Source organism: Scardinius erythrophthalmus (genome assembly GCF_964197995.2).
Source record: "Scardinius erythrophthalmus genome assembly, chromosome: 18".
Taxonomy (NCBI): Eukaryota; Metazoa; Chordata; class Actinopteri; order Cypriniformes; family Leuciscidae; genus Scardinius; species Scardinius erythrophthalmus.
The window spans coordinates 12,253,597-12,380,892 of record NC_138238.1 but is presented as its reverse complement, the minus strand read 5'-3'; the positions used below and the strand labels follow the sequence as shown (position 1 = coordinate 12,380,892).

Genomic DNA, 127,296 nt, shown 5'->3' with positions numbered 1-127,296 from the left:
TGGCCGATAAATCTAAATCCAAATTATTATAGAATTTTTGAGAGCCTGATTACAAAAACAAAAGTCTCACCATTAAAATCCATGTCCCAAGCACACAATTATTATGATGTTCTCATTATAATGTTATGTAGCCTATGACAGACTTGCACTGCACATGTCACTATTAACTGTATTTTCTTTTTTTTTAAGTGATTCCAATCACATTTCAAGCAATTAAAACAACCATGGTGAACATGGCATCTGAAGTGTCTCAGCTAAAGTAAATAATCCATTGTTTTTTACAAGTACACATTCTTACTATTTTTTCCACACAGTAAAAATAAGGCTTTATACAGTAAAAGAATCTTGCTGCATTCTATAGAAATGGGGTTTCTTGTGAGGGGATCATAATATTTGGGGGTTATCGGCATGAAAAAGATCGAAAACCCCTGCCATAAAGGGTCAGAGACAACGCCAACAGCCCTAATTTAACACAAAACAGAAAACAATTTCATGTTTTCATGTCTGCCAATGACAAAATAAGGGGGCATTTGAGGGAATAGGAACATTTTATGAGGTATTAGAGTCTCTCCACTGGATTTGTCACTTACACTTACTTTGTCTTCTACAATTACATAATGACAGGATTCAGTCACTTTAAGAAGTTGCTACTATACTCTTTCACCTTAATTGCACTTAGTTTGTTGTGGCCAAGTAGATTGTAGATGTATGTAGAGGAGATCTTGTTGCACTTTGAAACTGACTGTAGGTTTAATCCTGGGAGAGTCAGGTGCTTTCCTCAGCTAAAGGTTCATTTAATGGTTTTATTGTTCATGCGTATTGATCATGTCAAATTATGAGCCAGAGCTTACTCAAAAAGTCCCATGGATGTGCATTTCAGAATTTTACTCAAAGACCGATAAAAAAAAAATCAGACCTGACAGAAATCTTTCAAAAATGCACTATAGAAAATGACAAAAAAATAGTACATACATTTTAAATAACAATAGTTATATTTAATTGTTTGCAGCTAATTCTTAAAAGTCACCTGACCGTCAGCTACTCAGGAGGTATATCCTTAGAGCTAGATAATAAGTTACTTTGTTTTCTTCGTTGTGTGACTGAGCAGCACTAAAGAACCTCAGAGATCACAGAGAGGGCACAATGTGCCTGTCTAAACCTAGGAAATCACTAACCAAGTTCAAAGCCTTCCCGGTGATACAAATGTTTGAAGAGAGGAGAGGTTAACCCAAGGACAGCCAGGCCCTGCCGTATTCAGAGCAGTCATGGAGGGTGTCAAGTCTGCCTGCAAGTCTAGGTCTGGACATCAAATCGCTGCTGTTTGTGTCCCAAATGTTACATCTTTCTCATCTGGGCCCTACAACATGCCTTCCCATATAGCATACAGCCTCTCAAGGGACGCCTTCACTGAATCGTTTGTTCTTAACAGGCTCTTTTAGAAGAATCCATGATCAAAACACATGTTCAAATTATACTAATCTGTGTTTAAAACTACTTCTCTGTTTGATAATTCATTTCATGCATGTTATTTTAAATATCACTGTTTAACCGCACTGAAAAAAAAGGCAAATTAAGAATGCAAACACTAATAAGCTTGTCTATGCAAAAAGAATGAAGAAATACAAGAACAACTGCAGTTCACTAACAATATCAAAACACAAAAAGAGCTTCTGATCAGTCTCACCTGAAAAGTCGTGTTCACTTCTTTCAAAAGTGCTCTTGGTTTAGATAAACAGGTGTCCAGAAGAAGTTAAACCATTGTGGTTTTGACAAGCTGCCCTCGGTGTTCACTCACTACCTTCACTTTGCTGCTCAGGTTCAGTGTGCTGAGAGCTGCTAATACCTTCTCACCTTTTTACTTCCTCTTCTCTTAATTAATCTCCCTCCTTTTAAATGCCTGCTTTGAATGCAGCATCTCATGCTACAGGTGTTCTCTTTCACCTTCCTCTCTCTTGGTCCCTCCCTTCCTCCCTCTCTCTTTGTTTTATCTCCCTCTCCTGTTAAGACAGCAGCGTATACAGCCTCACACACACGCAGTTTCAGTCCAAGTTGAACATTAGGTCCAACCCAATGCAACATGAGTAAATGTTACAGCCATGTGACCGAAAGAGGGAGGGCAATCTGGGTGAACGACCTCATGGGAGCGTGAAGTTGGTTTAACATTTGCATGGTCAACCAAAAAGATAGTCACCTTCCCAAATCAAGACCGACTGCAGATAAACCATTTCAATACAGTAAATAGATGCAGGTTAATTCAGGCCAGTTTTATTCTACATATAGTTTTGTTTTAAAATAAACAATATCTAACCAAAAAGGTAGTCACCTTCCCAAATCAAGACCGACTGAAACAATACCAATACAGTAAATAGATGCAAGCTAATTCAGGCCAGTTGTATTCTACATTAAAATAAACAATAATATCTTTCCTATAACTGTTACAGAGGCCATAGTCCGCCCTCATGTTATATCATGATAGATAGATGATATGTTCAACCTGGTTTATTTGTATTCCATATGCTTTTTAAACTGCCAATGCAAAGGTCAGTGGGTTTTATTCACACATATTTTGTATTCTTGAATGTGGTTTTTACATTAAAAAGTTTTTTTTTTGTAAGGTTTTTTTTTTATAACAACAGAAGGATGCGTGCCACCTGAGCTTATTGCAATTTCACCTCTGATGTTTAATTTCTCAACGCCACCATGCTTGCATTTGCATAATGTGGGGAAATCACAGACGGATACTGGATCCCCAGCTGAGATAGGAGCAGGTTTGAATGTCATTCAAAAAATATGAAAATAATGCATTGCATATGGTTCCCCTTAACTGTTACAGCCATTGTGCTTCACAAGACCATTAAAGAGCTTAACCGGTTAAGGATTAAAATTCTGATTTCTGTTCTTGGCTAGGTGCAGAAATAGTCTTTGTAGTGATTAAAACAGCTCTGCTTGGAGTACAATATAAGTCTGTTTTGAAAGGCCTCTTCTGGGAAAGTTGGTTAAGTAGCCTATAGTGTTGCAGATGTTCGTTGTCCAAGATATAGGCCTATTCTCAGAAACAAAGGTACGAAAGCTGTCACTGGGGAGGTACATTTTCAAAAGGTTTTGTACCAAAAGGCAGGGCTGCCAACACTCACGCATTCACCGTGAGACTCACGCGATTTACACTTTTCACACTCTCTCCGCCACGTCGCCACACATCCATTTTCTTCTCACAGAAATGGGAACCGACAGACTAGACAGAGCAGGTTACTTATGATATATAAAAAAATCTCAGCTCTCAGATTCTGTCAATTTTATTACAAAATTCAAACAATAAATTCCGTTTTGGCGCTTGTAAATGTGACGTGACAGATCCCTAGCGCGGCACGTGAACAGATCATCTCTACTAGCTAATAGTAAATAAACACGAACACTGTTGAAAGATGTACAACTTACTGAAATGTCAATTACATGATATCGCTCAATCAGTGTTTTTCATCCGCGGAAAGGGGTCAATAAAACAGCTGAAATAGTCTTTGGAGTGATTTAAACAGCTCTGCTTAGAGGACAATTTTTGAAAGGCCTCTTCTGGGAAAGTTGGTTAAAGGTAGGGTAGGTCAGAATTGTCTAAAAAAACTTTTATTCAAATTTGTTTAAACTGTCTTTATATACCAATACATAATTAAAATGCAAGTACTCTGAAATAGAGAGTATAAAAAATTGAGTGACTCTAATGTATTTAATCTTCAATAAACACAGCTCATTAATTCCATTCACTCCCACCTAAAAACGGGTGCGCGACTTTGCGCACGTGGGCAGAGCCAGTAATAGCGGCGGTAGTCATGGCGACGGAGAGTGACAGTCGCGCAAGCCAATCACTTGTTTCGTCCCGGTAGGAATTAATGAGCTGTGTTTTTTGAAGATTAAATACACTATAGTCACTCAATTTTTATACTCTCTTTTTCAAAGTACTTACATTTTAATTATGTATTGGTATATAAAGACAGTTTAAGCCAATTTGAAAAAAAGTTCTTTAGACAATTCTTACCTACACAACCTTTAAGTAGCATAGGCCTACATTCTCAGAAAAAAAGGTACAAAAGCTGTCACTGGGGAGGTACCTTTCCAAAAGGTTTTGTAAATGGTGCATGTGGTACCTTAAAGGTACATTAGTACCTAAAGTGTAAATATTATTTGTGTAGTATAGTATTAGTTCGCCCCAGTGACATCTTTTGTACCTTTTTTTTTTCTGAGAGTGTACAAACCTTTAAAAGCAACAGTAAAACAATCCTATCTTTGATTTAAACATTGCATAATAGTGTCTATTACAGCTTTTCTTTCTTTGCTGATTTTAATCTGCTCTGTCAGAAAACAGACGGGTGGAGCCTCTTGTTGGAAACACCTGAGACACCAGTCATATTTACAGCCAAAGTCCCTTTGCCGAACACATTAGATAAGGTGAGCTGTGAACCGGCAAACAGAAAAATCTATATAACCACCTTGTTCAAATAAAACTGAGGAAAGAGCTGGATATTTACCATAAATTTTTGCACACAAAAAGTGTATGCTGAAATAGCCTACATTATGAAGTCTGCAAGCAGAATTGTAGCCTACAATAGAAAATCAGCACGTCTGATGCATATGCTGCAAGAAAAGCTGAAATTAATATTCCATGCTGTAATTATCCATCGCCAGTTCTGTTTATGAGTATAAAAAGAATGTGTTATTTTTTTGTGTTTTGGTTTCAGTTAGGTTTTGTGTGTGTGTGTGTGTGTGTGTGTGTGTGTGTGTGTGTGTGTGTGTGTGTGTGTGTGTGTGTGTGTGTGTGTGTGTGTGTGTGTGTTTTCTTTTCTTTTTCTCAGTTGGGTTTACTGTATTGAAACACAGATGTCAATATAAAGGAACTCGCGCCATCTAGTGGTCTTTTTTTACAGAACAAATAGCCTAGGCTGCATACAGTACATGAACAGGTAACACTTATTCGAATTGTATCTATTCTTATTCGTAAGGACAATGTATAATAAACGCATGGATTTACGCAAATAAATAGTCTAGAAGAAAAGCACAGTATTTAAGGTATCATATCATCATTGCAGCACGCAAGCTGAGAAACAGAATATGCTCTAAATTGTTCAGACAACTTTCCTGTATGATTGTTCATAATATAGAGTTGGCAACTCAAATGGATGTAGGTGCCACTGTGGAGAATGCAGGACAATGCCCTCAGAGGATGAGAATGCTGCAAAGACCTTAAAGGAACACTCCGACTTTTTGGGACTTTAGCTTATTCACAGTATCCCCCAGAGTTAGATAAGTCCATATACATACCTTTTTAATTTCTGTGCGTTCTGTAAGTGTTATTTGACGCACCCACCGCTAGCCTAGCTTAGCACAAAGACTGGATGTAAATGGATAAGGTAGCATACTAATCCCAATAAGTGACAAAATAATGCAAACATTTTCCTATTTACATGTTGTGATCTGTATAGTCACAGCGTGTACAAATAACAAGGCTATATGAGACAGAGACCATTTTTAATCGTATAAATACTGGGAACTATATTCTCACTAGGCGTAGGAGCACAGCTACTTGGGCGGAGTGATTAGCGCAGCACACTAGACGCCCTGTGGTGAGGAGCAGAGAGTTCGCTCAGAGTTGGAGTAATAGAGTCAGCAATTACTAGATAGTAAATTTATAGTTTACAATCATGGGTGTTCGCTGTATCTTGTCTTACAGCTTCCAAAGTTTGTAACTCCTCGTCTGTGTATTCTGGCTCAAAACTATATGGTTCTGGATAAGTAGCTGTGCTCCTACGCCTAGTGAGAATATAGTTGTATTTTAAAATGCAAGATTAAAAATGGTCTCTGTCTCATATAGCCTTGTTATTTGTACACGCTGTGACTATACAGATCACAACATGTAAATAGGAAAATGTTTGCATTATTTTGTCACTTATTGGGATTAGTATGCTACCTTATCCATTTACATCCAGTCTTTGTGCTAAGCTAGGCTAGCGGTGGGTGCGTCAAATAACACTTACAGAATGCACAGAAATGAAAAAGGTATGTATGGACTTATCTAACTCTGGGGGATACTGTGAATAAGCTAAAGTCCCAAAAAGTCGGAGTGTTCCTTTAATGCTGTATGTAAAGATAAACAAATGTATCTCCAACAATGACCATTAAAAGTATAAATACACAACTTGTAGAGTCTAGCACTAAAACACCTTAACACATACTCCAACAGGTTCAGAATAGATGAGAGCCTCCTGAAGAGCCACGTGTAAACTGCTAGATTTAAGACACAAGTTACACTGTTAATGTAACCATATAAGTGATGTTGATCAATTTATTCATAAATCTGTGTATAATTATGGGAAGGTTCAATACGTTACAGCCCATCTTGAGTATCAATGCCCACCGAAAACAATAGAATTTGCTTTAAATAGGCAAAGTATAGCCTAATGATGTTGCCCTAATAATAAACAGCTTGCATTCATATGGTGCTTGTATACAAACAAAGATAACCAGCGCTCTGGAATATAATAATGCATGTATTTTAATAACAGCAAGAGGGTAAGGTAGAAATGTAGCCTAAGTGTTGAAACACTAAGAAATCATCAGCGTTTTTTACACCTCTGGTTAAGTGCATGCATCTTGGTGCTTAGACCTCAACAATCACAATCAATTAACACCACTTTTGCTAAAGCGCTGGGCTACATACATAAGGTGGTGTAAAAAATATCCACAAGTAAAATACCGTAACAGATACACATACTGTCTAACAAAAACAACAGCCTATGAACACAGACCAATAACTGAGGCGTCTGGGTACATCTCTCATCTTCTTGAGCCACTGCCACTGTCATTCAGAAAATGTAGCTCTAGTCGTGGAAATTCACAGAAAAAAAGAAAGAAAGAAATGAAAACTGCTGTCCTGGTCCATTATACAGCCAAAATGTTTTGAGTCAGACTGCAGATTCTCCACAGTATTTGTAACGGTTTTCAGCGATACATTTATAACATTTCTAATGTGTTTAGATTAGAAACAAATCTCTGAATAGCATTTACATGGACTTTAAACTCTAAGCATTAAAAATATGGCAGGCTATTTTTATTAGTCTTATTTTTGTTTCTGGATAAAACATATTAGCGTCGAAGTTGGCAATATATTCAAGATATAAATGATCAAATGTTTTTTTTTTATAATAAAAAAACTAATTTCAGAACAATTCTGCTGTCTGTCGTTTGGTCAAAGGATAAGTCATTTCAGGTTTACCTTCTGAAAAGTGAAATAAATTTGTTTTTTCTTTAATAATAATTAGTTCATATCAAAATTATCATTAAAAAAAACAGTTTATCCCAAACTATTTTAATAATATGACATTTTTTTATTGAAGGATATTTTCTGAAATGGAAATAATTATTTTACAAACATTTTAGAAATGAGTCTGAAGCCTTGTGAATGTGATATATAATAACGTTTAAATTATTAACCATTGAAACAGTGAATTTTGGAACATACATAACTGTAAAAGAAAAACTATGGTAACTTTGCTAATAGCTGTAGTGACTATTATTTTGGCGTTACAAGGAAGTGATTAACGGCTGCTCTATGCGTGTAGTTCATTGGTCTGTCAGCAGACGGTGCTTTTGACATAGTAGTATCGCGTGCGCTGATTGGTCAGCTGTGTATGTACGTGTCAGAGGAAATGTAAACTTGAGCTGCATCTCATCGGTTTGATGTACAAGCATGGAGTCGTTTTAGTTATTCTTTTAGCAAAATAACGACAATAACGGCTGCAATGGAGGTAAAAAAAGAAGAAGAAGAAGAACATTCTATGGTTAAAACTGAATCTCACTGTTTTTTCATGGTCTTGTACTTCTTGTGTAAAGAAAAGTCAACATGCTTGTAGACACTGGCAAGCTGTCAAAATCATTTTAAAGAATATTATTGCGCATCATTGCATAGTTATGTTCCTTTGTTAATATAAAGACTGCATTGTTTACTTGCTTTACACCTGTATTTTTCTTAGTTTTTCCAGTAAGATTATAACACCATAATAATGTGCAAAAAGTTGATGTGATTGTTATTACAATGTGTATAATTTACCTTTGTTATTAAAATCCATTTAGCAGAACATCCAGAATCTCCCTATTGACATCCAAACCACTAAACTCTTGGGTAAGGGATACATGCATTTATGCATATTTACACATTCTTATGCATATGGTTTGTAGTGATATTGCTTGTATAAATGCACATATTGCATAAAGATGTATTTAATATTTTGCCTTTGTCTCCATCATTCAGACTGGTTGGTGGATCGGAGGCACTGCACGCTGAAATGGCAAAGTGCAGTTATGACCATTAGAGAGAAAATAAATGCTGCCATTCAGGATATGCCAGAAAATGAGGAGATCAAACAACTGCTCTCCGGCTCATGTAAAACTTAATAATAATAATAATAATAATAATAATACAATCGTATTTCATGTTGTTTGTATGACTGTTATCTGCATTTTATTTCTTTTTAGGTATGTCCATACTCATTTATTGTTGCTTTTACAGATATTCACTATTTCCATTGCTTACAAATAATTGAAAAATTGAAAGGAACAGAAGCATCCACCAAAAATATTTTTGGCAGATATTCATCACAAAGGATGAAGGTGATGATGCATCTCTTAATATTGTATATAATAATAAAAACAATAATATATGCTGCACAGTGTTATTTTAGTTTTATAATAGTTTTATGAATATTTCGAATTAGCTTTAAGTTTTTAGCTTTAGAATTTAATTTTTTAGTAATTTTTTTTGTGCTTTTGTCATTTTATTCGTTTATGTTTTTTTCAGTTTTTTTCAGTTTTAGTTTTAATTTATTTCCAGTTAATATATATGTATTTATTTATTTAAACATAAACAGGACTGGCAAGAGATAGTGTCCATGTATGAAAAAGACAATGTCTATTTAGGTAAGATATCATCACAATTATTTGAGACAATTTTTTTTTTTAAGTTACACAAACATTGACATTATTGTGTGTGTGTGTGTGTGGTTTTTTTAACCCCAGCTGAAGTGGCCAGTATATTGATTCGTAGTGTAAGCTATGAAGGTCCTGCTCTAAGGAAGCAGGTGTCTAAAGCTCAGCAGCTTCAGCAGGAACTGAGCCGACGAGAACTGGAGTGTCAGAGTGGTGCCGCCGACATGAGGGAACGCTATTACGCTGCCTGTAAACAGTATGGGATAAGGGTGAGTCAACAATTCATTTTATTTTCAGTTATTCTAAATTCAAAAGTATTTACACGTACTATCATATGACATATTTCACAGGGGGAAAATGTGGCAAGGGAGATACAAGCACTGGTTAAAGATCTGCCTGTAGTTTTAGAAGAAACTGGCAAAAAAGCAGCCTGTCTGAAGGAAGCTATAGAGTTTTACTCCGTCTTCACAAACTTTGCCAGTGACTGGTGAGTGTAACTTCCTGTCATTTCTAATATTGCATAAGTAAAGGCCTGTTCACACCAAGGACAATAACTATAACGATATAGTTCTAAAAATCTTTCTAAATACTGTATAAAAGAATAGCAGAGTCCACACCACAAATATAACAATAAGTGCACAGAAAAGAATATCGTTGGAATCACTTTCAGAGTGATTTTTTCCAGCTGATGAACGATAAAAACATTGACAGCCAATCAGAATCCATCCTGCTTTAAAGAGCTCTAGCATTTAAAGTGGCAGACGACATAACCGCAGAATAAACAGAACTTTATCATGCGTTGTTGTGAACGCTAATATACTTATCTTAATATTTATTGTTCTTAAAGGGCACCTATTATGCAAAATTCACTTTTACATGGTGTTTGAACATAAATGTGTGTTGGCAGTGTGTGAGCAAAACCGCCCTAGAATGATAAAAATCCACCCAGTGGTTTTTTTACAATCTCAATAAATCATAAGCACTGTCTCAGAACACCCTGTTCTGAGATTGCTCTCACTGTGACGTAGAATTGCGCTAAGCCCCACCGACGTGATTTGATTGACACTGTGGTTACCCCACCCTCGGTGATCTGTACACCATCGCCATTGTTTCAACGACAGCCGGTAATGTCTCCTAAGAGGTGTAGGTGTTCTGTTGTGGGATGTAAGAATGGACATAGTAGTCTTCACTGACATCAGAGCCACTGAAAACGCAGCGGATGGATTTTATTTATGAAGAAAAGGCGCCACTTAAACTTCCTAAATATGTTTGCGCGAATCATTTTCTGACTGACTGTTTAGTGAACGAGGGTTAAAGTTAATCCTCAAGTGTGGATCGTTGCCTACTGTTCGCGATCCAACGTCACCTCCAGAAGAAGTAAATGTATTTTATGATTTTTGAGCAAATAGTCATTTCAATAGATGTCAGCCAGTTCAACAACAAATCTGCGCCTAAAGCTATTTATTGCCGTCGTCATAGGATGTCTCAACAAACAACGTCAGACAGTTTTATGTCACGTATTATTTTTTGCGGCAATTACAAATGTAAATAAATTAATACATGCTCTCTCTCCATAGACAGTATATAAACGTCTATCTCCCTGCAGCATGTTTTCTGGTTCTGTAGCCATCTTCTCACATTTGCCACATAAGCACCTGTACGACAAGTAATGTCAACATGACGCAACAGCACCCCTGGCATACATATAATTTCGTTTGTACTAAAAAAATAAAAAAATAATTCGTTTGTACTTAGCAAACGTTATCACAGTATTTGTGTGTATGTAGTTTCAAAAAATTGCGCGAACGTTATCACAATTTGTGTGTGTGTGTGTGTGTGTGTGTGTTGCACATCCATAATTGCAAAGGGGACGCGATTAAATCTTTGTAAGTACATAAATGTATCAAATAACCATTCCGAGACGTTTAGTCCATTCTCTTTCTTGTTTATTCTGTGCCGGACTCTCTTCATCATCTGGGTCCAGCAGGGCGGGGATATGCAGCTCATTTACATTTAAGGTGGTACACACCAAAACAGCTCTTTTTAAAACAGGCCCCAAAAATGACATATTCAAATGGTTATAATAAATTAACTGTGGGGTATTTTGTGCTAAAACTTCACAAATACATTCTGGGGACACCCAAGATCAATATTACATTTAGTAAAAAGGGGCATAATAGGTGCCCTTTAAAGCTGGTGAACTTTATATACCTGCATTCATGCTTTTGATTGATCTCCAACATAAACCTTATAATGTTGTAATTATTGGGATGTAAGTGTGAGCTTGTAATATTCGACTTCCTTTTTCAGGTCTGAGGTTGTATTGCCCATGCTGAGGTTTGTCCAGAACAAGGGGAACACTACTTTATATGAGTGGAAGACAGGAAATGTGCCCACAGTTGTAGAGAGACCTGTAATAGAGGAAGCCCCACCTGATGTTGTCACAGAGGAGACGGTAAGAGGAGACTAACATGACTCCAGGTTTGGGTTTTAAAGTCGGCATAGTATCTTCTTCCCTTTTGTGACTTGTGATTTTGTCCACTGTGAAATGATTGGATCATTGTATGGTTGTGGTTTGCTTTTGCTGTGATCTCATGTGAGTGACAGGTTGTTGAGAATAGAAGAGATGTTGTTGCAAGAGGGAGGGGAAGTTATTTTTATGAAAGATTACAAAGGCACATTCATTTTTCAGTAAATGATATGCACGGATAAATCATAAATACGGCAATATTCCATAAAAAAAAAAGAATTGCCTATTTAGATTTCATGGTGACTTTAAGTGTTTGTAGGACATCTGTAAATTAAAGCAAACAAGGGATCAATGTTTTAACTAGTATTTATCTGTAATTTTTGCTTTGTGCAGATTGACTGGGGTGACCTTGGCGGCGGTGCTGGTACTGAAGAGGTTAATTTTGGGATCTCTGTTGAGGATGGTGTGGACTGGGGTATTAGTCTTGAGTCTGGCACTGAGGTAAGTACTTAGTACAAATATTAAGATTATAACATTTTCAAACCCCTCATGATATGGAATTAACACATTCTACCAATCAACGTTAGGAAACAGTTGCGGGTGGTATCGACTGGGGAGAAGCTGAATCTGCTCCTGTGGAAATCGAAGTTGTGGATGTGGGCACAGACTGTAAGTGTGTTGGGATTGACTGTAGTGATGGGAAGTTCGGATCATTTTACTGACTCTCTTGTTCGATCTCGTTCATCAAAATGAACAAATCTTTTTTCGAGTTATTTCGTTCATTTAAGGGGCTTTAAATGTTATACTTTTAACAGGCAATTTCCCCGAACACATCCACCTACGCAATCTTGATCATATTCTGAATTAAGAAATCATTATAATGCAGTCATAAATAATTTACAGGGAACATAAATAATTACTTTACCCTTCATTTGTCACGTGACAGACGCAATGAACGACTGATCACTACTCGACTGAAATTAACTATTGATGTGTGTACATGAACATTGAGAATTTATGTTATACATTTTGGGGTCAGTAGGTTTTCTAAAAAAAGATTTTAATAATTTTAATTAGCAAAGATGTGGCTGTAAAGACATTTAGAATATTACAATTTCTTTTTAAAAATAAATATTGTTCTTTTGAACTTTCTATTAATCTAAGAATTGTAAAAAAAAATATATATATATTTTGCTGTACAACTGTTTTCAACATTGATAATAATAATGTTTTTTGAGAGCCAAATCAGCATATATGTTAGAATGATTTCCGAAGGATCATGTGACACTGAAGACTGGAGCAGTGCTGAAAATTGAGATTTGCCATCTCAGGAATGAATGACATTTTAAAATACGTTGAAATAGAAAAGTTGTTTTTGCTTACTGTATTTTTTTAACAAATAATTGCTTCCTTGGCAAACATGATACTTTTTTCAAAAACATTTGTATTTATTTAACTTATTTTTCATCCCAAAATGTTTGAATGGTAGTGTATGTTTAAATTAGAATAAATGAGTTTCAGTGCTTTATAAAAATAAAAAAAATCTCAAAGAGCTAATTATTTTAACGTAAAATCTAGAATTGGTTCTAAGCAGGCACATTAAAACATATTTATCCATTCTGTAAAAATCAATTGTGCAGAAGACAACACTCCAAGGACTGCAAATTTGATCTGAGCCTGGTTGTAGGTCTCAGTACTTTTACTTTTGCAGGTCACTTATTTTTAATTGTTTTTGTCTAGGTTTGTTTTATAATGTTGTACTTATGATATTAAAGGAGAACTCCGGTCAATTTTAACATTGAGCTAATTTTTTAGTAAATTTGGAGTGCTGTCAATACAGAGAACAACGACAAAAATCGGTGTTGCCTACACCGTGTTATCCTCTTTTTAAAATTTGCACCCTTTTGACTTCAATGGGGCAAGTTTTAAACCTGCTTTTAGCCTCTTAAAATCCTTCATGTGTCATTACAAGTGCACTGCCAATGTGAGTGATTCCTTCAGAGTGAACACGGTGAATCTGACTGCAGTAGATGTGAAAGATATGAATAAAAGTGATAATAATTCAGCCAGCGCACATACCTGTATTTATTTCCTGTTTTCGGTCGAAGTCCACAGTAGTCGATTGTCGAGTTCACACGCGTGATCAAAGGTAACTAACTAACTGCGCGAACTCGAAAACCGACTACTGTGGACTTCGACCGAAAACAGAAAATAAATACAGGTATGAGCGCTGGCTGAATTATTATCACTTTTATTCATATCTTTCACATCTACTGCAGTCAGATTCACCCGCGTTCACTCTGAAGGAATCACTCACATTAGCTGGGCACTTGTAATGACACATCAAGGATGTTAAGAGGCTAAAAGCAGGTTTATGTATTTTGCCCCATTGAAGTCAACAGGGTGCAAATTTTAAAAAGAGGATAACACGGTGTAGGCAACACCGATTTTTGTCGTTGTTCTCTGTACTGACAGCACTCCAAATTTACAAAAAAATGTGCTCAAGTTTAAAATTGACCAGAGTTCTCCTTTAAGTTTAAATTAAATATGTATCTGCCATGTAATAGCCGGTGATGCTGAAATTGCAAAAATCTCAAATACTACTACTTTTACAGGTCCTGATGGTGTTGCCAGAGGTGAAGATGCTCTTTCTCTTCTGGAAAACTCAGAGACACGTGTCCAGTTCATAAATGAGCTGATGGAGGTACAGTCAAGTCAAGTCAAGTATATTTGTATAGCGCTTTTCACAATACAGATTGTATCAAAGTAGCTTCACAGTATTAAATTAAAATAATACAACAAGGTTTGTTTCTAGTGGAATTTATTGATTGATAAAATTAAATTAAATATCCCCAAAATATCCCCAACTGAGCAAGCCAAAGGCAACAGTGGCAAGGAACCGAAAAACTCCATCAAGTGACCTAATGGTGTCCTAAAACTCCATCAGGTGACCTAATGGAGAAAAAAAAAACTTGGGAGAACCCAGGCTCAGTCAGGGGCCAGTTCTCTTTTGGCAATTATGAACTAGAGGCCGGATTGTAGTTTGAACTGTAAGATTAAAAATATTATATGAATGAAAGGTACAGCTGCTCATTCTTACAAGTATTAGACAGAATGTTTCATTTTAACCAAACTTTTTTTTGTTCTTTTTTTCTATGGGTTAGTTGGAAATGTTCCTGTGTCAGCGGCTCAGTGAGATGCACGAAGGAGGTGACTTAGTGGCCATGAGTCAGTTCCAGCTCGCTCCCTCATTAATCCAGGTCCAGACTCCTGAGCGTGTGCAGGCCATGCTGGCAGAGGTGCGTGACCTGCAGAATGGGCTCACCTCAGTACGAATGCAGCATCTCTTCATGATCCAAGCGTCGCCACGGTAATTATACCCTTTCAAACCTTTCTCATGCAGAAATGCACTTCATATCTTTCATCTCTCAGCCAATATTACCACTTCCCTTTAAAAAAATACTTAATGTTGTTCAAGAACACGATGAAGCTGAAATCTTGCAGTCAGATAATGATAAATCTGGTGTTGTGTGTGTTCATGTCAGCTACGTGGAGCGTGTTTCCGAGTTACTGCGGCAGAAACTCAAACAGGCTGATATCTTGGTGTTGAAGCGTGGCACGCTGGCTGAAAAGCGACAGGAGGCTTTGGAAGAACAGGCCAAGCTGGAGCCGCGCATTGATCTGCTGGCTGCGCGCACCAAGGAGCTCCAGAAACTGGTACAGTAACTTGTTATAATGATTTGTTTGTTAAGGTTTATTTATAATGCATTTGATGTATTACACAATGATTTTGCTACTTCCTCTTTTACTTTTACTTTATGTTTTTACCTCACATGTTCACACTCCTCCCTACTTTGTAAAAATGAGCCGATGCTTGACAAGTGTGTTGAATGTAAAGAGAAATGAGGTTAATAGAGCACAAAAGCTTCATGGTGCACATAAAATTTACTGAAAATGAATTCCTGAACTGTCTGAGAATACATAGAAAGCTTCCTCTTTGTCTGTCTCTCACACACAGATTGAAGCTGACATCTCAAAAAGATACAACAACCGTCCTGTCAACCTCATGGGAGTTCATGTGTGACCAAGAAGAGTATTTACATGCTGCACAGATGTATCATTTCATAAATAAAATGTCTCTCATTTAAATAAGGTGGGTAATTGTTTTGTGGCGGTTCCTTTTTATGGTTGAATAAAATTGTTGCAATCACAGCACCTTGAATATTCGAAGGCGGCTGTAAATAACTTGCGCTTGCACAGCTGGCCTCATTTGTTTGAAGTGCTGATTTCAGTAAATTAACTGTCTTAAGAAGCCAACATTTAAATATACAATTGCGAATCCTATTTTTTTGTAAAGAACAAGCACACGGCGCCTTCCGTGAATAGGGTACAGAATGGCATCAAATCTGTTAGTGTTTAAACAAAAATGTTTGTAAATGTACAATACAGTAATAAACATTTATTATGAAATATTAAATTGCTGAACTATTTTTTAAAAACAGGACAGGAATGCCAATTTACCGGTCACTTAAGCAAGGGTTACTTAAGTTTAAGTTAAGTTACTCACGTAAGAAAAAGAATGAATAGGCTATATTTGGGTCTTTTTCGAAACTTCCCCTAATGGGATTCTTCGGGACTTTTTTTCCCTTACTCAGGACATATTGGGGATACAAAATGCTTCTGTTGCAATTTGTTCAACCTTTTTTCATAAAATGACTGGACTACTATGCTTTGAGGTGGAATAGGCCAAAATCATTATTTTCTATTCATACTGTATGTTCAGCATATGTTCTATTCATGACATAAATTCTGGGAGAAACATTTTCCTCAAAAATATTAAGCAGCACAACTGTTTTCAGCATAAAAAGTCTGGAGCACCAAACCGCCATATTAGAATGATTTCTGAAGGATCATGTGAGTAATGGATGCTGGAATAAATCACATCAGCTTTGGTAAGCATAATAGACTTCTTTCAAAAACATTAAAAAAAATCTTACTGACCCCAAGCTTTTGAAAAGTAGTGTTCATAACCAAAAATGTTTTGAAAGAATTCCAGTTGCAAGTATTCTAACAGATATGAAATATTACAGCGTATGATTGTTATAGGAATTGCACCTCAAACTAAGTTGGTCACCCTTGATGCTTTATTACCATGTTGTCTCTGTTTTGTCCTGGGGCAGCTGGTTAAATCACATGGCAAAAACACATTATGCTCACAAGATTGATGATCTAATGGACATAATCTTTGCACACCCCTGCATCTAATGCAAGGAACAGTGAAGCATTACAGATCAATTTCAGACAAGTTTTAAAACACATTGGTATTGTAGACTTGGTGTCATTGATCATGGCGACATTCAACCAAGATAATATCCGTGGCTCATTCTCCCTTCAATGATTTGCAAAATGCACATGCAATCCATTCTTTTGTCTGTCTGCGCCTATCTCCTCCACTGTCTATGATGAAGCTATGATAAGTAGAGGGTGGCGCTCGGCCCGATCATTGCCTGTGCCATCAATCAGGCCAGACAGAACGCTGTTTACTGACACAGAAGCTTCAAAGAGCAGCCATTACAAAACACTTCGTTTTCCGCCCAGTCGACAAGAGCGGAATAACAAGACAAAGGTCCGTGCATTTTGCAAATATCCCACTAAAACATCATACTGATGATGAAATTAAGACTAAAATTGTCACTGGGTGACAGACCTAATCTCTTTTTTGGGGGGGTGGGGGGCCTAAAAGCTTTTTGCCTTTCATTTGTTTGTCAAAAAGCCCCCTCATCCCTGCAGCGGGCAGATGCTCTGAGGCGATGGCCAGGGTGAGACCCAGACTGCTGTGGCCCAGAAGACTGAGGTTGCCAAGACAACTGGCCCAGCACCCCTGCTGTTGTCACTCTGCCTGTGTCGCTCAGTCATTGATTCTCTCCATCTCACCAGCTCTCCACATGCAGCTTGTATTGTTCTCAATGGCCCTCATTGAGAAGGCATTGTACACGACAATACACCTACCAACTCTCCCACGTCCATTTCATAATGTCACACATTACTCACCAAAAACCATATTGAGCAAAACATCTTTAAATAAATAAAAGCTTATACGAATAAGCATACCTCACCCATTTGTGTTTTTGCTATTTAATAACAAAAAACTACATACATAAAGCGGCTGTCGTATAGACAATACAACATCATCAAATAAAAAATACAACGTAAATAATGGTCACACCCTATGACCCTGGAACATCCTGAAATCCTACATCTGTTAAATACAAAGTATTAAAAAAAACAGACGTTCACAGAGACACATCATTAATATCTAAACATCTCGATATCTAAGAGTCAACTGTGCTTGTAGCAGCCAGAGGCCTTTGTGAATGCAACATTTGGATTTATCTGGAATCGCTGATTTGCACTTTCACATCAGTAACGGCACAACCTTCGGCAGCCGAACGACTGCCACAAAAGATCATTGTGACTTTATTTGAAGACTATTGTCAATGCACATCAATTTCACTAGAGTCCAGGACTTTTAATCGTAAGTAACACAGAATAAGGCTAATTTAATGGAGAACACACCACTGATGATAACCGTATGTTTTAATTCTGGTCGATCATATCTAAGTGGGACATGGGGCTAAGTAGATTGAGACCTCTCGACTCATATTGGCTTGAGAGCGAAGGTTTCTTCCTCAAACTCTTGGCTTCGTTTTGCAGTTTCTGTCGGATGTAGCCCTTGATCTCTGCGTCGGTCTTAACAGGAAAGAAATACCGAACTGTTCCTGTATGGGAAATGTTTCAGGAAATTAGGTATAATACATTTGTGCAAGTGTAAATTTTAACACTCATCAAAATGACTGAAAAGCATCTCACTCAGGACTTCCTGGACCTCTTCGGTGGGCAGAGCAGGCTTGGGTTTGCCCTTTTTGTTGAACACAACTCCAGATATGGAGTGAGAAGCCAGGCATTCTCTCTCATAGAGTCCACGGAGCAGGTCGTTGGTCAGTTTTTGGGCAGTGGTGCCTGTGTTACACCTCTCCAAAAGGTCAGGAGTGATAAACTGAGAGGAAAAAAACCCAACTATATTTTCTGTTTAAAAACTGCTGCTATCCATGTCAACAATAAAATAAATGTTATATGTGTGTGTCACACGACTGACGCGGAGACCTGGAGGGCATCCGTATGCAGTAAACTTCAGCACAAGACTGTAACATTTTTTTTTTAAATCTTTCTCAAGCCAGAATATTTTGAAGAAAAACAGACACATTTTGGGCACTTTTGATCCATATACAGCACTTGCTGCAGTAAAACAGCGCAGACGTTCTAAAACACTTAATGGGAAAAACACTTAAAGTGGCTTGATGTATTAAAACAGTGATATTAAAAGAAAGATCAAATCAAATTCAGTATGCACCTTATTGATGATGCATGATACCATATACAGGCAAGCAGATGAGCCCAGAATTTTAATGCAAATGTGCAAAATGGTTAAGCGGTTTTTCCGTATAATGGTTTTCTATGAAAAAAGCTAAACAAGAAACTGTTGCATTTATATTCTGGGTTTGCCTGTGCATAGTATGCATCATCATTGCATTTGGTCTTTTAATCTAAAAGCATTAGGTCCATCAATGCATTTGGTCTATTAAATTTGGTCTTTTAATATCACTGTCTTACTACATTAGTACTTAACACAAACCTGGTAAAAAAAATAACTGGCAGTCAATGGAGGAAAGCATTGTTTTGCCCTCCAGGTAGGCATTCCTATAAAGGTGTGACGTCATCTCATACACACATAACTCAATCGGTTGTTTAGGGATAATGTTTATTTGTTGCACAGCACAATCTGACTAACTCATATAGCCTACCTCTGTGAAGAGTCCATCCTTCAGAGCATTCTGAGTGGTCTCATGAGGTTTCTGTGGTCCTTGGCCCAGATTCAGCCATTGTCCATTCACAACAGCTGGAGGAGAGCGCACATCTGGTATCACAGCATCCGCCTCGGCAGGTGATTGTGCCGTGCCTCGAGAAACCGGGGTCCCGAGAGAGGGCCTGTTGTTCCCGTTTGACCACACTTGGGTCTTCTCGATCAGCGTTTCCAGGTTTCTAGCTAGTTTTCCACATGCTGTAGTGCGCAAATTGAATGTTAAGATTTGATTCATTCAATTCAATACATCAAAATACCTAGCAAAAACAAACATTATTGACCTGTAAGGCACCTAAGTTGTTCCTTCATGTCCTCCATTTCCCTCTGCATGCACAAGACCATGGCAATGAGCTCCTTCTTCGAGTAGGACTGTAAATAATGAGCCTCCTGCCACCATAAAAGTACACAAGCTCAGGTCTAGAAGTAAATGTCTTGCAAGCAAACAAGCAAGTCAACAAGCAAATGTCTTGAATACTGAACACAAGTGACTCTCATCCTACCTCAGACTCAGAAGCAGGAGGACTGTCCGTGTAGAGGTCTGCGGAAGAACAATCCAGCTCATTAACCTGTCATGACAAGAAAGAGTCCTAATATTTTCTATTTACCCAGTCAGTTGTCATTGATAATTACACAACAGTTCATTTCAGTCCTCAAAACTGATTGCATTTGACAAGGAACAGGTTTTGAAAGTCAAAGCGTGGATGTTTCCTCTCATTTCATGACCATTTAGACTGAAGCTAGTCACAGCTGACTAGCTGAAAAGCACCCAAAACCCCACTGAAACCAACTATGGGAGACTAAAAGACCAGCAAAACAACTTGAGCCGATTTAAGACTTTGTCAGCAAAGTTAGCCATTATTGTATAAAAACATAAAACATAAAAAATTAAAGCTTCTGAATGTCCTTAAAATATTTAAATGAGAACACATATTGTGGCTTCCCAACAGTCACAATGCTGGTATTTTCCATAATTAGTACCAACGAAATAATTTGAAAAGAAGATGGTTTCAAACTTTGTAAAGTTTCACATTTCAAAACTTTTAACTGGCTGGCGAGTTTTTACTTGGAAAGGGAGCACTGGGCTTTAGTTGTGCATAGCGTCTGGTGAGCTTTCGATCAAATGGTGTATTGTACCATGCTTTACCCCATTGTTCTTCATTAGCGGACAGGCATGGCCGCCTGCCCTGCCTCACACCACTCCTGCAGGATAGGAAAGCGTTCAATCTATCGCTTTACGGTGCGAAAAGTGCAGCAGTAAACCAACAACAGTCAATTATGGGTTAGATTGCGTAAAATGCTTATAACAGCCGACGTGGAACAACTGAGAGAATCATAAGCGAAATATTTCGCTGTCCGCCTCCTCCGTCGAAATGCATCAAAAACAACGATTAAACACAAATAATGACGAAAAAGCCCAAACCTTCATGTCTAACTTCTGAAGCCCGGCGTCGGATGAGCTATTTTCTTCTGCTTTTTCTTTGGAGGGATACATTTTTCTTCGTTTCTGTGAACCGTTCTGTTGGACAGTCGGGTTGACATAATACGAATTATTCTTTTGGGATCAAACATATGCCATTAACAGTTGCAAACAAATAATGAGACATTAAACACTTAAAACACGTTCCCGTCGATCATCTTACACTGAAGCAGTCCGGTTTTTGTTCCTCTTCCTCATCCTCTTCATTTTCGTAATCAAGAATTCGCTGCGCTTTTGTTTTCCTTCTCATTTCTCTCCCATTATTTTATTTGCGAGCGAGAAAAAGAGGCTCCACTCTGCCTAATGCAGTTACGCTGTATCAGACTAAAACAACACTATCGCTCTTCCTGAGCTGCAGATCTACTACAGATGCCGACAACTATGTTCCTAGCGATTGTTCTACTTCAGCTCAAATACTTGTGTCAATCCATGGAAGGACAGCACTTTCCCGAGAAATGACAGGGAACACATTTGAGGCTAACGCACCGTAGCGTAACGTGGCACGAGCTCGAGTCCCGTCTAAATTCAATCTCCTCACAACAACAGGAAATCCTTTGCATTTTTTTTTTTTTTACCATGGTAACCTTAGTTTCTGCCAAAATACCATAGTGACTGCAGTAAAATTGTAATAAATCAATATAGATTCTCTTTCAAACAGTTCAAGAAGCTTTTAGAATATTTTTTTTTATTGATGACACTGGTGCCAAATTCTAAATTGTAGTAACAGTAAATGCAGTAATTAGCTTATGTTATGTCTGCGGAAACTATGGCAACCATAGTAAATATTTATAAGGGGTGCTCTAACGCATGTTTCCCCTCGATACGTAAAATATTGTATACGCGCTTATAAACAAAAGGAAAGGTATCTCCACCACCGACGATCTTTTACACGTTTACAGAGTAATTAGCTTGACAATTGAGAAAGTTAGATTCGTCGTGCAGTTTAAGAGGGGTTTCCCGAGGCGTCAACAAAATAATTAGTTTTCCCACATCCTGTAACCTTGAAATTCCTTTACAAAAGCCTTTATGCTGTATTTTAAAGTATTAATGCTTTAGTTTAGAGTATCCCATGTTCAATTAGAGCTTTCTGTATTTTGTAATTATTGCAACCTTCATTCACATGTCTTAAAATGAGTTTTCAAAGTCTCAGAGAGTCTTAAACCTGAAATAAATGCGCATAGATTAATTTGATAAGGTGATGGAAGAAACAGTAACACTATTTAGATCAATGCAGTCTCACAGATTAACTTCCAAGTATCAATAGTGTTTCCTAGAACAAAGACATTCTTTGAAATATTGACTGTCTGATCCAGTGGTGTCCAAATGAGAGCTTGTCTTACAGTCTCCAAATGACATTTCCATTTCCAAGATATTTTTCTTTAGTAATCAATTGTAATGCTTTCCGCTTTTTCTTCTGCAACTCCTGACTAGTTCTGTTTTTGTTATAAGGCAATCAACTACTTCAAAATGTAAGCATTCAGTGTCCCATTTCAAGAAACCACAGTGTAAAGTGAAAAGCTTTTAAGAAAAACAAGATTTTTTTTATCTCAGAGAGAGAGAGAGAGAGAAAGAGAGAGAGAGATGCCATTCAATTATCTTTCCCACTAGCTTTCAAGGCTGACTGACGCAACTTGACACATAGTAGCATTTTCTATTTAGATATCTATTGAAGAACAAAATAGCTGTATTTTAAAATTCTTCAAGCAAAAAAGAGAATGTTACGATATGGAGGAAGTTATTCGGTCTGACCTATGGCCTGTCAAACAAATTCAGGCCTGTCAAGCACGTTCAATGAGCGCCATCCAGTGGCTAAAAGTAAATACATTTTTTATAGTAAATTATTTTGAGTCAAGTTGTGTGTTTTCATTTAATACAGTTTATTGATTACAATGTAATTTTTTGTATAAGTTACTTTTTATATGGTTTCTGATTTGTGTGCTTCATAATAGTTTTAATGTTGAAATGCCTATAATAGGAAATTTATATAATGGCATTATAATAATTATTATTGTGGCATTCACATTTGCAGTGTTTTAGTGATTGTCAATCTTTTTGTGGTTTTGGGTAGGGTACCACTTTAGAATATTGAAAATATTACAAAAAAAGCTGATCAAAAATTGGAAGAAAAACAAAGGCAGCGTAAATAATATAAGTTAAATCACCGGCAACAAATTTTAAATTATGTAACATAATTAAAAAAATATATATTTTTATTTATTATAGGTTTGTATACAACTGGGAATTTTGATAAATGGTCTCATCCCGTATGTGCACTAGAATATTCTACGCGTGCGCAGTGGCAGCATGTTTCAGCGCCTCAGTTTCAGCCAAGTTGTCGGCAAGAGGAAATTCTGCAAGTCATGGTGGGCCATTCAAAGCGAGAGGGGAGTGACAACCATAGAGATATCTGAGGGAATAAGTTCGTAGTTAGTTAGAAGTGTTTAATGACAGTGGGCTGTGTATGCACGTGGAGACATTTTGAGTCATTTGTCAGTAAACTCTTCTTGAGTAAGTATGAAAAAGGACTATTTTGATGCTATGCTAGCGGGCTAAGTTAGCTATAGCTTTCGAAATTGCGAATGTGGGAGTGTGTGTCAGTGTGGCTGCTGCAAATGCACAAGACAGCTTTGCTTGAAGCGAAGGAACTATTTTTAGCGGTTAAGTTTAACCATTAGACAGAACTGGGTATTTAATAAAAGTTGTTATTAGTAATTCTATGTCCCTGTAGAACCCCGCCAAGGCCCGCCTCCTTATTGGCTGTTGCTTGGAGAGAAAATGAGTGACAGGCATCTTAGCCAATCAGAGGCTGTTGCGCCACTTGTTGCTAACGGGCTGCTGGGCTCTGATAGCGGAAGTGTAAGAGGTCAATACTTCACAGTGCTTGGACAACTACAGTATTTTTAGATGAGGATTTAGAATGGTTAGATGAAAGTAGGCAGTGAATAACATTTGGCCGAAGCTCAGATTGGTGACGATCATGCGCGATCTCTTTACGTAGTTGTTATTTGAGGGTTACAGGGATGGATGGATTGCTGTAAATGTGGGTGTGATTTTGAGGTGGGTGTATTTGGTGGGAGGTCATTAAGGCATTTATGTTTTATAGTAAGTTTCATTGCAAGGCAGTTAACTGTCACTGTCAAAATTGTATTTAGGTTGTGTTTCTAGCAGTTCGTTGTGATATTTGATGAGCTTTTGTCAATCCTGATGTGTTAACATTAGAGTAAAAGTTGATTTGGATATCATGCTAGGATATGATGCAAGCATTTCATTGTGATCTTAAATGTTCTTTTAACTTTGATTAAGCTGTAAATACAATATTGAAAAGCATAATTTGCTAATATTTTTTTATTATTTTGGTTAATTGTTCCTTCTCTTTCTATGCAGGCTGGTCAAACTTCCGAAGGTGTATGCTTATAGATATATAAGCTGGATATCATTTGGGCAAAAAAGCGTTCATCGAGGACCAAAAAAAGAGGATTTTCTATCATATACAAGGCTGACCATAACCTAATTTGTTTGTGTGTAATTTTTTGTTTTTGCTTTTTAGTTTCTTTTTGAGTTTTTTCTTTTTTGTTCCTTTGGAAAGAAATGCTTTACTTGAAAAAGTACTTCACAGAGGGTCTTATTCAGTTCACTATCCTCCTGAGTCTAATTGGGGTACGGGTGGACTTGGACTCTTATTTTAACAATCAGCTCCCCCCACTCCGTGAGATCATCCTGGGTCCCAGCTCGGCCTACACCCAGACGCAGTTCCACAATCTCCGTAACACCCTGGACGGCTATGGCATCCATCCTAAAAGTGTGGACCTGGACCATTTTTTTGCTACTCGTCGGCTGCTGAACCAGGTGCGCTCCCTGGACCATCTGCGTGTGCCCAGCACCGAGCTGAGTGCCTGGCTGGTGCATCGTGATCCTGAGACTGTGGTTTCGGCAACCAGTCAGTCAGGCCCCAGCATTGCCCTGGACAATGGGGGCAGCCTGGAGGACGTGAACAACTCCGAAGCCTCGGCCATGAGAGGGGCTGGCAGTGCTTCTGAGACCACTTACAGCCTCAGCGGAGAGGACAGCCTGGGAGCCGTGGCCCCTGAGGACAGTCAGGAGCAAGGGGAGAGAGAGAGCAGTGACGACCTCTCTAAAGAGGTACAGTAGCTGTGTTTTTAGCTTAGCAGACTGTAATTAGATTGACGTCAGTTTGTATTTGATTTCCTCAAAAAGAGAGCAGTGTTATGCTTTTATCTCTAGCTATTAGATTAAGTGTATTGTATAGTGGGTGGTATTAAAAGTGTTATATGTGAGCTAGTAGTATTCTTACTCTACATTATGAGCCTTACAATAGTGGCTGGACAGGGTGTGGTCTCATCGATAGAGCTTTCTATCTCTTAAAACTGTTTGTGTATGTTTCTAAGCTATTAGTAATGTTAACACTACTTTTCTAGTGCTTTGACATGTTGAACAAACAGTGCACTGAATTAAAAATAGAGATTAGTAGTAGTGATTTCAGTAGACTCACCCTTTAAATAGAGGTCATCTACTCTTGTGGTTGTCAGGATCTTACAGGATATGTAGCATTTAATTTTTTTGAGAGAGAAGTGGTTCCTTTGTTATATTTTTATGAATATATGCTTGGAACAGTTAGACAAAATTAGAGCTCAGCTGATGTAATTGCATCATGTCCCTCATTAAATGTAATTATTTGATGATGTTCTGTAATCTTAGCCCTTTAATGACCCTCCCCTTTAATAAATATATTTCTAGGACATTGACCTCATAGACATCCTTTGGAGGCAGGATATTGACCTTGGTGCTGGCCGAGAAGTATTTAACTATAGCAATCGGCAGAAGGAGAGTGAGGCTGATAAACCTAATGAAGAGAACGAGGAGGCAGGTGGAAGAGAGGAAAGCTGGAGAAATGGACTTAATCTCCAAGCAGTGCAGAGCCAAGCTCATGTTGATGGAGAGACAGGAGAGAGCATACCTGAAGAGGTATGTGCTGTAATATGCTAGGATTAGGTTTAGGATAGGATAAGGTTTTGGTTATTAATGCTTGTAGATTATTCAAAAAGGCTGGTAGCTCAGTTGTAGATGCAAGTGAATGCTTTTCAACCTTGTAATTACATAGATTTTTCTTGTCGTATTTCCTAGCTTACCAGTCTCGGTGCTCAGACTTCATTATCCCTGCAGGAATGTCTGAGGCTTCTGGAGGCCACCTTTCCATTTGGAGAAGAGCCAGAGGTAGTGAAAATTCATATTAATGTGCATATTAAAACATGACTTCTTGTTGATTGTCATTTTATGTTGTATTCTACCATTTTTAGTTCCAGGCCACAGGATCCACCTCCCAGCTTAGACCCTCAACTGAGGAAACTCCTTCAACGTCACAAGGGATCACCCTACAAAGCCCTCTGCCACAGTCTGATACACCACTAGACCTGGAGCAGCAGTGGCAGGACATAATGTCAATTATGGAACTGCAGGTTTGTACATTTATTACATTCAAGTCGATAGAGGAAATATGAAGTCTTAATTTATGTGTCAGGGACAATGATTATAATGAGTTTCGATGGTAAAGTAAAAAAAAAAATCAATATAATGACTTGTGTGGTGTATCCATTGAGTAAAAAGTAAAAACGTTTTCTTTGTCTTGAATATGTGAAAGCATCTTAATCATTATTTTAAAAATGTCCATGAGGATCTGTAGGGTGCTATTATGATGTGATACTTCTAAGATAAGTCTTACTACATGACTGATTTGGCAGACAAATTAGGTTTTTAAATATTAATAAGCAGTGAAAGTGTAAATATATTTTTTTCCTAAGAATTAATAATAAAATATATTTTTTTACATATTTTTTTCTCATTCTATGATAAGAATTAATAATAAAATATGATGCCAAACCACGTAATAAAATTGTCTTTTCAGGTATTCAATTTTTTAATCAGGCATTTTAGTGTACTCTTTAGTAAATTAACAGATAGTACAACAACAACAATAATAATAGAACCCTATCTAACATTTATTACCTCTTTTTTTAGGACATGGAGGTAAACAATACTGCAGTAAACGTCAGCATGAATAATGACCCCAATAACAACAATGCCAGCACCACAGAATCAGTCACAATAGGAAGTTTTGAACTCCCACGGTCCACTCTCATTAACCAGGATGTTAGTCTCCACCAGGCTTCGCTGCCCAGCTGCAGCCAGGACTTTCCCACACTCTTCAACCCTGAGTTGGATTCCACTGGTGGACAGCGGCCTACCTTAGTCAGGGTCTCTTCCAGCAACTCCTCCAACATCAATTCAACATTTGGAGCTACTAACTTGACCGGACTCTTTCTTCCACCAGCTCTAAATAGTACAACCAACCTAACCACCACTCCGGTACTGCCAGATCCGTTTTCCAGCCTGCTGGAGGAGTCTATGCTGGATGAAATTAGCCTGCTAGACCTTGCGATGGAAGAGGGCTTCAGCCAAGCCCAGGCTTCTCAGCTCGAGGATGAGCTCGATTCAGACTCGGGTCTTTCACTGGACTCCAGCCACAGCCCGGCCTCTCCTAGCAACTCGGAGACATCCTGCTCGTCAGCCGCGTCATCTTCATCCACCTCTGCTACATTCTCAGAGGAAGGAGCTGTGGGCTACAGCACCGATTCGGAGGCAGCTGCAGCAGAAACAGAGGAAGGAGCCGTCGGAGGCTACCAACCGGAGTATAGCAAGCTATGCCGCATGAGCTACCAAGATCCATCTAAGTTCCATGGCATACCGCAGTTGGAAAGTGTCAATCACAACCACACCTACAATCTACCACTGGCATCATCCTACTCTGAGCGCTCTCAGCTCTCGGCATCCTGCAGCAAGAAAGGCAGAGACAAGCAAATGCAGCAGACAAAGCTCCAGCCACCACAAGACTATGCTGACAGGCAGTCGAGCCGTGATGAACGTAGGGCAAGGGCCATGGACATCCCATTCTCCAATGAAAAGATCATCAACCTCCCCGTTGAGGAGTTCAACGAGCTTCTGGCCAAGCACCATCTCAATGAGGACCAGCTCGCTCTCATTCGCGACATCCGCCGTCGCGGAAAGAACAAAATGGCAGCGCAGAACTGCCGCAAACGCAAGCTAGACACCATCCTTAACCTCGAGCAGGGTGTGCAAGACCTGCAACGCGAAAAGGCTCAGCTGCTGAAGGAGAAGATGGAGTACGATAAGTGCATCAGACAGACGAAGCAGAAGGTTCAGAGCCTATCTCGGGAACTGTTTGCACAGCTGCGGGACGAGGAAGGCAGGCCCTACTCAGCCAGCGAGTACTGTCTGCAGTACGGCCCAGACGGCGTTCTCCTTATGCCTCGTAACATGACCACAGAACAAAGCAACAAGCCTGACAAGAAGCAGAAGGACAAAAAGAAGTGAGGAGCTCGAACTGCTGCCCTTTTATTTTTCGCAAAGGCACTACCATACAAAGTATTTCGGAAGGCAAAGGAAGCCTTTTTCTTTGAAACTATTGTAGGGAGGTGAAGAAAATTGCATCATTGATTACTCTTCCTGCATTGGGTTTTCTTTGTTCCTTTTCGGTTCAGAAGTTTTCTCTTGAAAGCGGCATTGAAGCAGACATGCTTTTTGTGGTACTGATTTCTCATTGATTTACTGAAAGATATGAGCGAAGGGAGACTTTCAGATGCCAACTGAAGGAACTGTCAAGGAACGTGAGGTCATGGAGGACACCGACAAGATGTTCTTAATTGAAAGAACTATTCGGTAATGCTCCCAAAAATGTAGTCGATGACAAAAATACACCATATTAAGATGATGTTGACTGTAAGGATGCAAAAATTGTTACATTTTCAGCATTAGCCCATGCTGTATTTGTGTGTACCCTGGGATTTCATTGGTCATGGTGGGTGAGGAAGAACCCCTTGATGCTGCGAGATGGTTGAAAAAGAGTCTACTGAATGCTAGAAGTGAAGCCAAAAGAAACTCCAGGTATGCCAATACTAACCAAAGGTTGTGTTGCGCAGTTCTCTTGTCCTCATAATGAATCATACAGGTCGCCCCGTGGATCTAAATTCCCGTTTTCACTTGGAAAAAGAACAAAATAAGTCTGTTTGTCTTGATGGACAACAAAGTCACCTGAAATGTATCTGGAGGGTGAATGCCATTTGCCAAGGAACTTGGACAGCGAAACAAATAGTGCTAAAGAGTGAGTATGAATTTAGCTTTGGCTTAAGGAAAAGCATTGGAGGTACAGATAGAGGATGGATACACACTGCATTACTAATAAATCCGCTTCTGTACCCTTTTCAGCACTGTAAATCAACACTGTAGTTTGCCTATAAGCTTTTCCTCTTCTGCTGGGGAAAGGGTCTCTCAGGCCCTCCTATCAGCTTTTAATGTTACTCTCTCCCATGTGCATAAACTTTTTAATAAGCCATCAGACATGGACATCAGTGCAGTTTGAATCATGTGATTAGGTCTGGTGTGTCTTGGTATACAGGATTGATTGAAGCAAACTGATTCATTTGCTTTTAAAGGTCATCTTTAGCCTTTGTTGCTGGTCAAAATGCTCTGTTGCTATTGCAACTTATGCCAGTGACTTTTTTTCTGTTGTAGTGGAGGAACATAACAAGGTGCTTTTGTTTCAGTTGTACTGTCACCTAAAAAAGGAACAGAATGCGCACCAAAATACACAAACAGTAGCAGGCACAGCACAGGTCATTCTTACGTTTAAACTACAAATTCTAATTAGCTGGGTCAGCATCTTAGCTTTGATGTGATGTGAACCTGAATTTGTTTTTTTTTGTTTTTTATACCAAATACACTACTTCTAGTAAGAGTAATTGAGTGAAGAAGCCATGAATGATCTCCTGGCAACAAAAAAAGAGGTTAAGCTTGTGCCAATAACCAACTGGATCGTGCTTTACTTCAGCCTGAGGACACAGCTGACCTTATACGACACTGACATATCAATGAATGGGTAGGAAAAAAAAACAGCAATGCTGATGTGAATGTCTAATTTACATAATGTTCATCTTCATCCTTTTCTGTCAGTCTGTCGTTTCCATCTACACTGTTCATAAAGCACCATGAGACACGGTCAGTGTCCGTTTTGGCGCGACATGAATAAATATGCAAGAAAAAGTCATTTTATTTTGTCTCAGAAATTGAAAAGAGACAATCTTTATGTTAACGGTTACAAATACTTAGCATAGTTCAGGTAGAGATAATGAAAAAAGATGAGTGATTCGTTCAATTACATCAGTGTGTTCTCAGACCTACCCTTGTTGACCCCAAACTCATTTTGGATGTCTCTCTCTTCGGACACACCCAATTCAGAGTCTTGCACTATCGACTAATGAGCTGGTTGAATTGGGTGTGTTAGATGAGAGAGACATCCAAAATGTGCAGTGGTGGGGGTCCCGAGGACAGGTTTGAGAAGCACTGACTTGAGAATCCCTGTTACAATGTCATAACTACTTGCCATTAAGCACTGTTGTTTTTGTTCGTCTTGTTGGTTTTGTAAATATTTTTGTGTTCTGTATGTCTCGTCCCAATTGCTTGGTTCAGCCAGGCCTTTTTGCACCTTCTTTGAATTTGCCTGTTGAGTATTCCTATATGATTTATGTTGAGATGAGATTTGCTGGCAATCTGGAATTGTTCTTTTATTAATTATAATAAACCTTTGTTTCATTTCCTTGGTTTTCCTATTTGAAAAAGGCAGAGGATTTGTGATTCTAAAAAATAAAATGGTTAGATTTGGTAATACTGCAAAAACTCTCATGATAGCTATATAAATATGAGTCGTTTTGTCTTCTTTGCTGGTGAAGCTCAATTTTACCTTATATAGCTTCTAAGGTCAATTTAAATTTTTGAATTACAATATTTACAGCATTCCATAATTTTGGTTCGTAATTAAAAATAAGTACACCATGGTCTGTCTGAATACTCTATTCTGATAGGCACGGGTAGTTCCTAGAGCCGCAGAAAAACTAGTTCCAAGTCAATTTAATCACTGTTCTATATTAATGCGCTGCTTTCATTGAAGCACACACACACACACACACACACACACACACACACACACACACACACACACACACACACACACACACACACTCTCTCCAGAGATTGGAGATGGCGCTGCACACACAGAAACAAGAGCACAGAAGCTTCTTGTCAATGCTGCCCCGTGACTTTTATTAATAAATTAACTTCGCTACTCAGTCGGTACATAATATTACTCAGTAACATTGCTGTTTTTGAAGTAATTAAACTCACAGCTTCGTTGCTAGTAGAGAGAGCTTCACAGACAGGTAATTCACACGCGCATCTCTCTCTCTCTCTCTCTCTCTCTCTCTCTCTCTCTCTCTCTCTCTCTCTCTCTCTCTCTCTCTCTCTCTCTCTCTCTCTCTCTCTCTCTCTCTCTCTCTCTCTCTCTCTCTCTCTCTCTCTCTCTCTCTCTCTCTCTCTCTCTCTCTTCACAGACTGATGATGCGTTTTAACGTTCATCAGCATCGTAAATCCTGCAATGTTTTTATAATTTATTTTTTGTATGTACACTTATAACAGTTTACTTTGTATTATATTATCTTTGCATCAAATTAAAAAACGAAAACACCTAGTTAACGCTGCTGTGAGGGTGTTTCTAATATAGTCGCTGTGGGAGTGACTGTAAAATTGACATCTTTCTCTCTTCTGACTGCCATTATCAATCTCAATTATTTTATTTTATTTTATTTTTAGAGCAAATGGAAACACAAAGCATTGGCCATTACATGAACAATGAAGAAAATTATGATTTCTATATAAACAAGAAAATGATTGACAATGTAAAAAAAAAAAAAAAAAAACAACCTGTACATACATTCAGACGTAAGATGTAAGAATATTTCTGACTTTAGTTTTATCCTGTTGTGATCAAAATAGGTCTGAATTTTCTGGATTTGGTAATGTCATAAAATTTGGTGCTATTTGTTGAAATTTTGTGAAAGGAACACTCCACCGTTTTTTGAAATAGGGCTTATTCACTTTCTTTCCTACATTTAGATAGGTGGGCAAATGCATTTTTGTCTCAGTGCATGCATTGTTTTAGTTTGACAGGGTCGGCGCTAGCTTAGCTTAGCATAATGAATGGAATCCTTTGTTGCCAGTTGCTGTCCTGAGTAAAAGTGATATAGAAAATAAAAAAAACACAGCTAATTACTTCTTGTGGCCTGCGTACTCACAACAAGTACAAATAGTGATGCAGATTAACACTAGGCGATTTCCTAGGCAGATATTGACTTATATATTAAGGACTATATTAGGGGGAAGCACAGGCGAAGCACTGCTACTTGGGCGTGATATCTCTGCGCCCAAGTAGCAGTGCTTCGCCTGTGCTTCCCCCTAATATAGTCCCAAGTCAATATCTGCATAGGAAATCGCCTAGTGTTAATCTTGCTAGCTGGCAACAAAGGATTCCATTCATTATGCTAAGCTAAGCTAGCGCCGACCCTGTCAAACTAAAACAATGCATGCACTGAGACAAAAATGCATTTGCCCACCTATCTAAATGTAGGAAAGAAGGTGAATAAGCCCTGTTTCAAAAAACGGTGGAGTGTTCCTTGAAGTATCAGATCGAATGTTGTGATAGTGATAACAGTGCAGCAGGAAGTGTTCTTCTTAACCGTCCCTATCTTTCCCCCTCTCTCGAAATGGTAATTCGTTCAAATAAATGTTATAATTCAATCATATACATTTAACGCACTACTTTATCTCTGTGTCTGATTATAATACTAGATCTAACGAGTGGTAGCTGACAAAAACAACCGCCATTTTAACCCTTAGCGCTGCAAACATCATTGACAGCTTTAATTTGTCAATGCTGGCAAATGTCCATGGTATAAACGGGATAATTCACGGCTAGCTTGTGTATTAAATTACTTTAATGCAAGACGTGAAGGCAAAGAACCGCCTGACGCAAATGCCTCCGTGGATTATCACTTAATGCTAATTTGAAATATTATACACTATACCTTTCAAAAAAATTGTGGTCTGTAAGAATTTGTTTTTGAAAGAAGTCACTTGACAATTTATTTAATAAATAAAAAAATACAATATAGTAATATTATGAAATATTAGAAATTAATAAATTATAAAATGTAATGGCAAAGCTGAATTTTCAGCAGCCATTACTTCAGTCTTCAGTGTCACATGATCCTTCACATCATTAATGCTGATTTGGTGCTCAAGAAATTTCAAAGTTGAAAACGGTTGTGCTGTTTTTTTGGAATAAAACAATGAATTGAACATTAAGAAATCGAGAAAATTCTTTACTGTCACTTTTTACCGATGTAATGTATCCTTGCTGAATAAAAGCATTAAGTTCTATTGAAAGAAATATGACTGACCACAAACTTTTAAATGCTAGTGTAAATAAGGCTCATGAGTTAATACAATTCTAATAATTAAATAATAAAAGTGCATAAAGTAAATCATTTAAAAATAAATAAAACACTAACAAAGATTAAATATTTGAATTCTTTACCTGCACATCATGTGACCATTAACTGGCATCAGAGGGCCATGAACATGCAAATGTTTTGGTAAATTATTAAAATATTACCTTCAGTGGGTACTAAAGAAAATAATTTGTCAAATCCCTGTTTTTGTCTAAAATATTATATACAATAAACTAATAAATTGACCTTATTGAGAGTATAAGCATAAATAAGTGTAAGTATGACCAGTTTTGACAGAATTACAACAAAGATTTTTATTTTTGAAAATGGCAATTCAATGGCAAATGCTGATAATATACAATAATAACATGGTTAAACAAAACTAGCATACAATCGTTAAAGCTCAAAACATAAAAACATACTTCAAATGTCTTGAGGAGAAAAGGAGGTTACAGTTCTTCTACTCTGCTGTGTAACAGTAATAAGACAAAAGAGTACCAAAGTAAAAACCAAACTTCCGCTGACTGTACACAGTGATACTGATGTGCAAGGAAATGGTATATTTACAAACACAACTGTCAAGAAAGACTGTTAATATCCAATGGGGCTGACTCACAAATAGCACCTATGGTAAGACCAGACACGTAATAGTTCATGGGCAAATAAACACTGAAGAGTAACAGCTGCTGGCATGACTTTATAAAACCAATCATATCAAAGCCAGTTTCGAATGTTTAACAAGGCTTATATCCTAAACCTTTTTCCATGGGCCCAGATACTGTCATGCATTCAATGACCACCTGCATTGACATGTATAAAATTGACATTTTCTTAATAATCTGTTAAGGCAGTAATATTTTAACATTAGTTATATACACATAAAATTAAGGATCATGGAATAATACATCAGGACGTTTTAGAGACAGCTACAGCATCAAATGAAACCGACCCAGTATGATAGACTAAACGTTGTAATTACATAGGGTAGGGGGCGTTTCTAACATGTAAATATGTGTTGTTGTTTTTTAATCACATGTATGAATATCAGACTGTGATGCTTTTCAATATGTTGTATGAATTTAAATCTGAACATGATTTGAACGTTAGAAAGCATAAAGAGTACATTAAAGGTGCAAAGTCACCTTTCTAGTGTTCTATTCGTTTCATCTACGGCAATGGTGCCAAAACTAAAATACACTGAAACCTATGTAGATTACAGTTTATACTGTTGCTTTTTACAAGTTTGTTTCTGACAATTTTCCTTTGCCATCTTTTAAAAAAAAAAAACAACAAAAAAGCATATCAATGGCCACGACTGATATCGACTGTCCTTACATCAATTTTGATTTCGTTGTCGTCATCTAATTTTTGTCATCCTTCTTCTCTTCCTCTTCAGTGGGGTATGAATGCCAGGTGAGGCGTTCCTCGTAAAAGGAGATGACCACTTGTGGACACTTTACATTCGCCTCCTTGGCTGGTACTAGATCAGCTTCATCAGAGTTTTTCCTGTAGTGTAAAAAAAATACAAAAGACATTGGCAACCAACAGCTCAGCTATATTTCATCCGAGATGGATTTCTAAGTTGAGGAAACTGAGGGCAATTGTAATAATTCAATTTTCCTTCAACTCACAGGCAACTCGTCTATCTTTTGGTATATGAAGTGCATTTGTGCGTAACTATATAGTAATAATATCAAATTTCATACCAGAAGTCAATAACATTACAATTGTCCCCGTTATGGAGGTGACTGCAAAGGTATGAATGCTTTTAGAGCATGCAAAATTTATTTGCAATGAAGTTTGGCAACAAGATTGGATGCCATCGGTTTTTAATAAAATAACAGTTAAAAAAATTTCATCTACTTCACTTTCCACAAAACTCTGCTCTTAGTATTTGAGCAAAGAGGTCAATTTTGTGACTAACATAATTAAAAACGTCGTTTTTTTCTGTATGAATGTGTAGATCACAGTTCACCAAACTTGAACTTTAGTATGCAGAGGAAGATGAAGCTTGCATTTCGCATTCACATGCGTGTGAATGAAAGTGAATGGAGTGGATAGTTCACTCAAAAAGGAAAATTCTGTTATCATTTACACATTCTCATGTCATACCTGTATGACTTATATATTATTATTTTTTTTATTTTTTTTGCCCATACAATGAAAATCAATGGAATTCAATGTTATTTTGGACCCCAATGTTCTGCTTTTGTGTTTCACAGAAGAAAAAAAGTCACAGGTTTGGAATGACATGATGGTGAGTATGTGATGAGGATGTTCATTTTTGGGTGAACTACCCCTTAAACAGTGGTTGGGGGAAACTGTAACACAAATAACCCATATTACCGCAATCCTGAAGCTTAAAAGGATACTCCACTTTTTTTGGAAATAGGCTCATTTTACAACTCCCCCAGAGTTAAACAGTTGAGTTTTACTGTTTTTGAATCCATTCAGCCGATCTCCGGTTCTGGCGGTACCACTTTTAGCATAGCTTAGCATACATCATTGAAGTGGACAAGACCATTAGCATTTCTCTCAAAAAAATGACCAAAGAGTTTCGATATTTTTCCTATTTAAAACTTGACTCTTCTGTAGTTACATCGTGCACTAAGACCGACGGAAAATGTAAAGTTGTGATTTTCTAGGCTGATATGGCTAGGAACTATACTCTCATTTCTGCGTAATAATCAAGAAACTTTACTGCCGTGCCATGATTTCAGCAGGCGTAATGATATGACGCAGCGCCTGAAAATAGGCTACCTTCCGTCAACATAACCAACGTGACAACCTGCTTGCACAGGGAGCGTTGGAAATTACCGAGCTGGGGACTATTTTCAGGCGCTGCGTCATATCATTACGCCTGCTGCAATCATGGTACGGCAGCAGTTTCTTGATTATTACGCAGGAATGAGAGTATAGTTCCTAGCCATATCAGCCTAGAAAATCGCAACTTTACATTTTCCGTCGGTCTTAGTGCACGATGTAACTACAGAAGAGTCAAGTTTTAAATAGGAAAAATATCGAAACTCTTTGGTCATTTTTTTTGAGAGAAATGCTAATGGTCTTGTCCACTTCAATGATGTATGCTAAGCTATGCTAAAAGTGGTACCGCCAGATCCGGAGATCGGCTGAATGGATTCAAAAACGGTAAAACTCAACTGTTTAACTCTGGGGGAGTTGTAAAATGAGCCTATTTCCAAAAAAAGTGGAGTATCCCTTTAAAGCACAGCACTAGCAAAGCTCGGTAAGTTCATGGCTTTGATTCCCGAGGAATGTATAAACTTCTAAAACGTATAACCTCAAATATGCTGTATTCGCTTTTTTTCAGATAAGTGTCCAGAAAAGGTATTTGCCCGTTTATGATTTCCTTGATATTGCATATTTGTCAAAGTGAATATTTCCAGATATTCATACACATTTTTAAAAAATTAAAAACACTATGGCGCCAATGGTTTAATTTGCAAAGAATAATATGCGTTTAAAGCAAGTCTAAATGGTACCTACACAACATAATTATAAATTAAATATTTTTTAATTATTATTAGAGAGTGTGTTACTACTCCAGTCTTCAGTGTAACATGATCCTTCAGAAATCATTCTAATATGCTGATTTGGTGATCAAGAAACATTATTATAATCAATGTTGGAATAGTATAAAGTTTAAAAGAACAGCATTTATTTGAAATAGAAATCTTTTGTAACATTATGAATGTCTTTACTGTCATTTTTGATCAATGTAAAGCATCCTTACTGAATAAAAGTATTATAGCCTATCTTTTTAAAAATCATACTGAGTGACCCAAACTTTTGAACGACAGTATGCTTAAAATAAAGTTTATTACACATTTTAAAGATTCAATTTTGCAGTCTAGTGTAACAATTACCCCGACCTCACAGCTATGATGGTAGCTACCATCTGTCATTCCTGTTAACTTTTAACCAACAACCTCAAGATAAAATAGATATGTTACAATAAGAAGGCATCAAAACTTAAGATAGCAAAAGCAAAAAAAAAATCTAACAAAGTGATTCAATCCCCCATTATGCTAAATAGGTGTGATTGAAGAAATTTAGTGTGTTACAATTGCCCCCGATCTCTCCTAATGCTGCTCAGGAACTGTCCCTCTAAATCCAATACTTGTTTGTACCTTACGGGTAACAATTTCCATACAAACCATTTCATGAGGAACATGAGTTCTCCACTTGAGTCTGTAGCACCAATAATCCTCTCAGGATCCAAACCACGTGCAAAACCTCTGAGTTTCTCAGGCTAAATTAAGAGAGATGGCATGTAAGACACTGTTTAGCCCATTCAATCTCTTTTGGTTTTCTAATGTTTTAAAGACACTTCCTGACCAGCTTATAGACATGGAATGATGTAGACATCTCAGATGCTCAGATCTTCATGGCTCTTACCTCATCCTTGCGCTTTTTGGTCTCCTTTCCATCTCCGTCAGACTCGGCCCGCCTCTTGCCTCCAGACTCAGCCGATTTCTGCGACTGAAGGAATTCTGCTATGAGGTCAGGACAGTCCAGGTTGTCCTCAGGTTCCCAGGTGTTGTCCTCACTGAGCAAAAAAAATAAATAAGCACTAAGATTTACACCCAAAACCAGCTGAAATCTATGGAAGCTTGAATTTAAAAATTGGTCAGAATTACCAAATTTATTTTTTATTCTGTGGCAGAAACAAGCTTCCATAAAAATCTAACTGCAGCGACTTACTCGGAAAAGCCTTTCCACTTGAGGAGATACTCCACTCTTCCCTTCACCACGCGCCGATCCAAGACCTTCTCCACAACATACTCCTCTTCTTCTTCTTCTACCACTTCCTCTACTTTCTTTTTGTTCTGTTTCTTCCCTGCTGTTGATTGTTTGGTTTCAGATTGAGAAACTGGAGCTGGATACAAGAATGGCGGGTAAATAAATAAGCGTTCGAGTTAACCTAAATCATTTACCACAGTTTATGCCAAAATACCAAAGTTACTACAATTGTTGTTTTGGCAACAGAATAGTGGAAATGTGATACTTGCAACTGCTGCCTTAAAAAAATTAAAGGGACAGTTCACTCAAAAATAAAGATTCATTAAGGTAGAATGTTAGAGCCTTTCCATATTTTTATCTTTCATTTTATATTTTTCCATACAATGAAAGAGATTGTCATTCTCCATAACAACTCCACAGAAGAAAGTAAGATAACACTTTACAATAAGATCCCATTGGTTAATTGTCAACTAACAATGAGTAATACATTTATTACAATATTTATTCATCTTTATTGACGTTAGGTAATAAAAATACAACTGCTTATTGTTATTTCATGTAAGCTCAAGTCCATTAAATAATATTACCAGATACAACTTTTGATTTTAATAACTGTATTAGTAAATGTTAAAATCAACAAACCAAGATTTAGAAGCATTTTTCACTGTTAGTTCCTGTAGTAAAATAATGTTAACGAATGGAACCTTATTGAAGATGTGCTACCGGTCTGAAACATGGCGGTGAATAAATAATGGGTGTACTATCCCTTTAAACGCTTCTTATACGAATGAGATGTATTAGTAATTTATAATGGTTTTATAGCAATAATAAAAACTATGGTATTTTGGTTTCCATTGCAAACTAATAAATAAATAAAAATAATCCAAACCTTCAGTCACAGCAGCATCGGCTGAAGGCTCTGACGTTTGGCTCATATTTCCAAGGGCTCTTAAAAGCTGGAAATATATAAAGATCCTTATAAATATGAATAAAACAAATAAAAAATAGTATCAATTAGATACATAGATCAGAAATACTTTGTAAACACACTACACTCATCATTTAATTTGAACGTGTGTCGGTTTACCTAAGGGATGCAGCTGTACGACACATCTGCATGCATAATATGGCAAACACTAGGACTGTTATGCATTAGCGACTGGAGGCCAGCGCGCGCGACAAAACCCATTCCGAATAAATGCATTGCATGCTTCACGCGCTGTGCTCGAAAGGGCAGGACGCCACTCTTTTACTGAATTTTGTTCCTCCATGTTGTTTTAGAGGGACAATCACGCTATTCAATGTCTGCTGTGGTCAAAACATCTTGCATCCTTTGCCGCAGCACATTTGATCGCTGCGATTCTACCACAACAAACACTATGTGCACGAGCCCGCATATCGGCGGTACCCAGAAACAAACGCACTTACTTGTATCTCGCGGAGATAAAGATGAAATAAAGCTGATCTGCATATATTTAAGTCCGAAATGAATAGGTTGCAGTGATTAATTATGGGACGTACACAGTGATGTGATGCTGCTGAATGTGGCTGTTATTCACGCCCACTTCCGTATTAGAAATGAGACAAAACGGTGACTTCCGGTGTATTATATCTATGGTTACTTTCATCATAAAAGTAGATGTTTTGGCTTAATACCTACCAGTTAGTCCGTTGAAAATCCTTGTTGCTTAAGCAGCTTTACACAGCCGTGATGCAGCATCGGTGCCGCCTAGGCAGTGCAAAGGTGTTGGGTGATATTCTAGCTTCCTTTCATGAATATCAGAAGGGAATGTGTAAAATGGAGGCTTCACACTTTGAACACAGCAGTACATTGTAGTTTTGGTATTTACTTCTTTTTCTTTACTCATTTGACTGAGTTAAGTCTGCTCTGAGAGCATATGTGACGCCTCCAAATGCAGACACAATGCTTCTTTGCTTCTGTTTATATGATGCAGCATGCAAGCTTTATTTTTATAGTCACAAGTACAACCGTTTATAATTTCATGTTATAATATCCATACTTTCATATTTAAAATGTTACTTTCATTACATTATTTTTGGAATTTTATTATTTATGTAAATGCATCTGTGCCACATCTGTGAAGCATTGAACTTGCACGTGTAAATGCACTTTTTTTTGTGGTAGCCTAAATATTAAGCTTCACATGCTTTGTTTCTGTTGGAAAACTCTTTAAATATGCAATATTATGTAGGCAGTTTCAAGCCATAGGAGTGAGTGTTTTGTCCATGGAAACGATGACAGATCAACCAACGAGAGAAGGAAAAGCACACCCAGAAACAAGGACCCAATCGGTCCAACCCAGTGCTTGCCTTGCTGCTGTTTATATCACTTTATCATTATTTAGTCAATTTCGTCAATTAGAGCTGTTCAGTTTAGTGATCGCAACATGTCGGCCCCCATAAGGTGACCCACTCCTTGTAACATAAAACAGTCTTTGTTAAGCCACTGATTTGACTGGAGTGTGATTTTCTACACATATTTTTCAAAATTACTATTCATTTTCGTATGTAAAACATTATTATTATTTTTTAAACAGTTTTTAATTATATTTATGTTGCCATATCATAAACTATGGAAGCTTGTTTCCGCCACTGAATTTTAAATAAATAATAATTGCGACTTTTTATCTCACTTGAAAAAAAAATGTATCTCAAAATTGGACAATTCTGACTTTTTTTCTCTCACAATTGCGACATATCAAGTAAGAATTGTGAGAAATAAAGTCGCAATTCTGAGAAATAAAGTCGCAATTGCGAGATATAATGTCAGAATTGCATGATAAAGTCGCAATTGCGTGTTATTAAGTCAGAGTTGTGAGTCCGTCTTTTTTCCCCTTAGAATTGGACTTTATATCTCACAATTCTGAGAAAAGATGTCAGAATTGCGAGATAAAACCTCGCAAGTAGCCTATGTGTTATAAAGTCAGAATTGCGTGATATAAAGTCGCAATTGCGAGGAACAAAGTCAGAATTCTGACTTTATAACACGCAATTCTGACTTTATATCTCGCAATTCTGACGTTATAACACGCAATTGCGACTTTATTTCACGCATTTCTGACTTTATATCTCGCAATTCTGAGAAATAAAGTCAGAATTGCGAGATGTAAACTCGCAATTGTGAGATAAAAAGTCGCAATTATCTTTTAAAATGTTTTATTTTGTGGCGGAAACAAGCTTCCATAACAAACTTACTTTTCGTAAAAAACGAAATAAAATAACATCTTTAGTAAATAGTCTGTGCCGTTACCCGCTCCGTCCTGTAGGTGGCAGTGACAAATACCGAGTGTACTGCAGCTGTCATTTACAAGGCAGAGAAGTGGGTGTCGACCGGTGTCGACGGTGTTGTTGACATTGCCCAGTGCCGACTGCCCAGGAGCACTATAAAAGTTCTCAACAGTGATATGGCAGTATTGTCAACCGCTTCAAGTACATGTCTTCAGCCGGACAGTTGAAAACACAGAACCGTCAGATGACTGCGCACTTCGGTTGATTTGTGGAAGTGGTTGTGAGTACATTCTGTTTTTCAGGGTTGGGACAAGACCGCATACGAGGTCAATGATCGCAACGGCTCGTTTCTCAGAACAGTTAGACTGTTTGTCTTGCTCAATTACTACTGAAGTTAGCTGTTATTTCACATGTATGTGGGTATCACGCTGATTTATTATTTGCATTTTGATGCATTCTGATGCATTCATTATTAAAAAACAAGGGAAGTGATTTTTATAATTTACTTTTTGATGCACGAATTACTAAATCACTAAGGAAGTGATTGTATTTTGCTTCAAAACAACAATATAATTATTCAGAATATATTTTAAACGATGTATTTTGATAGGGGTACTCATTTGTCCGCTGTAGTCGACACAATTAATTTAGGGTTGACATTGACATGTAAACATATATTAACCAGTAAGAAACTAGTTCAACTAGTAAGAAAGCATGTCCGTTATAATAATTAACTTGCAACATTTATTATGAACATGTAAAATAGCATGCTATAATTAATTATGATCGATCCTGAATAAAAAAAAGATAGCAGATTGTATCTGTAGGAATGTCACACATACACAACCCCCCACCACACATGCACGTGCACACGTCCTTCTTGTGTACGTGCTGTTTCCTGCATGTCCGTATTTCTTTATTTCCACAAAATATAATAATAATAGTAATAATAATACACTTTATTCTATAAAGCGCCTTTAAAAGCAGCTTCTCAAAGCACTGGAGGCGCACGCAATATTGTTAACCTTTTTTAAAAGATATTTATACATTATACTTACAAATACTGGTAAAACATTTTAAATACCAATACTTCTACTACTACTAATATTTTATTAACAGCCACAGTAGAGCTTAATTCTCTCTACCTTCTCTTCACTCAAGGTAAATAAACATGTCTGTTTTAGGTTATCAGTATGACTCGCGATATCATTCTTGGTGATGAGCTGCCTGACTGGGTTGGGGCAAAAGAGTTTTATCAGAAATATGATCCCAAAGAGGTGATTGGGAGGTGAGTATTTGTACTATTCAGCAAGTGTTTTAATGTCATTTATTGAGATGTCTTTACTTAACTGTCCCGTTTGCAGAGGTGTGAGCAGTGTGGTGCGCAGATGTGTCCACAAACACACAGGACAGGAGTTTGCAGTAAAGATCATTGAGATCACTGCAGAGAAAATGACAGAACAGCAGTTAGAGGAGGTGAAGAGCTCCACGCTGAAGGAGATCCATGTGCTTACTGTGGTGAAGGGCCACCCGTCCATCAGTAAGTCTGAATGCTACTGCTTGAAATGATGTGTTCAGCCCTTTCTGAGGAGTAACTGACCTTATTTGTGCTTTTTCAGTCACACTTATTGATTCTTATGAGTCAACAACCTTCATATTTTTGGTATTCGACCTGTAAGTATATAATATACTATCATTATATTTACATTGAAAATTCCAAACAAAATTCACACACAACTTTTCGTACAGCATGAGGAGAGGAGAACTATTTGATTACTTGACTGAAAAAGTCACTCTAAGTGAAAAGGAAACCAGGTGAGTTTTTTCCTCAAATCTTATTTAAAGTTTCTGTGGTTGCAAATTTTTCTTCTCGTACCATATTTTGGTTGCAAATGTTCTTATTTTAGGAGTATGATGCGTGCTCTTCTGGAGGCTGTCCAGTATCTACATTCTCGAAACATTGTACATCGTGACCTCAAACCTGAAAACGTGCTGCTAGACGACCAGGGACACATCAAACTTTCAGACTTTGGCTTTTCGGTCCAGCTGGGGCCTAAAGAAAGACTAAGAGGTGAGAAAATCAATACTGTCCTTTAACAGCGACAAATCACATCAAAGCCCATTTAACTGAACAACATACATTGGGCTTTGTCAATTTCCCTTGTTAGAGTTGTGCGGAACACCAGGATATCTGGCACCGGAGATTCTGAAATGCTCCATGGATGAGACGCATGAGGGATACGGGAAAGAGGTTGACCTGTGAGTAAATAACACTCATATTCTGCTATTAAACCTTTCTTTTGGGTCACAAAAGCATTGTGGATGGTTCATCGTCCCATGTTTTCCCACAGGTGGGCTTGTGGTGTGATCCTGTTCACCCTTCTTGCTGGGTCTCCACCGTTCTGGCATCGCAAACAGCTGCTGATGCTGAGAATGATCATGGAAGGCCGGTACCAGTTTAGTTCTCCAGAGTGGGATGACCGGTCTGACACCGTCAAAGACTTGGTGGGATGCTTTGCATTGTCTTAAGGCCAGTGGACGATGACTATAAAGATATAGTTCAAAAATTCATTCTAAATATAAAAGAATAGCCCACACCACAACTATAATGATAATAACACTGTGAAACGATATCGTTGGAATCATTTTCAGAGTGATTTTTTTTTTTTTTTCAGCTGATGAATGATAAAAATATTGACAGTCAAATCAGAATCCATCCTGCTTTAAAGAGCTCAAGCATTTAAATATATAAATAAATTTTAAATGAATAAATAAATAAATACATTAGAATAAACTGAATGATATTGTCTGCTGGTGTGGATGCTAATATCACCCTCATCCGGAATGCAGAATCCCTGACAACATTCAAAAGACAGCTGAAAACTCTTCTCTTCCGTGAGCACTTAACCTCATAAAAAAAAATAAAAAAAACCTTTCCCTTTAAAACCTCACTTATCGAGCTTATGCTACTCTGAATAATGCCTGAACTTTGTATTTTGAGCACTTCTTGCGTTGTTTTTTGCTTCCTCATGATGACTCGCTTAATTTAGTCCTAATTTGTAAAATCGTTCTAAAAGTGATCCCAACGATATCGTTCCTCATATCTTTATCGTTATAGTTGTGGTGTGAACTCTGTTATTCTTTAATATGGAGAACGATTTTTAGAATTATATCTTTATCGTTATCTTTATAGTTATCGTGCTTGGTGTGAACGAGCCTTTACTGTCAATACTGAGAAATGTACCCATGTGTGCGTTACACTCTTTGCTTAAAAAGTTGAAATTCCCTTAGATCTCAAGGCTTTTAGTGCTGGAACCCACAATTCGCCTCACGGCCGAGCAAGCTTTAGCTCATCCTTTTTTCCGTCAGTACCAAAAGGAGGATGTGCGGATCTTTAGCCCCAGGAAGACATTTAAGGTGTGTGTTTCTTTTTTGTTTTTTTGTTGTTGTTTTTTAGAAATCATTCTAATATGTTGGTTTGCTGCTCAGGAAAGGTTTCTTATTATTATTATCAATGTTGAAAACAGTTGTGCTGCTTAATATTTTTGTTGAAGCCGCGATCAATTTTTGGGGGGATTCTTTGAAGAATACAAAGTTCAAAAGAACAATATTTATTTGAAATAGAAAGCATTTAGAACATTATAAATGTATTTACTGTCACTTTTTATCAATCCTTGCTGAATTAAAATATTATTTTTTTTAAAACAAAATTACTGACCCCAAACTGTAGTGTATGTTTATTTATTTATTTATTTTCTGGGTTTTTTTTTGTTGTTGTAAGAATTACAAATGAGAGCATGCAGTCTGGCATATATAGTGTACATTTTTAAAAATTGTGTCCACTTGTCATTACAGGTTCTTCTTAATTACAAAGAAAAAAAGACCTACGTTTTAAAATAGCTATCTTTTTTGTGGACAACATTATAATTCCAATTGTACTTCAAAACTGTTCTTTGCATCTTCAGGCCCTGATCTTGACGGTGTTAGCTTGTATACGAATGCAGTGCTGCTACTACCGAGCCAGACCATTAACAAAGGAGCTCCTAGCAAGAGACCCTTATTCCATCCGCGGTGTGCGCAAGCTCATTGACGGCTGTGCTTTCCGCATATATGGACACTGGGTCAAGAAAGGGGAGCAACAGAATCGAGCTGCTCTGTTCCAGAACACTGCTAAAATCATTCTACTGGGCCTTGAAGACTTTGAAAACTAAAGGTCATATTTGTGTTTCTAAAGATGTCCCTCATCTGTCCATTTACAGTTTTATTGTTTGTTTGTTTGTTTTTATGTGGTTATAGCCTGCCTGTCAAAAAGGCACACAAAACACAGCAGTTTGATTTTTATAGATGATTTTTTTTGTCTTCAAAGAGGGATGGTGCTTTTTGATTTTAACAGCATTTTAACCTCATTTTAACCACTCACTGTGGATTTTATTTTTTTATTTTTTAAATGTATGGGCGGTGGTATCTTCTAATATTGCTTATTATATGGACCAGCTTGATATGAAGAGATAACGTTTTTTTCTTTTTTTAAATGACTAGGATTTACAATTAACTATCAGATTGGACAGAGCTTGTTTCCTAGTCAAGCTCTTTAGCCTTTGTCTGTTATTGACACAAAGCAGATTGTATATTTGAATTTATTATTACTGTTGTGCTTCGAAAACAATTCCAGGTTGTTGAAGCCTAAACCATAGATGGACAGGGAACATTAAACAGGATTTTAAAGGGTTAGTTCACCCAAAAATGAAAATTCTGTCAGTAATTACTCACCCTCATGTTGTTCCAACCCCGTGAGACTTTCGTTCATCTTCGGAACACAAATTAAGATATTTTTGATGAAATCTGATCACTGGATCACTCCTCCTGCAGGCTTATGGACACCTTAACTTGCTGGCCCAGAAAATGTATTAAAGACATTGTTAATATAGTCCAAGTGACTCCAGTGGCTCAATCTTAAGTTTATAAAGCGACGAGAATAACGACTTTATTCCACTTTTCATTTCCTTCTCTCTGGGCCTCGAGTCTTTTCACGTAGTGTAATAGCGTAGCGCGTCTGTGTTGCACGTCACCACGTATCACACACATGATCAGCGTTGCCCAATAGTGAGCCTACGTGTGACGTGCAACACAGACGCGCTACGCTATTACACTACGTAAAAAGACTCGAGGTCCAGAGAGAAGGAAATGAAAAGTGGAATAAAGTCGTTATTTTTGTTTGTTTTTGTGCACAAAAAGTATTCTCGTCGCTTTATAAACTTAAGATTGAGCCACTGGAGTCACTTGGACTATATTAACAATGTCTTTAATACATTTTCTGGGCCAGCAAGTTATAGTGTCCATAAGCCTGTGGAGGAGTGATCCAGCTCTCAGATTTCATCAAAAATATCTTAATTTGTGTTCCGAAGATGAACGAAAGTCTTACGGGGTTGGAACAACATGAGGGTGAGTAATTACTGACAGAATTTTCATTTTTGGGTGAACTAACCCTTTAAGACTTTCAATACAAATACTTGAAACATCGCATTACTACTGAGAGTTGTTTTAAAATCCTTACAAAATTGTCTGTAAAGGTTTTATTCCTTTTTTAACCTCTACATATGTCTTACCACTTGTTTCTTTTTATCACAGTTGACTAGAAATGATCCATTCATCATCAAGGTACTGTAGTAATTCTAAACAGGTATACATAAATTAATAATATAATGTATTTTGTGCGTTTTTACTTTTTGAAAGGAGTGGTTTCAAAACTAAAGATGTGGAACATATTTTTTTACTTCTTAACTTGAATCTTGGCCTCCAGTTTACTAATGGTATCATTAAGTTGATCAGCACTGTCCTGCAGACGTTGTTGTAGCTGATCAGTCAAGCGCTTCACTTCATCCCTCACTTCTTTTTGAACTATGGACCTGAGCTCAGACTTTGAAGAAGAACCTTGTGGGGGGAAAAAACATACATAAACATATACTTTTATTTGATTTATGGTATGCAGTGAGTATTACATATTAGAGCATGCAGTCTGGCATGAATACGTAATCTCTATTTTAAAAAAAAAACTAAAAATACAATTTAGTGTACATTGGGCACAAATGTATAATGCCACTCAAACATTGAAATGTTGCTTTAAAAAATTTTTTTTACTATATATATATATATATAAACAAACAGGATAAATAAAATATTACATTATGCATTAATAATAATTGGTAACACTATACATTAAGGTCTTGTTAGTTAATATTAGTTCATGCATTTTGCTATCTTTACCAATGGGCAATACATTTGTTAGAGTATTTATTGATCTTTATTAATGTTATTTAATATTAAAAAAAATTCTGTTCAGCTGTTCAATGTTGGTTCATGTAAGCTCATGAATCAAATAATATTAACAGATACAACTTTTGTTTTTAATAATGTATTAGTAAATGATGAAATTAACATTAATTGAGATTTATAAATGCTTTTTTAGAAGGGTTTTTCGTTGTTAGTTCACGTTAATTAATATAGTTAACTAATGTTAACAAATGGAACATTATTGTAAAGTGTTACCTAATCATTTGTTATGTGGGAGGAGAAATGGATGAACTTATACACTGATTTGTACTAACAGAAATAGCTATTTAGAGCCTATTCCTTAATTATGCGTGCTGTTTTTTTTTGTTTTTTTTGAGTTGTCTTATTTACTTAAGGAATTAAATTAAACCAGTTGAATTAAAACATACTGGAATATATAACTACCTTGGTTGGAACTGTCTGTCTCTGTGGTCTTCATTTCTGGTAGTGCAGCACTTTGTTGAACTTCTCCATCCATTTCTGTCTCCCTCTCAGTTTCTTTATCTCCATCTGCAGTACTTTCTTTAAACAACAAATGACAGTATATACTTTCAATATCAGTTGTGTGTGTATATGTGTGTGTGTGTGTGTGTGTGTGTGTGTGTATATATATATATATATATATATATATATATATATTATTAGTATATATTAGGGCTGTCACTTTTGAGAAAAATCAAATTCGAACGGGTATCAATGTATTCGAATATCTACAAGCTATGAAAACAACGTTTACAAGCAAACACATTAACAAAAAATAATGCCCATAACAGGTTTGAATATTAAAGGCTGCCTAATATTCGTTCAATATGATTATTTTTTTAAATATTCAAATTATATTTGAATATCAAAGTTCAGAGTCAAAGCCCTAATATATATATATATATAGAGAGAGAGAGAGAGAGAGAGAGAGAGAGAGAGAGAGAGAGATTTTATCAGGTGTGCATTAGTACCAGATTGGGCAGTTTCCTCTGTGTTGGTGTCCTCCTCAGGTATTCCAATATATGACAAGGATATATCCAACTGTACCTTACCATGCAAGAGGAAGAGGTCATAAAATTAATTGTTCTGTCAACATAAATTAGAATTTAGTGCTAGTACTAAAGTATCTGGCTTGACAAATCCATAAACTCACCTCTGGAGTAAAAATGTATTTGTATAAAAAATAATGTCTCATATATGTGTTGATGAAATAGTATAAAATTTGTGTCATTTGCTCCAAGCTGAAAAGGTCGATACTGAAAGGAGGCCTCTGTGTTTAATAGGGGAAAGAACAAAAGAGGTTTGAGCACAAAAACATTTGTTAACTTCCCAACAGTTATTATTTCAAAGCAGATATATGGTTACACTACTGTTTAAAATTTGTGGTTAAGGCTGCATTTATTTGATTAAAATACAGTACAAAATTAAATAACTGTTTTTTCTCTTTATACATTTTAAAATGTATTTTTTCCCGTGATGGCAAAGCTGCAGTTTCAGCATCATTACTCGAGTCTTCAGTGTCACATGCAGAGGTGGACAAAGTACACAACTTCCTTACTTGAGTGAAAGTACAAATACTACAGGTCAAATATTTCCCCGTTACTAAAAGTACAGAAGTACTCATTTTTAAAAGTAAAAAAATAAATGTCAATGCATTTTATTATTGTTGCATTGTTGAACATAATACTTACAGTACCTTATGCCTCTGAATCTATGCCTGCTTACCTACCCTCATATCAATATCAAATTTATTTCTAGAACACAGTTCCAGTAGTGGGATTGAATGTGAGATTGAATAAGTGCACTCAATAACGTCCACAATGGTTTCGGAGACTGTTCCCTCAAATAGTGCCCTATTTAAAGTTTGTTGGCTTTTAGTATGAATATGTTAGCCTTACTGTTATCTATAAGCTAGTGTGCTCCATAACAATGACAAATTCGCATTTAGAAGACCAAACCCAACATCAGGTTGACGTTAATCTCCAGTGTTGTACAGACGTTGTATTGTGGTTGAAAATTAAAAACGGGTTGACGTCAGAATGAAACCAACATCAGTCGGGTTCTGACGTCAACCCGACTTTCATTTCCAACCACAATGGATGGTGACGTCAATATGACGTCGGGTTCTGACGGGTTCTACTACTCAAGGACCTTGACAGAAATGTAGTGGAGTAAAAAGTATGATATTTGTCTTTCAAATGTAGTGAAGTTAAAGTAAAAAGTTTCCAGAAAAAAATAATAGGCTACTCAAGCAAAGTACAGATACTCAAAAAGTGTACTTAAGTACTGTACTCAAGTAAATGTACTTGTTACTGTCCACCTCTGGTCACATGATCCTTCAGAAATCATTCTAATATGCTGATTTGCTGCAAACATTTATTTTTTTGTTATCAATGATGAAAATCGTTGTGCTTCTTAATATTTTTGTGGAAATACATTGATACATTTTTTTTTCAGGATTCTTTTTTTAATAGAAAAAATATGTGAAACACATTTTTTTTTTTTGTAACAGAAGTATCAGTTTTGATCAATTTGATGACTGAATAAAATTCTTAAATTGATTTCTTCCAAAAAATAAAATCTTACTGACCCCAAACTTTTGAATGATAGGCTATATTTACATACCCTGACTGAATGGCAAAGCAGAAGTTCACTGCAGTAGGTCAAACAGTGATCTGTGTTATTGAGGGGTGTTTCTGAAAATGTTTTACAAGAATGTTTTAATATTATATAAGTATGAGAATATTATCTTGTACAAAATTATAAAGATATTGTTAAGTATACAATAACATGATCAATGGCTGCATCACCTGTGTTGAACTGATGCACGTTTTTTATAATGGAGATGAGAACAGAAGTTTGTTCCCTGTTGAAATGTTTCTCTCTGCAGAACAGCACTAGATTTGTATACAACTCAAGAAGTACTCCCTGTTTTGGCTGAGGCACATCAGAGATCAATAATGCACGGCACAAAATCCTAGAGGGGAAGCAAAAATTGTGCATTCACGTAGATCAAGCAATGTCATCAATTATGATTAGCATCATTCCTGTCATGCAGCACCTTTTGTAATTCAGGGTAGATTTTCTATAAAATGTATTTGGTATATCTCAGGCATTTAAACTTGTTAATTATAGCTTGGTTATTTACACAATGGTAGGAAAATTAGCAGGTTGCCTAACAAGATAGAAGAGGTAACTTAGGTCTAAAGTTAGCCACTGTTCAGCAATGGACTTAAAAGATAGTTTAGCCTACATGAGGGTGTCACCTTTAAGTTAATCTTGATATTTTTAACTATTATATTTTATAATGTCACACTTATTTATGTAATAGTGTAACATAACTGATTGTTTAAAATTAAATAATAATGCAGACGTTATTCATAGCAGCGCCATTTTGATTTTTGAAAGCGAGTCTGTGAGGGATAGACATGCATCTCGTCAGTGGTGGGTTTTTGGATTGTTCTACTGACGAAATCCTGCAAAATATCTTAACAAGAAATTTCAGTAGACAAAAAACTCCAAACAACATGAGCTGTGGAAAATTATAAGAGATCTAAGAGCTTTATTCAACGGATGCCATTGAAAACACGGCAAGTTTATCCCGCCCTCACAGCCTCGCTTTCATACTTGTCATGGCGCTGCTCTGAATAAGGTCTATACAAATTAGCATAATATACCTATATTTGTAATATAAATGTAAACCTTTCAATCTCAGGTATGGAATTGGTCTTCTCAATCTCTTCCATATCACTGTGTTTCAGATCTGCCCTAGAAATACAGTCAACAAGAATAATTGAGGATGTTTGTGTCTAAAGATGCTGAAAATGCAAACTGCATTGGATGTTTTATTTATTTAACGTAATTTTTTTTGTGGGACCTAACGTTACCATAACAACACCCGTGCTCTTGGAGGCTGGGGCTCCTAGAAAAGATTACAATTAACGTACACAAATGTATATTTTACATTTTGTATATATCACAAGTTATTCCCGAGCTCTAGATTCCACGAAAAAGTATAGCTTTTACCTTAATGTTCTCAAAAGGCATAATTTCTCCCCTCTGACAGCCTCTGAAAACGGCTCTATAAAAACATTAATCTAAACCACCTGTGTGTGTTACATAGTATCCTAGCAACTACATTTCAACTACATACCCACTAACCACTGATCAGTAACGTTACCCCCAATTTAAAAGCCACGAAAACTTCACATGAGGATGCACGTTATTATTTTTAATATGACATTGAAACGATAAAAAATAGGAAATAAATGTAAATATTGTTTTAATTGCACGTGTTTTAAACAAATCAACGAATAAACTAATATTAAGAACAACATATAAGAACTTTTATTTTCACCCTGGGATGTAGAGGAAGTGACGTAAAGTATCAGACTAGCACGAAAGAGTCCACAACCAAACGTTGTTCAAATAGCTCACTTCGAGCAAATACGTCTGTGATCACAACAAATGTCTAAAAAGGTATGAGTGCTACAAACAAAGTGTTTTACACAAATGTTAGGGACTGTCTATACCCGCTCACTTTTATTTTGATAGACAAAAATATGTCCTGTAGTGTCAGTGTTCACATATCTACTGTTCTTCCTGGTTTCCGGTCGGAGCGGAGGTTTGTTTCTGGTTGTGAAAAAGTCACTAACACAAATCTATTTTAATACACGTTTTAACTGCGGAGTACCTAAAACGTTGTAGTATGACGTGCGACATATAGTTCTAACATAATGCAATTTATAATGTAAAAAAGACCCATGCGTTGACCGTTGTATCTCGCTTGCTAGGCTTTAGCTAGCATCGAAGCTAAACTCACTCAAAGCGCCACTGTTGCCTTAAATTAATTGGAAAAAAAGTATTACTGCATAAATATGTGCCCTGCGTATAATGACTATAATATCTTATTTATAGTTTGTTTTACTATGTAATAATCCAATAAATATGAATTAGATTGAAGACGTCCGCCGTGTTAACCAGCATATGATAGAAAATTTCAAAACTGAATTACATCCTAAGTGTTTCAGCTTAAATCTTCTTATTGTTATCGTTAAATAATATTTTCAATTTTAGGCCAGATAGAAATTACCTGCGCAAAATCTATTTAACTGTGGTCTTTGTTTGATATCGTCAGTACTAATAGCTGTCTTGGAACTATACAATGTAAAATTATTTAGTTAAACTGATAGTTCACCCAAAACTAAAAAATATCAATCACTTCCTCTTCCTCACCATTATGTTCAAATATGTACGACTTTCTGGTTTTCTTTAGAACATAAAATGAGATGTTGTGCAGGCATCTTTGTTTTTCCCCATACAATGAAAGTGAATGATAACAGGCTGTCATTCTGCCTAACACCACTTTTTTTGTCCCACAAATGAAAAAAAGTCATACAGCTTTGGAACAACATGAGGAGTAAATGATGCCAGTTTGGTTGAACCTTTAATTTAACAAAACTGCCTGTGCTTTTTAAGAAATTGATGCTTACCCTTAAATTTGTGTCTGTTGTAGTTCTGAGTAATATAATAATAGTCTATCTATCACTGTGAATTTTGTAGGGAAGCATGTCTGGCACAGGGGGCGGGAAGCGCCCCTCAGGAGGGGATAGTCCTCCTGGCGCACCTGAAAAAAAGATGAAGAAAGAGGAGAAGACTACCACCACTCTCATTGAGCCCATCCGCATTGGAGGAGTTTCTTCTACGGTATGTTTCATGTACCAAAACAAAATGCGTTGTAGCTGTTGGGTGCAGTCTTGCAATATTTTGTGTGTTTTTAACATAGACATCATTAAAAACAATCACCCCCAATTAGGGGTGTAAAGATACACTCATGTCACAATTTGATACAATTCACGATACTGAACTCATGACATGATACTCTTGTGATACTTTAAGCCAAAATAAAGAGTTTTTATTATTATTATTTATTACTTCTAAGACATGGTAAAAAGTTGGTATTAAATCAGAGGGGAACTTGACTAAGATTAAACTTGGTCTTGATCCCCAATAAAAATATTCATGATTCTGAAGCTAAAAATACAGAAATATGTTAGACACATATGTTTGCACTCGTTCACGGAATAATAATAAAAATAATACTGGCCCCTTTTTAAAATCAGACATTTGGCATTTTCAGCACCTGCAAATATTCCATCATTGCATTATGTAAGGGTTAATGCCCGACGAGGTGTCCATGCCTCCACCGAAGTCCATTAATACCTGACAATGGACACCTCGAAGGGCATTAACCCGCTTATACCATGGTCACTTGCCAAATAACACACTTTTAAAACATTAGTTTATATTTTAATTAGTTTTACAATCGAAATCTAAAGTTTTTACAAACAATAACTTGGCTTCCCTGGTTACGCCTGACGGTTTATTTACTAGGTGTCCTTTATGACTTTTTAATGGACACCCTGCAGCCAATCAGAATCGAAACCGTGATAAAAAAAAATCAGGGTTCTTTGATGAATAGAAAGAACAGCATTTATTTAAAAATATAAATATTTGAATCTTTTGGAAAATTGTAAATGTCTTTACTGCCACTTTTGATCAATGCATCCTTACTGAATAAAAGTCTGACCCAATACTTGTGTTTTTTTAAACATTCTGTCATAACCTTCAAAACCTTTGTAGATAAGATTGACTTGTGTAATTTTTGCCCCAAATATTTTTGTGCAGGAGGAGATGGACATGAAGGTCATTCAGTTCAAGAACAAGAAGCTCTGCGAACGCCTTGAACAGAGGCAGGCTTTGGAGGATGAGTTGAGGGAGAAGATTGAGAAACTGGAGAAGAGGCAGGCCACTGATGACACCACCCTGCTTATCGTCAACCGCTGTTGGACTCAGGTTCACCACTCTTCTTTTCTTCCAATGCTATACAATGACAATAATAACAATACAAAACATGAAAGAATCAAAATATACATTCCATATATGACATCTATTATAACAGATGAGAGTAATATTGTAAGGACTTATTTGAACTCTGTTTTCACAGCTTGAGGAAAATATTCATGAATTGCTGCAGCATGTAGAGCCCAAGGATGCCCCAGCTCCTGTCCAGACCCCTGCCACCCCTCCTGTTCCGGCAGACGTCCCAGTTCCTGCTGTAGCTCCATCTCCTGCTCCTGAACCTCCTGCTCCTTTACCGGCCCCAATGGAAGGGGATGATGGCCTCCCCCGGCCGCCACCTGAGGGGGTGGAAGAACCACCACAACAACCAGTGCAAGAAAAGGAACAGACACAGGAGCAAGAGAAGCAACAGCAGCCGCCTGACTCTGAGGAGAAGCTGACTGATGTACCAGTGAAGGATGGAATTCCCGGTAAATATACTGAGTTAGACTCCGATGCCATTTGCACAACATTTAAAATAAAGAGTTTAATCATAGTTTATATTAGTGTTACTCAAGTCTTGGTCTTTTTTTGAAGGTCTCGTTCTTGACCACATTTGTACTTGGTCTTGTCTCGGACTAAGAGGACTTGATTTTATCTCAACACACATCTGTGTTTCCTTGCTGAATGAATCAGCTGCTTCGAACAAATCGTTTGAATATATGATTCCGTGACTCATTGAGTGATTTGCCGCCACCTACTGGCAGTTTTAGTTTCATATTTAAAAGTATCATATTTCTTTATTTAAAATGTTATTTTTAAAACATCTCAGCATTATTTATGCAGTTGTAATTGTACCAATTCAGATGCAAACTTCTGTTTATTCTTACTGTATGTTTTGCATAATTATAATACATTTGTCAAGCAGTAAATGTGGATCTTTAAGATGAAATTTAGGCGTGCTGGTCTGGTCTCACCCTGTCTTGATCTTGGTTTGGTCTCGACACACGGTGGTCTTGATTTGGTTTATGTGGTCTTGACTACAACACTAGTTTATACATTTATCCTATTAACCCTATAAAACTTACTGTCCAGGAAAAGCTTAGGCTGAAAGGATGTAAAAAGGCACGATTTTCAATGGATGCAGTTGAAATTATAATATAAGCTTTTGCTTTCTGCACCATCTTAAAAGGTCAGCAAAACATTGGTCTCTTATGGCGGAGAAAAAAAACAGGAGAGCCCCTGTTGCAGCCTGGGCATTGAAAAAAATTCATGTAATTGCAGTTGGTGTCCACTTGAGTTGATGTCATTTGCCACTGGTGCTTTTTCAATGATGTACAACTCGCATTGATCGTAATATCTGATCTGTCAGCTTATATGGCAGATGCAAATGCTCGTATCCAAATCATATCCGATTTATTTCCTCTTATGAATGAGGCCTAAAGCCAATCTGAGAATATCAGAATCCATGTGCTTTTTTCCTGCTTAAGGCCCGTTCACACCAAGAACAATGACTATATTAGCGTCCACACCAGCAGACAATGTCGTTCTGTTTATTCTAAGCTCTTGCTCGTCTGCCACTTTAAAAGCTCCAGCTTGTTACAGCAGGATGGATTCTGATTGGCTGTCAATGTTTTTATCGTTCATCAGCTGGATAAAAACGTCCTGAAAGTGATTCCAATGATATAGGTTCTCTGTGCCTTTATTGTTATAGCTGTGGTGTGAACTCTCCAATTCGTTAATATTGAGAACGATTTTTAGAACTATAACTTTATTGTTATCTTCATAGTTTTCTTCCTTGGTTTGCACGGGCCTTTACAGGTTTGTGGGTCATATCCGATCTGTGCCGTATGGGAGGAAAAAAGCGGAATTGTGTCACTTGAACCATGTAATGTAAATGTGGCTATTGATTTACATTACAATTGGGTCAGAATTTCATCTTTTTTTTTTTTGGCCATATAAATAACAGCAAATGCACCAAATTGCATATTTTTGGCTTCTGAGTAAAATTTAGGTTCTCTTCGAGTGTGAGCTCCATATTCTCATAACATAATACTTTATAAGCCATAAAAGCCTGATGTATCAAAATAAATACTCAAGATACTCAGACCATTAACGAAACATAAAACAATAATGGATCTAGTTTCTATTTGCCTGCCTATAGCAGCTTTTACCATTTACATTCAAATTGTATTTGATCTGTTTTGTAGCCCCTCCACCTCCACCACCTCTCAGTGTGAGCGCAAAGGCTTTCCTGGCAACTCTGGATAATAGCAGCGAGGAGGAGCTGACACTGCAGCTACAGGACAGGATGCAGTTCAGCAAGGGTGCTGTGGCCTGCATGGTCTGCATCTTTGACCGCCTGCATAGCGGCATTGACGAGCTGTGTACTAGAGTGGAGTCAGCTGGTAAAATAAGAGTTCATTTGCTATGATTTTCAAAGCACAAAATGTTTATTCCAGAATTAAGTTTTTGTTTGATCACTGTTTGAACAAACACTAAACTATCGCTCTTGTACTTTACGTTCTAATCAGTTTGTGAAGATGACAGTCAGCGAGAGATAATTGCCTCAAACCGCACACTTCTAGAGGAAAATATTCGACTGCAAGACCTTGCTTCCTCCCTTCAAGGGAAACACCACAAAATGTCATTAGAGGTATCTGATAGCCTAGTTTTGTCTGACCAAATTTTATTTAAAGTGAAAATAAAGTAATAATATTACTGTTCTTACTGTACTGTTCAAATAAATGCAGCCTTAGTGAACATAAGTGACTTCTTTCAAAAACATTAATAAAATCTTACCAACCCCAAACTTTTGAACAGTAGTGTGATATATGTGTTTTGCAGCCTTTGCACTGTTCTTAAGACCAGTCTTTGCGTCCACAGTATAATGAACTGGTTGACAAAGTTACGAGTTCTGAGACTAAAGTGTCTGAAATGGAAACGGCTGTGGAGGACCTGCAGTGGGACATCGAAAAACTCCGTAAGAGAGAGCAGAAGCTGAATAAACACCTAGCAGAAGCTCTGGAGCAGGTCAGCTTTCCCTTTATCTCAGAAATCATGGTTTCATCCTGTTTAATGCTGAGCAATTTGAATTGAATACTCATTGAATACATTGAATACTCCTTCGTAGTAATCAATGTATTATGTGCTGTTTGCTCCTTTAGCAGTACTTCCTGTGAGTAAGGAAATTGTACTGCAGGAAATTATACTAATCTTGTTTCATCGTTAACTGTAGATACAGTTTAGTATTACTAGCAATACGATTATGTTATTTATTAATTTCTTGAATATGTGTGTTTTGTTCCCCCCAAATTAGCTTAATTCCGGTTATCATGCCACTGGCAGTTCTGGTGGGTTACCAGGTGGTCAAATCACACTCAGTATACAGAAGGTAACAGTGTTATTATTTAATAAATCATATCATGTATATACTTTTAGAATTTTAGCTTTTATCTTTTTATATTTATTTTAGTTTTCCTTATTTTAAAGTTTTATTATCTTTGTGATTGTCATTTTTATTGATTTACATTTCTATTTAACTTTTATTTTTATTTCAGTTTTAGAAATTTTAGTACTTCAACTTATTTATTTTCAGTTAGTTGGCAAGGCAACATTTCTATTATTCATGTTATATATATATATATATATATATATATATATATATATATATATATATATATATATATATATATATATATATAATTATTTTTTTCAGTTGTCTAAAAGGATTTATGTTAGTTTTAGTTAACCATAACAAACAATTGTGTGAATATATCATGAGAGATTTTTTATTAATTAGAATGATGTAGACCTGATTGCAATCTGGGATTTGTACGTCAGTTTGTCTAACGAGTAATTCTCTTCTATCAGTTTGAATCTCTGAATGCCGAGTTAGAGCAAAACCAGGAACTTGCCAACAGCCGCATGGCAGAGCTTGAGAAACTTCAGCAAGAATTACAGGAAGCTGTTCGGGAGAGCGAGAAACTGAAGGTGGTAGAGTTCAATGAAAGTTCAATAAGAGTACAAAAAAAGGATTTAATTTTTTACTGACCTCTACATTCCTTTGTAGATGGATCTGAGGAATATACCAGAGGAAGTGTTGAAGGAGACGCCAGAGTACAAGTGCCTCCAATCACAGTTCTCTCTGCTGTACAATGAGTCTCTGAGTGTGAAGACCCAGCTGGATGAAGCCAGAGCTCTGCTGCTCACAGCCAAAAACGCTCACCTGCGGCAGATAGAGCACATGGAGGTGAGAGGGATGATTGGACAGAAATGATTGCTTATAGTCATATATCTGAGCATGTTTTTTGTGATTGTTTGAATGTCATTCTCTCTGTTTGTAGAGTGACGAGTTGTCTCTTCAGAAGAAGTTACGCACTGAGGTCATCCAGCTTGAGGACACGCTGGCCCAGGTGCGCAAGGAGTATGAAATGCTACGGATCGAGTTTGAACAGAATCTTGCTGCCAATGAGCAAGCAGGTAATGTCACTGATACAAGTAATTTGATTTTATTCTTTTCGGTTGCCATGCCCTACGGGTGAGGTGGGATTCCTTAGTGGTGAATTTCCTAAGGCCCATTTGCTTTACAGTAACCATGACTGTAGCGAGGAAGTCTGTGGGGGTGGTGTATCCTGCCATCACTTCTATGATTGTTCAGTTTTGGCTGGTGTTCACTTTTTATCTAAGCATCATGAACTGAGACGTCAGTATTTCTATTAGAATGACTATCAGCATCACCATCTCTCTCTCTCTGTCTTTTTTTCTTTTCTTTTCTTTCAGGCCCAATAAACAGAGAAATGAGACACTTAATCAGCAGTCTGCAGAACCATAATCATCAGCTGAAAGGGGATGTGCAGAGATATAAAAGGAAACTACGTGAGACACAGATGGAAATAAACAAGGTATTTCTCATTAGGGGTGTAACGATACCCTCATGTCACGATTCGATACATATCACAATACTGAACTCACGATACGATATTATTGCGATACTCCAAGACATATGATAAAATGTTAACAAAAAAATGTATTAAACTGATAAATTTGATATTACTTTGTGTGTATAAATGTATATTCTTGAACTTGGTGCTGGAAACCCAAAGCACAGGACAATAGAGACACCAGAATAAAAATATTCATGATTCTAAAGCTGAAAATACAGTTATTTTAGACGAATATGTTTCTCTGTCACTGACTAAATACCTTTAAAATACTGACACTAAAACTCTGAAAACGTAAATTTTTTTCTCACATAGTAATTTTTATTTTGGGTGAACTATTCACGATACATATTGTTACTATTCACGATGCATATTGTCACTATTCACGATACATATTGTTGCATTTTTGTATTGCGATATATTGTGACACGATATATTGTTACACCCCTATTTCTCATGCTGGTCTTCGTTGACAGTTTTCCCACGATCACAGAATTTTGAGTTGGAAACATTCAATTACACCGAGACGAGACCCAAATTTTATACCACCAAATCACACACACAGACACATCTCTCTCTTTTTATATATATATATATATATATATATATATATATATATATATATATATACACACACACACACACACACACACACACACACACACACACACACACACACACACACACACACACACACACACACACACACACATATATACATATATATATACATATTCATATATACACACACACAGTAGAACAATAGACAAAGAGAAAGTCACTCTTTGCAACTTTTTTTGTAACAAATTGTAAGCATTACTCTGTATTTGTTTACAATGAAGACTTTTCAGTGTTATTTATACATTTGATTGCTTTAATTTCTGTAGTATTTCTTATCCATATACTACCGTCAGACTCACATGAAAACCTTTAAGCTGTTTAATTTTTCCTTTTTTTTTCAATTGTACTTAATTGTGCTATCGTTTTGTAAATTTAGTGCATTGTTTCAAATAAAGCCTCCCTGTGCTTTGTGTAAGCTCCTGCAACAAAATTACCCAAATTATCAAATTACCATATTTATCAAAGCCCATCTTCCCCCTTTATTCAAATATATTATTACACGTTTTTTAAAGATTTTGTAAGAATTTTGCATAGTTGTGGAGTCAATTGTTTTATTTGTGATATCACAAAGAAACTAACACGTGTAAAAACAAAAAGAGAACCAACAAATGTGTGTGTATATTTATTATTATTATTATTTAATATAATATTTTTGTATAATAAATTACCATTCTTCATTTGTGATTCACCTTAAGTCCCCCCCCCCACCCCCACAGAAAAAAATATTTTACTAGCTAATATACCATTCACTTATGTTATTATATTTGTGAGCTGTTACTTTCCTCAAAGTAATTGAATTTTCACTAAATATTGTTCTCTGTAAAATGTCACTCCTGTTGTTTTTCAGTTGAAGTGCCAGAGTGGAGATACAGGTGCACTGATGTTGGAAGAAAGCGTGGGTGATGGAGGACTGGAGGTAAAGAAAGAGGAAGATGAGGACCAGGAGGAGGAGGAAGAGAGGAGGAGAGAGCTGGAAAGGCAACGGGCGCGGGAGAGAGAGAGGGAGGCGGAGAGAGAGAGGGAGCGAGAAAGAGAACGGGAGAGACAGCGCAGTGATGAGCTGAAAAGGAAGGACTCTGATGCGCTGAAGATGCTGAGAGGAGAGCTCAAGTACATCTTTCAGCCTTAATTATGATTCTCAATACTGCTTGATTTAATATTATTTGCTATTGTCTTGCTGGATATAAATGGACAATCATAATTAATATACAGTGGCCCCAAGAAGTATTTGCTTTTACCTAAAAATTCATTGCATTACATATAAAAATATCAATGCAAGTCACACACACACGTGTGTTCTTTTTTTATAAATAATTAATAATAAAATATACTATTTAAAATGAAGACAAAAAGCATTTCACTTTGTGTTGTATTTTAATATTCTTTATTTTTGGCAACTATAATATCATCTTTTAAATGTTATTATATAGCATCTAATGAACTTCAGATCAGTCACCTTACCCCCATATCAATTGCGTCACACCAACAGAAAAGCTCAGGAGTCTCAGAAGGAAATGAAACTACTGCTAGACATGTACAAATCAGCCCCAAAGGAGCAGCGAGACAAAGTGCAACTCATGGCCGCAGAAAAGAAGTCCAAAGCAGAGGTACGTGAGCCCACAAAGCCTTGCTGTCTTTCTGTGAGGCAAAACCATTAACATGCAGTTCACTTGGGGTGGTCCTTCTCTTAATTCTAATGTCAACATTGTCTGGTAGGTGGAAGAGTTGAGGCAGCGAGTGCGGGAACTCGAGGAGAGGGAAAGGAAAGAAAGCAAGAAACTGGCAGATGAAGATGCCCTCCGCAAGATCCGTGTGGCCGAGGAGACCATCGAACACTTGCAGAAAAAACTGGCTGCTACTAAACAGGTGGTGTGTCTAGTTGGTAAACCTAGTTATTGTTAACAATTGTGTTAGAATCTTTCTTTTTTTTTTTCTTTTTTTTTTCTTTCTTTTTTTTTTTTGACATGTTTATTCAATATTAGCAGGATGAGTGTACAATGTGCTTTCCAGAAATACAATAGGTTAACAACAATTCTTTAGGCCATTGTGACATGAATTTTTAAACAATAAACAATAATATCAAATAAATAAGCAATGTTAGAATCTTTCTAGTTCAACAACCTCTGTAGCTTTGAAGCTAGTGCTCTGACAGTGCCCGTGTGGACCTTTCAGGAGGAAGAGGCTCTGCTGAGCGAGATGGATGTGACGGGTCAGGCGTTTGAAGACATGCAGGAGCAGAACAGCAGGCTCATGCAGCAGCTCCGAGAGAAAGATGATGCCAACTTTAAACTGATGAGTGAGAGAATAAAATCCAACCAGATTTACAAGCTTCTGCGGGAGGAAAAAGAGGAGCTGGCGGACCAAGTGCTCACTTTCAAAACTCAGGTGTGCAAGAAAAAAAGCATTTCCTCATACAATCACCGTGTGTCCAGGCAAGAATTTACGGATGAACAAAAACAAACATGTTCTCATAATCTAGTAGTTGGTGGGTTTTATGAAAAACAAGTCTACCGTCCAAAAGCTTAGAACGCTAACTGTTTTTGGACAGGCCTCTGAAGCAGTATAATGATTTACAAAAACACTTTTTGCCATTCTTTTGAATAGCTGTAGGGAGCACAACAGATGTCTCAACTTTTTTTAAAATTTGCAATATTTTTTTAGCTTAAAGTTCCTCTTTACTCAAAAATACACAAATCTGTCCTTTAAAAATATCCTTAAAGTTTTCAAAATGGAGACCAAAGTACTGCAACTACAAAATAAAGCAAAAATCTAGATAAACTAATTGACTAGTTGGTTTATAGTCAACTAGTCGGCCCATCCCTGCTAGAATGAAAGCTCAAATTGATGGGCCTTTCCATTTTTGAGGGAGTAAACCTGCATGTAATATGTTTAATAACTTCTGGTTTTGCAATAATGATTTAGTTGCATCATCTGCTCTTTTTACTGCCCTTCCCAGGTGGACGCTCAGCTGCTGGTAGTCCAGAAACTAGAAGAGAAGGAGGGTGTCCTGCAGAGCACACTGGCCACTCTGGAGAAAGAGCTGGCGCTGCGCACTCAAGCACTGGAGCTCAACAAGCGCAAGGTAAAACCGGAAAGATCACAGACGCCCACCTTTGTTCTGATGTCCATGACAACCATGACTCAGCTTAGCCAACCATTAGCATGTATTTCCAGATGTGTGTTTAATGCTGCTTTTTCTGCACAATGGCTCAGGCGGTGGAGGCGGCCCAGTTGGCCGAGGACCTTAAAGTGCAGCTGGAACACACTCAGACCAAGTTGAGGGAAATCCAAGCCTCGGTACTAGACAACCGCACTGCCCGTGAAAGGGAGAGTGCCAACCTCAAGAGAGCACAGGTACATGGGCACGTGTGTTGTAGATGGGATGCAAATGAGTGGGAACAGTGTGTGTAACACTTCTTCTTTTTTCAGGAGGACTTGTCCAGGCTGCGGCGTAAGCTGGAGAAACAGAAGAAAGTTGAGGTGTACACGGATGCTGATGAGATTCTGCAAGAAGAAATTAATCAGTATAAGGTGAGGATTGGCTTTTCAAAGATTATTTTTATGTAGACAACCAGTCAAACATAAACTAGTGCCCTCAGATAGTTCTTTTACTGGAGTCAGTAGGATTCTCTTGTATTCAGCAAGGATGCATTCAATTGATCAAAAGTGACAGTAAAGAGATTTTTAATATTGCAGAAGATTTCTACAGAAACTTTCTGTTCATCATAGAATTCTCAGCAATATTCAGCAACTGTTTTCCACATTGATGAAAATGTTTCTTGAGTGCCAAATCAGCATATTAGAATGATTTCTGAAGGATCATGTGAATAAATGAATTAAAATGGAAAACAGTTATTCAAAATTGTCATATTTCACAATATTACTGTTTTTACTATTATTTTGAGCAAATAAATGCATCCTTGGGAGCATGAGGCTTTCCAAAACACAGAAAAAGCTTACTAATCCCAAACTTTGAACAGGAGTGTATATAATGTTTATTCATTTAAATATATAAATTAAAGATTAAATATATCTCTGTGTGTGTGTATATATATAGGTTAGTAATTCTATGTTGTAAATTGTTGTTTTTTTATAGAATAATAGTGAAGTCATCAAAATACTGAAAATAGAAATGGAAGAATGAGAAATTTGTTGTTACCAAAAAGCTATCATATAATTTTAGCTTCTTCAGAGTAGGCCTGTGTTGCGTAGATTACACACTGTGGCCATTCTTTCAGCCATTCTTTCATCTTGAGGAATCCAACTGGGATGGTGTTTTTTTTAAAGGAGTTTCCCATGTGTGCTGGCCACTTCTTTTCCTGTACTATTTAGTCCAACTCGTACTTTAAAATAAAAAAATTCAAACAAAATTTTCGTTTTATGGAGAATTTGTCTATGAAATAATTTTCAAACATTTTAAATTTTGACTGTTAGAGTAGCTTTATGTTTGTATAACTAAAAAAAGTGTATTATTTATGCCTGACCTGTCTGTTATCTCCATTCCAGGCTAAATTGCGTTGTCCCTGTTGTAATACACGAGATAAGGAGACTGTCCTCACCAAGTGTTTCCATGTCTTCTGCTATGAATGCTTGAAGACTCGCTATGACACTCGCCAGAGGAAGTGCCCCAAATGCAATGCTGCATTCGGAGCAAATGACTTCCACCGCATCTACATCACCTAATTTAGAGTGGACTTCTTGATGGACTGAAAACAATAGATGAGAAAAGAAGGGATGAAAGTGGTCTTGAAGCACAGGATTACCATGCTGTGGTATTTTAAAATGCTCTAAAGGGCCACTTTTGCCCATCTGTGATAGGTGGTGCGAGTGACCAAACAGACAGTGACAGAATGGAAACGGTTGTGAAGCAGTCATGGTCTATAGCACACACGCAGTGCTCCTTCATTGCAGAGGAATCCATTGAGGGGTTTTTTTTTCTCTTACTTTTTTCTGTTTTATACTTGCATTTTTGAATCTTCATGAGAAAAAAAAAAGACTGCATCTGCTCAAATTTCTAAATATCATAAACGTCATAATCCCACAGAATATGACAGATTTTTAAAGTTCACAGAAGCTGTTTTGTTTTGACAATTATGGCCTTATCCGTTTGAGTCATACAGTAACTCTATCCAGTAATGTAGTTAGTCAGTCAGTCAGTCAGTTTCTATGGTGACACTCAATGTTATTGAACCCCTTAAAGTTAGTAATGAACAGATGTGATGGGTACTGGGTGGACAGAGGAGAGCTGCAGAATTAGAAACATAAGATTGTGGTGCAGTGACTTTAAAAACACAAAACAGAGAGACCAAGAAATATTCATGCAAAAGAAAACTGGTCTCAACTGATTCAGCTTTAGACAGGCACCATTAATACCCAAACACTCAGCAGATAATACATCACCAACATGTCAATAACTATTGCACAATTTCCTTTAAAAATAAAAACTGGATACAAGTATTTGTGAGCTCAGCTCTTTGCTTTGATGACAACCTATACACATCTTATAGAGTCATTACACAATGTGTTTAAGCATTGTTTTCCCTAAAGCTATTGTTAAGTTTTTGTTTTGATTTTGCAGTGAAGATTGATTGGGTAGATAAAGCTGAGTTTTCATTTTAACAGTGATGTGAAAAAGATGAAACGGGACTTTCCATGGACATACCCTGAAATATTACAGTCCATATGCTTTCTGCCAATACAATCCTATTTCCATAATGCATGTTGATTTAGTAACTTCAGATGGTTTAGATATGCATAGTTGCATATGATTAGGCATCAGAAGAGGATCACAGGAGAGAGAAAAAACTACCCTTTGTGTATGTTTTTTTTTTTTTTTTTTTCTTCTTACTGCAAATTCTTGCCCGGAATATGTATGTAAATATTTTCCATGATATTGCGCAATTGACCTTATGTTATTCCCCACACCCATGGTCTTGCTGTTCTGATCGTATTAATAATAACTGTCTTGCTGCTTTTCCTCTCAGTCTGCGTTGTGTGAGTCTGCCTGCCAAACACCGAACTGTTGTTTGCTCCCTTGGACCAGAGACAGTGAATTACGTAGTTGGGTGGGGTGACTTTAATGTGCTCATTTTGCCCAAACATACTTTTTGCACGGGGAGACTGGGGTCTCTCGTTTGTGCTTTTACAGAAAGTACTTATTTTTCACATATTGTCTTCGTTTAAACTCTTATTCCTTGAAGTAGTTTTTCCTGGTAGTTCTGACATCAAATATTTACGTCAGTAAGATCACAAAATATTATAATAGCGGATATTTCCTAGTAATAGAGAGTTGTACTCTTTCACGTAAATGTTGCCTCTCTTGAAAGTAAAAACGAAACTTCGCAGAGAACATGCTGTGTTGTTGTGCGTCTCTACCATCATTGACTGTTTCATAATCGTCGTGCTGAATACAGAGATTCAGTGGCCGTGTTTCAAAACCTAACAACTTCCCAGCAAACAAAAACCATGTTTTAAGAACGTTTCGCGAATCTTAAGTCACGAAAACGTTGTTTCTTAATGTTCTCTGAACGTTCAAATCTTCCAGTTAAAAAAATAATAATAATAATAAAAAAATTATTGGTTGTGCTAAACCAACGTTCAAACATTGTGAGAATGTTACTTTTGAATGTTCTCTAAACATTCTGAAACAATTAAGTGACATTTAAAAATGTTAACGTCCAACTAAAATGTTTCAGGGGGAAACGTTACATGAACGATCTTTATGCTAACGTTTGGAGAACTGTATCTATTACGTCACTGTAATAATGTTTGTTCGTAACTTAAATTAACAGTTAGGCTACTTTAAACCCATTAACAATTTTTTTTTAGGAAGAAATAATTTTGAATTCTTATTACATCCGATGCGATGGCATCAGCAGTAGGCTAAAGTTAACATTTTATTCATTCTGATTAATTCAGTAACAACTGCGCATTTTGATTCAAAGTGAACCGATTTATTTTGCAGGCAAATGATTCGGCGTCATTCGTTTTGGGAATCTGATGCACAGTATGCTTTTGATTCACTAAAATAACAGACTTGGTGTTTTTCCGTGCTCAAAAAATGCCAGGAACCGGCTCTAGGTCGCAACTCGAGCGGAATATTTCGCGTGCTCTGTGAACAAATGTATTTATTTCTCTAATAAATTCTTAGTAAAAGTTGTCGGATCTCAGCCCTGTGATTTGAATTCACACGGATGTCCTAAACGCGGTCTACACAGGCAGCACACGGGCTTCTGGAGACACAGCCACGAATCTCAGTACAGTACATAGGAAATGACTCATAGAGGAGTTGAACCCAACGCGTGGGTGTGGGCGCTATTAAAACAAGACTGAAAGTTTGGGGTGGTTCATTCACACGCGCGCTCTTGCTATGCTATAAACCCGTTTGTGGCTTTTAATCTTTTGAAGAAATCTTTTTGATTTCAATATAAATAAAGATCAATGGATTCCGGTGCGCTGCGTTGCATCTATTGGATTACTCTATTGGTCGCCACGCTTATTAATGGAATGAACGCGGATAAAAGTAAGAATATTCACATTTACTTGCTTAATATCTTCATGTTATAACATACAGGCTAGCCTAGCATATGTATGACGTATCTTATGGATTTTCCGTGGCCGAAGAAAGTTCCAAACTTTTGTCTCATTTGTCCTCTTGCTATGAACATGGGAAGACGTGGAGTCAGTGGAGTTAATGACGATGAACTGCCTCATTCGTAATAGCTTCCTTTACCAGTTGCAGTTCCCACCGGTTCCGCATTCCAATGCTCTTATTTCACTCCCACCCACTCCATGGGTTGTATTGTGCCCAGCTGAGAACAGTGCAACACAAGAGGCTTCAGCTTTCCATGAGGAACATGAGGCTTGTAGTGTCTTTGTTACTTTGGCATGTGTATGTTACTGCTGGAACAGTTTTAATTGTAAAAACACTTGCAGGAAAGAAAAAAAAGTGCATTGTCTGCTATGGGAAAGTATTAGGCAATGCATTGGAAAGCGCCCATATGCCCTTGTTATATTCAGTGGCTTTAGTTAAGCAGTAATTTAATGCAGTCAGTAAACTGTTTCATGTCATGTCACAGTTACATTATAACGAGAAAATTCGATTTAAAGTCTTATGGATTTAATCATGCACATCAAAACATGCTTAGCTCATCACAGAACTACTGTAGTAGTTCTCTAGGGGGGGCTGAGGCCCAATTGGGGGCCTCAGTAAACTTTTAAGGTGCCCTCAAGATATCAGCATAACTATTCATTTAACAAATAACACATATGAATACATTCAGGAATTTACACATTGCTCAGCTCACCACCAGCTACAAACTTAACATTTGTCAGTTTTGTTTTCTATTTCATCCCCACAAATAATTAATGTTTTATTTAAAATGGGATTGGCTGGAGCAGTGTGTAGTGAGTAAGCCTATACTTAATATACAGATCATGTCATCTTCAAGAAGTGAGAAAAAACAAGCACCTCTCATTTCAGCAGAAGAACAAGAGGAAGAACCTTAGCCCGGGGGCCTTCAAATATTAACTTTGACAATGGGGGTCCTTGGATTACAAAGGCTAAGAGCTAAAGACATTGTGATCTGAAAGTCAAGTTTATTTTTACTGATAATTAAGCTTGCTATGCTAAAACATGCAAGGCTTTGAACGTATTATTCTATTTCTCAAGTGTGCAGTTGTGATAGCAAGACCATGATTTCAGAATGCCTCTAAATCTCCAAGGTCTATCTTCATATGAGCAGCCCACATTCTCACCCTCAACCATCAGATAAGAATGCACTGAAGTGTACCCTCCCTGTAGTTTTTTTTAATTATATGCAAATGTATGTGCTTGAATGTATGACATGCATGCAGTGAAACACTTGATGAGTCATGCATCCTTAAAAGTCTTGAGTCAATGTCAGATTATATGTCAGCAGTGCACGTTGTTCTGTTATGTCCCACGAAGCCTCAAGAAAAGATGTGACATATGCAGTTTCCCTCATTTTAATTTGGTTGCTAATGCCAATCATTTACATTTGATGGCATGTAATCAATGGCTACACTTCACAAGGATTAGACATCAAGACGTCCCCTAAGAAAGGTCTTCATTAGAATCTTCAGTCACGTCACATAGTAGGCTACTGCAGCAGGTGATATTAGCTTGCAGATGTTTATCATCTAGACCGCAGCTGTGAGTTTTTCGTGAAAGGCTTTCTGTGGTACCTGCCTTGCCGCATTTCCCCCTATGTAGCCTACCTCCTCTGATTGCAAGCATGTGCGCAAGACAAACTTCAGCTCTCACTGACGACACACCGACCCATTAATTCTCTTAAAGTCACTTTTCCATGTCCTCAATTCTCGCAGAGGGACACTTTGCATGCACTCAGGGCCACATCATAGTCTGGCCGCCAGCTTAGACTTGCTTACGCACACAGAGCATGAGTAATATCGTTTCCCCGCGAGTGCACCACCACATCACTTCAACGGAATTTCCCATCTCATTTCATATGAAAAAGAGGTAGAGCGAAGAAAGCTCTTGGATCTTTTCCAGTTGTAAAACATCATATTTTAACCATGTGCAAAACCCCGAACACACCTCAAGTTACCAGGAAACCTGTGCAGAGAGGTTGTTTTTGACTAATGTGCTACCGCTGCCTGACACCTTTTTTTTTGGGTTCACAGCCCCCTGTGCGAAATCTGAATTCTGGAATAGAGATGGCGCAGTGTGTGTACCTTGTTCTGAATGCAAACAGTACCCGAAAACTCCATCATGTGACACATGTGAGTATAATGTAGCCTGTCAAATTTAATATGGTTCTGAGAGTAGCGATATCACGTGCGATAGGCAAATGAACGAACGACTCATAATTTATCATAATTTATATTTGGTTGCATTATGATTTCCCTAATTCCTAATATGATCAAGATTGCATATGAAACGGAATTTGGCTATAGGCTAACATTTTAATTAAAATCTGCTCAAGTGAGTCAAAGTTGGTAAGCTTGTTCAAGTTGGTAATATGGTCTGATCTCCCCATTTGGCTATTGAGATAACTTGAATAAAGAGGAATTAATTTTGCTGAACAAGACTCAAAGATCCAAATCAGTAAAATGGTCCATCCTTCCCATCACGAATAAGTTTTAACACTCATGAGAATGAATATGTAAGTAGGCCTACATGGTTTTGCAATAGGTCAAAGCTAACATACAGAGGAGTGGCCAGATTCTTTCTGTATGATCTGAAGAGCTGGAGGACTTCCAGTAACATTGTTCTGTGTTTTTAAGGCCCACCCATAGAGCCTTCAGATTCCTGGAGGGTGGCAGCAATTACCAGTTTGTCTGTCCTGGCAGCCGTAATTGTTTTCGGAGCCTTGATCATAGGAGTTCTAGTACATCAGTGCAAGTCAAGGAGGACCTTACGTGGTGAGATGTTAACATTATATCCTCTTTTTAACAACAAAAACGCTCTTTCAGAGCAGGACTCAGAACTTACCCAACTTTTTCTGTCCCTAATTCAGAGCCGATTGAAGAGACAACAGGACCCCTCTATCCAGTATAGGTTCTTCAAGAGGTAAGAGTGGAAAAATGCAACGCATTTTAGTATGTTTTGAAATGCATTAAGGAAATTAATTTTCTAAATGTTTGCAGCTCAAGGAACTCAAGCTGACAGCATATGAAAATGGACTGTTACTCCAGTGAATTAATGCTCCAGTTGGTGGAACACTGGCTGGTACCTCAACCACAGGGTGTTCTGAGTAGCATCTGATTTGTCTAATTTATTACGTTAGTAAGCTATGTGAATGGTTATGCACAAAAGCTGCACTGAGACATTGTCGTTCACTGTGCAGAATGGGTTTGCAAACCTTAGGTGCTAAGTGACATCCTATGGACAGCATGATAGCATATTTTATATTCCATTGTTGGAACCCTTAAAATGCTACACTGTTTTTGCAGAATTCTGTTTGAGACCTTTAATGTTGCACTTATGGTGCATTGTAGATGCATTCCCACTTGAATATCCATTGTTAGTTAGATTTGTGAACGTGATAAACACAAATAACCTTAACCTGTTTAATATAGAATTAGTCAAAGATGATCCTTTTTACACAATTATGCCTCCTAAACAGATTTAGTATGGCACATAGCCATTTGAATGTATTTGTAATAATCGTTTGTACAGTTTATCTATTTTTATAGTGTTGGAATACTACGCACTGTATAGATGTAGCCCTTATAACAATGTTGACACCGACTGGCTCAGCACAGCAGCCTGTCAATGGCATCGATGAACGTTCTGGAGATGTGGGGACACTGAAGACCATCAAAGACACAGCTGCCGATTACCTGAAAGAGAAGAGTCGCCAGCTGACATTAACAAATTTTCTAAGAGCCGCAGGTGTCAGATTAAATTTTCCTGCCTTTATGCGCATAAGAGATTAGATAGTGTAGAGAGATATTTACATACTTGTATATCAATACATTTAATATCTAGTGTCTAATCAATTTATCTTAGTAAAACATTGCTAAAGGATAAAATCACCAATTTTAGATGAATAGAGAGCAATGGGCATTAAGAAATGTATATATTAATATACAGCGGATGCTAAGGAGAAAGTTTCTTGTTTGAATGACTTCAAGCACATTTAGCAAGAGTAAAGGGGTGAATCTCACCAAACCTGATAAAAACATGAATATTTTGCTTAAAGAAATGATCTGTTTTCTTTGCATTGTTACATTGTTTCCAGGAAAACTAAGCACATTTTACACCCCAATTCCCATGAAGACTACGTACCTCATTGCGAATCACTGCCATGTTTATCAGAAATCTAGAACATCAAGGCCTGGTTTCACAGACAGGGTTTGGCCTAAGTTTAATTAGGACATGAGTAGCTTTTATAAACATGCCTTGGAAGAAAGAAAAAAAAAACATTTCTGATGTGCATCTTGAGACAAAACAATAGCACTGACATAGCTTAAGATATGTCAGTGCAAGTTGCTTTCAGTTAAAACTGCTCAAACATGCATTTTAGTCTGGGACTAATCTTAAGTCTTGTCTGTGAAACCGGGGGCAAGAAACTAGTCCAGAATCTTGCTAAACATAAACCTGTGAAGCATGCACGGCGCTGACACAGTCTTGAGTAAAGTTGGTTGTGTATACGCCTTTACTCATTCACGATTACTCCAACAAGACTGCAGAGGAAACTATGCATTGTAATGCAATAAAGATAACTAATGTATTTTATGAATGTGTTGACAATTTATTTTTCCTAAATGTGTTCTTGAAAGCATCTAATTTCAGTATTCACACTTTAAGAGAAAATATGATATTCTCATTTGCATATCCTAAAGTAATCATGTCATGCTCTGCAACTGCAAGGGATTCAAGTGTTAAAATAAAGATAAGGGAAGGAAGAAAAAGAAGCCAAAACACACTGTTATATTGTTTTTATTCAGTTCAAGAAAGTGAGGGTATCAACACCTACAAATAAACATCATCTGCTTATTAAGGTCCCTACTTGAGAAAGAAACATTGATCATGTGAACAAAAATAAATAATTTATATTTAAGATATATGCATCTGATTACAAGGAGTCTCAATTGTCAGTTTAAGTTCTAATGAAGCCATTAATACATAAAGGTTTGCAACTCCTACTCTTAAATAATCAGTAAGCACTGATCTATAGGTTTAAAAGGAAACCATCTAACAAATAATTCTAATCCAAGTAGGGTGGTGATATGAAATGGCACATTGAAATTCAATCTGGCATTAAAGACAGACATAGAAGCCTTGATGCCAGAAGCATCAAGCTAAATGTATTTTCTTACATTGCGTCTAGTAAAGTTGCAAGACCTGAGCATTTAAAACAAAACAAAAACTGTTGCAAAACGTTTAGTCTGTGAATTCCTGCCCTAATTGAGCCCGACCGATCATGGATTTTTGGGTTTATTCATTTTTTTGTGCTCCAATATCTTGAGAAGAATAAACTTCCACTTCATAAAACATTTAGTATAAAAGTATGCGCTAAGAAAACTGAAATAGTTCTGTTGTTCTTTCAAATACACTGCTGTGAATGCTTTTAAAGAGGTAAAGAGGTATTTCTGAAGTGTTTACAACCATTATCTAAAATACCTACATACTCAACCAATCTAGCATTTATCACACGTTTAATACCATGCATAATGTGTACCACATTTAACAGTAATAAAGACAAGAAGTATGCTTAAGGTATAAATGGTTATTTTTAAATAAATAAATATCTTTGAGATTTTCTACAGGACAGGCCTTAGGGTAGGTTGCTGTTTGACAGCTTTACCAGTGTCATCCATTGTGAAACTGCAGGAACATCATGTGTACAGTGGTCTTAATGAGAAGATGAAGTGATAACAGCAAATTTACCATGAGCAGTATGATAACCTGAAAAAACGGAAGCACTTAATACAAACATAATGAGAAGGATAGCACATATCTTTTTACCCCCATTATACCCTTCTTTAAAAAAAAAACAGAACACCGTATTCTGTTCCCCCTCCGATTACGCCAACTAATCGGTCGGACTCTTGAAGGCAGCACTGGGTAAGAGTTTGGACAGAAATACTCATCCAAGCTCTCAGTCTGAGATCTATCATAGTACCATACAATTTGTGCACTGTGTGGGAACACAAAACAAATGAAATAAAATTAAAAAATCTAAAATGGTCTCTGACAGGCACTGTCACTTATTCTAAAATGTCTACAGTATTACTGTCCCTACCAGAGGTAGTATCTTATCAATGCCAGCTTTAAGTGTCCTTTGAAGAACTATATTTAAAAACACAACAGTAAAGGAGGCAAGCCTCGCCGAGATTAGCATCTGTGTGCAACACCATCTGGACAAGCACAGCAAAAAACCTGATGTTGAACGATTATTGGCAATAGGCCTTGGGTGGAGAGAGTCTTCCTCTTGTAATAGAATATTGTTTTGAAATTTTCCCTTGGGGGTGACAAGACTGAAGTGAGACCTCAGAGGAAAGGGTCCACACCCAGTCCGATTAATGCATTATCATCCATATTGAAGGAGGACTCGAAGGTCTGTTGGGTATTTTGATGCATCTTCTGATGGTGCCGGAGGTTAGACTTGCTAGAGAAACGTTTGTCGCATAGGAGGCAAGAGAAGGGCTTCTCTTTGGTGTGGATGCGCCTGTGGCAGATAAGCTGGGTGGAGACCCGGAAGGCTTTGCCACACTCCAGGCACTGATAGCGTTTGGGTTCTGTGTGAATGCGCCGGTGATTCTTCAGTGCCATGAGATTGGTGAACTCCTTCTGACAGACCGAGCAGAAGAAGGAGCCAGTCTTGTGGCTGTTCTTGTGGTTGAGCAGTGAACCAGCGTGGCGATAAGTGCGCCCACAGTGCTCACACACATGACTCTTCTCCTCCCTACCGTATTCCTCACTACTTTCCTGCTGGTCTTGCGGCTCAGGGAAGCCATGTACTCGGCTGAAAGCTGAATCGATCTTAGGAAGGCTCTGAATTCCTATCTGCTGGTCCAGTGTAGAGTCCCAGTCTAAATCCTGCTGCATCTGCATACCTTGCTCATGGTGTGACTGCCCTTGTAAGCTGCCATGGAGCTCCTGGTGCTGCTGAAAACTAGCCAGGTTTGGGAAGTTCTGTTGACATATGTTGCAGTAATAGGGGAGTCCCTTACTATGCACCTCCATGTGGCTCTGCATGTGTGAAAACTCACAGAAGGTTTTCCCGCAATCTGGGCAGCAGTGGCGAGCCATTTGAGAGTGGCTCTTTAAATCCAGAGGATCTGTGAATGTTTTGAGGCAGAGAGTGCAGTGCAGGAGGTCAGCAGAATGAGTCTTCTTGTGGTTGAGAAGGGAACCGGCGTGTCTATAAGAGCGTCCGCATTGATCACATCTGTAACAAAGGACAATACTGGCATAAGATACAATGAAATTATGAAGGATTGAAAAGGATAGGTGTTTAGATAACATTTAAGAGACAATCTGACTCACGTATAGCATTTGTCCACACCATCTTGATTTACAGTAGAGTTTGGATTTCCGTTTCGGTAACAGCGATGTCTCTTTAGCCCAGACTTTCCCTGGAACCTTTTACCACATGTTTGGCAGCTGTAATGAGTTGCTCCCCGTGCATGGATTTTTTGATGGTTGTACAGGATACTGGAGAGACGAAAAGCTTTACCACAAGTAGGACAGACATACTTTTTCTTCTGCGTGTGAATGCGTGTGTGGTTTCGTAAAGCCATGGGATTGGAAAAGGGCTTGGCACAGAAGGAGCAGGTAAAATTGCCTGTTTTGTGAGTGTTCTTATGGTTCAACAAGCTACCGGCGTGACGGTAACTTCGACTGCAAATGTTACACTTGAATGGTCGTTCCTCTTTTCCTAGGGCCGTACGGTCTACATTTCCTGGGGGGACAGAATCAGAGACAGTCTCTTTGCAACAGGTGTGTCCTTGAAGTAGTTCATTATCTGGAAACACAAGACGGCAATTCTTGCATTTTAAATCCTTGTCTTGTTTGTGGCCCCTGACCTTTCTTCTTGCTGCTGCATTTCTTTTAGAGGTCGAACAAGTGTGGTTGAGTAACTGTTTGTTTCCTCTGAAGGCCTTTCCACATTCTTGGCAGCGGTATCTTTTGACAGCAAAGTGTATTCGTAAATGGTTCTTCATTGCTAGCTGGTTGGAGTAAGTGTTGTTGCACAAAGCACAGTAATATTCACCTGTCTTGTGCGAGTTTTTGTGGTTGACCAAGCTTCCCGCATGCCGATAGCTTCGCCCACATTGATCACAGACAAAAGGACGAGGGTCCTTGGGATCTCCTATCTGGCCCTTCTTTTCTTGGCTAGACTTATCACTGTTAGAGGTCTGCCGTTGCTTATGGCGTCTGCTCATTCTCTTTCTGCCGAAATTAAGTGCCTGCATTCCACTCCCTGAGGCATTTCCACTCATCTGCATGAGTGTCTGAATTTGTTTGTTGAGCTCTTCAATCTTAGCCTTGTTTTCTTGATGTACCCTCTGGTGGTTCAATAGTTGTTTATAGATTTTGAATGCTTTCCCACATTCTGTGCAACTATGCCTGGTAGAGAAAGAGAACAAAAAAAATCAGATAAACAAGAACTTGGCTAAAAAACAATACAGATGAAGTATGATACTTTTTGCAAAGCAACCAAATTCTGAAATTTTAAATACTTACTTCTTAACATCGAAGTGTGTCCTCTGGTGATTCTTGAGAGCCAACAAATTATAAAAACGCTTTTGGCAAACAAAGCAGCGAAACACTCCAGTTTTGTGAGACTTCTTATGATTGAGCAAAGATCCAGCGTGTCTGTATGAACGACCACACTGGTCACACTTGTACTGTCGTTCTCCATCAAGTGGACTCTCCTGTAAAAGTTCTTGTTGAAATGTATTTCTAAGAAGCGGTTTCTCCGCGCATTTCTCCCCCACTTGTCCATCTCGTTGTCCTGTGCACTTGTGGTTATTGAGGTGATAAAGATCGCTGCAGCTTATGCCACATTTCCCACAAATAATACCTTCCATTTCCACTTTTGGTTTGAGCTCATTCTGGTGGTCTGTTCCAAATTGATCTGGCGTATTACCTTCTATATTGCTATGCAAGAGCTGGTGGGCTTGTAGGTCTTTTTTCTTTGTAAAGCTCTCTCCACAAGTGCTGCAGATAATCAGACTGCATTCACTCTGCTGATTTTCACTCTGTTCATCTCTCTTGACCTCTAGCGAAGACACAGATGACGGGCCAGATGCCGAAGGTGCAGCATGGGTTTGAGTGTGACCTCGGAGATGGCTTCGCAGTGCACGCATGTTACTATAGTGATTCCCACAAACTGAGCACTGATACATCTCCCCATCATCCTCTTCACACTCAGCTTGATCTTCACTGTCACTCATTTGTCCATGAATGTTGTCATGAAAGGTCTGCTGTCTAAAATAGGCCTCAGCTGCACTGCCATTGTGTTCCTCAAAACCAATATCCTCACCCGACTCTCCTAAGAAATGTTGATGCTTTGTGTTTTGAAATTCCATGTCGTTCGTCATGGTCTGATACTGCTGAATCAGGAGGGGACATGTGTGAGACTTGATTCCTGCAATATCAGTAAATGTCTCACCACAGTCTGCACACATGTGCCTCTCCATGAGGTGTTCGTCCTGAGGTAGGTGCTCATCTGGGAAGGAATTGTCAAACTGCTCATGAAATTCAGTAGCATTTGGCTCGTCCACATACTCCTCGTCTGATTTATGCTGCACAGAGTCTACCAAGTCATGAGGAAGGCCTAATATTCCACTTACATCTCCCTCATGTGATGAAAAGCAGCCCTGTTGGTTCTCATGTGTTAAGGGTTCTGAGGAAAGCCAGTCACCCTCAGAACTAGCAGGCAAAGATGTGGGTCTTCCCTTATGAATCCGAAGGTGGCTTCGCAGAGCCGCTAAATGTGGGTAGCTCTTGCGGCAGATGGAACACTGAAAGATCCCGGTTTGATGGGATCGTTTGTGATTTATAAGACTGCCTGCATGCCTGTAACTTTTGCCACAAATGTTGCACCTGAAGCGGCGACCAGAACCGTCATCATCTTCTACTTTGATGTTATCAGGACATGGTTTTGAATGTTCAGGGTTGAGGTCCTCTGATGGTAGGGCCATAGGCTGTCCCTGAGTATGTACAGTCAATGAATTGTCATCCAAAGAGTTAGGTAGATACATTTCCCCATTTTCCATTGGCCCATCTGATTGGTCATAATCAACAACTTTATTGAGTAACTGAGGCAATGGTGGAGTGTCACTAGTGGGGGGATAAGGATTAGACTCTGGGGAATGAGTAACACTTTCATTGTACGAGAAATTGTGCTCCTCTGACAAATTGGTAGGGAGCTCAAATGACACAGAAGAGGAGTTGTGCAACAGAATATGATTTTGAAACTCATCATCATTAGCAAAAGTAACCTGACAAAGGTGACAAAAATGTATATTAACATCACCATTCTGTTGCATAACTTGCGGGGCAAGTTCTTGCTTGCAGTCTGTGAGGGCAGCTTTTGAGTTCTGTCCACTGAGACGACCTCGGGTTTTACTATGGATTCGCTGGTGACTATTAAGGGCAGCAAGATTGTTGAACTGTTTAAAACAGATTGGACACTCAAATATTCCCATTAGGTGAGTTTTCTTATGATTTATGAGGCTGCCATGATGTCTGTATGTCTTGTCACATGAGTCACATTTAAACGGCCTGTCTCCAGCATCATCTTCAGCTGCTGTATCACTTTCTGGGGTTGAGTTTGAAATGTGTTCGGACTCTGCTTCATTACAAAGGCCGCTCATTGGAGCAATATTCAGCTTCATGTCTGGCTGCAAATCTGGCATAATGTCAAAATCCACATCATCTAGATGCAGCAACTCGTCATCTTTATAACCACTTTCAATATGACTTTTTGCAACATCGTTCGTCATGACATGAGACTCTTTATTGCGATGGACCTTTTGATGGGTGACCAGCTGAGTTGCCAGACGAAAAGCCTTTCCGCATTCTGTGCAAGAATATTTCTTTCTAGATGTGTGGATGCGCAGGTGGCTTTTGAGAGCCAATGCATTGGAGAGCTTCCTGGAGCATATATGACACTGAAAAGAGCCAACCTTGTGTGTTTTTCTGTGGTTAGCCAAGCTACCAGCATGCCTGTAGCCTCGTCCGCATTCCTCACATTTGAACTTACGTTCCTCTTCTGAGTGATGAAAAGTGTCTATATGCTCTAAACGACTGGGCATGCCTGGCTCTTGCATAGCCATAATGTTATAGTATAAGGATAAGTAATGTCAATAAGAGCCAGCTTGAATGAGTGTGAGGGACACACCTGTCCTAACTATTATCAAAATGGCTTGTTCGGTGAGGCCTGAACGTGAAGGCAAAAAACTAGCTGAGAATACATTCTGTTCCATTCCATTGAAAAAATGTCATTGGGAGGATGGTGCAAGTGCAGGCAGTGGATGAAATCTGTAACAGAAAAGCCCATACATTGTTTACTATTAAGTTCACACAAGGCAGTAGTGCAAAAAAAAAAAAAAAATCAATCATGATACAAAGCAAACATTAGCATTGCTTTCTCTAATGTGACAAAAGCTCAGAGTTGACAACCAATGAGTCATTATATAAAACAAGTAGCCTAGGCTAATTAATCAACATTTTAACATTACTGTACAATAAAACACTGCACTGATTCATAGGGAAAATTCATGCAAACATAAACAAAATGATATCATTAATTACACTCATGTTGTTTCAAAAACAGTCTCAGTTGACATTCACTTTAATTGTATGGACTAAAAATGCAATTAAAGTAAATGTTGACTGAAGCGTCATTCTGCCTGACATCTTACTTTTTTTTATGCTGTTAGGAGAAAATCTTTCCTACAGGTTTGGAATGTCATGAGAGTGAGTAAATAGGACCCTATGACTAACGTGACGCAAAAAAAAAAACAGATGAAATTGCGAAATCCAGTCAATATACAGATATCAACATTTGAAGTGGATCAAAAAAGTTAATCAAAGTTGTCCTAAGACAAGAACAGGTAGTTCAAAATTATTGTATAACTGATGGAAGGTTTTGATTGACATAAAATGTTGACTACTGTCTTTTACTGTGCAATGTCAAGCACCTTGGCAAATTGAAATAATTATCAACTGAATTAATAAAACAAAAGTAGGCCTGTAGAATTAATTAAAAGTCAAACCATGTTGTGACTATGACTAGTGCAGGGCTCATAAACTTCTGGAGGGCCACAGTCATACAGAGTTGAGGTCCAACCCCTAACAAACTCACCTTCCTGTAAATTTCTAGTAATCCTGAAGGCCTTGATTAGCTTGATGTGCTTAATTAGGGTTAGAGCTAAACTCTGAAGGACAATGACCCTCCAGGACAAGAGTAGAAGAGTCCTTGGCTTGAGCCCTAGTGTTTGTGATAAACCCACAAAGAGACAGCTGTTTAAATATAAAGTGTGAATGATAAGTGCAACTTCATCTACACAAACTCAAAAGAAATTAGGACAGAATTTGATTTCCATAGTTGTTTATAATACATTTGTATTACATAATGAAAACACCAAATAACCAAAAATTGAAAAATAAATAAAACAGATTTCATAGGCCTGTATTATTGTTAAAACTTTTAATAAATTATTAATTTGTTAAAGTTTTAAATAGAAAACAATTAAACCAAAGAATTTGGGACAAAATAAAATGCATTTCAAAGGGCAAATTTTGTAAATAATGACTTTTCATGTTAGGGTAAATAGCTCCTTTGTTAAACAAATATGGTTTAATTTATAAGAAGTGTCCATTAAGCATAAAACACAGGCAAAAACACCTGATTTATATATATATATACACAAGGAACAATTAAACCAACTTGAGGTGCTCTATAAAATCAAAGTAACGTTACATGGAGGGTTTCTATATCCATAAAGACCATTTCCTATCCATCATGAATCTTTAACGTTAAGTTAGTTGGTCTGAGTTCTAGTTTTTAATTTAATGATTAAAATATAACATCATTCCACACAAATAACGCGGTATATCTGTCGGGATCCGACAGCATTAAGGATCAACTGACTGACGGGCTCCAGCAGTTAGATGACAGTCTGCCTCACACAATGGAGCTCTATTGACACACTAAACACTTCTCCAGTACATTAGCTTAACAGCTAGCTACGCAAGCACAATCTCGACAGTGTATTAATCGATCGTTGTAATAGTCTTCTAGTAGTTGTCTAATTTAATATATGAGACAAAACGCAGAGATAAGCGGAATAAAATATATTTTGGGAGAGGCAGTAGCATCCCATTCCACTGCGAGCTTGTTAGCAATTGGCGGCTAGAAACTGCGGCTATATCTAGCCAACTGATACAGCAAAAAATAACGTTAGGAGTATACATACTGAATGTTGAGGTCTCCCTATGTGGTGTTGGTGCATGTAATGTTGGCACTCCGTCCACTTTATTTTAGTTTCAGGACGGGCGTGTTCGTCCCCCCTTTTCTAACAATTGTCTTTTCCCCATCCCACTCTCGACTCACTTCCTGCTTTTGTTGCTAGGGAACAGGAAATGTGCATCAGTGAAAAAAGTCCGTACGTTTTCCCCTCAAGAGCGGTTTTCTTTTAACATACGTTTTTAAATAGAACAAACGTTGCTTATTATATTATTTATACCCCATCCGCCACTTCTAAAATTTGTTCAACCATTAACAATGAGCCTTGTTTGTTCATTTTTTAATGCTACCATTAATTTTAATGACAGCTTGCATTTTTAAAAATGTTAAATTCGACTGTATTTGGCAACTATTACAATAAAGTTATAGCAATAATTTTTTTAACAAACATAACAATTTACACGTTATTATAACCACACCATTTTTTTTATCCCATTCACATTTTTGTTATGTAACTTTATGCACAAAACAAATGAACATCCACATTGAAGTGAGCATGCATGATTTCCCCTCCCACAGGTTTTTTTTTCCACTCCACCCCATTCTTTCCCTCTTACCATGCACTGACTGTAGTCAGCAGAAACTCTTCAGCAAGAATACCAAAAGAGCAGAGTGATGAATGCGAGTTAATGTTGTAGGCATTCCCCAGGTGGAGAGTGAGGAAGTCATGAATGCTAACATCTAAGCGTTCGCAGGATAATTTCGTCGAGGTCCTAAAGCCGCCGACCTTCTCCTGAGATTAAACGATTTGCAATTCACTGTCAAAAATACAACCGTCTCTCCTGGTAGCACAAAAGGTACGTAACGTAAGCCATATATATATATATATTTTTTTTTTTAGAAATACTGACGAGATATAAACGGACACGTATTGTCAAAAATGCAGTGATTATGATGAAGTGACAGAAGCATCCGACTGCGAATTGCTTCGCATCTTCAGCGGTCCTAAAGCCAGCCATTTTGTGTTATAGTGCATGCTGAATAGTTGTTGTATGCGTTTAAGGCATGGTTATAAGCTCTTTGAATTGCATTTGCATTGCTTAAATTTGGCCATGGTTGTTATGTTTAATTTTGGTTAACATCGAAATGTAATTCAGTTTTGAACATTAGCAGTCCAGATGGCAACTTCCTTTGAGAACGAGCGTCTTTCCTATTTGTCCCTGAGGTCCTAATGCCGGCCATTTTGTGCTGCCTTCCCCATCCTTTATAAAATATTTACCGTGGTAATAGTTTCTGCCAAAAGGTTATATACTAGTTTTACAATAAATATGTTAACTTGTCATTCGCCACCATTGTCATAAAAAATCACAGGGGATAACGTTAATGTATTTTTAAAACAAAATTAGCAGTATGTGTAGTGAGCTAGTGACCATGGAATTTGGAAAGAATTGATTACCATGGTAAAATTATGTAATAGATTACTTACCAGCAACTACAAATCACTTTTTTTTTCGGTCAATTGTAAAGTGCAGTGGTCAAGTTTAAGAGTAAAAAGAGTAGGGTATTATTGTTTAGGATATTTTTGCAAATTCTTTGTTATTGTTTACAGAAGTATATTGTTCATTAAAAGAAAATAATTAAAGAGATGGAAAAAAATTAATGACTAAGAATATAAGTTACAATAAATAAAATCATCTGTCAAATGCAAATTTGAACTCTAAACTCTAAATCAGGGCTATTCAATTAGCTTCATCCGAGGGCCGGATTATCAAATCGAAAAGTTGAGGTGGGCCGGTGGGTTGGTTTGGGGGTTTATCTTATTTATTGAAACATAACAGTTTTAATTAATAAGTTAAAGTAACCCTAAAAAAGTCTGGTATTTACTTGGAAATGTGGTACCCAACATTATGCAAATATATAAAACCATAATAAATAAAAACTTGATAATTTACAGCTGTGTACAACTAGTTTCCTTGGAACAAATATATTATTAATACAAACTTATAGCTGTTGGTGAGAAATAATAATTATTTTATTTATAATAGTAGTTATGCTTAAATGAAAATATTCTGACAGTGAGACTTGTTAACCACAGGCTACTCGCTCCCACTGTATAAAAAATGCCTAAACACAAGTTAAAACTATACGAACCTTTACAAAGAAACTGACATAATTTCATAACAAACATTAATTATATATTCTTCTACCCACCTAATAAATCTAATGCAATATAAATCACTATATTTACTATTATACTACATAATATTATAGTATATATAGGCTATATTTACTATATTTATTTATTACTACATAGTATTCAATATAAATATTGCTTTCAATGTAAATAGTGATTAGTGGATTTAAAGTCTTCTAATTTCGTTCATGCCTCAGTGTTTCTCCTGCTTTCCTCATCAGCCTTGTTGGGAATGTTGAGGCTGTTTCATCCGATTTAATACTAATTAAATCATCGAGTGATTTGTGGTTTGTAACAGAGAGGTTTCTGTCGAACTGAAACGCTTCCACTGGTTGTCGCAACACTGTTTAATATAGTGTCCGGGACCTGGAGTAAACGCAAACGTGCTGGGCCGTGTTGAAACAACCAGTGAAACAACTGAAAACTGCGCGACTTGTTGTTACTGTACTGGCCGAGAAACCGCTTCAGATGATTCAGTGACGGAGCGGTCTGAATGAATCCAAATAGTTTTAGACCGTTATGCAAGCGCGTTTAGAACCGAACCAAAATAATGATTCATTCACGAATGATTGGTAGCCTATCGCTGGTTCAGTTGACATAAATTCGGGACACATATAATAACTGCTGAAATATTCGCACATAAAACGTTTCTCAGGTCAATCGGAGCGAGTATCAAACTGAATTAGCCGCACCGCCAGAAAAAGAGGAGGAGGGAGGTTGGTGCCGTCGGGCCGCATGGAGATGATTGGCGGGCCGCCAATTGAATAGCCCTGCTCTAAATTAAAATATTAATTCAAGGCACTCATTTGTGTATTTTGTTGTTCTCCCCAGCATTGTCAGGATGGCTTCACCACAACCAGGTAGCCCACCAACTGCAGAGCAGTATACACCACCTCCTTCTGAGACTGAGCCCAACAAAGAGCAAGACAACATATCAGAACAGCCTACAAGAAGAAGAGGCAAAGGGAGACTGCCAAAAACTCTGCACACTTTTAAATGCTCGACATGTCAGGAGGTCTTTGACAGCCCTTCAGCTCTACAGAGCCACAAGCTGTCAGTACATGGTAAAGACAAACAGCAGCAGTACACCTGTGGTAAGTGCACTAAGACATTCTCCAGCCGAGCACAGCTTTCCAAGCATCAGCGCTCCCACTCTGTTCAGCGTCCGTTCCAGTGCCCACAGTGCCATAAGGCTTATAAGACTCACTCAGAGTTGCGCAACCACAGCCGTTCACACACAGGGGAGAAACCATTTGTTTGTTTTGACTGTGGCAAGGCATTTATGCAGGCCATTTGCCTGCGTATCCACATGACGCAACACAGTGGCGAGAGGCCCCACTCCTGCCCCCATTGCTCTAAGAGTTATCCCACATTATCGAAACTCAAAGTGCATCAACGATCACACACCGGGGAGAAGCCTTACTTTTGTTCCGAGTGTGGGAAGAGTTTTGCCGACCCTTCAGTGTACCGCAAGCATCGGCGTAATCACCAAGGCCACCGGCCGTATATTTGCGGCGAGTGTGGTAAATCGTACACCGAGCTGAAGGACTTGAAGAACCATCAGCGCTCACACACGGGCGAGAAGCCTTACCTGTGCTCTGACTGCGGCAAAGCCTTCTCCCGGTCGTCCTCTTTGGCGTGCCACTTGCGAATCCACTCCAAGAGCAAGCCATACCAGTGTGAGCAGTGCGGAAAAGGTTTTACTCAGCTGTCTTCCTACCAGTCCCACCTTCGTACCCACTCTGGCGAAAAACCCTTCTTGTGTCCACAGTGCGGCAAGATGTTCTCAGATCCCTCTAGTTTCCGCCGACACCAACGGGCGCATCAAGGATTCAAGCCGTACCCTTGTGATAAGTGCACTAAGAAGTTTCGCCAGCCGGCGGACCTTGCTGTGCATCAGCGTGTGCACTCCGGTCAGCGGCCCTACAAATGCCAACGTTGCGATAAAGCTTTCGTCGCTTCTTGGGACCTGCGCCGTCACATGCTAGTGCACTCCGGGCTGCGGCCTTTCTCTTGCACTGAGTGTGGCAAGTCGTTTACGGAGCGCTCCAGTCTGAACAAACACAGAAGGGTGCATTCAGGGGAGCGTCCTTACAAATGCCAGCTGTGCTTCAAGTCATTTGTTGTGTCATCAAGTTTGCGCAAGCATGAGAGGACACACTTATCCGAGAGGCCGTTACAGGTCCAGGCCACTCCTGAATCAGCTCAAATGTTTCCCACCACCCTTCCTCAGTTCTCCTGCTCTCACTGCGATATGATATTCGGGACGTGGGAGGAAGTACAGGCCCATACCAGCCTTCACACTATCTCTCCACCGTCTGATTCTACAGTTTCGGCTTTACCTAACGGCCCTTACGTTTGTGTGACCTGCCAGGCAGAGTTTGCTCAGGTGGCTGATTTGCAGGCACATGAGAAACTGCACCCCAAGCCACGACCCCACGTTTGTGACCAGTGCGGTAAGGGTTTTCTGAACAAAGCCGGGCTTCGCAAACACCAGCGCATCCACTCAACCAGTCGGCCACATTGTTGCGCTGTTTGCGGAAAGGCTTTTCTTTTTGCCGCCTACCTACGCAAACACTTTCGTACCCACCGTGACACAGACTCGTCATCTTCCCTGTCTCAGACAGACATAGCGCCCAGCCAACCCCTGCCATCCCCACCAAGTGCTCCGTCACCGTCGGAATCTGAGCCCACCGCTATTTCCCTGACTGTTCCAGTGACTGTGCCGGTGTCTGCATTTCAGACAATGCCAGACCATGTATATATGGACAAGGAAGAGGGGCTCTAAACTTATTGCTGACTGTGTCGGCTGCTTTGAACACCTGGTACTGCTGTTCTATAATAACACAAAAGAGAATCTTGCAAAAAGCCTAAACACCAATAAAATTTCATTTTTAAATAGGATTAAATGCATCAGTGCACATTAATAGTTGAAAAAAAAAGATGCCTTTAATTTGCCTTGATATTGTAGGAAAATGTATTTATCTTTAGATTTGTGCCAAGATTGCTGAAAGGATTTATTTTGTATTTTTAAGGTATGTCTTAGGTTTGTTTAAGGTATGAACTGAATCAAAGTGTCAGTTCATGCTGCTCTTCAGTATCATAATCACAGATTTAATCTGATGTCATGTTTATACACTCGAAATCAGTGTAATATTTGAATGCTGATTTTAATCACAAGACCAATTAATCAATAAATTTTTCTCCATAAACTGTTGATATATTATTTTATTTTTCTTAAACAGTTTGAACAGCTTGTATTGTTTGAATATTTTTTTTTTAAAGCAATAAGCCAGTGAATGTGGTGGTAAATATGGCAGTGATTCTTCTTGGTATACAGTAAAACAACAATATCGCCTTTTGTTCTTTATCTGTACCCCCAATGTCCTTATAAGCTAAATTATAGGCTACTTCTTGGATTTTCGACAGTTTGGTGTATTTTGATATTTATGATAGGCCTATTTAAAAATGCTTTCATTTACAATTCCCAGTCACAAGTTTGGACACTTTTTAAAAATGTTTAATCTAGTTTTGCTGACAAATATAAGTAGGCTAGTACCTAGATATGCTTTCTACACAAATTTTTTTTTTTTTATTATTTATTTAGTGTAATTACTTTTTATGATTAATTAAATGGATGAGTAGACATGGATAATGAAAGAAAGCAGTCAACAAGTTCCATATTTTAAATGACTTTTATTGTACTGTTTATATAACTTGTGGGGAAAAAAAATAATTAAATTAGTATTATAAACAAAATAGTATGCGTGTCAAAAAATGTAACCAGTGGTGAAATTTATTCAAAATTTGTATTCAAAATTTAACATTTAAAGTGTGTTAAAATTATAGTTCTAGACAAAAACTTGCATTTCAGATCTTAGGCCCTAACCCTAAGTGAAGAAACAAGTTAACTGTGGATAAATGTGTGAGAAACAGTTTTTGATGACACACACAGTTTAGAAGGCTATATATTCAGCGAAGCTCAAAATGACAGCAACTTCAGCATTGGACAAACTCTACATTCCCTCTAAAAAAAAAGGTATGTTTGGTTTATGTTCTTTAAAAAAATTCCACACTGCTGTTTTGAAATCATGTTAATGTTGTATTACACAATGTACCAAATAGAGTATTTGTAATATGACTAATTGAAAGTTTTCCTATTTTGTCTGCAGATACATTCTTATTTGCATTAAGAATCATCATCCATCCTAGAGAACAATGGCAGCGATAGTTACCGGGCTCATCCCAATCCTCCGCACTGCAGTGGATTCCACCACCTCCTATAAAGGTCGGACCATGTGGTTCGGCTTGCTCTGCATCCGCCTGGTTACCGTCTTTCTGGCTCAGTTACCATGGAGAAGCCTAAATGAGGATTTCCAATGTAACAGCACCTCAAAGTTCTGCATTAACGCTTGCTTTAATATACATTTTGACAGTTCTATAGTGATGGCATGGCATTTCCTCTTCGTCCTTCTTGTGCTCTCAGTCCTTCTTATGGAGCTTTTTTCTTCCCATCTTCGATATTCATTCCAGAAGAAGAAAGAGAGAGAAATGGCACCTCAAAGCGAGCAGGGAGGTGTCGAAGGTGATCCCACCATGACTGTTGGTGGTAGGATGGTGATAGACCTCCACAAGAGCAAAAGCAGTGTGGTGGTGTACCTGTTGACCGTGATGGTGCGGATTGCAGTGGAGGTTTTCTTCTTATATGTCTTACTCTGCTGGGTTCTGCCTAAATTGGATCAGCCGTCATATGTTTGTGATGCAGAACATTTTCAGGGATGTTCAGTACTGCAGTGTGTGGTCCGAGGAGCAGCAGAAAAGAAAATGTCTGTCCATGGACTGCTGTTTATATCTGCCCTGGTTATTATTACAAGCAGTGTGTTTTGTCTCTACTCAATAGGCCACTATCTCTGTAATGATTAAAAAAAGGTTCTTGGTGAACACCATAGACTGTAAAAAAAATAACACAAGCATATTTAGTAGCATTAATGCAACCGTTTATAAATTATTCCTTTCTAATTTTTTTCTGAAATGCTTTATTATAGCTTACTGTGTCCGATACTGTAATTAATATGATTGTATTTTTAGTCCCACTTTATATTAGGCATCTTTAGCTACTATGTACTAACATTTAAATTAATAATTTGAATAATACAATGCACTTATTGTGTACATACATGACTTTACAGTGTACATATTTTAAAAATACTTGCATGAAATTACACTGTTGACACTTCTCTTCACCCTTAACCCACCCTTAAACCACCTAACCTTACCCGTATATCCCACCTCAATAGCAGCGCAATACAATATGAACAGAGTAAATTGTACTTATTTTTTTAATGTAACTTCATGCGTATTTGAAGAAATAAGCAAGATCAACTTAATTTTTTCATTTACGCATGAAGTTTACTACGTAATCATTTTATTGGTTTTTCTCACTTTTTTTAAGTTAAGGCAACTGATCACTCTAATATAAGTGTGACCGTATTTTTATTTAATGTGATTGAATTTGTAATTTTGCAATAACTTTGGAATAAATCACATACATTTTTTTTTTTTAAAAAGAGTTTAGTTGTTTTCAAGTACAGATATCTAAACATTCTTAAATCAAGATCACATTTGGAGAAGCAAAATGACTTGATAAGAAGTTGCTTTCTGAAAAAATTATCAAAATTATGAGTTTTTACTTAAAAAAAAAAATCCCAGTGTGGTCAGAAAATAATCTTGTTTTCCCTTTGAATTAATTTTATTTTTCTGACCCCGCTGACTGATAATTGTTCTTGTTTTAACTTGTTTTAAGTAAAAAAAAAACAAAAAAAAAAAAAACAGGACTTTATAGTAATTTTCCTTAAGTAAAGGCATCTTAATTTAAGAATGTTTAGATTTTCACTGAAAAACAGAAAGGAGAAAAAAAAATTGAGTAAGAAAAATATTTTTTGCAGTGCTAGGACAAAAAAATGTGTTAAGAAATTGCTTCTTGGTTTTGCATGCGTTTCTGTGTCTGCAGTTTTGTTGTTTGGGCTGAGAAGTCATTTTTTATGCATCATGTGTGAATGCTGAGTGAGCTGTTCTGTTCAACTTGTTCTTTTCAAATCTCTGACAATACACAACAAGATTAAATGTTTCATAAAACACAAAGAGTCATCTGTTTTTTTCGCTGGTCAGAATTTATTTCTTTATAATATATCTAATGGCATATATACTGTATATAATATATAGTATATTAAAGATCATTAATATCTATGCTAGCTGTATATTTTGAGCATTTTAAGTATAGCATAAGATAATCACAGACCAAATTGTGTAAAATATATATGCTGAGAGAGCAGATCAGTTGCAGAGGTCTGTTGTGCAGCAGCTTATCTCCACCTGAGGAGGCACATTTGCTACACACTCCTTAGCTTTGGCACATCTGCGCACCTCACCGTCTACAAAAAGAAATACACACAATAGCTTTCACAAAAGGCTTGGGTTGAAAATAATACTGTCAGTAGACTTCCATCAGTTTATCATTAAGAGCCCCCTGTATCTCAGGTTTGAACATGAACTGTAATCTGCAGTATGGCACTATCCTATGTTTTAGCAGCTGATAAAATGAATATGGTCAACTCACAGGCTGGAGTGTGCATTTTGATCCTAATGCAGGAATCGAGACCACTGCTGCATTCTCTCTCCTCTATCTCATCACAGTCGGGATTCGTTTGGTCGATCTTGTTGCAGTAGTTGCACTTCAGTGCCTGTGCAACTAATAGGATCACAATTTTAAAATGTATCTTTGTTATCATTGTGATGGGAAAAATGTTGTGTGCTGAATTCATTGCAAAAAAACTTCTGCCAAAAACAAATAAACAAAAAACGGCTAAGCCAAAAATGATTAAATATTTAGTGACCTTTTAAAGGTCTTAACCATTTTAATCACAAATCACTGGTCAGGAAATTAGCAAGAATTGTACAAATACTGTAGATAAAGTAACTTAGAATAGCCTTCCCTAACTTGCAGACAGCTTTTTACTGGAAGACGAGTCAGTGTTGTTCCACTCACTGTTAATGGCTTCAAACAGTTCAGTAGTTGAAAAATGTCTCCCAGTTCTAAATCTGGACTCTGAACAGGACAAAAAATGAGCCTGATGGACTTGTTCTAAAGCTCCCGGTTGTCTTTGCAATGTGGGCAGGAGCATTGTCTTAAAATAACATCTGATCCTCATTCCTCCTTATAAAACAACTTTTTTTATTTATAGGAAGCAATCATGCAATATTCTCATGAACTCCAAAGCATTAAATGTCTTTTCACAGTAAAGGAGCTCACCAATACCACTCGCTTAAAAGGCTCCTCACACAATAACACCTCTCCGTCCATGCTTCACTTGGGTAGAAATGCATTTATCATTATATTTCTCACCAGATTTTCGAAGACACCGTTCTGGAGCATCACCATGCAACTCGTGTTTCATTGAGATTTATCACTCCACACTAAATTCCCATATTCTGCTAAAAACATGATGTTTTGAGGCTTTTTAAGTAATGCATTTGCTTAAATTTTGCTTATTTCCTGATCAATAATTTGTATAGATCTTAATCAAAATTGATTAAGAGCTTAGTGTTTAGCCACTTTATGGAAATCATATACATATGCGTGTGTGTGTTTTTTAATGAAAGAATGTCTATATGTAAATGATGTTTTATCTAGTGTATATTATTAACATATTTAAATATTACCTGTTACCTAATATTATAAAAAGCACAACCAGTTTACTGTAATTGAGAAATCTGGAGAACAATGATCTGAAAACAGTCAAAATGCACTCACCACAGAGGCCACCTAAAATCATGATCAGAACCAATGTGTGGGATCCCATCTTTCTTTCTTTATTAAACTGGCATAAATGAATGATAATGAGTTATTAAAAACAAAAACATAAATAAATGTAAAATCAATATATTTATTTATGCATTAAGACTAAAATTACTGTAATATCTGATAAAATATCTTTCTTACCTTCTTAGTCTATAGTGTTGCTCAAGAATTAATCAAGGAGATGAATACAGCTTGTATATATATATGTGACACCTGATAACAAGTGTCCTCCTCCCTGCCCTAACAATAACTTGCTATGGGGTATAACATGTCCTATGTACCATTTAGATCCTCAGTTTAAATAAACACATAAATGCAGTCGTTATGACAATAAATGAAAATCAACTGTATAATATAATATAATGTTTTATTTCTTTTAGCAACAGCAGTTTTATTACAATTACCCTGTGTATTTGGATATTTAATTTACTTAAATTTAAATGTAGGCTATTTTAAAGATTTTTTTTATTGATTATTTTGTAATACTGGTTGTCATCTTACAGAAAACAGCATATAATTAAGAAAGATTTGAGTTTTAATATTTTAGATATGAAAGACATGAATTATGAGAACACAGAACAGTATCTCACACATTGAATCAGTATTGAGGTCATTTGCTTTGTGTGCACAACAATAGTGAAATATAACACTGTCACACCCTAATGTTCCATGTCCTTTCTTACCCAATGGCTAAACTGAACAAATGAGAAAATTCAAAGTCACATGCACAAATTCTGAGAATGAAATGAAAGTTTATAACATTTAAAAATTATAAGAACAGGTTCAAATGAATCTGACTTTTCATAAACAATAATAATAATAAAAAAGTATAACATCTGAATAACAAGGAAAATCAACAATTGACTGTCTTACAGGATAAAAAAAAAAGAATCTGTATAAAACAATCAAATACCGTACAGAAAAATAATAATCTCATTTAAAAAGACATCAACAAAACATCAAATTTATGAATGAGAGAAAATGAACACTTGACGTTTTCCCCCTCACTGATCCTGGTCATCTTATTTGAAAACTGTGTTGTAATCCACAGAACCCTGTTTAAACAGACACATCGAAAGGACCATACCACATATCTGCAAAAAAGAAAGAAAGATATTTTTCATAAATGAACCATCCATGGTTCAACCATTCAGTTAACCATTAATCATTTAGGCCTGATATCTAAGTATGACAATGCCCTAAATTAACGATTTCGGTCAAACATTGCATATTCAAATGCTCGGAGTCTGGGATCAAGGATGCATGAATCTTAAAACAATACACTATTATAACAACACAAACAACATATACCTTGCCAGTATTCCACAGTGAAATCTCTGTGAGGGAAGATACAATTAAAAGTGACCACTGAGACCTTTGTACAATCATATTCTGTTACTCTAAGCTCACAAAACAAATTCACAAAGTCACACAAAACAAAGTCACTGAGCTCGCATAAACAAAGTCAATCCTGTTAATTAGTTGCTATGTCATTTCCACAACAAGTAGTCTCATGCATTAACTATAACAAAACCTATTACACAGCACTCTAGAATGCTCGATTCTGATCAATCGCAGCATTCAGTGGCAGGAAATTTCTTAATATAGCCTACACCATCGTCCATAGCAGCTCAGCAGCAGTAACTCATATTAAGGTGCGATCACAGTCATGTCAACAGGAATCCATTTCATGCAGGGCAAAAGTTCTGTTGTTCATATGAATGCGCCGCACTGAATGCAATTCGGTGTGAGCTGTGCTTCATACATTGAGAATACAAAATGGATCTTTTTTACCCATGAAATTCCACTAATTTGATCACTCTCTGTTTATTTCAAACAAATGCAACTAACGCAATCTTGAGACGTAACAGTTAGGAACTTCATTTTAAAATAACTGTATAATTCATTGCAGTGTTCGTCTAGTAGGCCAACTGAGGTTCACATTGTAGTGTACTTTTTTCCCATAATGAAAGATTTAAGATAATAATTTTTAATCAATATTTCATGTCCATGCATTTTATATTTGCGAGGAGCTGTGTAATAAGTGTTATGTTTACTCAGTATTTCGTTATTGCAAAATAAACCAATTAAGGCTGGAATACACTGTATTCAGAACGACTTGAAAGTCTGGTAATCTGGCTTCTGATGCTCGTCGTTTAGTGTATGAAGTCCAGTTTTTCTCTGTAACCATTTACAAAGTTGGCACGTGTATGACGCCTATTGTTTTAAAATTGGTGTAGTGTATTCCAGCCTTTATGGGTGATACAAGTGCCGACTGTACATTATTCCTCCATGCAAAAATGAAGCACTCAACCACACCACACTAGTCACAAACAGAGACCTGGACAGCTGAACATGGCTGCCATGTGACTTTCTAGGGCAGCAACGGTGTGTGCGATTAAGACAACAGTAAGATACGAGGCAAATCCACTGTAGACACTATGAGACAAATGGCCAGAGGTGGTAATTAAAACATTCAGAAATTACACCATCAATTCCTCCCATTACACTTAATTTATTCTCATTAACACTAAGTTTGGACAGTGAAAGCTTGTACTTATTTGCATTATCTGAATTGGGTTTAATATGTTTGGTGACAGCTTGTTTACCTCCACCAGAGAAATGGCCAAAATAACCACCGAAATTAAGAGGTTATTTTCTTTCAGCCAATTTGTAATATGGTCTTTGCAACCCTTTGAGAGAGAGAAAAGAGGTACAATTTAATTCATTTTGTTGGAACACAATTTATAAAATGATTACAGGGCAGAACTGAAACCGTACCTGCTCATAAATCCTGCATGATGTGTGATTTGAAATGGAAACATCTTGACAATTTGTGTGACATGATTTTGAAGCTTGGGTTTCTTTCGTCGCATTGACAGTGGCATTGGCTGCGTAGAAGCAGGAGCAAGGTATAGAATCCCCCCAGTCTGCTTTCCCATTCCAACCACAGCATTTTTTCTGCAGAGATAATAATGGAGGTGATATTTTGTTTCAAACTTCCCAATGTAATTGTCAAAGTTTGCTTTCAAGTTCTACTGATATCATGGCATATACCAGGCATGTAGCATGATTTATGCATTATACACGTGGCATGTATTATGTTGATAATTGTATCAAGAGCTTTACTTTAGAAGTATTGCATCTTCATGAAAGCTACTTTGTCAAACACCTTCTCTTAAAATGTTTTAAGCTGAATGGAATGTCCTATTATCCAAAACTGGGCCGAAACTGTCCGTATCCCTGTATAGGCTATACACAGGGAAAAAATATTTTTGCTGCTTGTTCAACTAATTAAAATGAGCTAAAGCAAAACAATTGCTTGATTTCATTCTGTTTAGCCCACTTACATATGTAAGATCAATTTGTGTAAAATCAATGCATAATCTTTGAAGCATTTAAGGGTTAGTTTACCCCAAAATGAAAATGTTGTCATTAATTACTCACCCTCATGTCGTTCCATCTCTTTAATGAAATATGAAAGCTTTCTATTCCTCCGCTACAGTAGGCCACTACCATTTCCAAGCCCCAGAAATGTAAAGTAAGTCATGATTCCAGTCATTTAACCTCAATTTTATGAACGAGAGTGCTTTATTTGTGCAAAAAAAAAACATAATTTAACACTTTATTTACAAAATATCTCAAACACGTGTTCAACATGCGTCAACACAACACGCGTGCGCGTTCACGAGAGCACCACGACGCATGCGTATCGTGTTGACGCGTTATGTTTTTTGCACAAACGAAGCACTGACATGGCTTCATAAAATTTAAGTTAAACCATAGACTGTAAAAAAAATAGGGTTAAACCACTGGAGTCACATGGATTACTTGAATGATGTATTTACTACCTTTGTAAGGCTTAAAAGTGGTAGTTTAATTTGATAATACTTTACTACATTTCTGGGCCTTGAGAGAGGTAGTTGCGTAGGCTGTCAATGGAGGGACAGAAATCTCTTAGATTTCATTCAGATTATCTTTATTTGTGTTCTAAAGTTGAACGAAAGTCTTACAGGTTTGGAACGACATGAGGGTGAGTAATTAATGACAGAATTAAAAATTTTGGGTGAACTAACCCTTTAACTGAAACTGCATGGGTTGATCTTTAGTTCCCAGCATGCTTTGCATAGGACTGGATTGGGAGAGTGTTGAAATTAAGTGTTATTTTATGCAGTTTTGAGTAAAGGCAAAGATTTGTTCATGTTTAATGTTCATGTTATGTTGTACATTTAAAAGAGTTTCTGAAGTTGGAAGGTTTTGGTTACCATTGTGCTGAAGAGTAAAGCTTGTGAATAGGCCTAAAATGTCTGGTGTTTGTTGTTAGGCTACAATTAGTGCACACAGCTGTGATAATGTCAGTTAAGTGACAAACTATAACTGCCTAAAATTAAGATAAAATTAGAAAAAAAGTACTTATTCAGTTTGTTACTTGTATATTACTTAAATCCATGTGTAAAATATACTTGAAAAATTGATTGCAAATACAAAATTTGGGTCAATTTTACATCTTGTTTTCTCATATATAGTTTTCTTTTTGTTGTGTACTGTACTGTTTCTCTCACCTCCTTCTGAATGTACTGTACAGTCTCGTTAAAACCCTGGAGACTGGAGTCATTCCCTCCAAATGACTTTATTAGTCCAGGAGTATGCGTATCTAGTAAACGGTCCAACTGATTAAGGGGGACAAGTTAAAGATGTTTTGGTCATGATTTTAAGTATTAGCTTCAGACATATAACATTTCAAAAACAGAAATCAATCAAACTGATTAAAAACTTGACACCAAAAAGGATTATTTATATGTGCTAGATCTGTATAAAAAGCCCAATGCCAAACTGGGTGGGACTGCAGATCTGCATGCTTGAGTTACCTCAGTGTTCTGGGTGTAGAAAAGAACCCCACCCACTATCTGAGCCGCAAGAAGAACTGTGAGCAGGATGAAATACTGTAGATAAATAAAGGTTATTTTAATACTGTTACAGCTCAGTGGAGCAGATCAACTTACTGCTGCATTACAAACACCAGTACCAGGAACATGCACAATTCTCAAGAGGTTGGTGACTATACTAGACTCTTAACATTTTAGGAGTTGTCCTAACAAGCGTATGCTAAATGGCGCAAATCTCAAATCAGTCACATCAATGGCTTTTGAATCCCATCAAGTTTTGTTTTTCTGAAAACTCACAATTGCCAGCAGGCATTTGACAGTCTTCAGAGAACCCAGACATCCTATGAAGCCTAGTACCATGGTCACAGAGCCACTGATGATCAGCAAGTAGGAGAAGTGAGAGATGGAAATGTAGGAAGGAGGGGGAACTGTAGAAAAACATTGAAACAAATGCTTTAGTTTGCAATAGACGAAAAATCCAAATAGCACTGTCTGTGATTTCCATACACAAATACATATAAAACTTACTGAAAATGTTGGTCTCTGAAAATTTTACCCATAGTCCCAAAGATAAGAGGAGGGATCCTAAGAGCTAGATGAGAAAACCACAGTCCAACAGCAATCTGACATGTACATTGTATATAATGTTTTGCCTTGTTAATCCAAAAAAGGAACATATATTATACAGTAGGCTAAATGACTGCAAGGAAAGTGCTGTTATATTTTTATATTCATTTCATTTTGGGTCTTAGGACTAATATGCAACTTACAAAGAATATCAAGTTGAAGAGAAAGAGGAAGTATTTGGTGAGACTGAGACAGAACTCAGATGCCATATCTGTAAGCACAAAATCACAAATAAATGAATTATTGAAATCATCTACTGAGAACCATTGAAAACAATATATAGAGACGGGATGAGATGTCAAAAAGAGATGCAGAACATATGCACTATGTTACACTTTTATTGCTCACAGAACTAAGAATCAAGTTGGTTTCACACAGTTCAGTACTTTTTTCTTTAAGAACAAGTGTGTGCAACGTGATCTCATGAGAATACGTGTGTATTTTTACGTAAAGTGTAGTTCTATCACACTTACATCTACTTACGTTTTATACACACAGAAACATATAAAACGTCAAATATTTACGTATTGACAGCACAAAAACGTAAATTATTTACGTATCCAACTCTACCGACGTACAAATTTGTACGTATTCCTATTTATGCATATTAAAATCATAGCTTAAATGTTTTGACTCTATTGCATTCAATTGTCTTATCAATTACGTTTTCAGTCGAATTTATTAAATGCAGTTTAGGCCTAACTTACCCAAGAAATAATAACATTTCACTCTGCTCCTGCCTTGGTCGGTTTAAAAAAGACTACACTTTAAAACCTTTAAAATACCTTCTTTAATCGTTTAAGTTAACCATTTTGTAATATTCAGTTTATTTACCGTGAGACACAGAAGCGTTACGACATGTTTTACGGCAGTGATATCAAACGCTCATTGGCTCTCACCTGTTTGTCACAGATTGCGACATGCCGTGGTTTTCAGTCGATAAACTACATTTGAAATGGAGAAGCGCGCGCGCCTTCACACATTTTCATGGATTAATAACTTAAATTCTGCTCTGTACCTCATTCAAAACTATTATATACTGACAGAGAGGACTGCGACTGCAACACATCGTCATGTAAACGACTTTGGGTTAGTTACCGGTTTTGACATTTTCGCAATAAATAAATTATTGTGATTACACCTAAGTTATGTTATTTTTCTTCATAATTGTAGCCTATGTAGTTTTTAGAAAAGGTTATGGGTAGGTTTAGGGGTAGGAGTAGGATTAGCTGCTCAAAATATCTTTTAATGCTATTTTGTTAATAAAATTGCCATTTCCCTACACATCTCTAAATTACGTTTTATCCTTTTTATATTCTGTATAAAATGGGTAACTTATGTTTAGGTTTGGGAGTAAGGGTGGGGTCTTCCATTTATCTATAAAACGGTAAAAGGTAAATTATACAGATATCTTTATGATATGAAATATTCGTAAATATTTAACGTATTGTAGCTGTAAAATCGTAATAATGTTACGTTTAATTGTTTCAGATACGTCCATATCATACGTTTCAGCATCTATCCAAACGTACAAAAAGTACGTTTGCTATCTTTGAAAATTACGTATTAATACCTACGTGTTCTATGTGTTTTCGTAGGCTGTTTATATGGATTTGCTGCTTTACAAAAACAGAACAGGGTACAGGAAGTGTCTGCACTCTCGTATTTCCTTGCCTTTGGTAACGAAACCAAAGATATCGTTTTACACAGGCATGCATTAACTATTCAAGGACTAGCTAATACATGGGACAAAAGTGCTTTGTTTGCTGTTATGAACATTTGAGAATATATCCTTCGGGGTTTAGGTAAATTCAGTTTTTTTAGGACTAGGCTACATCATGTTAGACGGTTCAAACAGCCAGTGATATATTTGTATTTATAAAGTTTAAACAACAGAAACAATTATTGTTAACATTTATGCAATAAAATCTCTTTTTTTATATATATATAAAGAAAATAGTATCTCAGATAAACAACGTTTACATAATCACCATCTAATTGGAATTTATCAAAACATTTTAATGATTTGACTGATGTCTTATAATGCTTTAGAATAAATGGTTTCACCAAATAAATAAAGATGTAAAACTTACCTTAAACAAACTGGGCAAAGTCAGTAAGATTACACGCTGGGAAAATAAAACGTGGCGGCCTCACTCGAGATCATGTGAAAAATAAATTTTGCATATGTAAGGTTTAATTCTGATTCGCTGTATTGCTTGAGAGCGCATGCCTGTGAGCAAAGCATGACTGACTTCTTCAGTAGAAAGCAGGTGTATAAAGAACACCCACCATAAATAAAATATCAGCCCTAGTCACAGACTCTTTTACATCCACTTACTTCTCTGAATTATCAGCATTTTATTTAAAATATGTAAATTATTTGTCATGCCCCATCACATTTTGTGATGTTTTCATGTTTTACACAGTCTGCAATATTTAGAAAATATAATTGAGTTGACTTTTAGAAAAAAGCAACACTAAATTAAGTTTCATTTGTTTTCATCTAACTATTCCCACATGCATTGTGATTTCGAAATCGAGAGGAGTCGAAAGAAATGACCTCAGATACAAGAGCATACCTGCTCTTAACAGTAGACGAGTGCATGGAAATAAAACAGGGGCAGAGATCGAGGTTAATTCATCTGAGGTCACTGTAATGCCTCCCACAGGAGACTGAAATTTCAGCTCTCATTCCCTGTTTCAACAAGCTTCCTCATCGGCCTGTTCCCCCTCCCAAATACAGCTTTAGCACAATTAGTGGTAGATAATTAGGTGGAATGTTTTAGGGCTTCCCTGTTAATGGATAGAACGGGACAGAAGGTGCTGTAATTATATCGAGGGCAAAGTGCTGTTATTAAATGGAGGAAAGCAACATGGTTTGAAATGGATTTCAATATTACCTCATGTGATCAGATACACAAGATAGATAGGTAGATTGCACCATTCCTTCTCTCTCCCTCCTGTACTGTATAACCTTGCTAACAGTCTGATTAATTCCGTCTCATCATTCTCTGTCCTTCCTCCCTCTCCCGTCTCTGTAAACAGCACCAGTAATTATGAGAAATGAACATTGTACTAATAGAGTTTCATTATGTTAATATGCTGTATGCTGCTGGGTGTATAAAAGACAGACTGTCCCTCATTCAGACACACACCTGCAGCAACCCTGTTATTTGAAGGTTATACAGGCTCATTTCCCATCCCTGGAATTCTGTTTTTAATTTATTAATATTAAACAGCAACTGTTCTCTTAGAAGGTAAGGATTATTTGTGTTGTGGGTGTTTGTGTTTTAACCACTGTACTGTTTTCAGGATTGTGTCTTAAATGTTCCTCATAGAATAAGGTAAAGTAAAATCTTTATTTTTATTTAAACATTTATAAAACATCACCTAAGTAAAAAGTAAGCTCAGTCAGTCTTGCTATTACACATTGGTAAACAACTAACACTACCTGCATACAACAGCAATAATTAAAATAATTTTTCCCCTTCTTTTTTCCAAATAACATGTTTTTGTTTTACAATGCTTGGATGTTTGTTTTTTTATACAGATGCAGACGAATTGTGCTCTACTCTGTATCTCACTCTGTGTATTTACTGCACATCTCTCAATGATCCATGGCATGACCCTCACGGTACATCTTCTATTGCCTCTTCTCTATCTGAACTAGATTGTTTTTTCATCGTCTCTTTTATGGGTCTCTGTTAATCCCACAGAATCCAGAGAAAAAAGGCTGGACTCTACACAGTGCTGGTTACCTACTAGGACCTTGTAAGTGCATTGCATTCAAACAGTTTGACAGAGCTTTGTTCAAATGTGTATTTTAACTAACGTTACATTTAATATTGCTATAATTTTGTGGTTCTCCTCTTGCAGATGCTCACAGAAGTCTTAATGTAAGACACAGAGCTATGGGCAAAAAAGACATGTGGAACGAGAGTTCAAGCGTGCCAACATCTTCATACAGTCAGTCCTTAAAGCATTTATTATTTTTATTATTAATAGACAACCTTAAAGTGACAAGTGGTATTAAGGAATAATCTGAAATATTATTATATTCCTATTTATTTTCCATCCTGTTCCATTCTTAAATGTTATTCTTCTTTGTAAAATAATATTTTTTCTAAAGTAGTCCCATTTTTTCCTATTCCATAGATGATTCTTATCTTCACTCACTGCTGGGTCATCTTGCATATCTGCGGTTAAAAGGTGAATTACATAATAGTTTAATTGATTAGTTTAACAAATCTGATTCTAGTCAAGTAAAGTATATTTTTCTCTTTCAGAAATGGGAATGACTGAAGATTTTAGTGGCTCTTTAATTAATGGCCATATGAAGCAATAACAGAAATATCCCTGTTTAACTGTTTTTCAACAGTTGCCCTCTAATAATGTTTTGCGTTTCATCCTTTTTATTATTATTTATTATGTATTAACAACTAGTTAAAAATGGTCAAATGCACAGGATTAATAGGCTAATCTGATTTGGCTCATCTCACCACTTTAACCAGAACCATTGTTGGTGCATAATTTCCTGCTTCAGAGTTCAAATAAAGCAATTCATGACAAATGTTTTAAAAGCTCTTTATGTTTATTTCATATAAAAAGTAAATTGAGGTAGCTAATCTGGGAGAAGCAATTCACTGTAAAAAGAAAAAGAAAAAAAAGCTGCTGCCTTAATTTTTTAAGTACAATCACCTTGGATGTTTAAGTCAGTTCAACTTAAATGGCATTAAACTGACTTAAAAATGAAAAACTGATAAAAAAAAGGTAGAAAATTGCTTAACTTATTTTGATGATTTAATGTAAGCAATGAGCATTTTAATAACATGTCATAACTTATTGATTATATAATTTTTACAGTGTTGTGTTGGTGATTAAGAGGTGAAAACTATAATGAAACCTGTTGATTTTACCATTGCCACTTACAAATACACATTTTTAAACAAATAGCAAACTAGCTCGCTGATTCCAATAAGCATTTTAAGACTTAACACAGAGAAAGAATAATAATAATAAAAAAATGGGTAACACTTTATTTTACGGTGTCCTTGTTTCATTATGTTACATGTACTTACCGTAGTAATAACAGTAAATTATGCATAATTACATGAAACTAACCCTCAACCAAATCCTAATCCTACCCTAACCCTACATTTAGTTGCTTAATATTACTTAGTACTTAAATATATAGTTTCACTGTAACAATGACCCCTAAAATAAAGTGTAACCAAAAAATGAAACGTTCAAAGGCTAGTGGGAGTGTATATATTTCTATGAAGTGTAATAAAGTGACATTGGGTCAAGATTCATTTAAGACAAGATTTCTTGGATATGTGTGCAATGTGTTTTGAATGTCATTTCTCTTCAGTCGAAATGTAGCATAATAATGTAAGGTAGAATCAAAGATTTAACACTTGGCGCCATATTGTGGCAGAAAAAGGAAATTGCATGGATTAGAAACGATTTTTACTCAGTAATTGCTGGTAAATTTCACTGCTAGTTACCCATTGAATTAAACGTGAAATTTTGAAGTGCATTTTGAAAATGACATTTTGACACATTACCTGAAATAATTGATGCCTAATGCATCCATGTTTTTTTTATCAAGATAAGTTTTAGGTTAAAATCTATATGAATACACAATAGTGGTGTGGTGTAAATTACTTTTTCAAATGCAAACTTTCATATAATATGAGGTCATAAATCTCATGCTTAATACTAAATAATAATAAATGCTAAAAATAGTTGTAGATGGAGTATAGCATGTCACACTGTGTGTATTTATATGCTACTAAAGTGAAAAACAACACCTAAAATGTTTCACAAATTGCAATGTATATTATTAAGATTAAATCTATAAGCCATCTCTGACGTTGTTGTAACAGAGAGACATCAGAAGAAAGCTGGAGGCTGAAAGAGGCAGATGGGAATGGGGTGATTTAGGGCTTGGGGGGCAGATGGGGTCCATGGAAGGATGGCTGCCTACTTCCACATGGTGATTATAACAACATCTGAGCTTTTCCAGGAACTATTTTAAACATTATGCCTCTGCTAAATATGCTCTATCCCATCAATCCAATGCTAAGGCTTTTACCACTCATAATAAATGGAGTTTTCTAAAATAGCGTATTACTCCATATTTCTGTGGTCAAAGAAATAATTGATTTGGTGATTGAGACAACAGGAATTCACAAGATAATGAGATTTTGTGAGATTCAATCAGTTGTCTTCCTAAGATGAGCTGACATTTTTCATCTTTATGGTAGAAAGGCCAGCCAACTGTGGATTGTACGTGTAATAGTTCTGTAGTGGAAAAGGTTGACTGACAATCACTGTGTTTACAGAAATTCTTGCACTCAGCTCACTCATAGCTCCAATATGAGCTCAATAATGCTCAATAAATGTCGCTTGGATTTGTAAAGGTTATATTTGACTTATGCAATACCAGGTGTCTGCATTAAGCTGCAATTGTTTTGTTTATTTTTTGACAACTGCAAAGTTATAAAATTAGCAGACCACTTGTCATAAATGCCACAAATGACAAAAAAACAAACAAGAAAAAGGTAAGAACATGAAAGACAATAAGTGAGTAGTAAATAACTCAGGTCAATTCCAGACATCACAATAATCCATTAACCAGAGGGTCACGGTAATGCCGTGATTTAAAAGCGCAGGTAATAATTAGGCCATTCTTATATGACGGACAGCCTGTCATCTGCAGCGCTGAGCCAGAATACTGATAAGAAGGTCCAGGGTAAATGAAAATGTTTAACTGCTCAGCAGGACTAGGGTCATTTTAATGCCAATGCTACCAAGCATATGAAAGAGTCTGCAGCTGTGAAAAAAAAAAAAAAAAATCAGACGGCTTTTTTTGACGTGTCCCATTATGCTGTGAAAGGTCGAGTGAGCCGTATGACTCAAATAGGAATGTCAACTAATCGACTAGGCACAAACCGAAATTAGTGCCACTGGAAATCAAAAAAGTTGATGACTGTGGCAGACACACACACACACACACACACACACACACACACACACACACACACACACACACACACACACACACACACACACACACACACACACACACACACACACACACACACAATCTATCCTCAAAGAGAATGATCCATACTCAAAGATTCCTTGCACTGGAACCTACTCAAGTTAATTGAATTTGCTCAAGATCAACTGACCTTTCATTACAGAATAGCAATTAGGATAAGTTGAACTCCTTTATTTCCCATCATGCCTGTGGTTCTGTGAAATGTAAATCAAAATTTGCTGTTGTTGATCGATCCTCATAAGATGCATAAATTGCTTACATGTGCAAGGGCAGTGCGTGGTAGTGTGTTGTAATGTCTGAACAAATGTCTCAGTTTCTTTGCATTTCCTATTTGCTTAATTATTTCTCCTTTGGAAAGCTGCACAGGTAATCATGCCGTTTAATCTTGTAGCGGATGAATCACTCCTGGTATTTTTTCCTCTTGTCAGTTTGAGGCAGGAGACATTTCAGACATTATCTGTGGAAGAAGATCATGTCTAAAATCTAAAATTGATCTTTTGCTCAACATTACTTTTTTTAAGGAAAACTTTGCATTAAGAATAATCATCAGTGCTGAATTTTGATGTATGCAATAGCCTCACTGCCAGCAATCTGTTTAGTTTAATTGTGCACTTTTTCCATTTATTGGCCTATTTATCTGGCTTTATTTTAGTTCCCAGTGTTTTTTTATTTGCCAGTGGATTTGGACTCTATACTGCCACCTATTTTATAGAGCAGGACATTCCCATCAGACAGATGCATATGAAGTGAAGTGCATATGATGCATACCCCATTTTTGCAGCTTTTTAATGAGACAGCTGGTCATGTGATATAACTATGGCGGTGCCCATGAGAAAAACCCACTCCATGTAGAAAAAAAAAAAGCATTTTCCTCTAGCTTTTTTAGCTTTTTCTAAAATACCGATATGTCTGGAGACCTCATCTCGTGTGAATGTGTATCATTTAAGTGATAGTTACGTATGTGGAAAACTTTTTTTATTGGGTGAAAAACCCCGACTGCGTTCAGCTTTAAGAGAGTAAAGCGCGTGACGCCGCTCTGAAATGTCTCAGTTAACTTGGAAAAGGGCTTTTCTCATTACCTCGAGGGATTGAGATGGCCATGCCGACGGACTGTAGGCTATATAAAGGAGAACAGCACGAACATGCCTATGCTCAGCCGTGGACGGAAAGCGAGCGGACCTGTGACGTTTCAGTGCAACCTTTAGGCAAAGGCGCTCTTCTTTTTAAGGACTGCTTTCTCCTCAAGTGGATTGTTGTACAAGAAAATATTGTTGTATTTTCGAAATTAAAAGCATTAAGAAACCGTATACCATCCATTTTTCAATTATACAGGTGTGTTTCTGCACATTCTGTGTCGGTTAGTAGCCTATAAAAACACCTGTCTTGGACTTTCAAGAAGCTTCCAAGTGACTATTTAATGAACTTTTCTTGATCGTTTTCCCCCCTCAATGTCAGCCATAAACGCTGTCATGGAATCGTTTGTGTCTTCAGTCACCGAGTCCACCGACATCACCCCACCGGACGATCCGTTCACGGGTCCCATCAAGTCTATTGCGCCCTGGAATTACACTTTCCTCGCCTGTCTCATGTTCATAGTGACTTCACTGTCTCTAACAGAGAACTTCACCGTTATGTTCGTGACGTTTAGATACAAACAGTTAAGGAAACCGTTGAATTACATCATTGTTAATTTATCTGTTGCGGATTTTTTAGTTTCACTGACAGGAGGCACTATAAGTTTTTTAACTAACGCACGAGGCTACTTCTTCCTGGGTGTCTGGGCGTGTGTGCTGGAGGGATTCGCTGTCACTTTTTTCGGTGAGTTATTATAACTGTACCAAGACGTGTAACATTTATTCCTTTAGTTTAAACGAAATATGAATTATTTTGTGTTACTAAAACCATTTATTGCATTTTTTAGTCATTTAAGTAGCCTATATTTACTTAGCCCATTTGTAGCCTTATTCCTTTGCTAGTAGCCACTCCCTGTGACAATAAGTTATTGTTATTAGTAATAAATTGCATTTTTTAATTGAATTCTGTTGTAGTATGTATTCCACTTTTTGCTAGTGCATATTCGAGTTTTATTCATTGAATATTACTATTATTTCTTATTCACTGCTTACCAGAAACTCTCCCAATAGATTTATTAGTAACCAACTTGTCACTGTTGGGCTAGCAAAGACTAGAAAAATTTGTAGGATATGTAAAGAATAAGTAATAGTTACTTATTGAATAGATACTAGTCACTTTTTTTTTTTTTGCATATTGTTTATCATTTATATTACCATGGCTTTACTACAAATATGTTAAAATCTCCCATGATACTCATTGTTTGTGTGTGACGTAATTGCTTTTCTGAAGAGTAAACAGTACATGGGTGTACTTTCTTGCTTTCTAGGGATTGTGGCTTTGTGGTCTTTAGCAATCTTGGCATTCGAGCGTTTTTTTGTGATCTGTCGTCCTCTGAAAAATGTCCGTCTGGGAGGCAAGCATGCAGCTATGGGTCTTATTTTTGTTTGGACCTTCTCTTTCATCTGGACAATCCCACCAGTTCTGGGTTGGAACAGTTATACAGTCAGCAAAATTGGCACTACCTGTGAACCCAACTGGTGAGCACAAAATACAATTTCACTGAATGTCCCTTCCTTCATTCACTCTAATTATCCAGTATTTGTTCTTCTAAGACTCACACTCACAGTCTTTCAAACTCTGTCTGTGTTTCACTGTCATGCGCATGTATTAACAGAACAACATCCAAAGTGATACAATATTACATTATTGATGAATACCAAATTGCACATTTTCCAGAAAGTAGCATAATTTGGAATCAAACAAGTAGCTGGAGTCAAGGCCTCTTCCTGTGTGTTATATTATGACAGAATAAAAGAAACCACTTATAACCCCAAGGCTCATGCCATGCAGCCATCAGTTGAAAAATTGCTTTCAAGAGACTGGTGGCTTGGCCTTGGCCTTGGAACACAAACAGTGCAAAAACATTTGAATAGGGAATGCGCACTGACACATAGATGGGGGAATATTTTTTACCATTGTCGGGCATAGTTGCATCCACATTGATGTTCAACATTAAGAGTAATGTAGTTTCTGCAGTTGAGATCTCTGACAGCAAAGCAGTGAATGTAACGTTTTAAATTCTGGTTTCTATTTATTCTCAAGTGATCCAAATTTTGGCACTGCCTTGAGCTTGCAGTGGGAGCTTAGTACTCAATTGTTCTCTTGCAATGTTTTTTTGGACAAACAAAGCACTCAACAAAACATATTATGCAAGTGTCTAACATACATTTGTGCACAACTGATTACCTAAGCATTCTTATCCACACTAATTTTTTGTGCTCAAAGTACCTGCTAGATGTCATGTAGGTAAGACTGAGGAGGTCTAAAGTCTCTGTTTTCCTCCTTTAAGGTACTCAACTGATTACTATGACCATACCTACATCATCACCTTTTTCACTACATGTTTTATCCTTCCTCTTGGCGTGATCATTATCTCCTATGGTAAACTTATGCAGAAGCTCAGAAAGGTTGGTCAAATACTCATATCTTGATTTTCATTACTTGCTTCATAGCAAATCTTTAGATGTAAATGAATAAAGAGCAAAATAAAACTAGCAAAAAACTAAAAGCCTTTTGAGATTCTGTTTGGTTGTGTATTGTAATTAACATTTGATTTGAACTTACTCTTGGACTGTAATTAACCTTAGAACTTTATTATGTCTAATAGGTATCGAACACTCATGGAAGGCTGGGTAGTGCGCGTAAGCCTGACCGAGAGGTGGCGAGGATGGTCATTATAATGATAGTTGCATATATGGTTGGATGGACGCCTTATGCAGCATTTTCAATTATTGTCACAGCCTGTCCCACAATTTATATTGATCCTCGCCTGGGCTCAATACCGGCCTTCTTCTCAAAGACTGCAGCTGTATACAATCCCATCATCTATGTCTTCATGAATAAGCAGGTACATCTTTACCATTTGTCATCCTTATCTGGCATTTTCAGATCACCTACTCATCTTATAAAAACAATACTTCTGAGTTTAGGGTGTCGTGCTGAGAAAAAAAACAAAGATGATTTTATATTTTATACATTAAAAATCAATTTCTGGTGTTTTATCCCATCGATCAATAAAGGAAGAAAAGCATGGAAAAGCAAAGGCAATGCATCTTAGCACTATGGGAATGTTGTGATTAATGGTTATTATAGCTATCCTGTCGGAATTCAGTATTCTTTTCAATAAAAGTCATAGAATGAGCATAGAATGAGAAACGTTTTTCCCCTCCATTATATGTCAGGGACAAATGACAGACATCTAATGCTCTTTACTCTTGACAGTGTTGGTTAAGGAGATTCAGTTTTTTCTTACTTCAAAAAAAATTACATTTTTAAAAGTTCAAATCCACAGAGGTAGAGTGGTCCATGTATACCCAATGAAAAATGTATCATATCTCTAATGTTGGTTTAAGCCTCTTGACTATTTCCAACTGAATGATATTCTGCATTCTCAGTGGATTCTTGCGTAATTAGTGATTCAGTCTGCACTGTTGCTCCATGATATCCCATTATTTTTTGAACATGGTTGTAGAGGGAAATTTCTCCTCAGTATCCCTGTAGTGTGTCGTTTGATGTAAAGAATGAAGCAATGATCTTTTGCAGTCATGTGACACTGATGACCACCCCTAGGATGTGGGTCCCAGGTGGTTTGGAGCGGAGGCTGCTGGACCCCTTGAGCTGTGCACATCTTCCAGAACTAACCCAGGTCCTTCCCAGCTGTTCCCAGAATAAATTCAGAGCAAGGGTCACAGCCAGGGTCGCAAATTTCTCTGATGTGTGAGAGAGAGACAGACTACATTATAGAGAGACGAGAACAAACACTTGAGATTAAGAATATTGATGGTTTCTTTACCCATATAGCATTGGTAATGCTGCCTTGTATCACAAGTGTGAAAGTTTGCTGTTATTTGGCGTATTCAGTGAGGATGCAAAGTTTACTGTCAGTCTGTCTTTTCTGAAATGGATCATATATTGATTTGAGAAATCTGAACTAGAACATTTGCTGCTAGATTTAATTGTCTTTTTTTAATTGTTCTGGTAACACTAATATACGGCTACATTTGTACAATTTATGTTAGCTAATGCATTATGCGCTTTGAACTAACAATGAACAACACTTTTTCAGAATTGATTCATCTTTTAATGTTAATTTATGAATATACTGCTGTTTGTATTTTTCATAAAACACTGTTAATTTATGTAAAAAAAAAAAATCTTAAAAGAGATATTGTAGAATTCAGAAGCCCTTTTTTATTAGCGAAACTGCTGGCCATTAAGTGAACTGCTGCCAGCAACTTATTGCTCGTGCTCGCACTTGTGGACACATAACGTACACGTCACAGCATAGTTCTTTTTCGTTCTTTGGTTAGGACTAAAAGGAAGTTGGAATTACCGTTTCAGCGATATACCGTTAGTGAACATCCAATGCCGTCCACGCTGCTGAGAGCGACATTTAGATGAATATGTACACTGTAAAAAAAAGTTGCTGCCTTAAATTAAGTACATTCAACTTGGATGTTTAAATCAACTTAAAATGTTTAAGTTAAAAAACATTAAACTGGCTTCAAAAAATTAGTTTAATCTTGTATAACTTTTCTTAACTTAGTTAAAGCAATGTAAAAACTTATGTTGTCATAACTTATTGATCATATAATTTTTTATAGTGTAAATATGTGCTGTGTGCTTTACTCTCATTAAAAAAATAAACACACAACAAAAATGTCAGTGGTGAGAAAACAGCAGTTACGAAAGCATCTGATAATAGTGATGTGGATATGTTTGCACCACTATCATGTCGACAGTTAAAATGATACTATTACGATAGTTTGAATTTGAATATGTGAGACTAAACTATAGATCTGGCTATGTGAGATCAATCCCTAATCTCTAAGAATTAATCCCTTTTCTTTGCATGACACTTTGACATTGCAGTACACACTGGCTTTTTCGGCATTATCCCGAACATTGTATAAGCATTCACTTAATGTGTCAGAGAATGGAAGAGAGGCTCTCGGGAACGCACGTAAACGTCACATCCTTTTGATTTTCCTAGGGAAATGTACCTAGTCCTTTGCATAAAAATCAGTCTACAGGCTGTCAGAGAAGGTATCGTTTTTTTAACTTTTGATACAAGCTGTTCACACATTGACAATAAAAAAGCGAATAATACAGGCTATAGCCCCTTTAAATGAAATAAAAAATATATTATTTATAAATGAACATTATTTTAGACTAATAAACACTGTAAAAGTATTGTTATAAGCAGGTAAAGCTTTCTGTGACTTTCCATTTGAGATGCAGTTTGTCTTAGTATGTTCTGTCTGTATTGTTCTGTAAATGTATCCCCACTGTAGTGGCTCTCTGCATTACAAATTTGTCAGAGAGAGGCAGTAGCTGGTATTATAATTACCCAGGGTACCTCATTTTCATCCAGTCCAACCAAAACCTTGAGGAAATGAATATATTTACTTCCCATGACCTTATCTGCTTTAATTAAGGCCAAAATGTCCTTGTTTTACATAGAATACATCTTGCTTAATGACCTTTTCCTTGTTTCAATGCAGAGGTTGTGCAAAGGGCTAACTGCTAAAAACAAATGGTGTCACAGAGACAGAAAACATTAATCAAAGCATTATAACGAGCATAATTAATAGCAAAATTAAAGTCATGATCCTTATAAATGTTCAATCTAATGCTTTTTCTCTCAGTTCAGGAAGTGTCTGATCCAGATGTTTGGAGGAAATGTCGCCAGTCTGGATTCCACCAATGTGAACCAGACATCAGACAAAGGGGGCATCACTGACACAGCAGACAGTCAAGTTGGAGAGATGTCCACCATTGCTGTTCGTGTGCCCATGTCCATGTGCAACACGGAGAAGTGTAAGGATGAAGAGGAGGAGCCGGAGCAGAGTGGGAATGGAGGTCCAAACCAGCTCCCTTTATCAGATAGTCAAGTATGTCCTTTGTAGAGAAGGACTAGTCTGACTGAATAAATGTATACCTTTATTGTCTCCATCCAGTAGTCTAACCTGTTGTCTAACTAAAGCATAAATCCTGCAGTCATTACCTTTATTGGAATGCATATGTTAGAATGTATGGTTTGTGTTTTCATATGTTCTTGGTTGTTGTTCGTATTTTTTATGTTGTGGCGATTTGCAGTCTTGGCATATATGTTCTTGTCAGTATCGCATTATTACCTAACATGAAGGAGGCAGGCAATACATTTCTGTAAAGTCCTCTTTTCAGATCTGGCATACTCTCCTCTCACTATATTGCTGATTGCACACTAGTATCAGTGCAGATGTAGTGTTTTTTTTTTTAAAATGGCAATAATATTGCAATAACTTTCAGTTTCAGAGTTGCTTAAGTAGATTTTATATTAAAATTCAGACTATATTGAGGTCAAAATACAGACTCTCACTTAATAATCATTAATAGTCGACTTAAAGAGTTTGGTTCAAAAATCAGAAGATAAAGTGATCGGTTGAACAATACAAACTGAAGACAAATGCAAGACATGGCGCTGGAACATGGAACATGAACGCAGGGTTCTCAGCGCTTTTATGAGACGAGCTCAGGCAAAAAAAAACCTGGAATTAACAGAAATAGCCAAACAGCAGAATTAAAATCTGCTGTTTTTGAAAGTCTAAATATAAAATAAAAAAATTATTTAAATAAATTAAAAATCGCCCTAGCTTTAGCTAATCGTCTCTGACATTCTGCCGATACAAAGGTTGCTGCTCTCCCTGGCATTGGGGTGTCCAATCCTGCTCCTGGAAGGCCACTGTCCTGCAAAGTTCAGCTCCAACCCCAATTAAACACATCTGAACCAGCTAATCAGGGTATAACTAGGCATACTAGATCTTCCAGACAGGTGAGTTAAGGCGAGTTGGAGCTAAACTCTGCTGGAACGTGGCCCTCCGGGAGCAGGTTTGGACACCCCTGGTCTAGTGCATGTTTACATAGAAAAATGATTTAATAACGCGTGTACACGACTCAGAATCGAACATACTGCTGTATTTGATATCATAATTAATTTAGTGAAATAACAGGTCAGACATGACTGGTTTGGCAGCGTATCTGCTTTGCAATACAGTAATAAACCATGCAATTAATGTCCTCATCTCATGAAATTAGATTCTTGTCTGTTGTTGCATTTTGCAGTCTTGTTTTGAGAGGTTTAATGAAGCAAAAATGTTTATTATAAATTGTATTTGTTTAGCCTATACTGTATACTTTGATATATGAGTGCTTGTGAGTTTGAGTGAACAGTCTGGATGTCTTAGTCTATAATGTTTGGTGTTTCCTCACGGTTTCTGTCCAAAATGAATATTGATATTAATGTTTGTCTGTGGCATGCCAGTGAATGCTTTACTTATGTATTTATTTGTCAATGTCTTGGATTACAAAAATCACGTTTCTTATTTTTAAAAACATGTCAGCATTGTAGAACATATACGTAATAAAACAACCTGCAATAAGAGTGGTCACACTACTTATGAAAGTTCAACACGGAGGCACATTGTGAATCCGAATATCAAAATCGTATATTGCAAATCCAGTGTGTTTATTACATCACACAGAGAACCTGAAATAACACAGAATCTGGATTGAGATATGAGGTTCCCTTAAGCTCAGAAGCACTCTTTCAGCATTGCCCTGGTAAATGAAAACATCTGAATTCAATTTCTCCTGGCCATGGTTTGTGTGTTACACCCTGGCGAGAGGCACATAGTATCAGAGTACAAAAGAAGAATATCAACGGAGGGATTTCACTCGTAAATTGAAAAGTCAGAAGGTAAACAATTTCCGCCTGGAATGTTTGACAACATTTTCAAGGTTCTTTGCATCATGAATATTTCTCAAGCACGCTTAAAATTAAAGGTCCAGAAGGTTTTCACAGTGATGCCATAGAAGAGCAATTTTTGGTTCACCAAAGAACCTTTCAGTGAACAGTTCTTAAAAGAACCATTTTTTTTTCTTGGTGTGAAGAACATTTAAAAAATCTAAAGAAGTATTCCACAATAAAGAACCTTTTGTGGAATGGAAAGGTTCTATGTTGCAACAAAGACAGTGTTTTCAGAGCTTATGGTAAAATAAGGAAGGTAATTTAGAATAGTTGAATTAAATTGAATAATTTTAGCAATTACAACCGCAATGCTTTCAAATTAATTTTAATGGTGGATACTACATCATACAGCAGATGAAAGTGGCACTTAAGCAAAGATGCCTTCTGAACAAAATGTGTTACTTTCCCCTGAAACATTTCCAGTCATTCCAAGGCATTCAGTTGGACTTAAGAATTGTATTCCTACAATTCTGTGTGATCAATGACAATTACAAAAGCCTTAAGATTAAAGTAGATGGGTTTAAAGGATGACTTTTTTTCCTATGTGTACCAGTAATGTATCCATTAAAATAGCTCATGCTGTGTGAATGCATCATGCATTTTTATAAATGGCATATACATCCAGGACATGAATGTCAGTATCTTCAGGGAACATGCCATGTGTTTTTGTGTGTTAAACATTAATGCAGACAGACAGAATAATGATATCCACCTAATTTCTTTTATGTGCAATAACATGAGCACTGTGTATTTTTCCCGTTGTAACTGCAGATTCTCATTACAGCTCATTACAAGCATGAAATTATTATTTAATTGCTTTAACTGTTTGTAATGAAATCTTTGCTTGGTCACAGATGAGTGATGACCCTGTGATGCTGTTCTCTTTGTCACAATATCATGAAAATCACATAAATGTGAATGTTGGAAACTGTGCATATATTATTTGACATGCATTACTCTTGAAAAAAATATCTTTGTTCACCTTTTTGTCACCAACTGTTATTTTAAAAATGATTGCTTAATTTCTTGCTCCGAATGCTGAATTTTATCGGTCTTTGTCTAATTTCTATGTTAATTTTCAGAGCCTGTATTTTCCTATAAAACACTCAGATTGGTGAATTTCAGGATTGCTTGCTGTAGAAACCTGCGCTGCCTGAGGTATTCTGCGGTTAGAATTCATCAGGCATGCTGAACTTTTTGGTGGAGCACTACTAAATCGAATAGGAAATCTCCAAAGCAATGTGTTAAGAACAGGCTTAGCTTGGTCATGAGGCTAACATGCTTGTTTACACAAACAGCAATGAGGTGACCATAGGACTTACTTGAAATTAATTACTTTATGCAGTTTTCTCTATCATTAGACGCAAGTGGAATGTTATAAATGTGTATTTTTCCTTGCTATGTTTCTTTTATCACTATTTACACATAGAATGCACATTGGTTAAATTCTTAATCATTTTTTTTTTCTTTTTTTTTTATTTTTTTTTTTTATTTTCAAGACTTTCAGGGATCCTGGAATTGATTTTGAGACTTGCAAAATGATAAATGTTTGTTTACAGTATATCTTAGAGGTTCCCATTATGGGATCGTTTTATAAATTTAGATTTGATTTTGTTTTGATTATTTTTTTTTCATTTTGATGTAATTTTATAAAATTAAACAGCTTGTAAACATTTTATCACAAGAAAAAGTTAAACATGAACGTATTATGCATTCATTAGACATTTTTCCTTTTATAAAAACCTTTTGGCAAAAACAATTTGGGTCTTAAGTAGCATTCAGCTCTTAAAGCTAAAACTAAACCGTGGCTTATTTTCCTCTTTATAGTAGTCCAAGAACATTGAGTTTGCACAGAAACAGCCCTTGGGTTCCCCATCCAAGGAAAAGCACATCTGTCTTATATAAACACACTTTTAAATCTGTGGAGTAAGATATGAGGTAAAATCAAACTACAAATGTGCCATATACATGGCAATTCCAATCCACAAAAAAGAAGCCAGCAGCAACATAATCCAAATATATAAATATATATATATAGCTGAAGTGCACCTAAATTAGTTTTCAATTTAAACTGATTTATAAACAAAATGGGATGTAAAAAAAAAACAAAACAAAAAAAAACGCTCACTCAGAGCTAATTAAAAAAAAAAAAAAATTCCAGTCCAATGTACATATTAATGAACAATAAAACCAGTCATAAGGGTCAATTTTTTACATTGAGATATATATATATATATATATATATATATATATATATATATATATATATATATATATATATATATATATATATATAATATATATATCACCTGAAAGCTGAATAAATAAGCTTTCCATTGATGTATGGTCGTTAGGATAGGACAATATTTGGCCGAGATACAACTATTTGAAAATCTGGAATCTGAGGGTGCAACCTTTAAAGGTGTCCAAATGAAGTCCTTGATGTTGCTGCATCCACTCACAAATTTAAATTTGATATAATTAACAGTATAGGAAATTTACAAAAGATCTCCGTGGAACATGATCTTTGCCTAATATCCTAATGATTTTTGGCATAAAATAAAAATCGATAATTTTGACCCATTCAATGTATTGTTGGCTATTGCCACAAATAATACCTGTGCGACTTATGACTGGTTTTGTGGTAAAGGGTCACATATTAAAGTTCTCTCTGAGGTCATTTTCACTACAATCAAAATGTTTGTATGGTGTGATGCGAGAGATTTAAAAGAAGCACCGGTTTCAGTGACACAGATGAGCGGACTGATGTACAGCATTGCTATAGACTGACCAATCAGAGCGTCTAGGTTACGAATGTAACCCCAGTTACCTGAGAAGGGGAACGAGACGCTGCATTGTCATTCGACGCTATGGAAATGCTCAGAGTGAACCGGTGTCTTAAGCATGTGTATACATGCCAGTCTTGATTGGCTACTGCAGTCAGGTGACTCACATGCGTCGTCTGATTATAAAAGGGCACCTAGAGAAGACGTCATCAGCTTCAAAAGTCTGAAGGAAGAAGTGCAGGCATGCCTGAAGTATGGCAACGCGACACATCGTCTCGTTCCCTTTCTCAGGGAATCGGAGTTACATACGTATAGACATTCCCTTTTGAAGTGGAACTCTACATTGCTTCATCAGTCGATACTATGGGAACAACAATACCCACTGGACCATCCTGAACAAATGCCTGCCCACTGTGCTGTGAAATCCCCAGTGAACTAAGCCGTAGCCAGAACAATGCCAGATAATGCACCTAGTGACCAAGAGCTTTAGTGCCTGTGGTCGAGGTCCACAGCTCAATACCCTTAATACTTAACTGTATAACTGTCCCACACTGTAAATGATTTCTGTTGTTTTCACAGCATTATACTGTTTTTCTCAACAGTTTCTTGCTGTATAACCTATGTACATTATGTTACTGTAGATTTTGTTGCTTTCACAGTATTATTGTGTATTTTCAACAGTTATGTACTGTGCACACAGTTGACAGTATTTTACTGTAGATTTTCAATGCATTCTGGGAAATTATTAGTTACTGTAAAGCTAAATACAGCAGTGCAAAGTGGCCGCGAAAAACACCACACACAATTCCACAAGTAAAATTGCTAGCTTGTTAACATTATCCTTACATAAAACATTTGAAGGACTGGTTGACCATTAACAGTCTTCATTTCTGTCAGTGGGGGGCATGAGAGCGCATTTGAATGAGTTTTTCTGTTGAGTCAGTGCATCAGAGCTGTCGTTTCTGCCGACCTGGAGCTTCGTCATATGGTAAGTAATAAATCTTAATATTTAGGCTATATGCATGGATTCTAGAAAAGTTAAAGTTAAAGTTTAAAGTTATTTAGAGAATGGCTGACCACGAGTTTGATATTTATTCTCAACATTTTACTATAAGCTGTGTACAATATGATAGGTTTCAATGTAGTTTGGAACATGTTACTGTAAATTTAAATACAGTAGTACGAAATGACCGCGAAAAATAACCACATGCTGCCGTTTTATGAATCTTCAGTTCCCTGAGTAACTTTGAGAGCGCAGGCCTTTGCATCCCGTCGCTGTGTCGGTCGGCGAAGTGTTCGCCATAAATATCTGGTTAGTGATGAATATTTATATGTTTTTATGCAAACTAAGTAGTGGCAGGTTAACGTTAGTTTAGAAGAACTGCCCGCGGCTTCTGACTTAACGTTACAGGCATTAAAGAACATAAGCGGATTTCCTTTATGTTGATAGCTAGCCTACTTGATTAATAAATGTGATTTTATGAACATAGATTGCACATGTAGCCTCTTATAAGGTCAGAATGATCTAATAATTTTGTTATTTACCATTTTAAGTCGGTGGAAACGCCTGCGCGTTTATTATTTTACATATCATACGGTTGGGAATTGAAAATCGATCAATGTATCCTGAAATTGGATACCCAAGGACTCGGATTCTTGTTATAAAATAACATTTTCGATTCCTCTTATTGATTTATTCGCGCTTATTTTCGGCTAAATCAGAATTTTCTTTTACACGTCTGTGAGGACCTGACCTGGCGATCTGCCAGGACCTTGTGCAGTTACCTCAGTCAGTGTTCATTCCATAGACAGTATGGTTCATTCATACACTTTTGTTACAAATTGATTTCTTTTAGAAACACCAATGGCTTTTTAGTGATGGTTTAGAGCTTATATCCCCTATTGTGATGTGACTTATTACAGATTATGCTACATATTGTGATCACTCTTGATTCAGTTGGAAAATATATATATATATTTTTTGTATTTACAGGTTTCTTGTCAGGATAAATCCTGAAAATTCGAAATGAACATCACAGTTCCAGGTGAGCAGAAAGAGTGGGAAGGTTGTTCGGAGGAAGACCATGGCCTTGAATCCACACGTTGCATCCTACATCAGGGACATTGCAGAATATGATTGGCAAAATCATTAAGGTAAGAGTAATATTAGGGATGTGCAGTGGAGCCCATATCTGTAGAAATGATTTGTGTCTGAATCTGTATTTAGAAAAATCCAGAAAGGGTGGAAATGACTTAAACCATACATTTTTCAAATTGATAGTCTGTTTTAAAATGTAATTATGTTCCCTTCACAGTTTCCATTTAACAAATATGCCTTGTATAAGTCAAATAATTTGTATTTTTATATATTATAATTGTAAAAAAAATAGGGTTGAGTGATATGGTCAAAATCATCTTGATAAAATGTTTCATATCAGTTAGTATTGATAATTATTACAATCAATATCAAATATTTATTTAAGTTTTAAATGTTCTCAAACATAAATTAAATAATGAAGACAACAGGTAAAGTAAAAATATAATGAAATATAATAGGGGTGGGAATCTTTTTGATTCAACGATTCGATTCAAATCGATTCTTTGGGTCACGATTTGATTCAAAAGCGGTACTTTTGAAATTGGGAATTCTCTTTTGAATCAAATTTCAATTTGATATATGCATTGAATAGATTTAAAATCTATGATCAAATCTAAAATCAAATCTATGCATATATCTAAATGAAATTTGATTCAAAATCGAGAATCGAACACAAGACAAATGATCAGCAGCTACTGTTAGTCCTTATCGAGTGGGAGTTATTTAGTTTAAATTATACACACCTCATATCTGCGTTAATTTAATCTATCCCGCTGCCACTCAGCATTCACATTCACCTCTCACGGCGTGAACTCACGCACGTCTTTTTCATCATTAAAATTAGTAAGCATTAAGTCGACAGACATATCTATGAAAGGAACTGACTATCGTAAGCATCGTAAGCCTAAATTGATCATAGAGACCATTGGTGGTAATTGTCTATAATCAATTTAAGGTTACAATGCTTTGGGGAAACGCAGCCCTGATCAGTGGCCAATTGTTTGGAGTCAGAAATATAGAATACGGGCCATTGCCTTCTCAATATTTATTACTTCAGCTTCTGATACAAGACATGTTCATTCTCTTTTATAGGCGGGTATTTGTTCGTTACCACAGAAAACCGTTTGCGTATCCATGTTGAACGTGTTTCTTCAATGTAAAAACTGAAGTAGCCTACCTAAGCTATTTTCTGTGAATGTGCGAGACTTCCGGTTCATTAGCCGCTATATGGAAATAATGAGATGAATAACAAAATGCTGTAAATGATAAAAATATTTGTTTAATTAATTGAAAGAAGGCCATTAATTGTTGTTTACAATTATGACAAATTCAATACATCAAAATATCAAGAAGCATAACAAGTTTTTTTGTACTGCTAGAAATAACTGTAAGCGGATGACACCGGAAGCCAGACACATTTCATTTATAAATGGCTGTACCCACTCTTCCGTGAAAAATAATGTGGATACCATAGGCAAAACAAATTCTTCTAAAAAGGTGTTGATAATGTGAGTTAGTTTTTTTTTAATTATTATTAGTTGTATGTTTTGCCTCTGATTGATTTGTGCTTATCATTCCTTGCAGGATTATCAGAAGTGCTGTCTCTCTTCTTCCACTTGACACCATCACTACCCTCCTCACCTGGCCTTCATCCTCACCTGTCTTGCTTTCTTTCTAAGTTTCTTTTTTACCTGTTCAGGATCATTTTTGCATGAATTGAAATACATTAATTCTTCACTGATCTTAATTATTAAATATATATTGTTCATTAGTCTTCTTTTAAAACAGATTTTTATTGTTGTATTATATTACATTATTATTACTAATGTATTGTTTAAAAATACACAATAAACCTTGTTGTGCAGTTAAATCTTCAATTGTTATTTTTTTCTATTTCCCATTAACAGTTAAAATAATATTCCTACAGATTTTCTACATATTCTACAGGTAACACGGTAGCACTATAAAAGTAAATAAAATAACATTTCATAACTGTATAATACTATACAGTATTATTAAAAATCAACAGTGTAATACTGTGCTTTAATGTGGTAAAAATTACAGTAAAATAATGTATTTAATTTTACAGTATGCTTAACAGTACTGTATTTAGTGTTACAGTAATTTTACTGTTGAATGAAATACAGCAACTACTGGATAATTGTTGCCAGTAAGTTACTGTTAATTTGACAATAAATTTTTTACAGTGCAGGGTAGAGCAAGTTAGGGAGGCCGCAGCAAATCCTTGGCCTTGCTCTACAGGGCAACCTCACCAAAGGGAGCCAAAAAATTTTAGCATCCAAAGAACTGGGGAAAGGCCTCAGTTGAGAGAGCTATGCTCCCTCAACTGCCGCTTTATCTAAGGAAAACGTCCTCTAAACTGAATTTGCTTTCGCAAAGTCTGGTGAGAGAGTACTGAGAATGGGTTGCCTAAAGCAGCTTCCTCTCTATTGCAGACCATCAGCAAATAGGAAGTTGACCCTACTGACTGCCAACCTCCACCATACAGCGGGAGCAACAGAGAAAGGGGGGCACCCTTGGCGAAGAGCGAAGACCCATTCTTCTTTTCAATTGCTCCATGGGACGCCAGTAGCGGTATTGCCCAATCTCCTATTGTGTACTGCCCAGTCAGTAAACGCATGGGGTGACAGATAGGAAACTGGGATGCTGTTAGCAGTGATGCCCATCTTTCCTAATCTGTAAATTGCCCTTTCCCTCCCAAGGGAAGTAGCATAATGATGCCATACTACCCACACATACATATGAATGTGATTCCATAGGAAGTGTATCTTCCTATACTCTAAATACCAGAGAAGGCAACAGATGAAGAAGTGGGATGCAAGTGGCGGTATTGCCATCCAATCATCTTATGCGGATACAGAAAGTGCAAATTGCTACTACCTCGTATACTCTCTGTACAGGAGACGGTGAAATGAGGCAGTTTGACGCATGCGGCTTTCACCTCTTCAGTGTCAGCATACCAGCACATTTGCTGCCACCTCTGATCTGTCAGTACTGCATCATAAGCAAATACAGGAGCATAATGCTACTACCTCCATACTCACAATACTGGAGTGGGCACCAGTACTGGAAGGTGATAGATGAAACAGTTGACACAAGCGGCGGTATTGCCCATCTGCTTCATCTATACCAACCTAATATTTTTGATTACAGAAGGAGAATATCGCTACTAAATCCAGCACTAATGCTCACCCCACTCCCCCATGGGCCCGGCTACAGGATCAGAAGAGCGCTCGAATGCTGCCAACTTAAACCTTCACCTCTCTGGACGTTTGGACCACCGTCTCAACGGTGGACGGCACCACCTGCCTGGCCCATCATCATGTATGCCTTGCCTAGAAGCCATGATGTAAACTGACAGGGCTTTGAGTGCAAGACGGAAGCCTTCCAGGAGGTAACCCGGTAGAGTTTTCTGTGTTCTATTTCCTCAGAACTAGAGCAGGCCAATAACATGCTCTCTGCCGAACCAGAAGAGGCCGAAGAGCGGGCTTCCTGGTCTGGCCTAAGAGCATCAGAGCTGGCGAGCGAGGCTTAAGAAAGGCATAAACCCATCTCAAGCTCCTCAGCCAACTCCAACTGCGAACTCCACAATCTCGGCAACATCGGGACCTGACCAGCGGGATGTAGACGCCTGGCTCCCATCCCCCTAAAGAGAGCCAGGTGGGAGTGAAGCTTCCTTACTGTGAAGCGATCAAAGGACAGACAGCCCTTCGAGGGCTGACTGAGCGTGCTCCGATCCTACAAACACAAATCATGTGTCATTTGGTGTAATGAATCTCACACATGGTGCAACACATCCCCTAAATTGTCATAGTTGAATTATATTATAAAAATTGTACGTTTTTGAAAATGAAACCGTTATTGTCTCTGTGTAAAAAAAAAAAAAAAAAAAAAAAAAAAAAAATTATTCGTCATTCGATGTCTCTGAATGTTCAAAACACCTAGATCAAAATGCTTGCTACGGATGCTAAAAAAACGCAGAAAATCGAACCCCAACCGATTTTTTTTTTTTTTTATGACGGACGTAAGTTTCGGAGGCAGTGTGTGAGCGTGCTTGACACAACGTGAGGTCGTATTTATTTTTTAACATGCGAAAATTTCGGCCGAGAATTTCAGACTCGGTGTGCAAGGACCTTTACGTGTTCAGGCGCACACTTTTTCTTTACGAAGTGACCTCGCCAATTATAACAGCTGGATATAACATGCATAATACAGTAATCGTTTTCGCAGATCATTTTGAGGATAATTTTTACACTCGTTGTCGTGTAAACGTCGCCTGAGAATCAGATAAAAAATATTCTTATAGGCAGATAAATGAGTAGGCCTAGCTCATGTAAAATTTCCCTTTTTAACTTGTCATTGAACTTTTCTGAGGAAGTCACGGAGGACATTGTTAGTGCTGTCAATTCAATTACTCCTTCATCACAGCTTTAAAAAAAGAGAGACACATGGTGAGAATAGGCTAATTAGTCCAATAATGACAGTATGTGTTGAAATGTGACCTGAATGGATGATGTGATATGATGATGATGTGATAAGAAATTAATGCATCTTGACACCAGCAGTGTTACTGTTTTTCTGTTTGTTTTTTTTACATGATTTACTTGTTAATTAATCCATTCTCTGCTTCAAAAGGAATTATAATTTACATAGTTGGTGTTTTTATTTTTTTCTATGCAATCCTCTGTTGGCCTTTTCTACACAGGACTTAAAAATCTTCTCCTCCTATGTACAATCTGGCCATTCCACTGTGGGATAATTAGCTCCAAATTGTCGACTTTAAAAATGTAGAAATAAATGGGATGAGAATCCTGTGGAGAAACAAGCAGGCATTGTAATGAGGTTAGCTGGGATGTGAATCAGCATTGGCATGCAGAGATCTGTGAATGAATGTCGACGTGAGCCTGTGGTGGTGATGGTGCATATATCAACACCATCATCATTGAAGAGGTCAAAAGATAGTCTTGGCTTCAAAGACAGTTCATAAGTAAATAAACATTTAAAAACAGACGTAAGGCGCATACATCTAAAGGCAAGGATGACATTTCAGTATGTCTCCTGACCTGGCATCGGTGATTTTGGCAATTTGTTTGTAGTATCTGAAAGTCAGTACAAATGGCAGACCAAAGGGTGAGAGAACAACAAACACCAGTGGGATCAAAGCTAATCCATCAAAGTGTGTTGGCCAAGTAAATTAGTCTGGGACGGAAAGATAACTTCATATGTCTGTTCATTACTCTCTGCCCGCTCAGTCCTTACATAATTGCAAATTCATTCAGTTTTGATTTAAAATTATGCATGTCTCTTCTAATATAGAAGTTGTTGTGGAAAGTCTGTGGTTCATTTAGAATGTTTTATTTGATTTGTATACATGGTTTTGCAGTACTTTTGGTTGAGATCTGATTGGATTTCCTGAGACCAAAGAGGTTATGATTTTTTTTTTTCTTCATTACTGTATGAACAACACTCACACAATTTTATCTTTTCATTAACATTTCATTAAGTCTGTGTAAATCAGTTTTGGATGTCCTGAGCAACATGTATCTATACATTTTCACAAAAAACTAAATAAATGAAGGGACAGGTCAAAGTGTCACAGTTTTTTTTTTCTTCTTCTTCTTCATTTAATTCTATTCTTGCTTTTATGTCATAATTTTTAAGGCAACATTAATTATTACTGCTTAGTTTTGGTTACTTATAATTGTCATTTAATGTTTGCTTCAAAAATGTGCTTTATGGTACTAAAAATAACTTTAATCAAATAATTGCTTTGTATTTATTACTTTTACAATACATTTTGATGATGATGATTATGATGATTATAATTTTTCTTTTTTATTAAGTCTACTAATAATGATAGTGGATTTTTTTTTAACTAAGGCTGTGAGTAGATAAAGCATATTTAAGTAGGACTAGTTGTTCGGGGGACATCTCAACAACACCCAGCTAAATCATTAATTTTTATTCACTATACCAGTAATTTTGATTATTATTATTATGTAAAATAATATTTTTAATAGTAACGTTAATATTAACGTTAATAATGGCTAGGCAATTGTGTTAGATTAATTTACTGAAAGGTTGTGTGAATGTAGCCTTTTTTTGTTTTGTTTTTTTATTCCTTTTCAGTCCACTAGAGTGCAGTGTTACATCACACACAATGCATTAGTTTCAGCTTTATTCTGCAGTACGTCATATACCGTCCGGCCATCGCTCTGTTCTCTCAAAATTGAATAACAATTACACGTCAGGCATTTATTATGCCACAATAAGCCATTACACGTTTACACGCAAAGCATAACATTTTCAATTTCAATAACCACACACTAACTCTTTGCTGTAGCCTATAATGAATGCATCATGAGTCAGTGAATCATGAAATCAAAGCATTTCACCGCCAGCAGAAGAAAGGCTTGCTCAATAACTCACCATGCCCATAGTGAGATTCAGTTGCAGTTACCAATTTTATTTCTTTATTTATTTTGGCTGAAAGACGGTCCTCGAGTGTGTATCCGGCACATTCTGAAAAAGAGAGAAAATCCAACAGCATTTTACATCTAACAATCTCACAGTAGCCTAGCCTACTATGATAAATAATTCACTGATTAGAATCAAAGACAAACTAGATGCCCTAAATGAACATGAGTACATTGTGACATGCATATATAATAGGTGGAAAAGATGTTTTTCTCAGTGGGATAGTGTGTCTGTTTCAGCTGTTTTGAAAATCTGGCCTACCTGCTCAAGACACCAGTAGGCCTAGACTAGCATGAAACTGAAGTTGATAGTCTTTTCGTCCCATTTGTTACGTGAAACAGTGAAACAGCTTTTAGAACAAGAAAAAATGTAGGGCGTGACTTGATTTTATCCATCTGGAATTAATTTGATCGTTGGATTTTTGTGCTTTGCTATTGCTGCGATCTCATGAAAGTGACAACTAGGTGGCGCTGTCACTAAAAAAAACAGGGTCCTAGAAATGCAGTCCTGAAACTGCAGCCTATTGCATGAATCTGTATCCAAAGTCAGCCCTGGAGGGCCCATGTCCTGCAGAGTTTAGCTCTCTCAACACAACTGCCTGGAGGCTAAGAATGCCTATACCTTGATTGGCTGGTTCAGGTGTGTTTAATTGGAGCTGAACTCTGCTGGACAGTGGCCCTCCAGGAGCAGGAATGGACACCCCAGGTCTGGTAAGTGTGCATGGCTTCGTCATAAATGTTCCCGCCCCCATGATCAAGGTATGAAAATAGTATTAAAACTTAATTTTTGGAAAATACTTTGTATTAAAAATCTGTATATCAACTGGCTTTCTATTAATACAATACAGTGAATGACATCCATCTGTCATCTCCCAGCGGCTTACATTATCGGCTTACATTATTTAGTGTTAAGTGATTAATTTACATCAAAACAAAAGATAACATGTATGCCTTGATTTTTGTCTTACATTTCATAAAGAAACTCCGACAAGCTCAGTGCCGACTCGTTTCCATCGGTTCTTTTCCGGATTGTGGGTTAGGATGCGAAGGATCCACTTAGACTGTCCGAAATCAATATATAGAAACGGCCTTTAGCAGTGCTTGATGACGTGGCATCCGAGATAGGCCTATGCAGCCTTAGGACACAGCCTTCCATTTGAGAGGCAACTTTACTATTGGACAGACAGGTTTTTCCACCCTTGTACCAGTCAACACGTCATCAGAGAAGAGAAGAAATGGTTATTTTGTTTAAAGATTACGATGGCACGTCTTGTATCTTGTCATGCAGGAAATACACATCAAAATGTGCTCACACAACCTGTAAGCTACCCCTAAATAAATTAGCCGATATAGTGAGGGTATATTCAGATTTTTAGTATGCCCGTCCGTGTATTTTGTGTGTTTGTGAAAATGAAAATGGAGAACAGGAGTGGGAGACGGAGGCGGAGGCGACATGGCTTCGAGTCAAAACGCTGAGCCCTCAGGGATGGAACGGCCTCTCACGCCTCTCTGGTGCTGCTTTATATGCGCTCAACTCATTCATAAGCCAACGTGATGCAACGTCACATGGTGCAAATGACCAAACCTGTCCCCTGATGGTTCACATTAACTTCAGCACTAATAAGTGGTTGCTGCCTTTTTTGATAATGTGATTGAGTGTGTATTTAATGTGAAACACAGCATCTGCAGAATTGTTACTACACTAATTGAATGGTTTCATGCAGGTTGAGAATAACACATTTTCATGACACATTTGTAAAGCTTTTGGCAAAATTACAATAGGATTGTTTCAGATTACAGCATGTCATCAACACAGTTGTCCAGCCCACAGACTTGCCTTGAGGCATTATAATGTTTTTTTTCTACCTGCAAAATACGTAATTTAATATGAAACCATGGGATTATTTATAATAACATTATACCGTGATATTGCTGACAAAACTGATTTAAACAAACACTGATGAAGTGGCTGACAGGAAGAATTCTAACCTGGTTGGATTTATATTTAAAAGTAATTTGTACAGCAGTAAAGTGCTGCAAGTTGTTCATGTTCATTAAGAACAACAAGACAGAGACACATAACCTGCCATTTAAGGACAATTACATGCTCAGTTGTGCAGAATGAACACATTGCACTCAAATTGTGTGCTTTATTCCGTCATATTCCATCAATTTTATTTAATAAAAATAATAATAATGCATTTTATTTCATGCCGCCTTTTCATAACACCCAAGGTCACCTCACAAGCAATATACAGGTCACTGCATAAGACAATACACACAACAAACAAGCCGCATATACAGATAAAGTGCATTAAAGACTCAATACAACATGTTATAAAAAAGCTTGTATAAAAGGATGTCTTAACACGCGTTTTAAAAGTCAACAAGCAATCGCTATTGCGAACATCAAGGGGAAGAGAGTTCCATAGGTGGGCGGCAGCATAACTAAAAGATCTGGCACCCATGGTAGTTAGTCGAATCCGAGGAACCACAAGAGAAATTGAAGATGAAGATCTGAGAGCACATGAAGGAGTGTAAACATGGAGAAGTTGTGTAAGGTATTGGGGTGCAAGATTAGGAAGTGCCTTATAAGTAAGTAGCAAGATCTTGAATTCAACTCTATACTTTACTGGAAGCCAATGCAATTGCTGAAGAACTGGAGAAATGTGCTCAGTAGAAGGTGTTCTAGATAGAACACGAGCTGCAGAATTCTGAACCAACTGAAGCTTATGTAGCAATTTGGAGGGAACACCAGTCTATACGTGAAGTGACTAGTGCGTGAATGAGAACTGCAGTATTATTATTCGAAAGAAAGGGATGGTGACGGTTAATATTACGCAAGTGGAAGTATGCAATCCGCGTGATATTATTAATTTGAGCTTCAAAGGATAGTGTGCTATCCATGATGACACCCAAACTTTTAACCTGTGAAGAAGGACAGATTGCAGTGTTGTCAATGTACAAAGAAAGACAATTAGATTTAGACAAAACAGATCTAGTGCCAACAAGCAAAGCCTCAGTTTTGTTGCCATTTACCTTCAAGAAGTTAGCTGAAAGCCAATCTTTAATTTCAGCTAAACAGCTGGACAAAGATAGTGGTGGAAAAGAACCAGTGGGTTTGGCAGACAGGTAAAGTTGGGTGTCATCCGCATAACAGTGGAAATTAATACCATATTTCCTCAAATATAACCAAGAGGGAGCATATAAATAATGAAAAGAAGCGGGCCCAAGACAGAACCCTGGGGAACACCAGTGGTGACTGTAGATGTTCTTGATCGAAAACCTTTTAATTGAATACGCTGACTGCGTCCAGATAGATATGACCTAAACCAAGACAGAGCAGTGCCAGTAATACCAATAGAAGCTAACCTGTCAAGAAGTATCTTATGTGAGACAGTATCAAAGGCAGCGCTCAAGTCTAGAAGCACAAGTATGGTTAAAA

The 127,296-nt window shown here is 37.1% G+C and overlaps 13 protein-coding genes and 1 long non-coding RNA gene across 34 annotated transcripts; 9 read left to right on the top strand and 5 right to left on the bottom strand.

Moving 5' to 3' along the window:
* Nucleotides 1–7,495: 7,495 nt before the first annotated feature.
* cdk5rap3 (CDK5 regulatory subunit associated protein 3) lies at nt 7,496–17,630 on the top strand. Of its 6 annotated transcripts, none has more exons than XR_014032133.1 (15): nt 7,496–7,790; nt 8,116–8,164; nt 8,294–8,425; nt 8,552–8,652; nt 8,910–8,958; nt 9,058–9,236; nt 9,318–9,454; nt 11,278–11,422; nt 11,831–11,938; nt 12,025–12,106; nt 14,053–14,141; nt 14,602–14,807; nt 14,983–15,154; nt 15,456–15,590; nt 16,297–17,630. XR_014032133.1 is itself a non-coding variant. In XM_081393291.1 (14 exons), exons 1-14 carry the CDS (start codon nt 7,785–7,787, stop codon nt 15,519–15,521), a joined length of 1,521 nt encoding a protein of 506 aa, XP_081249417.1. In that variant the 5' UTR covers nt 7,496–7,784; the 3' UTR covers nt 15,522–15,911. The 6 variants fall into 6 exon arrangements, 4 of the variants coding, with proteins under 4 accessions (XP_081249417.1, XP_081249415.1, XP_081249418.1 ...); XR_014032134.1 differs by having other exon boundaries at nt 7,708–7,823; nt 16,297–17,551; XM_081393291.1 differs by lacking the exon at nt 16,297–17,630 and having other exon boundaries at nt 15,456–15,911.
* Nucleotides 16,565–21,755, bottom strand: LOC308707129 (BEN domain-containing protein 6). 4 transcript variants are annotated; one of them, XM_081393293.1, is made up of 7 exons: nt 20,999–21,755; nt 20,779–20,874; nt 19,859–19,924; nt 19,640–19,745; nt 19,300–19,556; nt 18,308–18,494; nt 16,565–18,216 (listed from the first exon to the last, which is right to left on the bottom strand). In XM_081393293.1, exons 1-7 carry the CDS (start codon nt 21,083–21,085, stop codon nt 18,035–18,037), a joined length of 981 nt encoding a protein of 326 aa, XP_081249419.1. In that variant the 5' UTR covers nt 21,086–21,755; the 3' UTR covers nt 16,565–18,034. The 4 variants fall into 4 exon arrangements, with proteins under 4 accessions (XP_081249419.1, XP_081249421.1, XP_081249420.1 ...); XM_081393295.1 differs by lacking the exon at nt 20,999–21,755 and having other exon boundaries at nt 20,493–20,874; XM_081393294.1 differs by lacking the exons at nt 20,779–20,874; nt 20,999–21,755 and adding an exon at nt 20,503–20,754.
* A 1,399-nt stretch (nt 21,756–23,154) lies between these two features.
* On the top strand, nt 23,155–30,520 carry nfe2l1b (nfe2 like bZIP transcription factor 1b). Of its 3 annotated transcripts, XR_014032032.1 has the most exons (7): nt 23,170–23,343; nt 24,220–24,975; nt 25,591–25,818; nt 25,978–26,067; nt 26,151–26,309; nt 26,869–28,587; nt 28,678–30,520. XR_014032032.1 is itself a non-coding variant. In XM_081392043.1 (6 exons), the coding sequence occupies exons 2-6, from the start codon at nt 24,424–24,426 to the stop codon at nt 28,240–28,242; spliced, it is 2,403 nt and encodes an 800-aa protein (XP_081248169.1). In that variant the 5' UTR covers nt 23,161–23,343; nt 24,220–24,423; the 3' UTR covers nt 28,243–30,520. The 3 variants fall into 3 exon arrangements, 2 of the variants coding, with proteins under 2 accessions (XP_081248170.1, XP_081248169.1); XM_081392043.1 differs by having other exon boundaries at nt 23,161–23,343; nt 26,869–30,520; XM_081392044.1 differs by lacking the exon at nt 25,591–25,818 and having other exon boundaries at nt 23,155–23,343; nt 26,869–30,520.
* A 3,038-nt stretch (nt 30,521–33,558) lies between these two features.
* On the bottom strand, nt 33,559–39,601 carry cbx1b (chromobox homolog 1b (HP1 beta homolog Drosophila)). Of its 4 annotated transcripts, none has more exons than XM_081393068.1 (6): nt 39,456–39,601; nt 38,917–38,983; nt 37,989–38,163; nt 37,683–37,833; nt 37,442–37,536; nt 33,559–34,772 (listed from the first exon to the last, which is right to left on the bottom strand). In XM_081393068.1, the coding sequence occupies exons 2-6, from the start codon at nt 38,960–38,962 to the stop codon at nt 34,628–34,630; spliced, it is 612 nt and encodes a 203-aa protein (XP_081249194.1). In that variant the 5' UTR covers nt 38,963–38,983; nt 39,456–39,601; the 3' UTR covers nt 33,559–34,627. The 4 variants fall into 4 exon arrangements, with proteins under 4 accessions (XP_081249194.1, XP_081249195.1, XP_081249196.1 ...); XM_081393069.1 differs by having other exon boundaries at nt 38,917–39,002; nt 39,456–39,592; XM_081393070.1 differs by having other exon boundaries at nt 39,549–39,567.
* Nucleotides 39,602–41,336: 1,735 nt separating this feature from the next.
* phkg2 (phosphorylase kinase, gamma 2 (testis)) lies at nt 41,337–47,319 on the top strand. 2 transcript variants are annotated; one of them, XM_081392831.1, is made up of 11 exons: nt 41,337–41,556; nt 42,461–42,564; nt 42,641–42,816; nt 42,896–42,950; nt 43,026–43,091; nt 43,184–43,347; nt 43,445–43,535; nt 43,628–43,781; nt 44,568–44,693; nt 45,242–45,489; nt 46,905–47,319. In XM_081392831.1, exons 2-10 carry the CDS (start codon nt 42,470–42,472, stop codon nt 45,485–45,487), a joined length of 1,173 nt encoding a protein of 390 aa, XP_081248957.1. In that variant the 5' UTR covers nt 41,337–41,556; nt 42,461–42,469; the 3' UTR covers nt 45,488–45,489; nt 46,905–47,319. The 2 variants fall into 2 exon arrangements, with proteins under 2 accessions (XP_081248957.1, XP_081248956.1); XM_081392830.1 differs by lacking the exon at nt 46,905–47,319 and having other exon boundaries at nt 41,362–41,556; nt 45,242–45,779.
* cfap119 (cilia and flagella associated protein 119) lies at nt 46,820–51,784 on the bottom strand. The gene is made up of 9 exons (XM_081392832.1): nt 51,615–51,784; nt 51,476–51,510; nt 51,291–51,356; nt 50,399–50,565; nt 50,214–50,284; nt 48,742–48,858; nt 48,560–48,635; nt 48,012–48,128; nt 46,820–47,207 (listed from the first exon to the last, which is right to left on the bottom strand). The coding sequence occupies exons 1-9, from the start codon at nt 51,633–51,635 to the stop codon at nt 47,047–47,049; spliced, it is 831 nt and encodes a 276-aa protein (XP_081248958.1). The 5' UTR covers nt 51,636–51,784; the 3' UTR covers nt 46,820–47,046.
* Nucleotides 51,785–51,953: 169 nt separating this feature from the next.
* Nucleotides 51,954–66,334, top strand: rnf40 (ring finger protein 40). 6 transcript variants are annotated; one of them, XM_081392996.1, is made up of 20 exons: nt 51,954–52,067; nt 53,151–53,294; nt 54,276–54,443; nt 54,595–54,919; nt 56,639–56,836; nt 56,963–57,084; nt 57,315–57,461; nt 57,748–57,822; nt 58,302–58,421; nt 58,501–58,680; nt 58,775–58,910; nt 59,211–59,332; nt 60,840–61,102; nt 61,482–61,599; nt 61,709–61,858; nt 62,165–62,377; nt 62,949–63,074; nt 63,206–63,346; nt 63,422–63,523; nt 64,499–66,334. In XM_081392996.1, exons 1-20 carry the CDS (start codon nt 52,056–52,058, stop codon nt 64,673–64,675), a joined length of 3,039 nt encoding a protein of 1,012 aa, XP_081249122.1. In that variant the 5' UTR covers nt 51,954–52,055; the 3' UTR covers nt 64,676–66,334. The 6 variants fall into 6 exon arrangements, with proteins under 6 accessions (XP_081249122.1, XP_081249121.1, XP_081249124.1 ...); XM_081392995.1 differs by having other exon boundaries at nt 61,709–61,861; XM_081392998.1 differs by lacking the exon at nt 51,954–52,067 and adding an exon at nt 52,172–52,212.
* An 826-nt stretch (nt 66,335–67,160) lies between these two features.
* Nucleotides 67,161–72,217, top strand: LOC308707002. The gene is made up of 5 exons (XR_014032119.1): nt 67,161–67,514; nt 69,659–69,757; nt 70,262–70,399; nt 70,495–70,547; nt 70,625–72,217. It is a non-coding gene; the product is annotated as an uncharacterized lncRNA (long non-coding RNA).
* Nucleotides 72,218–72,406: 189 nt separating this feature from the next.
* znf646 (zinc finger protein 646) lies at nt 72,407–81,635 on the bottom strand. 2 transcript variants are annotated; one of them, XM_081392992.1, is made up of 5 exons: nt 81,528–81,635; nt 80,921–81,072; nt 76,176–78,980; nt 74,976–76,058; nt 72,407–74,877 (listed from the first exon to the last, which is right to left on the bottom strand). In XM_081392992.1, exons 3-5 carry the CDS (start codon nt 78,773–78,775, stop codon nt 73,977–73,979), a joined length of 4,584 nt encoding a protein of 1,527 aa, XP_081249118.1. In that variant the 5' UTR covers nt 78,776–78,980; nt 80,921–81,072; nt 81,528–81,635; the 3' UTR covers nt 72,407–73,976. The 2 variants fall into 2 exon arrangements, with proteins under 2 accessions (XP_081249118.1, XP_081249119.1); XM_081392993.1 differs by lacking the exon at nt 80,921–81,072 and having other exon boundaries at nt 81,528–81,596.
* On the top strand, nt 81,536–86,316 carry znf668 (zinc finger protein 668). The gene is made up of 2 exons (XM_081392994.1): nt 81,536–81,767; nt 83,936–86,316. Exon 2 carries the CDS (start codon nt 83,946–83,948, stop codon nt 85,890–85,892), a length of 1,947 nt encoding a protein of 648 aa, XP_081249120.1. The 5' UTR covers nt 81,536–81,767; nt 83,936–83,945; the 3' UTR covers nt 85,893–86,316.
* Nucleotides 86,317–87,099: 783 nt separating this feature from the next.
* On the top strand, nt 87,100–89,229 carry gjz1 (gap junction protein zeta 1). The gene is made up of 2 exons (XM_081392539.1): nt 87,100–87,143; nt 87,277–89,229. Exon 2 carries the CDS (start codon nt 87,323–87,325, stop codon nt 88,025–88,027), a length of 705 nt encoding a protein of 234 aa, XP_081248665.1. The 5' UTR covers nt 87,100–87,143; nt 87,277–87,322; the 3' UTR covers nt 88,028–89,229.
* A 60-nt stretch (nt 89,230–89,289) lies between these two features.
* Nucleotides 89,290–98,754, bottom strand: cd37 (CD37 molecule). Its single transcript, XM_081392231.1, has 11 exons — nt 98,569–98,754; nt 96,619–96,686; nt 96,377–96,440; nt 96,146–96,276; nt 95,831–95,905; nt 95,525–95,632; nt 93,744–93,923; nt 93,572–93,655; nt 90,915–92,056; nt 89,721–89,852; nt 89,290–89,535 (listed from the first exon to the last, which is right to left on the bottom strand). Exons 2-9 carry the CDS (start codon nt 96,682–96,684, stop codon nt 91,985–91,987), a joined length of 780 nt encoding a protein of 259 aa, XP_081248357.1. The 5' UTR covers nt 96,685–96,686; nt 98,569–98,754; the 3' UTR covers nt 89,290–89,535; nt 89,721–89,852; nt 90,915–91,984.
* A 1,274-nt stretch (nt 98,755–100,028) lies between these two features.
* gall (galanin-like) lies at nt 100,029–102,395 on the top strand (the record flags this gene model as incomplete). Its single annotated transcript, XM_081392732.1, has 5 exons — nt 100,029–100,112; nt 100,195–100,249; nt 100,355–100,444; nt 100,634–100,687; nt 102,367–102,395. The coding sequence occupies 5 exons, from the start codon at nt 100,029–100,031 to the stop codon at nt 102,393–102,395; spliced, it is 312 nt and encodes a 103-aa protein (XP_081248858.1).
* Nucleotides 102,396–104,995: 2,600 nt separating this feature from the next.
* valopb (vertebrate ancient long opsin b) lies at nt 104,996–110,590 on the top strand (the record flags this gene model as incomplete). The annotated part of the gene is made up of 5 exons (XM_081392230.1): nt 104,996–105,365; nt 105,949–106,159; nt 106,972–107,089; nt 107,290–107,529; nt 110,330–110,590. The coding sequence occupies 5 exons, from the start codon at nt 104,996–104,998 to the stop codon at nt 110,588–110,590; spliced, it is 1,200 nt and encodes a 399-aa protein (XP_081248356.1).
* Between the last annotated feature and the right edge of the window lie 16,706 nt (nt 110,591–127,296).

What these genes read in the sequence shown, in the direction of transcription:
- cdk5rap3 (XM_081393289.1), top strand. Translation starts at nt 7,785, where the DNA reads ATGGAGGTAAAAAAAGAAGAAGAAGAAGAACATTCTATG. An exon ending in CCAAACCACTAAACTCTTGG is followed by an intron (nt 8,165 to 8,293) that starts GTAAGGGATACA and finishes TCCATCATTCAG; the next exon opens with ACTGGTTGGTGGATCGGAGG. An exon ending in GTCTTGAGTCTGGCACTGAG is followed by an intron (nt 11,939 to 12,024) that starts GTAAGTACTTAG and finishes AATCAACGTTAG; the next exon opens with GAAACAGTTGCGGGTGGTAT.
- LOC308707129 (XM_081393293.1), bottom strand. Translation starts at nt 21,085, where the DNA reads ATGAGAAGGAAAACAAAAGCGCAGCGAATTCTTGATTACGAAAATGAA. An exon ending in TTCAGAAGTTAGACATGAAG is followed by an intron (nt 19,925 to 20,778) that starts GTTTGGGCTTTT and finishes TTGTCATGACAG; the next exon opens with GTTAATGAGCTGGATTGTTC. An exon ending in ACAACTTAGGTGCCTTACAG is followed by an intron (nt 19,557 to 19,639) that starts GTCAATAATGTT and finishes TGCGCACTACAG; the next exon opens with CATGTGGAAAACTAGCTAGA.
- nfe2l1b (XM_081392043.1), top strand. Translation starts at nt 24,424, where the DNA reads ATGCTTTACTTGAAAAAGTACTTCACAGAGGGTCTTATTCAGTTCACT. An exon ending in CATTTGGAGAAGAGCCAGAG is followed by an intron (nt 26,068 to 26,150) that starts GTAGTGAAAATT and finishes TACCATTTTTAG; the next exon opens with TTCCAGGCCACAGGATCCAC. An exon ending in TGTCAATTATGGAACTGCAG is followed by an intron (nt 26,310 to 26,868) that starts GTTTGTACATTT and finishes CTCTTTTTTTAG; the next exon opens with GACATGGAGGTAAACAATAC.
- cbx1b (XM_081393068.1), bottom strand. Translation starts at nt 38,962, where the DNA reads ATGAGCCAAACGTCAGAGCCTTCAGCCGATGCTGCTGTGACTGAAG. An exon ending in CCAAAAAGCGCAAGGATGAG is followed by an intron (nt 37,537 to 37,682) that starts GTAAGAGCCATG and finishes CTCTTAATTTAG; the next exon opens with CCTGAGAAACTCAGAGGTTT. An exon ending in CTCATGTTCCTCATGAAATG is followed by an intron (nt 34,773 to 37,441) that starts GTTTGTATGGAA and finishes TTTACACTACAG; the next exon opens with GAAAAACTCTGATGAAGCTG.
- phkg2 (XM_081392831.1), top strand. Translation starts at nt 42,470, where the DNA reads ATGACTCGCGATATCATTCTTGGTGATGAGCTGCCTGACTGGGTTGGG. An exon ending in GAAGGGCCACCCGTCCATCA is followed by an intron (nt 42,817 to 42,895) that starts GTAAGTCTGAAT and finishes GTGCTTTTTCAG; the next exon opens with TCACACTTATTGATTCTTAT. An exon ending in ATATTTTTGGTATTCGACCT is followed by an intron (nt 42,951 to 43,025) that starts GTAAGTATATAA and finishes CTTTTCGTACAG; the next exon opens with CATGAGGAGAGGAGAACTAT.
- cfap119 (XM_081392832.1), bottom strand. Translation starts at nt 51,635, where the DNA reads ATGCCTTTTGAGAACATTAAG. An exon ending in CGTGCATCAGTTCAACACAG is followed by an intron (nt 50,285 to 50,398) that starts GTGATGCAGCCA and finishes AAACATTTTCAG; the next exon opens with AAACACCCCTCAATAACACA. An exon ending in GACAGACAGTTCCAACCAAG is followed by an intron (nt 47,208 to 48,011) that starts GTAGTTATATAT and finishes TCCCCCCACAAG; the next exon opens with GTTCTTCTTCAAAGTCTGAG.
- rnf40 (XM_081392995.1), top strand. An exon ending in TCAACCGCTGTTGGACTCAG is followed by an intron (nt 54,444 to 54,594) that starts GTTCACCACTCT and finishes CTGTTTTCACAG; the next exon opens with CTTGAGGAAAATATTCATGA. An exon ending in TAGCAGAAGCTCTGGAGCAG is followed by an intron (nt 57,462 to 57,747) that starts GTCAGCTTTCCC and finishes CCCCCAAATTAG; the next exon opens with CTTAATTCCGGTTATCATGC.
- znf646 (XM_081392992.1), bottom strand. Translation starts at nt 78,775, where the DNA reads ATGGCTATGCAAGAGCCAGGCATGCCCAGTCGTTTAGAGCATATAGAC. An exon ending in ACACACTTCGATGTTAAGAA is followed by an intron (nt 76,059 to 76,175) that starts GTAAGTATTTAA and finishes TTTCTCTACCAG; the next exon opens with GCATAGTTGCACAGAATGTG. An exon ending in GGTGTGGACAAATGCTATAC is followed by an intron (nt 74,878 to 74,975) that starts GTGAGTCAGATT and finishes CCTTTGTTACAG; the next exon opens with ATGTGATCAATGCGGACGCT.
- znf668 (XM_081392994.1), top strand. Translation starts at nt 83,946, where the DNA reads ATGGCTTCACCACAACCAGGTAGCCCACCAACTGCAGAGCAGTATACA.
- gjz1 (XM_081392539.1), top strand. Translation starts at nt 87,323, where the DNA reads ATGGCAGCGATAGTTACCGGGCTCATCCCAATCCTCCGCACTGCAGTG.
- cd37 (XM_081392231.1), bottom strand. Translation starts at nt 96,684, where the DNA reads ATGGCATCTGAGTTCTGTCTCAGTCTCACCAAATACTTCCTCTTTCTC. An exon ending in TTCAGAGACCAACATTTTCA is followed by an intron (nt 96,277 to 96,376) that starts GTAAGTTTTATA and finishes GTTTTTCTACAG; the next exon opens with TTCCCCCTCCTTCCTACATT. An exon ending in TCTACACCCAGAACACTGAG is followed by an intron (nt 95,633 to 95,830) that starts GTAACTCAAGCA and finishes CCCCTTAATCAG; the next exon opens with TTGGACCGTTTACTAGATAC.